General features: G+C 39.3%; 1 protein-coding gene across 4 annotated transcripts; it reads right to left on the bottom strand.

The window, feature by feature from the left end:
• Window positions 1-26989: 26989 nt before the first annotated feature.
• ARNTL2 (aryl hydrocarbon receptor nuclear translocator like 2) lies at window positions 26990-119544 on the bottom strand. Of its 4 annotated transcripts, none has more exons than XM_032646283.1 (16): window positions 119316-119544; window positions 80053-80203; window positions 72411-72452; window positions 67700-67857; window positions 62634-62713; window positions 61468-61560; window positions 58330-58447; window positions 57354-57497; window positions 42562-42802; window positions 41744-41850; window positions 41437-41587; window positions 39956-40014; window positions 38306-38414; window positions 35182-35260; window positions 33620-33728; window positions 26990-31646 (listed from the first exon to the last, which is right to left on the bottom strand). In XM_032646283.1, exons 1-16 carry the CDS (start codon window positions 119344-119346, stop codon window positions 31510-31512), a joined length of 1809 nt encoding a protein of 602 aa, XP_032502174.1. In that variant the 5' UTR covers window positions 119347-119544; the 3' UTR covers window positions 26990-31509. The 4 variants fall into 4 exon arrangements, with proteins under 4 accessions (XP_032502174.1, XP_032502177.1, XP_032502175.1 ...); XM_032646286.1 differs by lacking the exon at window positions 119316-119544 and adding an exon at window positions 118636-118736; XM_032646284.1 differs by lacking the exon at window positions 72411-72452.
• Window positions 119545-122913: the final 3369 nt, after the last annotated feature.

The raw sequence follows: 122913 nt of genomic DNA on the forward strand, positions 1-122913 counted from the left end.
TAGAATACATTAAAACTGAAGATTGTTTTGGGTAGTATGGCCATTTAAACAACATTACTTCTTCCAGTCCATGAGCACAGGATATCTTTCCATTTGTTTGTGTCTTCTTCAGTTTCTTTCATTGATGTCTTATAGTTTTCAGTGTACAGATTTTTGTAACGTTGGTTAAATTTATTCCTCATTATTTTATTGGTTTTTTTCTATTACCAATGAGACTACTTTCTTTTTTTTGATGGTTTATTAGTGTATAGAAATGCCACTGAGTTTTTAAATGTTTATTTTTGTATCCTGAAAATTACTGAATTCATTTGTTTTAATAGTTTTTTAGTGGATTCTTTAGCACTTTCTATATATAAGATCATGTCATCTGCAAACAGACAATTTTACTTCTGCCTTTCACATTTGAATGTTTTTATTTCCTTTTCTTGTCTACTTCCTCTGGCTAGGACTTCCAGTACTATGTTGAATAAAAGTGGCACAAATGGGCATCCTTATCTTCTTCCTGATCTTAGAGGATATGCTTTCTGCTCATCACTGAATATGATGTTAGCGGTGTGCTGGTCATATGTACCCTTTATTATGTTGAGGTACAATCCTTCTATACCACCTTTGTTGACAGCTTTTTATTATGAAAGGATATTGAATTTTGTCAAAGGTTTTTTCTGCATTTATTGAGATGATCATGTGATTTTTATCTCCCATTTTGTTCACATTAGTGTGGCGTAACACGTTGATTTTGTTTGTGTGTGTGTGTGTGTGTGTGTGTGTGTCGAATCATCCTTGAATTTCTGGATTAAATTCCACTTAATTGTGGTGTATGATCCTTCTAATGTGCTGTTGAATACAGTCTTATAATATTTCATTGAGGATTTTTGTATCTATGTTCATCAGAGATATTAGCCTGTAACTTTCTTTTCTTGTGTCCTCATCTAGCTTGGTATCAGGGTAATATTGGCCTCTTAAATGACTTTGGAAGCGTTCCCTCTTCAATTTTTTTTTGAAGAGTTTGAGAAGGATTAGTATGTATTCTTTAAATGTTTGGTAGAATTCAACAGTTAAGCCATCTACTTCTGGACTTTGAATGAGTAATCAAAACCTCCCAATCTCCTTACTAGTAATTGGTCTGTTCAGATTTTCTATGTTTTCATGATTCAGTCTTGGTAGGTTATATGTTCTTAGGAATTTATCCATTTCTTCTAGGTTGTCCACTTTGTTGGCATACAACTGTTCATAGTAGCCTTATGATCCTTTGTATTTCTATGGTACCAGTTGTAATGTTTCCTTTTTTGTTTACAATTTTGTGTCATCTTTCTTGTTAAGTCTAGCTAAAGGTTTGTCTATTGTTTATTTTTTTTTAAAAAGTTTAGTTTTGGGGATTGACATGTACATACTGCTATGTTTAAAATAGATAACCAACAAGGACCTACTGAATAGCACAGGGAAACCTGCTCAATGCTCTGTAATACCTAAATGGGAAAATAATTTGAAAAAGAATAGATACATGTATATGTATAACTGAATCACTTTGCTGTATAACGGAAACTAACATAACACTGTTAATCAACTATATTCCAATACAAAATAACAAACTTTTAAAAGCTTAGTTTCATTGATCTTTTCTATTAGCTTTTTAGTCTTTATTTCATTTATTTTTGCTCTGATCTTTATTTCCTCTCTTCTACTAACTTTGGGCTTAGTTTGTTGTTCTTGAGGTATTAAGTTAGGTCGTTTTGAGATTTCTTTTTTTAATGTGGACATTTATCACTATAAAGTTCCCTCTGAGAAATTCTTTTGCTGCACCCCATACATTTTAGTACATTGTTTCTATTTTCATTTGTCTCACGGTGTTATTTGATTTGTCTTTCAATTACTTCTTTGACCCATTGGTTGTTCAGGAGCATGTTATTTAATCTCTATGTTTGTGAATTTTCCAATTTTCTTCTTGTGATTGATTTCTAGTTTTATACATTTATAGTGAGAGAAAATGCTTAATATAGTCAGAAAAGATGCTTAATATGATTTCACTATTTTTAAAGTTAAGACTTCTTTTGTGGACTAATATATGATCTATCCTGGAGAACATTTCATGTGCACTTGAGAGGAATGTGTATTCTGCTGCTGTTGGGTAGAATATTCTGTAAATATCTCTTAGGTTCATCTGATCTAGTGTGTAGTATATATTCAATATTTCCTTATTTTCTGTCTAGATGATCTGTCTGGATTCTTGAAAGTGGTGTATTAAAGTCCTCTACTATTGTTGTATAGCTGCCTATTTCTCCCTTCAGATCTGTTAATATTTACTTTATATATTTAGGTTCTCCTATATTGGGTATAGAAATATTTACTAATATATCCTCTTGATGAATTGATTTATTCAATTATCAATTTTATCATTATATGACCATCTTTGTCTCTTAGACTTTGGCTTAAAGTCTACTTAGTCTGGTATAAGTTTAGCCACCCCTACTTTCTTTTAGTTTCTATTTGCATGGAATATATTTTTCTGTCCCTTCACTTTTAGTGTATGTGTATTCTTAAAGGCAAAGTGAGCCTCTTGTAGCAACATATAGTTGAGTCTTTTTTAATCCATTCAGCCACTCTGTCTTTTAGAATTTAGACCATTTACATTTAAACAAATTATTGCTGTTTTGTTCATTGATTTCTGATTGTTTTTAGTCCGTTGTTCCTTTCTTCCTCTCTTGCTCTCTTCCTTTGTGATTTGATGATTTTCTGGAGTGGTGTGCTTTGATTCCTTTCTCTTCATCTCTTGTGCATCTATTATACACTTATGCTCTGTGGTTACCATGAGACTTACAAAAAACATTTATAAGTTTGTTTTAAGCTGAAAGCAATTTAGCTTTGAACACATACAAAAGCTCTACATTTTTACACTGCCCCCCACATATTTTGTTTTTGATATCATAATTTATATCATTTTACCTTGTGTATCCATTAACAAACTGTAGTTATTTTTAATACTTTTATCTTTTAGTCTTAGAGTACGAGTGACCCACATTACAACACTAGTGTATTTTGAATTTAACTATATGTTTACTCTTATCAGTGAGTTTTATACTTTCATACGTTTTCCTGTTACTAATTAGTGTCTTTTTGTTTCATCATGAACTCCCATAAACAACTATCTTGTAAGGCCAGTGAAGATGAACTTCCTCAGCTTTTCTTTGTCTGGAACACTCCATATTTCCTTCAATTCTGAAAGACAACTTTGCTTGGAAGCGTATTCTTGGTTGGCACTTTCTTCTATCAGCACTTTGAGTATTTCATCCCACTCCCTCCTGGCCTGCAACATTTCTGCTGAAATAACTGCTGATACTCTTATGGTTTGCTGGCACATGTGGAAGGACTACAGCTCCTGGGTCTGGGGTGGTGGTGGTGTCAGTGCCCAGGTCATAGGAACCCCTGCTGCAACACTGATAATGTTGTGTGAGGTGCAGGTGTTTGTGGAGCAGCTATGGAGTTGGGGTTTGGAGCATGGTCTGAGCAGAGTAGCCACAGCTCTGGGGTATAGGGTATGCACAGTATTAGGAGAGGGTGGCCCTGCTCCCAGGACTGGGTAACAGCAGATCCTTCTTTAAGGGTGACAGTAGCAATGTCCCCATTTATGGGGATCTGTGGTGGCAATGGCTGTTGGTTACCCTGAAGCTGCCAGTGTCTTCTCCATAGCAGGCTGCTGGGGTCCAATGCTGATGAATACTGTGGTGTCCTCTGCTGTGGAAGCTATGGAGAGTCCACAGCTGCTAGATGCTGCAGGAGTTGAGGTCCTTGGTGGCAAAGGCTGTCAGGGTCCTCTGCAGAGCAGGCTGCTTTGGACTGGTGGCAACTACCATGTGGCTGATACTGTTAAACCCCACCCTTTGTCTTTGTTCTTAGCCATCTCCAGGTGTCTCAGCTATGCCGATCTTCTGAGTGTCCTTTCTGTGTGGTTAGTTCTAGTTTTTGCTCCCCTGTGCTGCTGCAGTTCTTAATTGGATTCTTAAGCTCTCACTGGACTATTATCATTCATGGGTAGGTGTCCCATTGTTTTATTTTCCCCCCATGGGAGGATGAAACCTAGTGTCTCCTACTCTGCCATCCTGCTGATATCACTCTGCATAATTCTCTATTTTAATCAACCTTTTCAGTTAATCAAATAATGAGAGGTCCTGACCACATCAAATACATAGGTTTCTGCATTGTTTTTATGGTGAACATGGTGAAGTGATATGCAAAGTTATCTTTCATAAATACAGACAAAGCAGTAACATAAAAGGTTTGAAGAAAGTGGGGATGGTCTGAAATAGCTGTTAATGGAAATGGGCAAGACAACTGGCTTTAGAAATATATGTGTAGCCTTATTGTCATGCCCTTCAGTGCCTGGAAGGGCATGTGGATACAGTCCATTACCAGGAGAGCACAATATTACAAACTTACCCTTAGCTAGCTCACTAGGACCATATGTGGGGGTCAATAGATGGAGTAAAATTTTACTGTTGCCCATCTGGTCACAAATTTATACAGAATCAGACTGAGGTAGGCATCCAGTAGCACATTCTCTCCCTGGCTTTCTTTTTCTACTCCCACCTCATTTTTTTCCTACCCCTCTCCTCTCCTATTAGATCCCTCCTGAATGTGCCCTTCAGGGTCAGGGCTGGGAAAGGACTGTTCCTGGCTCATTGTGGTGGGTAAGTGTGGGTCCATTCAGTGGGTTACTCCTACAGTCCCAGTCTCCCACCTCCAACATTTTCCATTCTTCAATCTGCAGTATTAATAAGACAAAACCAAACCAAACCCAAATAACTTTTTGTTGTTGTTAATATTGAACACCGTTCCAATGTGTGTATGAGCTCCCCACTCCAGGTGAGGATGGAAGAGATGGAGGTGGGTGAAGAGAAATAAGAACTTCAGGCTGCCTCACTGAGGCTCATGAGTGGGAGACCACGAATTTATGCAGACCTACGATTTTCTCAAGTGATATTACTTGGTAGTCCTAGTGTAGGTGTGGGGTCGTCAGAGAGCTGAATTGATCCAGAACTGGGATTTTCTGGGGTTCACTGAGGCTAAAGGACAATGGGGCGAGGGTGTTGAACATTGATTAAGAGTAAGCCAAATGATAGCCTTTGAGGACCAGTCCAGTTGTGGAAGGAAGTAAAGACTGTATGCGTTTTGGGGAAGAAAGGAGGAAGCGTGAGGGGAGGGGATAAATAAGGAAAAATGAGAGTGATCAAAGGAGTGGTAGTTTTAATGAAGATAAAGAAAAGGAAGAGTGATTTTTTTTCCTACCCACTTTAACCAAAAGGGGAAATGATCTCTCTAGAGCAGTGGTTCTCAACTTGGGACAGAGGGGAGAAATTTTGCACCCCTTCCTCCAGAAGACAATGGCAATGTCTGGAGATGTTTTCGGTTGTCACCATGGCGGTTGCTACTGGCATCTAGTGGGTATTGGCCAGAGGTGCTGCTGAGCATCCTACAAGTGTACAAAATAGCCATCCACAACAAAGAATCACCCAGGCTAAAATGTCAATAGTGACAAGGTACAGAAACTCTGCCCTAGAGAGAGTGTCATTATAATCTGAAAATTATGAAGTGTCTCCCCAAATGGAAATATTACCCAGGATTTTTTTCAAATGCCTGGTTAGGGAACCCAGTTTTTCAGCAAAATTCACACTGCTATGAAGGTGAATGTGAAGGTCTACAGAGGGCGGGTAGATTTCAGGAACCCCTCAGAAGGTGGCGGCTGTGACTAGAGCCTTCAAGCCACCCACCATGGCCCAGTACCAGATGCCACCTCTATATAGCAGACAGCCTCCTACAGAGGCGCAGCCACTGGATCTGCCCTGTGGGGTGGGATGTCCCTTCAATCCTTAGAGCAAAGGTGCCCTCTTATTTGGCTTGCGGACAGCCTCCACTATTTAAAATGTACCCTTTCTATTTATATGAGTTTGGACTGTTTTCATAGGTGGGGAAGAGCTACACTATTTTCTTCTTAAGCTGCCACAGATATTAGTCAATTTCATAGCTATACTATACTCTTATCCTGTACTTTTTCCCCTTTTATTTGTTATTTGTAGAGCAATCATCTAAACTTAGTGACAACAGAATGGATCTTTTATAGCTGGCTTGTTTTCCTGAAAATGCTAGCAAATCTTTTTATGTTCTAAAAATACAGAGACAATTTTTGTACTCTATTTTGCTACAGAGGGAGGGTCATTTCTGATTGCTCATTAGATGTTATATTTGGAAAACAGCCTCTGTATTCTGCTCCTCAAATGTGGGGACTTTCCATTATTATCAAGATCACACAGAATGAGAAACTTCAAAGAGTCTAGGTAAGATAGATTATACTAATAGCATATGTGAACTAGAGTAATTCTCAAACCTTAGCATATATCAGAATCACCTGGAAAACTTGGTAGAACAGATTACTGGGCCTTAATCCCAGAGTCTCTCAATCAGTAGGCCTGGGGTGGGGCACAAGAATTTGCATTCTGACAAGCTTCCAGGTGATACTGATGTTACTTATCCCAGGACCAGATATTTAGAACCATTGTGGAGTTTTACTTTTTTTTTTTTGTGAATTCTATTTCCATGTTAATTTATGTTTAAGAAATCAGGTCTTTATAAGGTTTTGCACCATACAGTATGTTTTTCTGTTTTAGAAAGGCTAGATTTAGTTTTTTAACAGGTATTCCTGTGAACACACATATCTGAGAGTGAAAAACATTAAGCCTTAAGAAGTTTTGCAAACTTGCATATTCACAGCAACTGTTGCTATGATTTTTAAGGACTTGATTTATTTTCTATAATCTCTTGAAAAGGACCAATTTAATAAATGCTCACCAAAATTGTACCTATGTAAACACAAAAATCTAGAGTTAAGTGAGAGCCAGACTAGGTAGTGGGCCTGAGTGGCCATGTTTCTCATTTGTATAAAATACCAGGTAGATAGCATATTAATAATTACATCATCCCTTTTGTTTAGTTATTCAATCGTTTTAATCATTTTGGCTTATAACAGTCACTAAAAGTAGAACAGTGTTTCAGAACTTTCTTTCTCTTCCCAGTTTTGAAATTTTCATTCCTAGTTTGAAGATATGATATTCTTTAAAAAAAATCTTCCTTTTTAGTCAGTAAAAATTAAATAGAAGTAGATCAAGATTGCAGAGTAGAAGGACCCAGAGCTCACCTCCCCCAACATACACTTCAAAAATACATCTACATGTGGAGCAGTTGTCACTGAAAACAAATGAGAAATTGGCAGAAAGACTTTTCGACAATCAAGGCTATAAGAAAGATCCATGCAGAGCTGGATAGGAAGAGAAGAGAAGTGATCATGTTGGGGACCTGTGCCCCTAGGAGGGGACACAGAAGAGAAGGATTACAAAGATTCAGAGGTCCTCCCTGGAGAGTGAGCAGTTCAAGCCACTTACTGGGCACTCAGCCCTGGGATCCAACACTGAGAGGATGAATCCACTTAGCTGGTTTGAAAACCAGTAGAACTGACAATGGGGCTGTAGAAACCTAGACTCCATTCGTGAAGACCACACACATACTTGCTTACTTCCTAAACAAGGCAGAGGAAGCAGACTGGAAGTGACCACCCCAGCCCAAGCTGAGCACCCATTCTGGCCCCCTCTCGCTCTACAGCATAGCTAAACACTAGGGTGAAGGCAGTCAGGGCTTAGGAGAATGCACAGATGTGTAGGATGAAGCTGCCTCAGACCCAGCATCTGAAATGGGGTGAGGGCAACTATTCCTGGCACGTGTGGAGGCAACAGATTAGAAGCAATCTGGAACTCTGATTGGTGTGCCAGAACCACCCCAGTGTGGGCCCACACTGGGTGCCCTCTCCAGCCCCTCTTGCTCCAGCACTGCTCCCCTCTGGGGCAAAGGTGCCAAGGCTGGGAGGGGGAAGAACACATATGCTTAGAGGGAACAAAACCAGCCTGGACTCTACCTTCAGGACTTCTTCTCCAGCAACTTAGGACATACCCTACCCTTAATAAGGTGGCATTGGTCACTAACCAGAGGAGAAGCCGTGGCTCACACCTGGCTCTGGCTCTGGCTCTGGCTCTAGCCCCTTTGTGTCCAGCCCCACCTCCTACCAAGGTAACAGCTACCAGCAAACCCTGGGGGAAGATGTGACTCATGCTCACTTCAGATACAGCTCTTCACCATAGTCACTGGGCACACACAGGCTGCATAGAGACACTCCCACACAAAGACAACCCTTCCAGACCAGGATAGGTAACTGTTTCACCTAACTTCATAGAGTAAGAGAAAGTTAAGCAAAGTAAGGAGACAGAGGAATTGGTTTAAAATGAAAGAACAAGGGAAAAAACAATTAACTGAACAGAGATAAATGATTTATCAAAGAGTTCAAAGCATTAGTACTAAGAATGTTAACTGAAATAGGGAAAAGAGACGACCAAAGTGAGAATTTTAACAAGGAACTAGAAAATATAAAAAAGAACCATTCAGACATGAAGAATAAAATAACTGAAATGTAAAACCCATTAGAAGGAATTAAAAGCAGACTAGGTGATACAGAAGAACACATAAGTGATCTGGAAGATAGAATCATGGAAATTGCCCAATCAGAACAGCTAAAAGAAAAACAAATTTAAAAAAATAAGAACAGTTTAAGGGACCTCTGTGACAACATCATGCATACCAACATTCACATTATAGGGGTCCCAGGGGGAGAAGAGTGAGAGAAAGGGGTCAAAATATATTTGATAAAATTATGGCTGAAAACTTCCTGAATCTGAGGAGGGAAACAGATATACAGGGACAGGAAACACAGAGAGTCCCAAACAATATGAAACCAAGCAGACCCACACTAAGACATATAACTAAAGTGGCAAAAGTTAAAGGGATAACTCTAAAGTCAGCAAGAGAAAAACAAAGTCACATGCAAGGGAACCCCCATAAGATATCAGCTGACTTTTATAGAAACTTTGCAGGACAGAAGGGAGTGGCATGATATATTAAAGTTCTGAAAGGGAGAAGCCTACAACGTAGGATATGCTACCAATCAAGATTGTCATTCAGAAGTGAAGAAGAGGTAAAGAACTCAGACAAGAAAAACTGAAAGAGTTTTATCAATCTACCCTAAAAGAAATATTAAAGGGGCTTCTTTAAGTGGAAAAGAAGTAAGACTCTATAGGAAAGGGAAAATTGTAGTAGTAAAGGCATATATATAGTAAATTCTGTGGATCTACCACTTAAATAAGCTAGTAAAAATATTAAAAGACAAAAAAATTAAGACAAAATTGTAAAATCAACTATAACTACAATAAACAGTGAAGGAATAACTATGAAGATGTAAAATATGACATCAAAAACACAAAATGGGGGGGAGGGGAGTAAAAAAATTTAGATCTTTTAGAAAGTATCTGAAATTAAGTGACTACCAGTTTAAAACAAGGAGGTATAGTTATAGGTCAACATCTATGAACCCCATGGTAACCACAAATCAAAAACCACAAAAACTAGAAAGAAAGGAACACAAGCATACCACTAAAGAAAATCATTAAACCACAAAGGGTTTAAATTTGTTTAAACCACAAATCATTAAACCAAAAAGAAAAGGAACAGAAAACTACAAAACAACCAGGAAACAAGTAACAAATGGCAATAAGAACATACCTATCAATAATTACTTTAATTGTCAGTGGACTAGATGCTCCAATCAAAAGATATAAAGTGGCTGATTGGATTAAAAAAAAGCAAAACCCATCTATATGCTACTTACAAGAGAACCACTTCAGGACTGAAGACACACATGGACTGAAAGTGAGGGGATGGAAAAAATATTTCCTGCAAATGGAAACAAGAAAGCAGGGTTAGCAATACTCATACCAGACAAAATAGACAGTAAAACAAAGTCTATATAACAAAAGACAAAGAAGGGCATTATATAATGATAAAAGCATCAATATAAGAAAAGTATACTATGCTTGTTAACATATATGCACCTTATACAGGAGCACCTAAATACATAAAGCAAATATTAACAGACATAAAGAGTGAAATTGATAATAATACAATAATAGTAGAAGACTTTAACACCCCACTTACATCAACAAACAGATGATCCAGACAGAAAATCAATAAGGAAAGAGTGGTCTTAAATGGCACAATAGACCAGTTGGACTTAAGAGATATCTATCAGACATTTCATCCAAAAAGAGCAGATTACACATTATTGTCAAGTGTTCATGGAATGTTCTCCAGTATAGATCACATTCTAGGCCACAAAACAGGACTCAACAAATTTAAGAGGATAGAAATTATATCAAGCATTTTTTCTAACCACAATAGTATAAAACCAAAAATAAATTACAGGTAGAAAAATAGGAAAAACACAAACACGTGGAGACTAAACAACACACTAATAAAAACCCAATGGGTCAGTGAAGAAATCCAAGAAGTCAGAAAATACCTCAAGACAAATGACATAAACACGCAAGTTTCCAAAATCTATGGGACACAGCAAAAGCAGTTCTGAAAGGGAAGTTTATAGTAATAAAGGCCTACCTCAAGAAACAAGAAAAATCTCAAATAAACAACCTAACCTAACACCTTAAAGGAATTAGAAAGAGAAGAACAAACAAAGCTCCCCCAAAAGAAATAAAGATCAGAGGGGAAATAAAGACCAAAAAAAAAAAAAATCAATGAAACCAAAAACTGGTTTTTTGAAAAGATAACAAAATTGATAAGTCTTTAGCCAGACTCATCAAGAAAAAACAAGAGGACCCAAATAAAGAAAAAAAACAAAAGAGGAGAAATTACAACTGACATCACAGAGATACCAAAAAAATATAAGAGAGTACTACAAACAGTTCTGGCCAACAAATAGGATAATCAAGAAGAAAAGGATAAATTTCTAGATGCATACATTCCAAGACTGAATTAGGAGGAACAGACTAATCACTAGTAGTGAAACTGAATTAGTAATCAAAAAAACTCTCAGCAAACAAAAGACCAGGACCAGATAGCTTCACAGGGGAATTCTACCAAACAGATAAAGAAAAGCTAATACCTATACTTCTCAAACTCTTTCAAAATATTGAAGAGGAGGGAACACTTCCAAATTCATTCTAAAAGACCACCATGACCCTGATAACAAAACCAGACAAAGACATTATAAAAAAAGAAAAGTACAGGCCTATATCTCTGGTGAATATAGGTTTAAAATTCCTCAACAAAATATTAGCAAACTGAATTCAACAATATATAAAAAGGATCATACACCATGATCAAGTGGGTTTATTTGAGGGATGCAAGGATGGTTCAATATCCGCAAATCAATCAATATGATATACCACGTGAACAAAAGGAGGGATAAAAATCACATGATCATCTCTATAGACCCAGAAAAAGCATTTTACAAAATTCAACATTCATTCATGATAAAAACTCTCATCAAAGTTGGTATAGAAGAAACATATCTCAACATAGTAAAGGCCATTTAAGACAAACCCACAGGTAACATCATACTCAATGGTGAAAAGCTCAAAGCTTTTCCTCTAAAATCACTAACAAAACAAGGATTCCCACTCTCACCACTTCTATTCAACTTAGTATTGGAAGTCCTAGCCACAGCAATCAGACAAGAAAAAAAAAAAAGGCATCCAAATTGGAAGGGAAGAAGTAAAACTTTCAATATTTGCAGATGACATGATATTCCATAAAGAAAACCCTAAATTCTCCACCATTAATAAATGAATTCAGTAAACTTGTAGGATAAAGGATTAATTTACAGAAATCTGTTGCATTTCTATACACTAATAATGAACTATCAGAAAGAGAAAGCAAGAAAACAATCTCATTTAAAATTGCATCAAAAAGAATAAAATACTTAGGAATAAACTTAACCAAAGAGGTGAAAGACCTATACTCTAAAAACTATAAAACATTGATGAAGGAAATTGAAGAAGATTCAATGAAATGGAAAGACATCCTATTTTCATGGATTGGAAGAATTAATAATTGTTAAATGTCTGTATACCCAAAGCAACGTACAGATTTAATACAATCCCTATCAAAATACCCATGACATTTTTCACAGTACTAGAACAAATAATCCTAATAAAATCACAGAAGACCCTGAATAGCCAAAGCAATCTTGAGAAAAAAGAACAAAGTTAGAGGTATCATCCTCCCAGATTTCATATTATACTACAAAGCTACAGTAATCAAAACAGCATGGTACTGGCACAAAACAGACACATAGAGCAATGGAACAGAATAGAGAGCTCAGAAATAAACCCACGCACCGATGGTCAATTAATCTATGACAAAGAAGGCAAGAATATACAATGGAGAGAAGACAGAATCTTCAATAAATGATATTAGGAAAACAGGACAGCTACATGCAAAAGAATGAAATTAGAATATTTTCTCACACCATATAAAACATAAATTCAAAATGGATTAAAAACCTAAATCTAAAATCTGATACCATGAAACTTTTAGAAGAAAATATAGGCAGAACACTCTTTGACATAAATTGTAGCACTATGTTTTTGGATCTGTCTCCTAAGACAAATGAAACAAAAGCAAAAATAAACAAATGGGCCCTAATTAAACTTAAAAGTTTTAACCCAGCAATGGAAACCATCAAGAAAATGAAAAGACAACCTACTGAATGGGAGATAATATTTGCTAACAGTATGACCAATAAGGGGTTAATATCCAAAATATATAAGCAGCCCATACAACTCAATACCAAAAAAATACAAACAACCCAAATGAAAAATGGGCAAAAGACCTGAACAGACACTTTTCCAAAGAAAACATACAGATTGCTGATAGGAACGTGAAAAAAAAAGATGTTCAACTTCACTAGTCATCAGGGAAATGTAAATCAAAACCACAATGAGATGTCGTTTCACATCTGTTAGAATGCCTATTAGCAAAAAGACCACAAATAACAAATGTTGGTGAGGAGGTGGCGAAAAGGGAACCCTAGTACACTGTTGGTAGGAGTGTAAATTGGTGCAAACACTATAGAAAACAGTATGGTGGTTCCTCAAAAAACTAAAAATAGAACTACCATATGCCCCAGCAATTCCACTCCTGGGTATGTATCCAAAGGAATTGAAAACAGTATTTCAAAAAGATACATGCACTCCAATGTTCATTGCAGCATTATTTACAATAGCCAAGGTATGGAAGCAACCTAAGTGTCCATCAACAGATGAATGCATAAAGATGATGTGGTATATATATATATATATATATATATACACATACATACATACATACATACAATGGAATACTACTCAGCCATAAAAAAGAATGAAACTTTGCCATTTGCAACAACATGGATGGACCTGGAGGCTATTATACTTAGTGAAATAAGACAGAGAAAGACAAATATTGTATGTTATCTGTTAAATGTGGAATCTAAAAAATAAAGCAAATGAATAACAAAATAGAAACAGACTCATGGAGACAGAGAGCAAACTTGTGGTTACCAGTGGAGAGAAGGAAGTGGGGAGGGGCAATACAGGCGTAGGGGGTTAAGAGGTACAAAGTACCATGTATAAAATAAGTTATGAGGGTATATTGTACAACACAGGGAATATAGCCAATTTTTAATAACTTTAAGTGGAGTATAATCTACAAAATATTGTATCACTATGTTGTACACCTGAAACATATAATATTCTAAATCAACTATATTTCAATTAAAACAAATTAAACAATTTGTGCAGACCAGATTCCACAAGATGTAAAATAAAGTTGACTAACATTTTTCAGAGTATTGACAGCAATATAAAATGATCTTTCAATGGGAAATATCAGAGAACTATTTCAATATCTCAAATATTACCTATTTCTTTTTTTTTCAAATAGTACCTATTTCATAAAAATCTAATTTCATAGTATTTTAATAAGGAACAATGTGACAAAAAGGGTTCTATGGTAATACCAAATTAGGAAACAATGGATTAATCAGTTCAGTAATTTCTTTCTGGGGGAACTTCTTAGTGAGTTTAATATGCTTGTAATCATTATGAATCTGCAATCATGACTCTTTTTCAGTGTGGCATGTTTGAGGAATTCTCGTTCACCTAATGTTGTTTTGGAGGTGCTTGGACAGGATGATAAATAGATTTTATCTATATGTTGCCTCAGTTCATTATGAGTGGTTGCCTGGAGCAGTGTGTTGAGAAGGATTCTGAAGCCCAGTTGGATTCAACAAGAAAAATTATGTTATTTATTTAGTCATGTCTGCCATGCATGTGAAGAGGATGGTGGCATAAATACCATGTCCTGCCATACCTTCTCTAGATATCTTAGAAGAATAGTTCTTCTTTGTCCTATTTCTTCTTATATAACTGTGTAAATGAGCTTCCCATATTTACTATGCTGAACTAAGTAATGATTTGTAAATACAATTTCCTTCTACCTATTTGAAATTTCCTAAGGTTTTCAAAATTCATTTCACTATGGTCTTTAAAAGTTTGTAATGTATTTCTTTCCCAGATAGATAGGTTATATACTTCAGCAACTGAGATGGAAATATACACCAAAAGTATAGGCAACAAAAGCCAAAATAGACAAATGGAAATGCATCAAACTTAAAACCTTCTGTGCATCTAAGGAAACAAAAGTGAAATGGCAACATACAGAATGAGAGAAATATTTACAAATCATGTATCTGATAAGGGGTTAATATCCAAAGTATAAAGAATTTCTACAACTCTCAACAGCAAAAATATCCTGATTGAAAAATGGGCAATGGACTTGACATTTCTTCAAACAGATATGCAAATAGCCAACAAGCATATGAAAAGATGCACAACATCACGAATAATTAAAGAAATGCAAATGAAAACCACAATGATAAATCAACTAGACTCTAATAAGATTTAAAAAACACACAATGAGATATCACCTCACACCCATTAGGATGACCACTTTTAAAAAACAAAACAAAATAACGAGCGTTATTTGGATGTGGAGAAATCAGAACTCTTGTGTATTGTTGGTAGGGATGTAAAGTGGTGCAGCCACTATGGAAAACAGCATAGCAGTTCTTCAAAAAGTTAAACAGAACTACCGTATATGATCCAGCAATCCCACTTCTGGGTATGTATTCAAAAGAATTAAAAGCAGGATCTTGCAGAGATATTTGTACACCCGTGTTCATAAAAGTATTATTCACAATAGCCAAGAGGTAGAAGCAAATGTCTATTGATGGATGAACGAATAAAGATGTGGTATATACATACAATGGAATATTATTCAGCCTTAAAAGGAAGAAATCCTGGCATATGCTACAACGTAGATGAACCTTGGAGACATTATGCTGAGTGAAATAAGCCAGTCACAAAAAGACAGATACTGTATGACTCCACTTATACGAGATCTGGAACAGTTGAACTTATAGAAACCGAGAGTAGAATTGTGGTTATCAGGGGCTGGGAGGAGGGGGAAGTAGGGAGTTGTTCAATGGGTATAGTCTCAGTTTTGAAGGTGAAAAAGTTCTAGAGATCTATTGGACAACAATGTGAATATAGTTAATCCTACAGAACTGTACACTTAAAAATGGTTAAGACAATAAATTGTACTGTGTGTTTTACAATTTTAAAAATATTAAAAAAAAAGAAAAGAAAAATAGTGGTGCATTGCGTTTAGGACAGGGTTAGGGGAAGGTAGAAAGACCCTGAGAGTCCCACAGCAAATCAAGACGTTTACCAAAACGCAGGTTAAGAGCAACAGTCTGGGCCGCTCAGGTCTGGATCCAACTCCACAGCTTACGAGCTGGGAAACATTGTTGAGTTATTTAACTCTGAGCCTCAGTTTCCTCATGTGTAAAATGGGGCAATACCAGCATTTATCTTCAGGGTTCTTAGGTGGCTTAAATTAATACATGTAAAAGGTTTAGGAACTGTGCCTGCCATTTTAAGAATTTAATAAAAGTTAGATTTTATTCTTATTCCCTCAGAATGTCAGCAACTTAAGGGAATGCAGCCTGTAGCATTGGACAGATGGTTGTTCCAAGAATAAACGTCTTCTATATATAACAAAAGCATAGAAGAATGCTAAACACATCAACACCATTCCTCAAAGACGCAGTTGTAACGTAAGTGTGATTAACTGACTTAAGTGATCTATTTGTAGTCTGATAAATATAAAAGTTTATTAAAGAAGAAATGTTGAGATCAGAAAAGGGTACTATTCTCGCTACTTTATGAATTTATAAATTCATAGAAATACATATTTTTATTTTTAAAACTTTTCAGTGAAAAGGAATGAAAAAGTGTGGCGCAGGAAAAACTTCCTTCCACTCTCTTAGGTTTTGCTACTGGGCCTAAGAATTAAACTGACAAAGACAGGTTAACAGAAGAAAAGCATTCAAATTGCTTTAATTTTTTGTGTGTGCATGAGATCTCTTTAGAAGGAAAATGAAGACCTGAAGAAGCTATTAGGCCCAAAAGCTTACATCCATTTTTACACGAGGAAGGATAAATTGTGGGGATGTGATAAGACAAAGGAGCTTGGGCTAGGGGCAGTAAATTGTGGGACAGTGACTAGGAACTAAATGGGGGAAACTAATGGAAGATTGGTGTTATTTTACGAGGTGTGTTTGTACAGGTCCATTTCAACATCGATTTCCAGTTTCTGGTGATAAGAATGTTCTTCTCTTCCTGGTACAGGGAAGGCGCCTTTCTTTGGGGAAATTTCATGTCCTGCTTTTAGGTAGAAAGGGGGAGTCACAGAGCCCTTCCTGTACCTGCTGTTCTCAAGTGCCTTCAGTTTAAAATAATCTGCCAAAGCAGCATGTTTCGGAAAGTCATGTTCTGAACCCTTCAGAAGAAAAGGTGATATACTATCTATTACATTTAATTAATTTAAGCGGTTTGATACTGGTGAAAGAATAGACAGATTAACTCAATAGCACGGAAGTCTCTCCCCTCCCTACCTTCCACTACCTGCATCTCCACCACCACCTCTTTTCCAAATAGGTTCCAGAATAGTATATAACAACTTAATTGATGGTAAAGGTAACATTTCAAAATGGTGGGAAAAGGAAGGACTAGTCACTGAATGGTTGTGGGACAAGTGGCTAATATTTTGGAAAGAATAAGTAAACTTCTGTATGGTTAACAATTAAAATAAACTTCAGCTAGATCGAAGCCTTTAGGGTGACACTATAAAAGCACATGACACCTAGGAGGAAATACAGGTGTGTGTTTATTCGATCTTGGGGTGGAAACGTTTTTCTTTTTGAGCATAAAAGCAAACAAGATTAAAAAAAAGGAAATATCGACATATTTAACCAGGTAAAAATTAACTCTGGAAAGAACACTGTATACAAACTTTATGGGAATTGGGCAATGTTGATCTGTAATTACACTTCAATAAAGTCATTCTAAACAAAATAGTAAACATTTGTGTAGAAGGATGTTAACTGACATATTATCCATAATAGTAAAACTTTCCAAACATCCTAAATGTTCCATAGGAGGGGAATATTTTAAATAAATTGTTGGCTCCCTGTTCTATACCCATTCTGGATAAATCAGGAAGTGGCAATAGAACCATATTTAGAAATATAACTACAAATACCATAATCAGTGAAAAAAAAGTTTCAGTGGTTGATCTGGAGAATGAGAATTAACAATAAGTTGCCCCCTCTATTTTTTTTTTTTTGGTACTTTTATGCCTTTCAATACTGACTTTTAACTGATATACATCTGTTACTTTCCTACAAAAAATATAAGAATAATACAATTGTATAAATAGCAGGATTCTAACTTCAAAAAAAATCATCAGAATATAAAGGCCTAGAAAAAAGAAATATTCAAGTATCAATTGTGGTTTTTCACTAGGTAGTAAAATTATAGTTGATTTTTATTTTCTTAGCACTGTTCTATATTTCATTTTTTTCACTTTCACCATTGCACATTTTTTTTATTGAAGTAGAATTGATTTACAGTGTTGTGTTAGTTTCTGCTGTACAGCAAAATGATTCAGTTATACATATATATATATATATATATATATACATTCTTTTTTATATTCTTTTCCATTATGGTTTATCACAGGATATTGAATATAGTTCCCTGAGCTATATAGTAGGACCTTGTTGTTTATCCATTCTATATATAATAATTTGAATCTGCTAACCCCAAACTCCCAGTCCATCCCTCCTCCACCCACCCTCCCCCTTGGCAACCACAAGTCTGTTCTCTATGTTTGTGAGCCTGTTTCTGTTTTGTACACAGGTTCATTTGTGTCATATTTTAGATTCCACATATAAGTGATATCATATGGTATTTGTCTTTCTCTTTCTGACTTACTTCACTTAGTATGGTAATCTCTAGGTCCATCCATGTTGCTACAAATGGCATTATTTCATTCTTTTCATGGCTGAGTAATATTCCACTGTATATATGTACCACATCTTCTTTTTCCATTCATCTGTTGATGGACATTTTGGTTGTTTCCATGTCTTGGCCATTGTGAATAGTGCTGCTATGAACATAGGGGTGCATGTAACTTTTTGAATTATAGTTTTGTCTAGATATATGCCCAGGAGTGGGATTGCTGAATCATATTGCAACTCTATTTTTAGTTTTTTGAGATACCTCCATACTGTTTTCCACAATGCCTGCATCAACTTCCCAATTCCCACCAACAGTGTAGGAGGGTTCCCCTAAAAACCAGCAATTGTTATTTGTAGACTTTTTAATGATGGCCATTCTGACCGTGTGAGGTGGTACCTCATTGTAGTTTTGATTTGCATTTCTCTAATAATTAGTGATGTTGAGCATGTTTTCATGTGCCTGTGGTCCATCTGTATGTATTCTTTGGAGAAATGTCTATTTAGGTCTTCTGCCCATTTTTCCATTGGGTTGTTTGTTTGTTTGTTTTTTCAGTATGCGGGCCTCTCACTGTTGTGGCCTCTCCCGTTGCGGAGCACAGGCTCCGGACTCACAGGCTCAGCGGCCATGGCTCACAGGCCCAGCCACTCCGCGGCATGTGGGATCTTTCCAGACCAGGGCACGAACCCATGTCCCCTGCATCAGCAGGTGGACTCTCAACCACTGCGCCACCAGGGAAGCCCAGGTTGCTTTTTTGTTGCTGAGTTGTATGAGCTGTTTGTATATTTTGGAAGTTAAGCCCTTGTCGGTCATATCATTTGCAAATATTTTCTCCCAGTCCATAGGTTGTTTTTTCATTTTGTTTTTTGTTTCCTTTGCTGTGCAAAAGCTTGTAAGTTTGATTTAGGTCCCACTTGTTTATTTTTGCTTTTATTTCTATTGCCTTGAGAGACTGACCTAAGAAAACATTGCTATGATTTATGTCAGAGAATGTTTTGCCTATGTTCTCTTCTAGGAGTTTTATGTTGTCATGTCTTATATTTAAGTCTTTAAGTCATTTTGAGCTTATTTTTGTGTATGGTGTGATGGTGTATTCTAACTTCATTGATATACATGCAGCTGTCCAACTTTCCCCACACTACTTGCTGAAGAGACCTTTTCTCCATTGTATATTCTTGCCTCCTTAGTCAAAGATTGACCATAGGTGTGTGGGTTTATTTCTTTGCTCTCTATTCTGTTCCATTGATCCATATGTCTGTTTTTGTGCCAATACCACACTGTTTTGATTGTATTGTACTGTAGCTTTGTATTATTTGATTAATGATTTGTACTGTAGCTTTGTATTATTATCTGAAGTCTGGGAGGGTTATGCCTCCTGCTTTGTTCTTTTTCCTTAGGATTGCTTTGGTAATTCTGGGTCTTTTATGGTTCCATATGAATTTTAGGATTATTTCTTCTAGTTCTGTGAAAATTGTCCAGGTAATTTGATAGGGATTACATTAAATTTGTAGATTGCTTTGGGTAGTATGGCCATTTTAACAATGTTAATTCTTCCAATCCAAGAGCATGGGATATCTTTCCATTTCTTTGAATTATCTTTAATTTCCTTTATTAATGTTTTATAGGTCTCAACATATAAGTCTTTTACCTCCTTGGTCAGGTTTATTCCTAAGTATTTTATTTTTTTGGATGTGATTTTAAAAGGAATTATTTTTTTTACATTCCCTTTCTGATATTTCATTGTTAGTGTAAAGAAATGGAACCAATTTCTGTATGTTAATCTTGTACTCACTACTTTGCTGAATTTGTTTATCAGTTCTAGAATATTTTGTGGGGAGATTTTAGATTTTTCTATATATAGTAATGTTATCTGCGTATAATGACAATTTTACCTCTTCTCTTCCAATTTGGATAACTTTTATTTCTTTTTCTTGTCTGATTGCTGTGGCTAGGACTTCCAATACTATGTTGAAGAGAAGTGGTGAGAGTGGGCATCTTTGTCTTGTTCCAGATTTTAGCAGGAATCTGGAATTTAGCAGTTCCAGATTTTAGTACATCATTGAGTACTATATTGGCTGTTAGTTTGTCATAAATAGGTTTTATTCTGTTGATATATGTTCCTTCTATACCCACTTTGGGTAGGAGGTTTTTATCATGAATGGATGTTGAATTTTATCAAATGCTTTTTCTGCATCTCTTGAGATGATCATGTGGTTTTTGTCTTTACTTTTGTTGATGTGGTGTATCACATTGATTGATTTGCTTATGTTGAACCATCCTTGTGATCCTGGGATGAATCCAACTTGGTCGTGATGTATGAACTTTTTCATGTGTTGTTGGATTTGGTTTGCTAATATTTTGTTGAGAATTTTTGCATGAGTATTCATCAGACGTTGGCCTGTAATTTTCTTTTTTGAGAGTGTGTTTTTGTCTTGTTTTGGTATCAGGGTGATGGTGGCTTCATAGAATGTCTTTGGGAGTGTTCCCTCTTCTTCTGTCTTTTGGAAGAGTTTGAGACAGATAGGTATAAATTCTTCTTTGTTTGTTTGGTAGAATTCACCTGTGAGGCTATCTGGTCCTGGACTTTTGTTTGTAGGGAGTTTTTTTAAAATTATAGATTCTATTTCACTTCTAGTGATCAGTCTGTTCAAATTATCAGTTTCTTCTTGCTTCAGTTTTGGTGGGCTGTATGTTTCCAGGAACTTGTCCATTTCTTCTGGGTTGTCAAATTTGTTAGTATATAATTCTTTTTTTTGTATTTCTGTGGTATCAGTTGTTATTTCTCCTTTTTCATTTCTTATTTTGTTTATTTGGGTTTTCTCTCTTTTCTTCTTGGTGAGCCTGCCCAGAGGTTTGTCAATTTTGTTTACCCTTTCAAAGAACCAACTCTTGGTTTTATTGATTCTTTCTATTTTAAAAAATCTCTATTCTATTTATTTCCTCTCTGATCTTTATTATTTCCTTCCTTCTGCTGATTTTAGGTTTCATTTGTTGTTCTTTTTCTAATTCTTTTAGGTATTAGGTCAGGTTATTTATTTGTGATTTTGTTTTTTGAGGAAGGCCCGTATCGCTATGAACTTCCCTTTCAGAACTGCTTTTGCTCCGTCCCATAGATTTTGTATGGTTGTGTTTTCATTGTCATTTGTTTTAAGGTGTTTTTTAATTTCCTCTTTGATTTCATTGTTGACCCACTGTATTTTTAGTAGCATGTTGTTTAGTCTCCATGTAATCGTTTTTTTCTCATTTCTTTTTCTGTGGTTGATTTCTAGTTTTATGCAATTGTGGTCCGAAAAGATACTTGAAATAATGTCTATACTTTTAAATTTGTTGAGGCTTGTTTTGTGCCCTGGTATGTGGTCAGTCCTAGAGAATGTTCCATGTGCACTTGAACAGAATGTGTATTCTGTGGTTTTTTGTATGTAATGTCCTGAAAATATCAATTAAGTCTAACTGTTCTATTGTATCATTTAGGATCTCTGCTGCCTCATTGATTTTCTGTCTAAAACATCATTGGTGTGAGTGAGGTGTTAATGTTTCCTACTATCATCATCACATTCCTGTCAAGTTCTCCCTTTATGTCTGTTAGTATTTATGTATTTGGGTACTCCTCTATTGGGTGTTTATATGTTGATGAGTGTAATATCCTCTTCTTATATTTATCCTTTTATCGCTATATAGTGTCCTTATTTATCTTTCTTTATGGCCTTTGTTTTAATATCTATTTTGTCTGATATGAGTATCACAACCCCTGCTTTCTCGCAATTTCTGTTTATGTGAAATAGCTTTTTCCATCCCCTCACTTTCAATCTATGTGCGTCCTTTGCCCTAAAGTGGGTCTATCGTAGGCAGCATATTGTAGGCTCTTGTTTTTTTTATCCAATCTGCCACTTTGTCTTTTGATTGGAGCATTTATTCCATTGACATTTAAGGTAATTATTGATAGATATGTATTCATTGCCATTTTAAACCTTGTTTTCCAGTTGATTCTGTATTTCTTCTTTATTCCTTTCTTTTCCTTTTTGTTTTTCCTTTTGTGGTTTGATGAGTTCCTTTTATATTATGCTCGTGTTCTCTTCTTTTTGGCTATTGTGAATCTATTGTATGTTTTTGATTTGTGGTTATCCTGTTTTTCAAGTATGTTAACCCCTTCCGGTATCTACTTGCTTTAGACTGATATTCATACAGGCTCAAACACATTCTAGAAGAAAAAAACCCCTACATTTTCTTACTCTCCTCCTCCATATTTTATTATTTTGATGTCCTCTTTTACATCTTCATGTTTATCCTTTTGCTGTTCATTGTGGTTATTATTACCTCACAAAAATTTTTTTTTTGATTTTTAAAAATCTGTATACTGGCTTATTTAAGTGATTTACTTTCCAATTGTGATTTTCTCTTTCTTATAGCTTCCTGCTTCTTTTCTATTTAGAGAAGACCTTTCAATATTTCTTTTAGAATAGGTTTAGTATTGCTGTATCCTTTTAGTTTTTGTTTATCTGAGAAATTCTTTATCTCTACTTCTATTCTAAATGATAATCTTGCTGCGTAGAGTATACTAGGTTGCAAATTTTTCCCTTTCAGGACTTTGAATATATCTTGCCACTCCCTTCTGGCCTGCAACGTTTCTGTAGAGAAATCAACTGATAGCCTTATGGGGGTTCCCTTGTAATTCTTTGTTTTTCTCTTGCTGCCTCTAGAATCCTATCTTTAACTTTTGCTGTTTTTATTATGCCTTGGTATAGGTCTGTTTGGGTTCATCTTGTTTGGGATCTTCTGTGCTTCCTGTACCTGGATATCTGTTTTCTTTTTTAGGTTTGGGAAGTTTTCAGTCATAATTTCTTCAAATACATTTTTGGTCCCCTTTTCTCTTTCTTCTCCTGGAATTCCTATCATGCATAGATTGGCACACTTTATATTATCCCATAAGTCTCTTACATTGCTTTCATTTTTCTGTTCATTTGGCTTTCTGTCTGCCGTTCTGGTTGGGTGATTTCTATTATTCTATCTTCCAGATCACTTATTTGCTCTGCATTGTTCAATCTGCTATTCATTGCCTTTAGCTCAGCTTTTATCTTAGCAAATTAGTTTTCTAATTTTTCTTGGCTCCTCTTATAGTTTCTAGTTCCTTTTTATAGTAATCTGCATTTCTATCAGTAGCCTTTCTTAGTTCCTTCAGTATTTTCATTCTCTCATTTTTGAACTTGGTATCTGTCAGACGGAAGAGGTCTGTTTCATTGTTTGTTCTTCCAGGGGAGTTCTTTTGATCTTTTAACTGGGAGTGGTTCCTTTGCTTCCTCATTTCACTTATATTTCTCCTACTCTGTGAGTTTAGGAGAAACGATTATCTACTGTGGTCTTGGAGGGCTATTTCTATGTGGGTGTCCCTGTGTAGCCTGCATGGGTTGAATATTTTTAGTGCAAGGGCTGTTTTTAGTATGAATGCCTGCCACCTCTTTCCTCAGTGTGTCCTAGCCATTATCCCCTTGATAGCGGGTGTGACTGGTGTTGTGGTGACCAGAGCCTGCCCTGGCTGTTGAGCGGGTCCTCCTCTTTGCTCTGTGGTTGTCACAGTACTGTCAGGAGCAGGGTCTGCTCCCTAGTTGCTGGAGTAGAAGCTGCCAGATCCGTTTTTGAGCTGCATTTCTGAGCTGCGGTGTGAGGTAGGTGGGGTCATATTCCTCCGTCACAGCTGTCCACCAGTGAGTGCGCTCTGTTGTGTCACTTTTCACCTGTTGTGCGGGCTCACAAAGTACACTGTTGTTGGCATTGCCCTTGGCCCTGCCTCAACCGTGGGAATGCTGGCAATTGACCCTAGTGTCCCTCAGGCATTGTTTTCACAAGGCCACCAGCACAGATCCATTACGTCAGGTCCCAGACTGCAGTAATCAGGTGTCTGAACCCGCTGTGGGAGCTAATGAGGCAGCTCAGACCCTCACCTCACCCAGCCCCCACCTGTATGTGCCCACAAAGCTCATGGTTGATAAAGCCAGACCCATCCCAGCCAGAGGAGATCCTGTTGTCTGCTCAGATGTCCTGCAGGCACTGAGTTTACAAAGCTGGTGGCAGAGGTTTAAATTCATGGTTCATACAGCCACGGGGAGATATTTCAGCCCTGCTTTTTTTTTTTTTTTTTTTTTTTTGGTACGCGGGCCTCTCACTGTTGTGGCCTCTCCCGTTGCGGAGCACAGGCTCTGGATGCGCAGGCTCAGCGGCCATGGCTCACGGGCCCAGCTGCTCCGCGGCATGTGGGATCTTCCCGGACCTGGGCACGAACCTGTGGCCCCTGCATCGGAAGGAGGACTCTCAACCACTGTGCCACCAGGGAAGCCCTCAGCCCTGCTTCTTAACTCACACAGCCCCTGGGGCTCAGCTATGATTTCATCCCCACCTCTGCATGTGGGCAACCTGCTGGTACCTGCTCCCGGAGCCCACTGAGGCAGTGGCTGGGGGGCAGAGAAAGAGGCTGCTAAGGCGGGCCCACCCCTCCCTTTATGCGCCACTTATCAATGGCACTTTGCTTTAATGGCAGGCCTGGGCTTCTTCCGTGTACACCCCTGTTTGCAGCTGCACCACGCTCCAGCCCCACTCAGGCTGTCTCCATGCAGCCAACCCCAGTCTTCTCCCTGGATCTGTCCTCTGAAACCTGAGTTTCAGCACCCAGCCCCAGCCTGTACCAGCAGACATGCGTCTTGGGCTGGGGCACGCAGAGCTGTGGCACGAACCACCTGTGCAGGTCTCTGCTCTGCCTGCCACAAACCAGTTGTTGTGCTCTCCATGGAGCCTCTAAAGCTCCCTTTCTGTTCTGGCTGATGTCCCTGGGACTTCCCAGGGTGTGGGAGCCTTTCCTCCCTCCCAGGGGCACAGGTCCTCTTCTGCTTCATTTTTTTTTTTCCTTTTGTCCTACCCAGTTATGTGCAGATCTTTCTTGTCCTTTCAGGTGTCTGAGATCTTCTGCTAGCGTTCAGTAAGTATTCTGGAGAATTGTTCCATATATAGATGTATTTCTGATATATTTGTGGGAGGAGGTGAGTTCCACGTCGTTCTACTCCCCATCTTGATTGGATCCCACTTTTCTCTATTTCTGAATTTTCGATAATGAATATGAAGTTCCTTTATAATCAGAAAACCAATTAAAAACAAAATATGAAAACAAAAACCAAAAAACAAAATATGCTGCTACCGTTATTACAAAGAAATAGAATAGTATCCTTTCTATTGTAAATATTACGAATTTGATTATCTTACATATAATCTGATATGTATCCATCCCCCCTCAAAAAAACCATTTCAGGCCCTATGTCTTTCTTGATCTTTGCTAAATGAAATAGAATACTATGGATTCCCACAAATAACTGAACAATCAGGTAATTGTTTGCTATTGGTCTAGATGTTGGTTCTAATAGACAGGAAGCCTTTTGGGTTACTGCATATTCAACCAAGTATTAAATGAGATTTCCAAGAGCTCACTTAAGTTACAAGTTTACATAATCTAGGCTTCTAATTTTAGTATTTTTTAACAAATATTTTATCGCAAAACTTATTTTGATGTCTTTACCCCCAAGGTAACATGCAACAGATTTCTTCCTGGATAGGAGTAAATGTGGGAAATACTGCCTAACAGTCAGCCTAGTGCTAGGACTGCCTAAGAAAGTGTAAATTCAATGCTAGAAACACATAGGGAGACAAGGATTTAACAACCCTTTATTGTCTCTCTCAAAACACACCTTAGGCAATGGACAGAGCCCTCCAAAGTGACTAGTGGCTGGGTATCAAACAGAAGAGGTAGCCAAGGCTTAAAAACATGTGATGTAACTTGCTATTCCTTGCCATGACCCACGCTCCAAAAAAAAAAAAAAAACCACACACACACACCAAAAACAACAACCAAAACCGAACTATGAAAGACTTGAGGCTCACATAACCCAAACACACAATTCTAGGAAGTCATCAGCTCTCAAGAGTTACAAGCTTTCCATTGTCTCTTCTGCCTACATCCTCATTCCTTCCTCTGGCCCTAGGCTGTCAGGCAGTTGGCTATTTTTGACCCGATTTCCCTTTCAAGGATATCTTTAAACCCAGATTTAGTCATGGAACCAAAGCCTTGCCATCTGTATATTTCAGCCTGTTGACCACAGAGAAGTCCATGTGAACCAAGTTGAACCAGAGGCTTAATCAATGGACATTTTTGTGTGAATTACTAGGAAATAGAGAAGCTCTCTTTCCATTGTAATTGTCAGGTATAAGGATAATGTGCTTGGAGCTTCTGAGCATCAGTATGGAGAAGAAGGTCCACTAGAGGATAACACCCGCTTACAGGAAAGCAAAGCTGAGAGTTGGAAAGAGAGAGAGGCAGGGAAGGGGGAGGAGTCGAGTCAGGGAGACAGACAGTGCTAATGACATCGGATGTGATATGAGCAGAAGGAAACCTTTAATGGATTAAGCCACTGACACTTTAGAGTTGTGACAGCAGTTAGTACACCCTGATGAACACACCCCAAAATGTATAAAGTAACATATACCTCCCTTCCCAGTGGTCTTAGAACACTGGATCTTCTACACATTCTATGTTTCCACTTTATAAAATAGTTAAGGACACACTTTTTGGAGGAAGTTTAAAATGTTAAATGAAAACTTCAAACTAGTAATTATTATAAAATATAGTTTAATTTCACTCTTCATTATTTACCACAAAATTTAAAAAATACCAACATACAGACAAGAGCAAGTGAAATGGAAAAGAGCTTAAAAATTGTATAAAAGACAAACCTAAACTCAACACTAAGAGCAGTGACACACACACTCAACACTCCCAAATGAGCTCAGAAAGCATATTCTAGGTTGGATGGGTTTTCCTTCTAAAGTCAGCTTTTACTGGAGCCACATCTGGAGAGGTCTCTAAACCAAAATTCTTATTTTATGTGGAAGGGATCTTCCCAGACGTCTCTTGAAAAACATTTCTTATAAAACAGGGGCAGACTTATTCTAGACATAGAAGTCATAAATGCCTGTCCTAGGCCCCATGGAACTTGGAAAAATTAATCTAATGAAAACAAAGCCCTACAGGAATGGGAAAGTGACACCTAGTGGCCATGCAGCAGGTTTTCTTTATGGCTTCTGATCATTGTAGACGTCAGGGATGCTGTGCCCACAATACTATGCTTGGCAAATCTGAATCTCTAATTCCAGAGCCCAACAATGACCTACCTGAGTGGTGGATTCCTCTTTACAGCAGGATCTGAAACGGGACCCACTAAACATGGTCTGATACCTAGAGAGTTGCTATCTTATATACCTGTGTCCTAGACTCTATGGAGATTTGTCAAAGATTATGATGACCAATGAATATAGCCTTTTCCCATTATGACACTGTAATTAGTTTCCTTTAATTCCATTTATTTACCAAAAGTCTATTCTGTATCTTCTTGTTTGTCTTTGTGCTTATCAATGGATTTCCAAATTTAGTGACTACCATAGGGTGTCAACATATACCTCAAGTTTTGTTTGATTTCAGGCTAATAAAATGTCTAACATTTTCAAGTTTACTCATTTCAAAAAAGTTTTAAATTTGATACATCGATAGAGGTTCACAGTTATTTGCACTGAACCGAGGATCAATAGATGTCCTTTAAACCATAGCATTTAGAGGTAAATATCATACTTATAACCTTTGGTCTGCTTAAATAACATCCACTTAATAAAATGTTCTAGAGCAGGGCCATAGAATGGAAATATAATGTGTGCCACATGTGTAATTTAAAACCTTCTAGTAGCCACATTAGGACGGTAAGAAAATAAAATTAACTTTAATGTTTAATTTGGTATATCCAAAATATTTGAACTGTAATCAATATAAAACTGTTAATGTGATATTTTATATTCCCTTTTTTCATACTAAGCCTTTGAAATCTGGTATGCACTTTACATTCATAGCACATCTCAATATGTATTAGCCATGTTTCAAGTACTCAGTAGCCACATGTGGCCAGTGGCTATCATACCGGACAGCGTATGTCTAGCAACAGGCTAATGCTCGAGTCCTGCGGGTCAGAATCACAGAATTAGAACTGGAAGTAAATGGAGAGATCAAACCTCTTTTTACAAATAAGGAAACAGAGGTACAGAGAGTTTAAATGACTTGCTTGAGGTCACACAGATAAATTTAGGTTGAGTGGGCTCTCCTGATTCCAGGCATGCCTCTCACTTCACTACATCATTGTAGGTAATTCTCAGAATTAAAAAAAAAAAATAGGGCTCCCCTGGTGGCACAGTGGTTGAGAGTCCGCCTGCCGATGCAGGGGACACGGGTTCGTGCCCCAGTCTGGGAAGATCCCATGTGCCGCGGAGCGGCTGGGCCCGTGAGCCATGGTCGCTGAGCCTGCGCGTCCGGAGCCTGTGCTCCGCAACGGGAGAGGCCACAACAATGAGAGGCCCACGTACCGAAAAAAAAAAAAGAGTATTCTTTATAGGATGTTTTCATTAAACTTATATTTTTCAACAAAACATAAGAACTTAATTGGTAGGAGAAAAAAGTAATATAGTATAAAGCATAAAAATACGTCACTCCCAGTAGCAATCAAATATAAATAGAATGCATTTTGAAGAAAGCACTGAATTTAGAGCTACAGTATCATACAGTGCATGGATTGGATCCTGGGTCCAGGGCAAAAGATAAATATCAGAGTAGGCTACTAAAGGATCAAAGCCTTCAATTGGCTTTCCATCCATAAGTCTATGGGATAACCTCTCCTCTTGCAAAGACAGAATTGTTACTGTGTAAGCAGCAGTGGCCAGCCTCTGGAAAGTCTGCCTCTCAGATCCCTGCATCATGAAGTTTTGCCCCACCTGCTTTGGAGGTCATGCAGCCACAATGACCTATCCTGCTACCACTAGCTTAGGCTGACTCTGGAGGTCTAGCCCGACCTGCAATGGTCCAGATCCCTAAAATGTTACATTTGTAGGCAGGCCTCTCTGGCTTAGAGAACAGATGTGATCCTTCACGCTTCTTCAGACTTAACTGTCATGCTTAGGCCACTGCAAACCAATATATCCCCCATCTTGTGAGGGTTTTTTTTCGGCTTATTCTAAACCTAGATGTCTCCCAAGCCCTCAAATGCCAGAACCAGGAATGGTGCTGACCCTCTGACATTACTGGAACATTGCATCGGCTCAAGACAATAGGCCAATACATCTTTGCCCACACAGCCACTGCAAATGTCAAACGTGAAGGAACATTTGATTTTGGTTGTTGCCTGTTGCTATGTTTGCCATTAACGTGTCTGAAAGTTCTAATCTATTACTTACAGCCTACGGAAGTATGTGAGGTCAAAAGAATGCTTTGTTTTCGTGGGGCTCTGAGGGAAATCTGCTGGAGATGTACAGCACCACATAGAAAAGGAAAACTGGATTTGATCCCCATATCTGAGCCTCAGAGTTTCCCCATTAGTTTCCTAGACTATCATTACTTTCCCTGTGGGACACAAAAGAGAATATATGGGAACACACGTAGTAAACTAGAAAGAGCTATTAAAACCATAGGTATTATGGAAGTATGATCTTCAAAAAGGTAGCTATACATATAGTATTTTATTTTTGGTTTTTGGGGGGTTTTTTTTTGGCCGCGCTGCACTGCTTGCGGGATCTTAGTTCCCCGACCAGGGATCAAACCCATGTCCCCTGCAGTGGAAGCGTGGAGTCCTAACCACTGGACTGCCAGGGAAGTCCCTACATACAGTATTTTAAATATCCTTAATTCTTGCCCTCAATTTGAGCTACCTCTGAATTAATTACTGGTTTAAAAAATGCTCTCGATTTTTAATTATAGCTAGAAAGTTGGTTTTTAAATTCTTTCTCATTGCCTCATGGTTTCAAAAACACACTTATATAATAACTACCTTTGGTTACAGGCAATAGTAACTGTAAATGCCTAATAACTTAAAAAGCCAACAACTGTTCCTAGGTCAGTTAACTAATCATTTAACCAGTGAGACTACTGCTTTCTCAAATGTGTATAAAGAAACTGGTTTATATACATTAAACATTAAAAGACATATGAACTTAATTGTGACATTACACAAGGCGTTGACTCTGCCTGGGCCTGTTTCTTCCTCTAAGACTAATCCTAAAGGTTGCTAAAAGCCTTTTCAGCATCAAAACCCTGTTCTATCTGTAAAAAGAATCTTGAGTGGTTATACTAAGACTAAATCTTATAGGCACAGGTTAACCACCACCAAGCTGTAGGGCCCAAGATCTTTCCTTTTCTGTAAGCAAAGCTGAAACTCTCTCAGCTTTTTTTTTCTTTTCTGAGTTTCAAATAAGAAATCATCTCACTTAAAATCCATCTCAAAGTGCTCAAGTGAGCATAACTATCGTGGCTCTGTGCTTGCCCAAGTCTACAAAGACTGAATACAGTATTCACTGTGATTACCACTACAAATTGCACTGTCCCTTTATATTTTTTTTGCGATACGCGGGCCTCTCACTGTTGTGGCCTCTCCCATTGCGGAGCACAGGCTCCGGACGCGCAGGCTCAGTGGCCATGGCTCACGGGCCCAGCCGCTCCGCGGCATGTGGGATCCTCCCGGACCAGGGCACGAACCTGTGTCCCCTGCATCGGCAGGCGGACTCTCAACCACTGCGCCATTGGGGAAGCCCTGCACTGTCCCTTTAAATGTTCAAGTACTCATCGTTTTCTTAAAATGGATAAGCCCTATCCTCAATTAAGGAAATACACAAGGAATGGAAATGTTCCAAATTACACAAATCTTCTATTATAAATCAATTATAAATGAATCTCAGACACAAGGAAGATGTCAACACATTAAATTCTCCAAACTCAAAACAACTGCATCAAAAAATAAAAACAAAACCCAAACAAGATACATGTGGTATTCTTGGTTAGAAAGACTTTAGCAAAAATATAGCAACTAGTGGGTTTTAAGCTATGTCAGTGAGTAAAGTGGTCTATAGAAAATTTTGAGAATTTGAAGGGAAACATCACATTTCCCTGTACCCCTGTGAAAGTCAGGAGCAAATCTATAAAAACTGGTCAACCATTAATAGGAATAAAAGATAAAAACAGTATCAGTACAGTACAGAAGAATATATAGTTTTTTGTAAGCGAAATGCTTCAAAACGTTTCTCATGTTGAGTTAAAAATCAAATGCTAGAGTGCCCAGTGTATGTCACTGAAGTCCCCAGGGTCTCCCAGCCCCCCCTCTGCTTCTAAGTAATTCATGAAGGCAGCCATGGCCGTGTCGTCATTGTCACAGAGGGCATCAAAATCCAGCTGGGCACCTTCTCCTATTGAATTAAAATACAGGCTTATGTAAGTACATTTGGAGGTTAAAAAATGAGTTATCATCAAAAATGGCAAACCAAGGCTAGGATACCATACAATGTATTATTGAAGGCAAAGTATACGTCTTCAATTGCAGAAGCCTGATACATTTTTAAATGGGTCGCCTATTTTTATAACAATCTGCTGTCAGATAAATTGAGCTTCACTCATCTGATGCACGTAAGTGAGCTGGTCTACGAGCTTTCTAATAGAAAGTAAAGGCTAAGAGGTACAGACTCCCAGACAGTTGGAAGCTAGGGGTTGGGGTTTATTCATGTGGGTATATAGAGCCTTGAAGGAGAAATTTAACTTTAATCTGCCTGTGAAAATACTCTGCTTGTTCAACCCCAAAATGAGAAGGCTGAGACAAAAGCATCTTCCCCCAAATTTGAAAGACTCTTATAAAAGTGGGGGCGGTCCCCAGATTTTCGAGTGAAAAAGGAAATAAGGAGGAACCATGGAAATGAGATTTAAATCAGAGATAAGGAAGAGGTTCTAGAAATTCAGGGTTAAAACACAGCTACAGATTAATCGAAGTTTTCTAGGTATCGTTCAAAGCACAATAAAATTTGCGATGATTAATATGTGGCTCTCTGTGAAGCTGACGTCCAGGTTCCTTCAAGTCCTCTGATTCTCTTTAACATATATTTTCAGGAGATCAGAGTCAGTTATGGGGGGGTATAAAATTGTGTCATTTCAATTTTCTTCATTTGGACTTTGCATAAACATAGTTAAAATTAATAATTACACCTTAAACATTTTATGATTGGTATCTTTAAAAATTCTTTTTCTTAAGAATGGATATTTTCCCCTAAATACAAGAGCTTCAGTTTTATTGAAATTGTGTGTTTTAATAATACCCATAACTGATTCAGTGGATAATCAAATTTTCAATGACAGGTCCATTAAGCAGCATACACTTAAAAAGTAACAGCATGATTACTGTATTTATGATTTTGAATGAAAAACTCTTAGTTATTTTTATTGAAGTATAAAAAATATATGATAATGTGTTAGTTTCTGGTATACAGCAAAGTGATTCAGTTTTATACATATATGTTTTATATGTATAAAACTGAATCATTTTATATAAAATATATATGTATTCTTTTTCAGATTCTTTTCCATTATAGTTTATTACAATATATTGAATATAGTTCCCTGTGTTATACAGTAGAACCTTGTTGTTTATCTATTATATATATAGTAGTTTGTATCTGCTAATCCCAAACTCCTAATTTATCCCTCCTCGCCTTTTCCCCTTCGGTAACCATACGTTTGTTTTCCAAGTCTGTGAGTCCATCTCTGTTTTGTAAATAAGTTCATTTTTTTAGATTCCACATATAAGTGCTATCATATGATATTTGTCTTTCTCTGTCTGACTTTACTCAGTATGATAATCTCTAGGTCCATCCATGTTGCTGCAGACAACATTATTTTTTACGGGTGAGTAATATTCCACTGCGTATATAAACCACATCTTCTTTATCCATTCATCTGTCAGTGGACATTTAGGTAGCTTCCATGTCTTGGCTATTGTAAACAGTGCTGCTACGCACACTGGGGTGCAAGTATCTTTCTGAATTAGTTTTCTCCAAATATATGTCCAGGAGTGGGAATGCTGGATCATATGGTAGCTCTATTTTTAGTTTTTTAAGGAACCTCCGTACTGTTTGCCATAGTGGCTGCACCAACTTACATTCCCACCAACAGTTTAGGAGGGTTCCCTTTTCTCCCCACCCTCTCCTGCATTTATTATTTGTAGACTTTTTGACGATGACCATTCTGATCGGTGTGAGGTGATACCTCACTGTAGTTTTGGGAAAAATCTTAAAGTTGTTTGCATCTCTAGAAATTTCCTAAGCCTGAAAATATAGTGATTAAGAAAGAGTTTTTGGCAAACCAAAATGGCAGGCAGTTGCCAAAGAAAACTTACCAAGGAGTGGTTCGTGCCTATGGGGAGCAACAGCACTTTGGTTTTGCTTTGTAGCCTGTAGCTCCCCTATTTCAGAAGGACTTAGTGTAGTCAGCTCCTTATTTGACATCTGTAAAGAAAGAATAATAAATAGAAAGTTTCCTATTTGAGTGAAATAAAGACCTCTTAGCAGTTTTCAGATGCGGGTACTCTGACAATGCCACCACTGCCATCAACAACATGGCAGCTCACACTTCGTATTCTGTGCTAAGTACTCCACAAGCATCATCTCGTTTCATGTTACACATGTCGTGAGGTCAGGCATCTGAGGCCTAAGGAGTCTAATATCTTGCCCAAAGTGTTGGAGCCATGATTCTAACCCAAGTCTACCTGACTTCAAAGCCCCCGCATTATTCATAACCATAACTGAATTACATACAGAAGGAAAAGTTTTCGATTAAAAATGAAAAGCTATTTCAGTTTTTTAAAAATGATGATAAAACAGTATCTCATATGAAACTACAATGGGAAATACTGCTTTGGAGTAGGGAATGGAGTAAACCAGAGACTTTTACCAAAATGTTATCATACTGTTAAAATAGTCACAGGACAAACAATCTAATGTTCGTGTAGCTCATCATAAGAAGAAATCATTTACCTATGTTGTCTTATTCAGTTGATGAACTTTGCCATAGAATGCCTATATAACGTACACTACTTGGAGATGCTTGTGTGTTACAAGGACTTAAATCCCTGTTTCTGGCATATTGTCCGGCACAAAATGGGTACCCAATAAACATTTGCTAAATGTATGAGTAAAACTGGCAAATACTAGATCAAAAGCCTATATTAATATAAAAAGATATTTTCAAGTTCCCTTTTGTCCCTGGTCAGATTTAATTTCTCTTTTCTCCTACATTCTTATACCACTTAGTTTATATACCTACTTTAGAGCTTTCTGTGGTCTGGGGTACATCAGAATTGTATATGGGTCTTCCACATTTTCAGCAGTATGTTCAGTCATTTTTGTATGTGCAACAATGCATTTCAAATAGCATTGTTTCTGCCCAATTCAATTGAATTAAATAGTAGGTAGTACTTAATTTGTAGCTTATATTATTTAAACATCTTTCCAGACCCTAAGGAGTATATTTAATCCACGGAATCGAATCTATTAAAATTACAATAATAGCTACCATTTATTGAGCACACATTGTGTCCCAGGCACTGTGAAGTTTTTGTTTCTTTGTGTATTAAATCATTTAATTCACACACCACTCCAAGAGACTGGTGCTATTATTAATCCCTTTTTTACAAATGAGGAAGTTGAGGTGCAGAGTTTAAATAACATGCAGGAGGTTACCCAGAAGTAAGTGTCTGAATCACAACTTGGACCCAGATAGTATGGTCCCAAGCGACTTCACTCTTAACCACTATTCTACATTGCCTCTTAAAAACTCTGAGCTAAGTAGAAAGGGTTCATTCTTTACAGGATGGCCTCTTTTCTCAAAAGAAATAATCAACAAGGAGCAATGTTATTGTTCATTTATTTCACGAATATTATCACTTACAATGGTACTTACATTCCTGCAGTTTATAGTGTGAGTATCTTTCAATAAATCTGTTGGACTTGAATCATCAAGGGATGAAGAAGACTGTAACCTTCAAAAAGTGACACATAAAACATTTTTTGTGTCTATTTATATATATTTTAGAAAATTTTCTCCTTTGAATACATAATCTACTGATAAAAATACAGGGAGGAACATAAGACTGAATATCGCAACAGTTTTCATAATCAGACTGACTCGCTCAGTGCCAGACTTATTTTTGACTATGGAGTGCTGAAAACACTAAATAGAAACAAACTCTGAGGTGAAAGCTCTTAAGTAAATCACGTTACCTGTCTTAATACAGCACGTGGCAAAGTAATGGAATAACAACATGGTTCAAGACAGGCATTCAGCTCCTTATGAAAAGCAGAACTAAGAATAAAGAAAGATTTCCTAACATCCTGCAACCTTTTTTTTAAAGTAGAAAATGCGTCATATTTTTACTGTAATAGGTCATCCCCAGGTCCAAAATCAATGGAACACATAAAGACAAAAACATAGTCATACGCTTTGATCATAAATCTCTTCAAGACTCTTCAAGACTTAATATGTAAAACTTAATATGTAAAACTGACAGTGTCATATAATATTATGAGCATATTACTAAATGCTCAATTATGTGAAACATAATGGCATAAACATAACTTTATGTCCTTTTGTATTCCCAAGAAGGCAACTGACAAGAAAGTACAGAGGGAGAAATTAAAACAGAAGAATGAAATGAATTAGGTAGGAAACACAGACAAAAAGATCAGTGACACTTCCATGTCTTAGAGATTTTTCACAATGTAATGTATATAGCTTGGCTGGCTTCCCATCTGTGGTTCATGGTTTAAAATCACCATCTGCTCAACTAGCCTTTGTTTAAAGATGAAAACTATCTGCCCCCACATGCACATCACTACCAGATTAATCTTCTGAAATATGGCTTTCTTCATATTAGTCACTGGGCAGAAACTTGCTATTTAAGTCCCTCCACTATTTGACTTCACCTTAGTTAAAAGTCCCTTTAATCAAGTTAAAACTCAGTTGCTCAGCAACCTGACTCCTCTCTCAGTGAATCTCCTTGATGTTTGCTGAAACCACCATGCTTTCTCCCGCTCACCTCCATACATTGGCTGAGGTGCCTCCATATATAAATGCTCTCCCCACTGCATCCTGCAGCTGCATCCAGCTAGCAACTTTGGCTCAATTTCCACTTTCCCTACGAATCCCTTCCAGCATATACAGTCAAATGATTTTCAACAAGGGTGCCAATACCATTTAGTTGGGGAAGGGACAGTCTTTTCAGTAAATGCTGTGAGGAAACTGAGTATCCACATGCAAAGGAAGTCGGACTCTAACCCTACTCAGGGTAATGTTTTGGTCGAACTTTGTCCTACTTAGTACAAGTATTTACAATTCACTCCAGAAATACATTTTAAGCTTTTATTATGGAAAACTTAGATATAAAAATAGACAATATAATGAAATCTCATATACCCACCAAACAGCTTCAATAATTATTCTTTCCTAATCTTGTTAAATGTATTTAACCTGAACTCATACTTCCCCTCTCCTCCCAGACATTTCACCATTTAATCTGTGAATACTTCTCACTGCAGAAATACTGATTTAATTGATTTTGGGGTACTGTCCATGATATAACTGTTCTCTGCGGGTATTACACATATCTCTTAAAAATAACTGAATTCCAGGGGCTTCCCTGGTGGCGCAGTGGTTGAGAGTCTGCCTGCTGATGCAGGGGACACGGGTTCGTGCCCCGGTCCGGTAGGATCCCACATGCCGCGGAGCGGCTGGGCCCGTGAGCCATGGCCGCTGAGCCTGCACGTCTGGAGCCTGTGCTCCGCCAACAGGAGAGGTCACAACAGTGAGAGGCCCGCGTACCGCAAAAAAAAAAAAAAAAAAAAAATTGAATTCTAAAACATTGCCTTTCTCAAATCCAGAAAAATTCTGAGTTCAAAACCTATCTGGTCTAAAGGGTTTTAGATGAGCAATTATGGGCCTGTATATACACATATTCACATATATCCACACATATCTTTCTTTTTTCTTATACAAGTGAGTTATTACACATGCTATTCTTTTGTTCTATTCCTGTGCTTTTTTCTATTAACCAGATAAAGCTCTTGCCATATTAGCATAAACAGAGCTACCTAATATTTAACTGTTGCAGAGTATGCCATTGTATGGATATACCATAATAAGTTATGGTTATGGTAAAGACTTAAATATTTAAATCACTACTTAAACAGTGCAGCAAGAAACAGTCTTGTTCATGGGTCTCTGCGCAGTTGTGTAAGAATATTTGATCCTGGGGTAGAGTTGCTGAGTCTGAGATCATATACACTTATATTTTTGATGGGTGTAGTCAAATTGCGCTTCAAAGAGCTTGCACTAGTTTATATTCCCATGGACAGTTTAAGAGGGACTGTTTCCTCAGACTCTTACTAGTATCACCAAACTTTCAAATCTTTGACAATCTCCTAAATGAAAAAAGGTATGTCATTATTGTTTAATTTTGTATATATATAATTTTAACTGTGAGTGGGGTTGAGCAATTTTTAAAGTTTCTTGGCCATCTGTACTTCTATTTTCTATTTATGTCCACTCTCTAAATTTTTTGTTATTGAGTTATTTAAATGACTCCTTTAATAACTTTACTCTTTATTCTACACATAAAGTTTAATATATATAAAATTATACAAAGTTTTATATAAAGTTCAATAACTTTATTCTTTATACTATAAATCTCTTCATGTATTAAGATAATGAGTACATTTTATCATATGAAGTACATTTTCTGTGTATAATTTGTCTTTTAACCTTGCTAATTATAATGGTTATAGTTATGTTTAAGTTTTGAGTTTTTATACAATTAAATTTATCCATTTTTTTCTTAATAAATTCTGGATTTTGTGTGATATTTAGAAAGGACTTTCCAAACTATGCTGCTACTGTAAAGGTGATCTTCTCTTCCATTATATTATTGAACTGGTTATTGTTTGCTATAGGAAACCTATTGATTTTTTAATATTGGTTTTGTAAATATGATGATAATTTTGTGAAAGTATTTGCAGCAATAAAACATTACCTTTGTAAGTCCAGAAGTTCACTTGCAATATCTGTTCTGATACTACCAGCACCAAGTACCGTTCCCGTAGACATTCCAGGCACACTAATGCAAGACTGTCTTGAGGATCCTAAATAATAACAGAAGGAAAGACTCAATAGAGGGCTTTAAAAAAATATATAACTTTGGTCACTACCTTTCTTTCAATTCAAATATATTTCCTATTTCCCTCTTTAAAAGTAATAAACCAGCTGCATCCTAAAAGGTTAGAAATATTCATGCTTACATTACACACATAACTCATGATGGGTTAAGATGCTTATGAAGAGTGATGTGAATCAAATATGTGGAAAGTCACTGAGGGTTCAATCATGACCTGTAACCTTTGAGTACATACAGTTCCTTTCCACTTTAACCTCCACACTAAAGCCAGAGCAATACCACTGTTTTTCTTTTATTGAAGTACAGTTGATTTATAATATTGTTAGTTTCATGTGTATAACAAAATGATTCAGTTATATATATGTATGTATATACATTCTTTTTCAGATTCTCTTCCTTTATAGGTTATTACAAGATATTGAATATAGTTCTCTGTGCTATATGGGAAATCCCTGTTGTTTATTTTATATATAGTAGTGTATATCTGTTAATCCCATATTCCTAATTTATCCCTCTCTCCTCCGTTTCCCCTTTGGTAACCATAAGTTTGTTTTCTATGTCTGTGAGTCTGTTTCTGTTTTGTAAATAAGTTCATTTGTATTACTTTTTCAGATTCCACATGTAAGTGATATCACACAATATTTGCCTTTCTCTGAAGTGACTTACTTCACTTAGTATAATAATCTCTTTGTCTATCCATGTTTCTGCAAATTGCAATATTTCATTCTTTTTTTATGGCTGAATACTTTATTTTAAATATTTCCCAATATTTTAATTTTTCTTTACACAAATAATATGTTAAAATATTCCTGTGGTAAAGAACTAAGATAATCCCCCTTAGTGCTTTTCATTAATTTGACCAACAGATATGTGAGTGCCTTAATATATAAGGAACAATGCCAGCTGCTGGGGATGATAATGAGTAAAACACCACTCCCACCCTTGAAGAACTCACAGTCTAGCAGTGAGCCAGTTGAGTGAACGAATAATTGCAATACAATGTAAGATTATAACAGAAGTGTGATCAAAGTACTGTGGGAATTCTGAGGAGGATAACTCAACCCACTGAAATCTTTTTTTAAAATGAAACTCTCTAGGAGTTAAGCCAGCATTTTATTTATTTATTTATTTTTGGCTGCGTTGGGTCTTCATTTCTGTGCAAGGGCTTTCTCTAGTTGTGGCAAGCGGGGGCCACTCTTCATCGCGGTGCACGGACCTCTCACTGTCGCGGCCTCTCTTGCTGTGGAGCACAGGCTCCAGACGCACAGGCTCAGTAGCTGTGGCTCATGGGCCCAGTTGTTCCGCGGCATGTGGGATCTTCCCAGACCAGGGCGCGAACCCGCGTCCCCTTGCATTGGCAGGCAGACTCTTAACCACTGCGCCACCAGGGAAGCCCCTGAAATCTTTCTGATTTTACCTTGACATTTTTCCCTCTCCAAGACAGAAAAAGATGGTAACTTAATAATAACAGTCTTAGTAATAAGTCTCCATCACCTAAAACTAACTTACCTTCTGATGATTGAGAGCTACAAGGAAGTAATGATGTTTCTCCAGTATCACTATGTCCCCTAGAATTAAGAAACACCATAGGTGATTTTTTTTTTAAGGTGAAGGAAAATGTTAAAGCAACTACATTAAGCTCTGTGTATTTGAATTATCAGTTTTTGACCTATTTGTGTTTTATATACATATTGTTAATGTCACCACCAGAGACGGAGGTATTGATGTGCTAAGTACCAGGGCTTTTGCCAGATGTCATATTACCCTGTAATGTACATGCTTCCAAATATACAAACTCTCAGCTCATATTCTAATGATAAGGAGACAAGAATTATTGGGATGAATAATAGAATTATTGGGATGGGTAATTAGTACCTGCTGGAGGCACTAAGAATTGGGGGGCTCTTTTTTAAAATATTGTACATAAGGAAATAGAATTGGTTTGATAAAACCTTATAGCAATTTTAAAGAGAAACATAGAAAAATAATACTTAGAACAAGGCCATGCTAGCATATTGAGCAAATCAGGAAAAGCTGGCTCTCCCTTCAGGCTGACACAGCCATAGACCAGGGCTTGGAAGGCAGTGAACGGGCAGGATTTGTGCTTATCCCTCAGCCAAGTACTCCTGCACAAGCATATGTGCTCCCAAGGCTCAGAAGATGGACATGCAAAAATGATGTGGAGGACAAAACAGTTTCTTACCATTTTAAACAGTTTAAAGCCACATCCACATAGTTTTTTGGAAGGACAAAGTAAGGCCGTGAAGGGTTCAAAACAATTGCCTGAATAAATGCATTTACTGTCACATTTTATACTAAGCCAAAAGGAATTTTTTATGAAAGGGCAAACTTTTAGCTTAACTCTGAGAACTAATGCCAATGAACAGTGAATGAATTACTCAAAATATATACTCAAATTCCAAAGCCAGAGGATCACACAGGGTTTTTTTTTAAATTGAAGTATAGTTGATTTACAATGATTCAGGGGTACAGCAAAGTGATTAATATACATATACATACATGTATACACACATATTCTTTTTCAGTTTCTTTTCCACTATAGGTTATTATAAGATATTGAATATAGTTCTCTGTGCTATATAGTAGGTCCTTGTTGCTTATCTATTTTATATATAATACTGTGTATCTGTTAATCCCCAATTCTCGATTTATACCCCCCTTCCTCTTTGGCAGCCATAAGTTTGTTTTCTATGTGAGACTATTTCTGTTGTGTAAATAAGTTCACTTGTATCATTCTCCAGATTCTACATATAAGTGATATCATATGATATTTGTCTTTCTCTGTCTGACTTACTCCACTTAGTAGGATAATCTCTAGGTCCATCTATGTTGCTGCAAATGGCATTATACTCAAGTTATAAAGCCAGAGGATTAAACAGGTTTAATGATTTAGCAAGATGAAAAGAGGGAAGCAAAGATACTCATTTGAAATCAATATAAAGGTCTTAACAACATAAAAAATTACTTACAAAACTAAAGTGTTGACAGACACAATATATTCCAGTTCTTTGGTCCAAGGATTTGTGAAACTAAACCACTGGCTTTTTAAAGTTACGAAAGAGCCATCTTTTGCTCTGAATTTGTATGAATCTGTAAATATTTTCTCTTTACTCTGTAGAACTTAACAAGAAAAGAAAATAATCAGCATAACAGTCTACCACTATATAAATCAATCCCTTAAGGATTAATTCAAGGTTCAGATTTCACAGGAATGAAAAATTAAGAGTTGAAGTTGTAATTAAAAAGTACCAAAAGACGATCCCACTCAATGCATACCTGCTTTGTGCTTGTCAGTCAAATTACTATGGTCATCTTGATGAAAATATTCATAACAAGAAGTTCCCAAAAGTTCCTGAGGCAGATATCCTAAAATTGCTGTTGCCCTGGTTTTAAAATTAAAAATAAAGTTCAGAATTGGTGAATGTATCCCCTTCCAGAATACTGTTGGTCCATACATGGTCAGGATAGTAGAGAAGTAGACCGGGGGGATGAGTAACCCATTTGCTTTACTGGGCTCCTTTGGCTGCCCTAGACCCAGATTAGAGCTGCAAAGCAGAATGGACACCTAGGCACCAGGCTACTCCAGAGGCCACCTACCCAATCCAGGGTATACTATTCCTACCATTCACCAATAAAATTGTGGCCATAGACCATGCCCAGTTTCTGCACCATTGGCTAAGAAATATTTCAAGTTTACAATTTGGCTTGAACAAGTTTACTGGTATATCCATATCCTTATTTCACTTAAACTTTATTTCCTGTTCTAAAGCCTTAAAAAAAAAAATCTAGCCGTGCTACTAAGCCACATTTTTTTTTTTTTTTTTTTTTTTTTTGCGGTACGCAGGCCTCTCACTGTTGTGGCCTCTTCCGTTGCGGAGCACAGGCTCCGGACGCGCAGGCTCAGCGGCCATGGCTCACGGGCCCAGCCGCTCCGTGGCGTGTGGGATCTTCCTGGACCGGGGCACGAACCCGTGTCCCCTGCATCAGCAGGCAGACTCTCAACCACTGCGACACCAGGGAAGCCCCTAAGCCACATCTTTAATAGCCTTAAACATCCCATTGAACTCTAATCATTATGGCACATAAATGTTTACCTTTGATCAACATAGACAAATTGTCCATTCACTGCAAAACGGGTAATAAATTCAGTTGGTTTCACTTTAATCTCTCCACTGTTCTGTGGGACAATATATGGATGTAATCTTCCAATGGCAACAAGGCAGGTAAAATTACTACTGTCTTTCTTATTGTCCGCTTCTTCTTCCATTCCAACAATATTTGGAGGCCAGTTTCTCAAGTAACCAGTGCAGTGGATAGTACAGAATTTTCTATGATCTAATTCAAAGGTTTAAAAAAAAAAAAAGCATTTGTCAACTATATCACAATAAAACTAAAAAAAAAGATAAAAATTTAAAAAGCATTTGAACCATTATGAATTCTTAAATTTGTTACACTGACATTTATAATAGTTATAATTGTGCTATGAAATAGTCTTTAAATATGCTAAACATGAAAAGGGAATAGGATTGCATTAAAAAGAAATCATCAATCATGTTTACTTAACAACTTCATCCCTAATGGGTTATTTTTCTCAAGAATTAACCTATACATACTACATCAAAATGATTGTTTTAATTTCGGTTTAAATAGGTCTATAGTTATTTTGTTATTTCCAAGTTAATTTTTTAAATTACAGTACTTTATGTATTAGAAAAAGTTAAACTTCATGCTCCCTTGCTCTCAGCTACAGAAGTATTGTTTTCAGCTTATTTAAATTTTGGTATAATTTATATTTATAAATTTAAAGGATACATGGATATATTTGTAAATTTCTTATGTAAGCACTTATAATGGCTAATAGATACATATGATTATAATAGATTATAGAGACATTTCAGAGAACATTTAGAGGAATTTATAATAAAATGTAAAAAACTTGACTCAAATTTCACTTTTCAAAAAAATCTTAAGCAATTAACTCAAGAAAAAGCTCATCAAACAGATCCAACCAGAAAAATAAAAAATTGGAAATAATCCATATATTCAAATAACAGGAAATGCTTAAGAAAACAATGACAGTATAAAAGATAGGCAGTATATGGCAATCTACAAAAAAGTAACTTAAAGGTTAAAAACAGAGGGGAAAGCTGATAAAAATTACTCAAAACAGTTGCTCGTGATAAGATTTAGAAAAGACCAGAACAGTCATTGTTTTAAGTTGGCACCTGTTGCTAAGACTGTTACTACAAATCTTTAAAAAAGAAAAAATTTTTTTAAATGGAAGATATGGGCTGTCTTATAAGATAGCAACTAATAGTATTAGCAAAGGTATAAAGAACACTTTATGTGCCATGCTCTGTTTTAAGTTCTCTAAATGAATAATTCATTTATTCTTCTTAGTAGTCCTATGATAGGTTCTAATATCATCCCCATTATCTCAGGAAACTGGGAGTTACTGCCAGGGTCACAGCAGGGAAGGGTGGAGCTGAGGGTTTACATCCAGACAGGCTGGCTCCAGAACTCCCTCTGTGAACCACTACTGTGGTGCTACTTGATGGTAGTGAGTGGCTGTCACAGAAGGTGTTCAAACAGGAGTTGCCTGAATGATGGAGGGGGAGTACTACAAAAAGGTGTTCCAGTCAGAGGGAACAGCCAGTGCAAAGAGAGTCAAGAGCGAGCAGTCAGAAGCAGCTGAAGCATAGTCTGTGATGGGGAAGTGGCAGAATAAAGCAGGGAACAGATAGTTTAGCTCTTGTAAGCCCTGCGTAGAACCTTGTATTCAACACCTAACAGACATCATCCCCTCCACAGCCCACAGATACCTTAAATTACATGTCGTTATCTCTTCCAACCCCAACCCAAGCCTTTATCACTTATTCCCTATCCTGCTTAATGACACCACAGTCAACCCAGGTAGTTAAATGAGAAACCTGGGCTCCTCCCTTCACCTCACCCAACATCCAAGATATCTTAAAGGAATTAAAAATTGGGGTAAGTGTAATACAAGGTTTTCATTCATATTAACAAAATTAGATGGCAGTCAAAAATAAAAAGGTTTACATCTGTGACAACATGGGTGGACCCTGAGTATATTATGCTGAGTGACATAAGTCAGACAAAGAAAGACAAATACCATGTGATTTCACTTATATTTAGAATATAAAAAACAAACAAACAAAAACCAAAATAAATGAACAAACCAAACCAAACAAAAGCAAACACACAGATACAGAGAACAGAGTGGTGGTCACCAGAGGGGTAGGGGAGAAGGAGAGTGGGGGCAGAGGGGAGGGCAAGATGAGTAAAGGGGAATCAACCATATGGTGATGGACGGAAACTAAACTTTTGGTGGTGAGCATACTACAGTGTATACAGAAGTAGAAATATAATGTTGTACACATGAAACTTATATAATGTTATAAACAAAAGTTACTTCAATAAAAAAATAAGTTAACTTTAAAAAAGGCTTATAAACTGAGTTTGGCATTTCTGATGATGCTTGCAAATTTACAAATGATACTGACAAAAAATATTCTACTCAATGGAAAATATAGACTGAAAAATGTTTTAAATTTACATATGGAAGCTCATCACACAGAACCTAGCCTCTTTAACTCTTCTCTAAAAACAGGATTACTAACAATTTCCAACTCAATCTGTCCCTCAATTCTCACCTTGAACATTTATTCAGTTGGCAAAATTCTAGCTGGGATTGTATAATTCCATTCACTGATGGAATCTGACCCATTTGATCAATTATTTAAAGTTTTAAAAAATCCTATTAAAAAATCCTCTTGGGGATTGCTTCAAGATGGCGAAGTAGAAGGACATGCTCTCACTACCTCTTGTGAGAACACCAGAATCACAACTAACTGCTGAACAATCATTGACAGGAAGACACTGGAACTCACCAAAAAAGATACCCCACATCCAAAGACAAAGGAGAAGCTGCAATGAGATGGGAGGAGGGGCGCAATCACAGTAAAATCAAATCCCATAACTGCTGGGTGGGTGACTCACAGACTGTAGAACACTTATACCACAGAAGTCCACCCACTGCAGTGAAGGCTCTGAGCCCCACATCAGGCTCCCCAACCTGGGGGTCTGGCAACAGGAGGAGGAATTCCTAGAGAATCAGACTTTGAAGGCTAGCAGGATTTGATGGCAGGACTTCAACAGGACTGGGGGAAAGAGACTCCACTCTTGGAGGGCGCACACAAAGTAGTGTGCACATCAGGACCCAGGGGAAGGAGCAGTGAACCCAGGGGAGACTGAACCAGACCTACCTGCTAGTGTTGGAGGGTCTCCTGCAGAGGCGGGGGGTGGCTCTGTCTCACTGTGAGGACGAGGAGACTGGCAGCAGAAGTTCTGGGAAGTACTCCTTGGCCTGAGCCCTCCCAAAGCCCGCCATTAGCCCCACCAAAGAGCCTGGGTAGGCTCCAGTGTTGGGTTGCCTCAGGCCAAACAACCAGCAGGAAGGGAACCCAGCCCCACCCATCAGCAGTCAAGCAGATTAAAGTTTTACTGAGCTCTACCCACCAGAGCAACAGTCAGCTCTACCCACCACCAGTTCCTCCCATCAGGAAACTAAGCACAAGCCTCTTAGACAGCCTCCTCCACCAGAGGGCAGACAGCAGAAGCAAGAAGTACTACAATCCTGCCGCCTGTGGAACAAAAACCACATTCACAGAAAGAGAGACAAGATGAAAAGGCAGAGGGCTATGTACCAGATGAAGGAACAAGATAAAACCCCAGAAAAACAACTAAATGAAGTGGACATAGGCAACCTTCCAGAAAAAGAATTCAGAATAATGATAGTGAACATGATCCAGGACCTCAGAAAAAGAATGAAGATAAAGATCAAGAAGATGTAAGAAATGTTTAACAAAGACCAAGAAGAATTAAAGAACAAACAAACAGAGATGAATAATAACTGAAATGAAGAATACACTAGAAGGAATGAATAGCAGAATAACTGAGGCAGAAGAACGGATAAGTGACCTGGAAGACAGAATGGTGGAATTCACTGCTATGGAACAGAATAAAGAAAAAAGAATGAAAAGAAATGAAGACAGCCTAAGAGACCTCTGGGACAACATTAAACACAACAACATTAGCATTGTAGGGGTCCAAGAAGGAGAAGAGAGAGAGAAAGGACCTGAGGAAATATTTGAAGAGATTATAGTTGAAAACTTCCCTAACATGGGAAAGGAAATAGCCACCCAAGTCCATGACGCGCAGCGAGTCCCATACAGGATAAACCCAATGAGAAACACGCCGAGACACACAGTAATCAAATTGGCAAAAATTAAAGACAAAGAAAAATTACTGAAAGCAGCAAGGGTTTTCCAACAAATAACATACAAGGGAACTCCCATAAGGTTAACAGCTGATTTCTCCGCAGAAACTCTACAAGCCATAAGGGAGTGGCAGTATATACTTAAAGTGATGAAAGGTAAGAAACTACAACCAAGATTACTCTACCAGGCAATGATCTCATTCAGATTTAATGGAGAAATCAAAAGCTTTACAGACAAGCAAAAACTAAGAGAATTCACCTCCACCAAACCAGCTCTAAAACAAATGCTAAAGGAACTTCTCTAAGTGGGAAACACAAGAGAAGAAAAGGACCTACAAAATAAAGCCAAAACAATTAAGAAAATGGTCATAGGAACATACATATTGATAATCACCTTAAACGTGAATGGATTAAATGCTCCAACCAAAAGACACACACTTGCTGAATGGATACAGAAACAAGACCCATATATATGCTGTCTACAAAAGACCCACTTCAGACATAGGGACACATTCAGACTGAAAGTGAGGGCATGGAAAAAGATATTCCATGCAAATGGAAATCAAAAGAAAGCTGGAGTAGCAGTACTCATATCAGATAAAATAGACTTTAAAATAATGTTACAAGAGACAAGGAAGGACACTACATAATGATCAAGGGATCAATCCAAGAAGAAGATATAACAATTATAAATATATATGCACCCAACATAGGAGAACCTCAATACATAAGGCAACTGCTAACAGCTATAAAAGAGGAAACTGACAGTAACACAATAATAGTGGGGGACTTTTAACACCTCACTTAAACCAATGGACAGATCATACAAACAGAAAATTAATAAGGAAACAAGCTTTAAATGACACAATAGACCAGATAGATTTAATTGATATTTACAGGACATTCCATCCAAAAACAGCAGATTACACTTTCTTCTCAAGTGCTCATGGAACATTCTCCAGGATAGATCATATCTTGGGTCACAAATCAAGCCTCAGGAAATTTAAGATAACTGAAATCATATCAAGCATCTTTTCTGACCACAATGCTATGAGATTAGAAATCAATTACAGGGAAAAAAACCTAAAAAACACAAACACATGGAGGCTAAACAATACAATACTAAATAACCAAGAGATCACTGAAGAAATCAAAGAGGAAATCAAAAAATACCTAGAGACAAATAACAATGAAAACACGACAATCCAAAACCTATGGGATGCAGCAAAAGCAGTTCTAAGAGGGAAGTTTATAGCTATACAAGCCTACGTCTACAAACAAGAAAAATCTCAAATAAACAATCTAACCTTACATCTAAAGGAGCAAGAGAAAGAAGAACAAACAAAACCCAAAGTTAGCAGAAGAAATCATAAAGACCAGAGCAGAAATAAATGAAATAGAAACAAAGAAAACAATAGCAAAGATCAATAAAACTAAAAGCTGGTTTTTTGAAAAGATAAAAAAAATTGATAAACCATTAGCCAAACTCATCAAGAAAAAGAGGGAGAGGACTCAAATCAATAAAATTAGAAATGAAAAAGAAGAAGTTACAACAGACACCGCAGAAATACAAAGCATCCTAAGAGACTACTACAAGCAACTCTATGGCAATAAAATGGACAAACTGGAAGAAATGGACAAATTCTTAGAAAGGTATAACCTTCCAAGACTGAACCAGGAAGAAATAGAAAATATGAACAGACCAATCACAAATAATGAAATTGAAACTGTGATAAAAAATCTTCCAAGAAACAAAAGTCCAGGACCAGATGGCTTCACAGGTGAATTCTATCAAACATTTAGAGAAGAGCTAACACACAACCTTCTCAAACTCTTCCAAATAATTGCAGAGGAAGGAACACTCCTAAACTCATTCTATGAGGCCACCATCACCCTGATACCAAAACCAGACAAAGATACTACAAAAAAAGAAAATTACAGACCAATACCACTGATGAATATAGATGCAAAAATCCTCAACAAAATACTAGCAAACAGAATCCAACAACACATTAAAAGGATCATACACCATGATCAAGTGGGATTTATCCCAGAGATGCAAAGATTCTTCAATATATGCAAATCAATCAACGTGATACACCATATTAACAAATTGAAGAATAAAAACCATATGATCATCTCAATAGATGCAGAAAAAGCTTTTGACAAAATTCAACAGCCACTTATGATAAAAACCCTCCAGAAAGTGGGCACAGAGGGAACGTACCTCAACATAATAAAGGCCATACACGACAAACCCAGAGCAAACGTCATTCTCAGTGGTGAAAAACTGAAAGCATTTCCTCTAAGATCAGGAACAAGTCAAGAATGTCCACTCTCACCACTATTATTCAACATAGTTTTGGAAGTCCTAGCCACGGCAATCAGAGAAGAAAAAGAAATAAAAGGAATACAAATTGGAAAAGAAGAAGTAAAACTGTCACTGTTTGCAGATGACATGATACTATACATAGAGAATCCTAAAAATGCCACCAGAAAACTACTAGAGCTAATCAATGAATTTGGTAAAGCTGCAGGATACAAAATTAATGCACAGAAATCTCTTGCATTCCTAAACACTAATGATGAAAAATCTGAAAGAGAAATTATGGAAACACTCCCATTTACCACTGCAACAAAAAGAACAGAATACCTAGGAATAAACCTACCTAGGGAGACAAAAGACCTGTATGCAGAAAACCATAAGACACTGATGAAAGAAATTAAAGATGATACCAACAGATGGAGAGATATACCATGTTCTTGGATTGGAAGAATCAATATTGTGAAAATGACTATACTAGCCAAAGCAATCTACAGATTCAATGCAATCCCTATCAAATTACCAATGGCATTTTTTATGGAACTAGAACAAAAAATCTTAAAATTTGTATGGAGACACAAAAGACCCAGAATAGCCAAAGCAGTCTTGGGAAAAAAACGGAGCTGGAGTAATCAGACTCTCTGACTTCAGACTATACTACAAGGCTCCAGTAATCGAGACAATATGGTACTGGCACAAAAACAGAAACACAGATCAATGGAACAAGATAGAAAGCCCAGAGATAAACCCACGCACCTATGGTCAACTAATCTATGACAAAGGAGGCAAAGATATACAATGGAGAAAAGACATCTCTTCAATAAGTGGTGCTGGGGAAACTGGACAGCTACATGTAAAAGAATGAAATTAGAACACTCCCTAACACCATACAGAAAAGTTAACTTAAAATGGATTAAAGACCTAAATGTAAGACTGGACAGTATATAACTCTTAGAGGAAAACGTAGGAAGAACACTCTTTGACATAAACCACAGCAAGATCTTTTTTGATCCACCTCCTAGAGTAATGGAAATAAAAACAAAAATAAACAAATGGGACCTAATGAAACTTCAAAGCTTTTGCACAACAAAGGAAACCATAAACAAGATGAAAAGACAACCCTCAGAATGGGAGAAAATATTTGCAAATGAATCAACGGACAAAGGATTCATCTCCAAAATATATAAGTAGCTCGTGCAGCTCAATATTAGAAAAACAAACAACCTAATCCAAAAATGGGCAGAAGAGTTAAACAGACATTTCTCCAAAGAAGACATACAGATGGCCAAGAAGCACATGAAAAGCTGCTCAACATCACTAATTATTAGAGAAATGCAAATCAAAGCTGCAATGAGGTATCACCTCACACCAGTTAGAATGGGCATCATCAGAAAATCTACAAACAACAAATGCTGGAGAGGGTGTGGAGAAAAGGGAACCCTCTTGCACTGTTGGTGGGAATGTAAACTGATACAGCCACTATGGAGAACAGTATGGAGGTTCTTTAGAAAACTAAAAATAGAATTACCATATGACCTAGCAATCCCACTAATGGGCATATACCCAGAGAAAACCATAATTCAAAAAGAGTCATGTACCACAATGTTCACTGCAGCTCTATTTACAATAGCCAGGACATGGAAGCAACCTAGATGCCCATTGACAGATGAATGGTTAAAGAAGTTGTGGTACATATATACAATGGAATATTACTCAGCCATAAAAAGGAATGAGATTGGGTCATTTGTTGAGGCATGGATGGATCTAGAGACTGTTATACAGAGTGAAGTAAGTCAGAAAGAGAAAAACAAATATCATATATTAATGCATATATGTGGAACCTAGAAAAATGGTACAGATGAACTGGTTTGCAGGGCAGAAATAGAGACACAGATGTAGAGAACAAACGTATGGACACCAAGCAGGGAAAGTGGCAGGGTGGTGGTGGTGGTGGTGTGAAGAATTGGGAGATTGGGATTGACATATATACAGTGATGTGGATAAAACTGATGACTAATAAGAACCTGCTGTATAAAAATAAAATAAAATAAAATTGAAAAATTCAAAAAAAGAAAATCCTCTCATCCCAAGAATTCTTTAGACTTTTACCTAAATACTGGGGTCATGGGCCTCAACCTTCTCAAACTAATTATTTACAATCAGCTCCACAGGGTAGACTCATGTGCAATCGACTGCATGATTTTAAAAAGAGAAAAACAAACAAAAACAACCCAAACACTGCCTTAATCCACAGGGTATCTTTTCAAAATCCTTTAAGAAACTGTTCTTCCACAAGTTGCCGGCTGGGTCTCTCAACTTGGTATCTTGATGGCTTACTTTGAATTCTCACAGCCACTGATCCTGAGACAAGGATTTGAGTATAAGAAGTGTATTTGAGAGGTGCTCCCAGGGAACTCTGGCAGGGAAGTGAGACAGGGAAGACAAAGAAGCTAATAATAGATACATTTTTCAACAAGTCCCCACTTTGGGAGACTAAAGCTTAACCTATTGGGGCATTCTGGGAAAAAAATGTAGAACAAGAACCGCAGTTATCCAGCTTGAACGGCCTCAAGGAAAAGAGAGCAAGAATATTTATCCATCAGCTCCCCTCAGTCAGTGGATGAGGGACCCTCCGGGGAGCACTGACTCCCCAGCACTGGAGGTCCACCCCTTGCTGGTACAGGCAGAACTGTCTCTAAGGACCAGAGAAAGAGGTCAAGCAGAGAGTCACGAGTATTGGACACTGGAAGCCAAGGGGCATGAGAGGATGCCACATCTTGTTGCACAAGAGGCCCATGGATTACTGATTATCTTACCAAGATAAATTTAAGAAATACCTAAGATATTTGGTAACAATCACCCATCCTTATCAGCGTTTGATTTCACAAGTGGAGATATATGAGCAATCTTAACCCCGTTTTAAAAGCTGTTTCAAAATTTGAATCCATGGCATTTATGTTAGAATCATGGTAGAAATAATGGTTTTAATGCCAATCATGTTTTTAAAAAACTTTTTATTATGGAAAATCTCAAATATTCACAAAATCAGAGAGAATAATATAATGAAGCCCTACTTGAGCGACTCATAGCCAATCTTGAGAAATGGCCTTTCCATAAACCTTAATTTTTATTTTTTTTGGTTGTGCTGGTTCTTAGCTGTGGATGGCAGGCTCCTTAGTTGTGGCCTGTGGCCTCCTTAGTTGTGGAAGGAGGGCTCCTTAGTTGCGGCTTGCCAGCTCTTTAGTTGTAGCATGCGAACTCTTAGTTGCAGCATGTGTGTGGGATCTAGTTCCCTGACCACAGATTGAACCTAGGCCCCCTGCATTGGGAGTGCAGAGCCTTAGCCAGTGCATCACCAGGGAAGCCCCTTAAATTTATTTTCAATTAGCATTAAAAGGGCTGCTTTCTAGTCTCTCTTCTTTTAAATTTAAGTATAACGAAGGCAAAAGTAGGAAAGAAAAAATAAGTGATTGCCAGGGCTAGTTTGGGGGAGAGATGAATAGACAGAGCACAGAGGATTTTTAGGGCAGTGAAAATACTCTGTATGATATTACAACGATGGACGTATGTAATTATACATTTGTCCAAACCCACAGAATGTACAACACCAAGAGTGAACCCTAAGGTAAACTAATGGACTTTGTGTAATTGTGATGTGTCAATGTAGGTTTCACCCTTGTTTTAAAAAGTATATATGGCATTCTGGGTGGGAGATGTTGATAATGGGGGAAGCTATACATGTGTGAGGGCAAGGGGTACATGGGAAATCTCTGTACCTCTCTCTCGATTTTGTTGTAAACCTAAAACTGCTCTAAAAAATAGTCTTAAGCAATAATTTAAAATTTTAAATGGAACTGGCACGTCCTGGTAAAAGGCTTTCTTCATTAATAGGGAGTGGTCTTAAAACATAGTGAATTCCATTAGCTAATTATTATTGGAAAAAACAATGTAGTAGCAACTCTATGCAAAAGATAATCATTTCACTTGACAGACACTGCCTTTGGTTAAAGTAAAATACAAAACAGTCTCATGAGTGGGAAGCCATCCACGTGGCCAATCAGGGTTACATTCTGCGGTTACCTCATCGGGGCCCAGGCATCTGTCTACATGTCTGTCTACATACACTGCTCCCCAACTTCCAACTCTTCCACTGCGGGGACTGGCCCCGCTGATGGTTAACACAAGCCCTCATCACCTCTTAAGCCAAATCGACCTCATGCCTTTGGCACAGAGCTTTGGAGTATTAAGTGAATACCTGGTCAAGTACTTGAGCAGATTTAAAAGTCCTCTTTGAAAACATACTTGGCTTTAACTGCAGGCATCTGTGTGGCCTAGCTTCGCGTGGGGATGAGCATCTGTGTGTGGGCGGGGGTACATTCCCACAACAGGAGCCGACCCCCTTGCTGTGTGTCTGCTGCAGAAATCATCTAGAATGGACCTCTCCCATTAATAACCCTTGGCATCTAGGAAGCTACTCTAATAGGCGGCATGGCATAGTGGAAAGAAGACAGATTTTAAAGCCAGATTCCTGATTCTGCCACTTTCTACGTCACTTCAGACAAGTTACAGAACCTTTTTCATCTTCTGGTTTTTCTCATTTGCAAGACTGGGATGGTTTGCACAGGACTGTTATGCAAATTAAATTAGGTACTTATGCAAAGTGCTTGGCATACAGACTTTAAATACATACTGATTCTCTTTCTTGCTCTTTTATTTTCCCTCTCTTCTTTCTGAGCCACAAATAACAGCTTACACATAGTGAGTGCTTACTAGGAGCCAAACACTGCCTCAGCTACATGTAATCCTAACCACAGTCCCGTGAGGTGCCTGTTAGTCTACCCATTGTATCAGCCTGCTCAGGCTGCTATACAAAATACCACAGACTGGTGGCTTAAACAATAGAAATTTATTTTCTCAAAGTTCTGGGGGCTAGAGGTCCATGATCAAGGTGTTGGAAGGCTTGGTTTCTCCTGAGGCCTCTCTCACAGCATCCTCAGGTGGCCTCCTCTGCGTGTATGCACCCCTGGTGTCTTCTCCTCCTCTTGTGAGGATACCAGTCACACCGGATTAGGGCCCCACTCTTATGACCTCCCTTAACCTTTATTACCTCTTTAAAGGCCCTGTCTCCAAATACAGTCACATTGGGAATAAGGCCTTCTACATGTGGATTTAGGGGAAACACAATTCAGTCCACCCACCCATTTTCCATGTATTGAGAGGAACTTGCCTAACGCTGCACAGTTGTTAAGCAGCAGACCTGACATGAAAACTCTATTGAATTCAGAGCCCAGGTCCTGTCCACTCTGTCCTAAAGCCTGTCCACCAGCATGGCTGTTGTGAAGCAGGGCCTAGTAGAAGAACCTGGGACAATGGAGGGACTTAACGATATTTCAGTTTCTTTAATGCATCACAGAATTCAACTAAAAATTAGCTCCAATTGACCGTTTACCAGATATTCTTGAAATATCTGTCTTTTCCCAGTAGGATTATCAATATTTATTTCAAACGAAAGAAAGAAACTTTCCCTGCCTCTCTTATACATCTCTAAAACTTATAATTAAAAAAACAATCTTTTTAGAAACCACATGGAAGGACTAAAGTTTGATTATTACATTCTTCAAGAATGCTGCTTGGATTTTTTTTTTTTAACCTATGACTATACACATGTGTTTTCGCTTAAGATTCAGTATTTACAAGACTGCTTTGGAATGCTACCACAGTACCACGTAGTTTCACAAAAGATACCTCACTTTCCTTTCAGTATCTTTACAAAGGGTTAAAAGGTCAGACACAGAAAGCATTACACCTCTGAGATTATTATTAGTGACTGACTGTATATATTCAGTCATGTGCTGTCCTAGAATTTGACAAAAAATGAAATGAAGACTCTAAGGTAAGAGAAAGGATGAGCCTAGACAAGGTACAGTCCTACCACCTATTTGTGACTTGCAGTCCCGTATTTCAAGACAAACTGTAAAATGTGAACTTAATAAACATACATTTATTTTCAGCAAGGCCAAGATTCCTTTGGTTTCCACTGCAGAGCCTTTTCAGATTTACTTATTGGAATTCTGGTAGAGAAAAATGATCCAAGCTGTTTCCCATCCTAGTCAGCTGGGGCCCGCATAACAAAGCGCTACAGGCTGAGTGGCTTAACTAACAGAAGTTTATTTCCTCACAGTTCTGGAGGCTGGAGCTCTGAGGTCAGGATGGCAACATAGTTGAGTTCTGGTGGGGACTCTCATCCTAGCTCACAGACAGCTACCATCTCGCTGTGTGCTCACAGACTGCAAACTCTCTGGGGTCTCCACTTAGAAGGAGGGCCTCACCCTCATGACCTCACCTAAACGTAATTATCTCCCAAAGGTCCCATCTCCAAATATGACCACACTGGACTTCAACATATGGATTTTAGGGGACATAATTCAGTCCATAGTATTTGCTCAAAATGTCTTGGGGGAAAAAAATCTCAAAATGTGTTTAAATTGCTTCTTTGGTGAAAGAAAGACCCTATAATGTAGACTAATTCACTGGATTCGTAATTGTTCTTGTAGACTGAAGAGCAATGATGCAGTCAGTGAATCAGGAACAAAGGGCAAGAGGACGGTCACTTATGCCTTCAGTAAATGTTTCAGTGCCTACTGTGTGCCAGGCATCATGGAAAGGGAAATGAAGCTCTCAGTTTAGTGTGGGAGGTAAACAAAAAAATAATAATAATTTTGATACAGTGTGGAAAGGGCTGTGATGTAAGAGATGCTCAGGATTATTAATGGATTAGCAAAAGCGGGTACTGGGGACTCAAGCCAACCAACAAGGGGAGGGTGTCAGGGAAGATTTCCTGGAAAGAGGTGTTGCCTGTGCTTTAATGGTCCAGGATCTGCCAATGGGCTTGCACTCTCCATTCCTTCCAGCAGGATGCCCTGGTGCTGCTGTTGGCATCCTGTTTTGGAGATCTGAGTCTGGGAAGCCTCCAGGGCCATAGGCTTGACAGGCACCAATCTTTTCTTCCACACTGGGCACTTGTCAATTCAGGATTAAACCTTCATTATGGTGGAGAAGCACATCACCAAGCTGTCCTCTTAAATCTTTCATATCTCCACTGATCATCCTGTAGTCTTCCTTATTCGGGGACAGATCTTTTGAAATGTTTGTGAGGTTCTCCTAGCTGGTCTACACGTCTTGACCTTCCTGTGGTCTTAATATGAAGTCCTAAGGGGGGCAGACCCAGGGTGTCTGATTTAGTACTTCATATGTTACTGCGGTGATGGCAATGGTCACTTAGCTCCCACTGGACCTCATATAACATGAAAAACGTCTTTCTCACTATCAGGTGAGGGGTCTACTAAAAGCACAGAGGTGTTCCTAGGGGTATCCTGTGACTCATCTATTACTTCTCTAATCTCTAAAGCAATGGCCTTCCAACATTATTTTGCACGCTATAAAAAAACTGTAAGCGGGCTTTCCTGGTGGCGCAGTGGTTGAGAGTCCACCTGCCGATGCAGGGGACACGGGTTCGTGCCCCGGTCTGGGAAGATCCCACATGCCGCGGAGCGGCTGGGCCCATGAGCCATGGCCACTGAGCCTGCACCAGTCTCGGCACTGCTGCCCAGGGCATCCCCTCTTCCTCTACCCTTTCCTCTTCTTGTGTTCCCAAAGAATCTCATACTTGACACAAGAGTTTAAAGCAGTGGTTCTCAAAAAGAATAGAGAGGTTGCAACCTACGCAGTTGCAAGGTTTAGAAATAAAGAGTAAGATGCTAGGCCAGGGGGCAGAGGGTGAGATCAGGTTTTACAGAAGTAAAATGGTTACCCTGGACACTAGCCATGCACCACAACAAAGAGATGACTGAAATATTAGTACTAAATAAGTCCATGTGGAAACTCTTTTCTTCACAGAAGGAGAGAGAAATTAATCTGGTAGTCTTTAAAACACAAACAAAACTTGATAATGTTAGCCTCTACTCAATTTATAACTTGCATCGAACATCACAGAGATTTCAGCCGTGTTAAGGTAGTTGGGTTGGCCGCCAAGGTTTTCTCTCATATGGACTGCTGTGTGGGTTAGCTGATTCACTTATGGTTGGATCTACTTAACACGGTCTTGGTTCACCAGAACCAGAATTATTTAGATAAATAAATGCTTTTGGCCTCAATTATTTGCCTTGACCATTCAGCTTATTTTTTTTTTCTTGTACAGAAAATATTTAGGACATTTAATTTTATATCCATGGCTCAAATCACTTGACATTTCAAAAGGACAATACCTTTCTTCTTTGAGTTGAGTAAGCATTCGTGCTCTTCTTTAACAGAGATTTTACAACTCTTGATTCGACAGAAAAAGGATCGTCTTGAGCCAGAATACACACAACTCCTTCCGGTGTGGAAATTACTGTGAGCTTGCAAACCAGCTTTCATAGTGCAAAAAGGTAAGAGAATAGGTAGAAAATAATATTTTCAAATAATTTTGAAATCTATCTCCTAACATTTTCTGGTCATCTATTACTTGAGAAATGGTTATTGACATTATTATACAGTAAACCCCAAAGTGAAACATACCAAAAAAATGTATTTGTCAAGCAATCACATTTTGATAACTTATAATCACTTGAAATTTACCTTTATATTTTTCCCCAGGGGGGCAGATAGTAAAGATAATTTAAATGAAATAAAAATTAAATGAAAAAAGCCTTAACTAAAACAGTAATCAGTAGCATAAAGCATTATTATTTTTATATTATAAATAATTATTAGGCAATAAGCATTTTCAGAGAAGAGAATTATTTCTGGAGAAGATAAAGAATATGTATACTTCTCAAGCACAATTATACAAGGCCTTTAACACTGAGTAGACCTAACTAACACATTTAAGAAAGAGAATAATTGTCCCTCAGCATACAACTAAATAATAAAAAAACTCCAGCAATTTTTTTTACTCCAAATGATACTTTCCTATAAATATTTTATTAGTATATGAAAAATAGAGAATATGAAGTGATAACATTTTCCCCAAAGCATCTTCAGATGAATGTATTTGTTTTTATATACGTGCACAAATACATGAATTCTCTATATAGTTATATTGCTTTATTAAACTGAGGTTGATGATTATAAAGTTTACTAAATAATTCTCCTCTTGATAAAACCATAATTAGCTAATGTTTTCAAAACACTGTACAGCTGTACTCTGAAGTAATAATTACATTTACAAAAAATGGTAAGAATGCTGAAATGAGTACTTACTTTCGGCATCTATTAGCTTCTCTCTTGGTGAAATATCAGAGGAAGAAAGTTGTTCCTTTACTTCGGCAACATCTTTTGGATGTAAGAAGTCAAATAAGCTTTGTCCAGTCAAACTAGCCTATTTATAAGGTAGATGTTTATTGAAAATCAGTATCATGTCATTTCTGCCTTTCCTCATACAGACATAGGATACTCTTTCTTTGGTTTAAAGTGGCTTTTTCTTAAGCTCAGGTGTTTTTAACACCTGGTCAGTGTTAAAAACAGTGATACGTGCAGATAGAAAAAAACACATGCACACACACCCATAACTGGATACACACAAACCACATACACACACCTAATAACTAACATTCTATTTATTCTTGTTAATTTTGGTAACATCCCCAATTCACATGTTACTTCAAGGCATATTATTATTTACTTTAAACTTTACCATTAGTAAAAGAGATTATATTACAGTATAATATAGAAGTCAGAGAATACCTGTGATTTTTATGGTGTAACTCAAATTTACCATACTGCTTACAAATAATTACCATACTGTTTGATAACTCAAATTACCATACTGTTTGATAACTCAAATCCAACCTGGAATACGTCTCATTTGGCATTCCACTTCTCCCCACATGCACAGCATTCCTCAGCCCATGACTTTGCTTGCATGGTCTCATCACCTGGAATTCATTACCTTTTCTCTAGAAACTCAGTTCCCTGGCTGATCCAGCCAATTGCCTTTTACTCCCTGAATTCCAAGATTCCTTCTCCCAACCTGAAATGTCTTCCTCCCCTTCTCTGCTCATCTTAAAGCCTAGGAGACATTCTACTTCACATGTGAAGCCCACAGTGATCACCCCTCTTCTGAACTCCTTTATTACCCAAGCAGACATTCCTACAGAAGGTAAAAAAAATGGACCAGCTGGCCCAAGTGGCCTGGAGTGCTTGGCGGTTAGATATCGCTATCAAAAACAAAACAAACAAAAAAACCCCACTAGCAATCTGATTTATACATCAGTCTATTGTGTGATTGGCTAAGATAAGTCTATACCCAGAACTGCTTCAGAGCAAACCAGTTTTTTTTTTTTAAATTGAAGTACAGGTGATTTACAATGTTGTGCCAATCTCTGCTGTTCTAGACAAATCAGATTTCTGAGGCTGAAAAGCTGAAGACCAGACCCTGTACCATGGGGATCCCAAAGTCCTCCTGAGCAGTCAGTGAGTCTCTTGAATGGTCTCTGAAATGCAAAGTCAGTGTCCAGTGGGGCTGGCCTCCATGTTACTAATTTGGAACTTAAGAGCTACCTTGAATTGTCAAGTATCTTGGTGTGTATGTATGTGTGTGATGTTCTCTATTTCCAATTAGAAGACAGAAAAATCAAGTCTTACCCTGCTTTTGTGTCCCCACCTATAACCAGCTGCATGAGTCATTTGGTTTTCACTCCCTCTGTATGTAAGTTCATAAAATCTTTTTCTGCTATTTAACTCATTATCTATGAATGCCTTCTATCTCTCCAAATTTTCAAGTTTGGGGGGACTACAGGCAGAGATTAATGGGAGTTATTTAAGATTAAAGCTGGGGGCTATCTTATTTCTATCTTATTTATTATATCTTTATATATATTATTATTTTTTTTTACAATGGTGTGTTAGTTTCTGCTTTATAACAAAGTGAATCAGCTATACATATACATATATCCCCATATCTCCTCCCTCTTGCGTCTCCCTTCTACCCTCCCTATCCCACCCCTCTAGGTGGTCACAAAGCACCGAGCTGATCTCCCTGTGCTATGCAGCTGCTTCCCACTAGCTATTGGATTTACATTTGGTAGTGTATATATATCCATGCCACTCTCCCACTTTGTCCCAGCTTATCCTTCCCCCTCCCAGTGTCCTCAAGTCCATTCTGTAGTAGGTCTGCAATCTTTATTCCCGTCCTGCCCCTAGGTTCTTCACGACCATTTTTTTTTTTTTAAGATTCCATATATATGTGTTAGCATACGGTATTTGTTTTTCTCTTTCTGACTTACTTCACTCTGTATGACAGACTCTAGGTCCATCCACCTCACTACAAATAACTCAATTTCATTTCTTTTTATGGCTGAGTAATATTCCATTGTATATATGTGCCACATCTTCTTTATCCATTCATCTGTCGATGGACACTTAGGTTACTTCCATGTCCTGGCTACTGTAAATAGAGCTATATATATTATTTTTATTATGTACTATATTATTCTATTTCTATTTTGAAGGAGACCACAGGTGCTAGTTTATTCACTCTGTTGGTTTCAGTGCTATAGTTTTTGAGTAACTTGTTTAAATTAAATGGTGTTCAGTAAAAAGGAGGCAAATCAATCACACCACTAGTTAAATGAAAGATGTATTTCAGAGTTTGTTGCCAGAGCCTAGATAAAAAGCTGTTTTGCAGTGTGTGTAACTTAATAAATAATAATGCTGTCTCTTGGAGGAAACAGAGAAGGGTGACCGATATTTTTCAGACACTCAAATATGATATCGTATTTAGTGCTTACATCCTGAGAGACAGGTATAATCATAATTTCCACTTTTTACATAGGAGGAAGCTGAGGTTCAGGAAAATGAAATAACTTGCTGAAGGAAGTGAACACTCCTGTCAATAACAAAAAATTCATACTTTTTCCACACATCTTCCCATCTCTCTTAGTTCTAACTTAGCAGAAGCCAATCCCACAGCCCAATGGGAAGAAAGAGTTCCGAAAAAGAGCTTCAAGATGTGTTTTGTTTTTACAAAATAAACATAGTGGGACTTCCCTGATGGTCCAGTGGTAAAGAATCGCCTTCCAATGCAGGGGACACGGGTTCGATCCCTGGCTGGGGAACTACGATTCCACATGCCATGGGGCAACTAAGCCCACATGCCACAACTACTGAGCTCGTGCGCCTCAACTAGAGAGCCCGCGTGCCTCAAACTAGAGCCCATGCACCGCAACTAGAGAGAAGCCCGCATGCCACAACGAAGAGCCCATGCGCCAAACGAAGAGCCCACACCACAACGAAAGATCCTGCATGCCTCAACTAAGACCCGACGCAGCCACACACACCCCCTAAAAATTTTTTTTAAATTAATAAACATAGTAAGAAAATATCCTCAGTTTTGGATACCTGATCATAATTAAGTATTTTGGAGACTGATTTAGAAATGAAGAGAATTTTTCCTCTTTCACATCCAACCACAAACAGGAAGCCTTCTGCAGTCTAGGATTTAAAAATACAAAGTGAATATTTTAAAAATACAAAGTGAATTCTGTCTCTCTCATACACATACATTCAGATTTTGAGGAAATTATTGTAGCAATAAAACTAGTAGAGTGGTCATAAGAGCTAGTGAAATTAATTTTAAGAAATTTTCTCACTACATAAAAAGACTGATAAAATCAAATTGAACCCCAGTCTAAAGTAATGTTTTTGACTTGGAAAGTCCAGGCATGGAATATCTAGTTGAGATATTTCAAAATATAAAAATTACCTATGTTGAATTCTATACTCATACAGAAACTCTGTAAAGATATCAAAACACATCAATAACAGTTGCCTGTGGATGCACTGAGACGGAAGGACTGTGCAGACTGGGATGAAGGAAGCATCAGGAATACTATATTTGAATTCAGCTGTTCAAATAAAGAAGGGGCTCTTTAAAAAAATTAAAAGAAAAACGGACAAATGTATATCAAAAATCTTTCTATTTAATCATACTAAGGCATAAAGCCTAGTAGTAATAGCACAAGATCAAGACATGTATTACCTCCTGGGAGCAGGATAAGCCAATGACATGGTCATATTTTCCACGTCAAATAAACCTGTAGACCAGTGGATCTGAAACCCAAGCATGCACGTGAAATGATGAGGACAGAAATGGCAAAGCATCAACTAATAACTCATTCAGTAAGCAGTGGCTGGCTCATCTGCAGAGAACAGGATCCTGAAGGAATTGAGTACCAGGTAGATGGCCTTGAAGGAGGTGCCAACAGTGGGGAGTAGAGCCTACGGTGTGGGAAGTGAGTGCAGCAGGCAGTGTAAGGAGCTTAGCATTAAAGACAAGCTATGCTCTCTCCTTTGGAAAGTGCCTATCCTCTGCCTCTACATTCATCAGCCCAAACTAATAAGACATATTTACTTGCATAACTTAAATTTTTATCTTAAAGGAAATTCGGTATAATACAGAGTCCTGTATGCTTAGAACAGGAATTTTTAGAACTAAAAATCTTCCTCCCTTTCAAACAAAAATGAAAGGACAAATACAACTTAGACAAACATAGCTCTTAACTTACCTTAAGAATTAGGTGTCTGAGCTCATTATCCTGAATGAATGAAGGTCTGTAATTATTTCCTGCATAAGAACTTGTCATACCTGAAAATAAAGAAGTCAACTAGTTATTAAAAATAGAGATGGAGGGACTTCCCTGGTGGTGCAGTGGTTAAGAATCCACCTGCCAATGCAGGGGACATGGGTTCGAGCCCTGGTCTAGGAAGATCCCACATGCCACGGAGCAACTAAGCCCGTGCACCACAACTACTGAGCCTGCGCTCTAGAGCCCACGAGCCACAACTACTGAGCCCCTGAGCCACAACTACTGAGCCCACGTGCCACAACTACAGAAGCCCGTGTGCCTAGAGCCCATGCTCCGCAACAAGAGAAGCCACCACAATGAGAAGCCTGCGCACCACAACTAAGAGTAGCTCCCGCTCACTGCAGCTAGAGAAAGCCCACGTACAGCAACGAAGACCCAGTGAGCCAAAAATAGAAATAAATAAATAAATAAATAAATAAAATAGAGTACTTCTTTAAAAAAAATTAGAGATGGAAATGTAGTAAATGCTCAGTGAACGTTAGCAATGCTGCTGTTGCTATTGGTGACAACGACGATGATGGTATTTTCTCTTTTAGCACACTCTAAGACCTCTTCTGTAATCATTCTCTTTCTTCGTTATTACTAGACTGAAATGTCTAGTAATACAGCCTCTCAGACTGTAAACTCTTAGAACTACTTATTCCATTACACTCAAATGTGCAGACAGTAAGAGCTGTATATTGAAAAGTAATAAAGTGCAATGTATTATCTATAACATTATAATAACATGCAACAATATTCATGACTCTGGTTATTTTTATAATTTCTTAGCTTAGTAAAACTGATCATATGAATTACCCTGAATAGAGAGATTCTGGAATTCTAAGCAAATTTTATGGATTCATAAGATTTCCCATAGGACCCTTTAAAGATCATATGGAGACTTATACAAAAAAATGTATAAAATATAAATGAAATAATTCACTTTAAGCCCTTAGCATAGAGGTTACAGTATTAAAAGGAAAGTCTCTAAAGAAACCAGAAGAGCTGGGAAAATGATAAGTAATGATCATGTCAAAGCTAGGTAAAATTTGACCTGAGAGAAGTAAGGGAAGAACTAAAAGTACGTTTGTCTTGAGGGCATCCACCAACCTTGACAGGGAAAGCCCTTCATGGCCACAAGGGGGCGCAGGGGACAGTTCATCGAGCCAAGGTGTGCTGTCCCCAGATAACCTCCAAGCAAGGGTGATTTAAAAGTAAATCACATTTCCCTCCCTTGCACTTCCCAACCTCCCTAACCCTAAACCCCTCCTTCTAGGCACCGCAAGGAAAGATGCTTTTGCAAAAGAAAGGTAGGGTAACACCCTGAGACATGTTAACCATTAATTGGTCCTTGGATGAATGTATAGCCGAAACTCACCAACTACCTAAGTGGTGGGGAAAAAACAAAACCAGAAAAATCACACACACTCATGGAGTGATTGGGTAAAGTCTTCTCAGACCGGCAGCACCCCTTAAAGGCCTGGCATAAGCAAACGAAATCTCTTTTGGAATCTACCTTCTAGGTAGCCCTCAAAGAATTTCCCCAAATGACTACTTGTTATTATTATTATTACTACCCAGTAGCCTGGTAGGAGGGAGTTGAGAAAGGGATGAAAGACGCAGACTCTGTGTGCCAGGCCAGGCACAGGAATACATCAATGTGAGTGAGGCGCTGACACTTCCAGGCTGGCCTAAAGCCAGGTTGGCGGAATCGCGCTGAGGAAAGCCGGTCAGTGTCTGTCAGCCAGAATGGGCGAGCCCTGACGCAACAGGAGAGTGAGGACATGAGGAAGTGAGGACGTGAGGACGTGCCAGGGAGAAAAAGAGGGCAGTCAGCAAAGAGCTGAAGCCAGGGTGAGGTGAGCTAACAAAATGCAAGCCGTGCGATTCTGTACGCCTGCCAAAGGGCAGTGACAAAGTTGATCCTCAGATTCTGGTGGCAAAAATAAATGAGGAAACATGATCACTGACTTTTGTTATAAAGTTCATCACCGTCATTAGAAAATGACAGTATGACAATGATCATTATAATAAGGATAATAATGATCAATATGACAATAACAATTCTTCCTCCTGTCCTCTGACCACCACCTCCAGCATCAAGAAACCCTGCGCTCTTTCTCTGACATCTGTCTTAGGACAAACTTCATATGATATCACTTACATGTGGAATCTAAAAAAATGATACAAATAACAGAAACAGTATTTACAAAACAGAAGCAGACTCACAGACATAGACTCACACTTGTGGTTACCAAAGCGGAAAGGTGTTGGGGGAGGGATAAGTTAGGAGTTTGGGATTAATGGATACAAAATAAACAACAAGGACCTACTGTATATGTATACCTCAATATATACTTTGCTGTACACCTGAAACTAACACGACATTGTAAATCAACTATACCGCAGTAAAAAAAAAGAACAATAATGAAAAAAAGAGAAACACTGTGCTCACCCTTTACACTTGTCCTTTACTCTTAACAACAACCCTATGAGGCAATGCATTATCCCTGTTTCACAGCTGTGGGAGTTGAGGGTTAGAATGTGAAGTAACTTAAGTCCCATGGCAATTAAGGCAGGGAGCCAGGATTCGAACCCAGGTTTGCCTCCAGGACCCACACGCATGCATTATTGGCTCCCAGGTATTCAGACCCACGCAGGTTCTCGGAAAGCGCCTCCTGCTGCAGAAGGCGGCTTACTCCAAATGTGGTCTGCAAACCACTGTCGTCACCACACCGTGGTGAGGTGAGCACAGAAATTAAGAATACACATTTAGACACTTTTACGGAAACGTAACACTGTTGTGGCATCCCAGCCCATGAGCGTTTTTCCACTGATTAATTGTACCGTATTTTACAATGGATGGGGGTGGGGAGCACTTGCTCTCCCCCGCAGATAGTCTGCAAAGCACTGCTGCAGAGTGTAGAGAAAAAAATCATTTCACCATCCTCTGTCTTCAAAGTAATTACGTGTGGACCATCCACGTGCAGCCTTCTCATGACCTGGCATCTGGGCATTTGTGGATCGAGTTGGGGTACACTCTGGCTAGGGCACTGGAACGCAGCCCCAGCTGCTTTAAGTCATCTCATCCGTGGGTAGCACTGACTAAGGATCTGGTCAGGATGTGTGATGCGTACATGACCACCTCGCTTCAGCTTAGAAGGGCCAATGGTTAAATCTACGCTCTGCTCCAAAGAATCCCTTCTGGATTTAGACAGCGTCTCCTCCCTGAGCTGCCCCTCGTCCCACGCGTACTTCCACATAACATTTATCACACCGGGTGTTAATGATCTCCTCCGGGGTCTGTCTCCCTTTCCACCACGAACCCCTCCAAGCACAGAGATCTTGCCTCCTTCATTTTCCTAACCCCAGCACAGGACAGGAACCGAGCTGATGCTCATTTCATGTTTGTTGAATTAGTTGACTGATTCATGGCTTTTCCCTCAGGTCCTCTTCTGCCAGGACGTTGTGAATGTGAAAACTGTTGGGTAATTTTAGGGCTGCAAGCAAATGACCTCGGTTGAGCCTGCTAATGTTCACTGCTAAAAGATTTAAGGGAAGTGTTGCATACAACTTATGCAAGACCCAGTTGTGGGTAAAAGAGAATCTTCTTTCACAACAGACTCTTATGAACCAAAGACCTCCTATCACACTCCCAAAAGGAAGCCAGCCAGGCAGTCTCCCAACACCTGGGCTGCTCTCTGCATGGCACTGAAGGGATCAAGGGCTGAACTTGCTTTTCCCCACTGCCTGCACTCCAGATCTGCATGCAGTGCATAAGTCATTTTTCTACCATCTGTGGAGATCTGAGGAAGGTGATTTAAAGTACAACTTGCACAAATTACTACTGAATAGCCCTTTAATAGCTGTCTCTAGTTTTACTTCCTAATTTGCCAATGGCCCCTCCTCCTCCAATCCGAACAGATTTGCCAGGATTTTTTGTCTCATTGTGAAGTAAGATCCTCTTTGTCTGGGCTCCAGTTTGCACCTGGAGTCCAGAGAACACTGCTCTCCTCTAAGCCACTTTAACTTGACTTGGCAAAGTCTCGATGTGCAGACCACAGAACTTCCTTTTCCCTGAAACAGATTCCTTTTCCTGGTATGCAGTATAGGACAGACATCTAAAGAAGACCCTTGGTCTTCCTTTGCTTATTCCTTTCTTATACTTTCTGAGCCAGATTTCACTATAATCTTTTAGATCTTTACAAATCTGAACTTTCAGAGTCTTCTCAGTGGTCTGCAGCGAACTCCTCTGCCGGTCCTCTGATAATCTCAATATGAATTTATGTCATTAACATTCCTGTACCTAAAACTCAATTCTATTTCCATCATTCTGCCCCCCAAGTCAGACCAGGGTTATTCCCAAACCAGATGTGATTTCGACTACACATATACACAGAATACTTATTACACTTTGATTTAAAATTCAAGCTCAAATAGGGGAACTTCTAAAGTCAGAAACGATCCCGCACGCCCCAAGAAGCATCAGCTAAGGACCTCCTTCACCCAATGTCTCGTAAATGTGAGAATATCTTAGAATAGTAAGGTGTGAGGCATTTTCAGGTACTACTTACAAGTCTGAATAAAGTTTTAAGAGAAATTGCTGAATTTAAGGAGGTTTTCTTTTCTAATAGTGGAAATCTGTCAATAACTTAAAATTATAATAATTAACATTTAAAAACTTCTAAAATATTGAGAGGTATGTACAGCAGGTTTTATCATCTTCATATTATGTGTGAGGAAACTAGTAGAAATATAAAGGCTTTTCAAGTTCACACAGTAAACTCAAGATGAAGCTTTTAGTGCAACCAAGTTTTCTGACATCCAAATTAGTATTTTCTCCACGTACAGAATACGGACAAGCATCAAAATGAATACCTATGAAGTTGAAAGACACATCTGTATAAAATCTCATAGCCAATAACAACAAAACAAACCCATCAGGGACTTCAATTACAGGGAAGACTTCACAAATCCAAGTATGGAGGCCATTTCAAACTCACCTTTTAAAGATCTCAAGTGTTCAACAGCCATTCTTAAAACTGTCAGTTTGTCCAGTTTCCGTGCCATGGGATTGCACTGAGGGATCATCGCGGACAGTTTTTCAATCAGGTTGTTCATTTTATCTCTCCTGCGCTTTTCGGTTTGGCTATGAGCTTCTCTAAGAAGGAGAAAGAGCTTCCATTATATTTAGCATTTAACAGACCCCCAGTGACCCCAGAGGCAGCAGTGGGAGCACGGGTGAGGCCAGCAAGCCCCCACTGTTCTTCCTCCCGACTTTGGCCCTGCAGGTGGCATTCAGGGAAGAGGCGGGAGTGGCACTCATTCACACTGCTTTTACCTCCACCCCCCATACCCTTGCTCCTTCCTTCCTGACCTTATTCCCTGAAACCTTCAAGAACTAAGACCTCTGTGTGAGAGCTGCAGCAGGTGCTTTTTGAGCTTCCCTCCAGTCGTAGAGGAAGAATGGGCCGCCTTCTATTCAAAGCTAACTCCCTTCTGGTCTTTGCCTGCACAGTTATCAGCATTTTAAGCTCATTCTCTTTCACAGCTCCTTCTATGCGTCGATAAATGGGCTCAAGTCTCTTCCCTTTGAGGAAGAAACCCCTTTCCAGAATTCTAGGGATTTTTTTTCCTTGCTAATGTCTTCCCTCCTTGGCCAGCTTCCTGAGAGTACGGTCTCCACTTAACGTTTCATCTCCCAGGTGCCTCTCCTATTTAAATCAACCTCCCAGGACTTCCCTGGTGGTGCAGTGGTTAAGAATCTGCCTGTCAATGCAGGGGACACGGGTTTGATCCTTGGTCCAGGAAGATCCCACATGCCATGGAGCAACTAAGCCCGTGAGCCACAACTACTGAGCCTGTGTGCTGCAACTACTGAAGCCCATGCACCTACAGCCTGTGCTCCGCAACAAGAGAAGCCACTGCAACGGGAAGCCCACTCACTGCAACGAAGAGTAGCCCCCGCTCACCGCAACTAGAGAAAGCCCACGGGCAGCAACGAAGACCCAGTGCAGCCAAAAAAAAAATTGAAATCAAATCATCCTCCCAGCCCCCATTCCACTAAAACTACTCTAGCAGAGGTCATCGTCATCTTATGCAACCCCAGGTGATCCCTGCCTTGAATTTGACACTATTGCCATTTCTCATTCTTCGCTGGCTTCTGTGAGCTCTCCGCTCCTCCAGCCTCTCCGCTCTGCTCCGCTAAGGGAGGCTCCGCTCCGCTAAGGGAGGCTCCGCTCCCCTTAGCCTCCCTACTCAGCTCTTCCTCTGTCCTTCAATACTGGCCCCCCAGAGACCCCTCACTTGACACCACTCTCTCCTCACCTATAGCTTCACCCTAAGAGATTGCACACCTTCATAAGGCTTTACAACTACTCATAAGCTACTTACCATTCAATCCCTATCTCATTCATTCTTTATCCAATTCCCAACCTTCAGGACTAAAATTATGCACGTCAGGGATTCATAAGCCCCCGAAAACTCAAGAAATCCCAAACTGAATGCATTCTCTGCAGCTGACCCCATTTTAATCCTTCCTCTGCCAGCCCTGATTACTCTTCCTTCTGTAGGGTTTATCTTGATTGGTGACACCACTAGACTAGCTCTAGACCCTCCCTCCCTTCTTCCCCCTGAAGAGCCAAGTAACCACAAACTCCTATAAATTCTAGTTCTTAAAATAGTTCTTAAATATTTGAGATGGCTTGAGCCACGTGGTCAAACCGAAGTTGCAGAGTCCCTTTCCCTGGAGTACACATCCTGAGAAGCCTGAACATGGGAGGGCACTTGGGGCACCAGGACGCGCAGTTAACTTTGCATTTCAGATAAACGGTGAATACTTTTTTAGTATAAGTATATCCTTGTGCAATATTTGGGACATACTTGTACTAAAACGTCTTCATTACATATCTGAAATTCACAGTTGGCCAGGTGTCCTGTATTTTATCTGGCAGCCTAGTCTGGGGGGGGCCTCATTCACACTCCCCAGCAGCCAGTTCAGCAGATGGGGGGCAGTCTTGGCCTCCGGATGACACCACAACGATGTGATGTCACTTAATCCCCTCTCATCTCTGTGCCCCTTTTCTAACTCAGAGGTTACGTGACTTGTCAATGAGCGTGAGCCTGAAACTTGAACCACACACGGCCCCGGGCTCTCGAGCCTCCTGCCATTATCACAGTGCTCAGCAAAGCGGTCGCCACAGCCCAAGAGAGAACTGGTTCTTCCCAGGGTAAAATGGTCATTCAGCTGCACTGACATAAGAGAAATATTGGCAACATGTGAAATGTTGAACAAGCAATGCAACCTAAGCACTCTCTCTTAAGATTTGTTAAGAATCTTGTGGTTATAGATGATCTTATTTGCAAAGCAGAAATAAAGACACAGACATAGAGAACAAATGTATGGATACCAGGGGGAAGGAGGGGATGAATTGTGAGATTGGGATTGACATATATACACTACCATGTATAAAACAGATAACTGATGAGAACCTACTGTATAGCACAGGGAACTCTACTTGGTGCTCTGTGGTGACCTAAATGGGAAGGAAATCCAAAAATGAGGGCATATATGTATACATATGGCTGATTCACTTTGCTGTACAGCAGAAACTGACACAGAAGTGTAAAGCAACTACACTCCAATAAAAAAATAAAAAACTAAATTAAATAAAATAAACATAGCTAGGTTCTGAGTGGGGAAAAGAAAGAATCTTGTGGTTACAAGTGACAGAAACCTTCACTTAAACTGACTTAAAAAGTATAAAAAGGGCTTCCCTGGTGGCGCAGTGGTTGAGAGTCCGCCTGCCGATGCGGGGGACACGGGTTCGTGCCCCGGACCGGAGGGATCCCACGTGCCGCGTAGCGGTTGGGCCCGTGAGCCATGGCCACTGAGCCTGCGCGTCCAGAGCCTGTGCTCCACAGCGGGGGAGGCTGCAGCGGTGAGGGGCCCGCGTACCTCAAAAAAAAAAAAAAAGAAAGAAAGAAAAAGGTAATATTAAAACAAAAGAAAAAGAGAAGAAGAAGAGTTTGGGGAAGGCAATCTAATGGGAAAGAGGAAAAATAGGAGACTCGTCCCCATCTGTTCTTAGAGACTTTAAACTAGATGGAAGAGCGGGACCAAGGCGGGAAGCGCTGATGGAGCACCATCCGCCCAACCATTCACGCTTGGCCAATGACACTCCTGGAACAAAGTAAGTACTTTGGGGTGAACTGGATGGAATTCAAGTTACCTGTGTATTTACATAAAATGCAGTTATCTGCTCGTACTTTGGTCTATTCATGAGCAATTTTTATTTATGTTGATTTTTGGCCACACCACATGGCTTGCAGGATCTTAGTTCCCCGACCAGACTGAACCCAGGCCACAGTAGTGAAAGCGCCGGGTCCTAACCACTGGACCAGGGAATTCCCCCATGAGAAGCTTTTAAAGATTTATGATTTTTAAAATGTTATGATTATCTACTTGCTATAATGTTCACCTCTTCTTTCTAACAATATTACCCATTAGCATGGACAGCAGCAGTGGACAGAGGTGCCTGATTCCAGGAATGTACAGCAGAAGGGAAAGTGACTCCTCTTAGAGCCAGGGCTTTGAGGGAGATGAGAACAGGTAGGAACAAGGTCACTTGGGAATAATGAATGATGATGCTGGGAGCTAGGAAAGACAGAGGAAGGTGAAATAGCCAGTTTTTGAATAAGGTACTTTACTTGAAGGAGGTGCACCTGAAAAGACTTCTTAAAGAATTTTATTAAAGAAGGGCATATTTACCCAGAGGCAAGTTCTCTGCTTAATAATTTATCAGAGCTCTGGCTCTTAATTCTGTGAACTGTTACTGTCACTTTGAACCATGTCAGTGTTCTGCAGAGTCACATTTAAAAAAAAAAAAACAGAATAAATGGAGAAAAAGCAAAACTGAGATCTGGCCATGTTGCCAGATGTAGGGGAAAAAACTTGTTGACGTTGAAAGAATATGATGAAACAAGTGACAGACTTTATGGTGATGGTTCCTAATTATCAGACACTCCTTGTAAGTAATTCTGATTTACTTATTGGATGAATTAGGTTTTCTCTAGTGCTTCAAGAAAATAATAGTTGTTTTCAATAAATAGCTATTCTGAGAAAAATTTAAAGACACGTAAGCCGAAGTGTTATTCAAGTAGATAGAAGAAAAAGGTATAATGTATCTGATGATGGTATCAGATGGTTTTGTTTTGTTTTGTTTTTAGAACTGTATTTACTTCCAGTCACTCCTACTCCTTCACCCTGAGTGGCTGCATTACTTCAAGGCAGGGGTCTCTGGCTCCGTGGAGAAGGAAATGAGTTCCCATTTCAGACTTCCTATGCTGAAAGGTGGTCCAGCAGGGCTGAGGGAGCTCGGGAACGCTCTGGACTCAGGGCAGGCAGGCACGCGGCAGGGACCCTGCCCTGTGGGATCTGCCTGGCTTCTCTGACAGAGAAGCAGAACTGCTGGCATCACCCACCTGACTCCCTGCATGCATTCCAGAGCTGGAAATGAGCTCATCAGAGCAAAAGGAACTTATGAGCACCCCAGTTTGGGCCTGAGGTATCTGCATCTTCTCAGAGCAGAACATATGAGAAAAAGCTAATATTCTTGAATCCATTCTATCTTGACATCACCATTTGCTTTGGCTAACGGACTACATGTGCGACCTTTCCCACCCACCGTGTATCCTCTCAACAGTTCAGTATACCTGAAGGACTTCATTTTTACTTGTTGTTCACCATCTTCCATTCTACAAAAAAGCAGGATAAAATATCAAACTACATGAAACAGATTTTCGGTAATTCTTGAGAAATAAATGTGGGATTAAGTCCAATCATCCTAATTCCTATTAAGTCTTTAGTTATACATGCTACCCTGAGCTCCTAATTGAAACAATTATTACTGTCTGCATGGGCTGCTCTCCTACTAAAGCTGACAGGTGCCTCATCCCCATCAGGTAACAAAACTATGCGAACTGACAATGAATGATAATTACCGTTCTATTTAGAAATTGTCCCATGCCAATCTTGAAAAGGAATATAATGTTCATAGAAATAACATTAAATAAAATAGCTATTTTTAAAACAACTAATGGATTAGCCAAAAATTTTATAATAGCTCTATTAAAATAGCCTGAAAATACATTAAGAATCTCAGATCTTTAATCAAAAGGAATTCATTTTACCTGAAAATTCATCTAGATGGTAAGAAATATTTTTAAAAACTGGAAACCGATCACTTGCCAATATTAATTTTCACATTAGTATATGCCTTAGCAGAATATACTAAATGTATATATGTGTGTGTATAAATACTTATATATACATATACATACACACATGTGCTATATGGGTGTGTGTTTATTCATTCAGAAATGTAGTCGCCAGACCACTACCAAAGTGAAATATACTGATGGTGATAGAATACTTTCCACATTAAAAAACTATGCAGAAGGAATAGGTCTTTTTAAATATGTGTTTTTAAAAATACAGTCCCAAATGTATCGTTTTTTGAAAGGGCATTTTAAAAATTCAGGGCAAAGCACCCATAATCTCATCTGGAAATAACCACAGTCAATATTTCAATGGGTCTCCCTCCAATCTCTTTCCTAGACATGTATCTAGATACATACAAAAAACAGCTTTGACTATTTTACTTAGCTATGGGGGTGGTGGTGGGGCATGGGAGGATATTTATGTAGATGTGTGTTATATATATATGTGTATATATATATAAAATAAACAAAATTCAGATCATAGTGTAAAATTTTTCATGTCTTGCCTTATTCACTTAACGCTGTAACATAAATATTTTCCCATAGCTTCAAATATTCTTGGAGAATATGATTTGTAATGATTACATAGTGGCCCATTGGTTAGCTACACTATAATTTATTTAATAATTTTCTATTATTAGATATCTCAATATTCTAATTTTTCAATATTATAAATAGTATGACTAATACTATCGTGGTACATGCATCTTTGATGACTCTCCTGGGATAAACCCTTAGACAAACAATTTACGGATAACTATTTTAAGGCTTCTGACTCATCTTGCCAAATTTCCCTTAGAAGACTCAACAATGATCATTTTCCAGGCTTTGAAAAAAGTCTGACCTACCTTTGAACTATTTTATTCATGTGATGTATTTTATTTGAGGTTTCAAGAATATTTTTTGCTTACAAAAGATAAATATATGCTGCTTATAGAAAAGTTAATAAAATTTATGAACAGATGCATATAAATATTCCAAATAAAAAAGGACCACTAAGACAAAACCTTAATCAAAGGATGCTTTTCCTTATCACTGTCTAAATAAATAGCTTTGATGATAGTTTATCAAAAATATTTTCACATGTGTTATTTCATTCTCACAGCATTTAAGAATCATGTAGTTATTACTATCCCCGATTTTACAGATGAAGGAATTGAGGCCCAGTAAGGTTAATGACCACTCAAGGTCACAGACCTAACAGGAGGCCAGTGAAACTTATTCTGTGCTGGTTGGTGTACCTTCCTCTATGCCTTGATCATTGTCAGCCTGCTCTATGGTATAAAATTAAACAGCTTCTTTTTTTTTTTTTTTTTTTTTTTTTAAACAGCTTCTTTGAAGCAAAAGAAAGGGTTAGATTAAGTCAGCTTCTTTTTTCTTTTCTCTTTTCTGCCTGACTTCATATTTATGGACTAAAACAGAAAATAATTATATAGATGAATGATTTTCTTCCTAATGGTCTGGAATTATATATACCTATACATTACTTCAATCTCAAAAGGTAAAGTTTGGCTGTTTTAAATCATGCTTTTGCTTTGATTATACGTGTTTTAGCAAATTAACTCACTGACTGAACTTGCCTCCTTGGTGAAATCCAAACCTATTGTACTTAGGAAATCCAAATACACTTTTATTTAATGGTCCCTTGCAGAACAGAATAAAGGCACGACGTTGTTAGGCATATAATTCATTTCTTTGTTTGCAGCGTGCACCTAGATAGTTAGTAAATTTGCTCTTTGTATTTTTCTCCATGCTGGCATTTGGTCTACAGTCATAATATTTTATTTATGAATTTTAATAAGCTCTCTGATATTAATAACATTCACATTACTTAGATGCATTTTCTTAGTGTAGCATCTTATATTACAGTAACATAATTTTTTCAAAACACAGTGCAAGCTTTCCTTGAAAACTACTTTCACTGCATTTTGAATCCCTAAATCAACGAAACACAAACAAAATTGGAAGCAAATACGGTCAAAACAGCCTCCAGATTTTGTTTTCTTTTTTTTTCTTTCTTTCTTTCTTTTTTTGTGGTATGCGGGCCTCTCACTGTTGTGCCCTCTCTCGTTGCGGAGCACAGGCTCCGGACGTGCAGGCTCAGCGGCCATGGCTCACGGGCCCAGCCGCTCCACGGCATGTGGGATCTTCCCGGACCAGGGCACGAACCCGTGTCCCCTGCATCAGCAGGCGGACTCTCAAGGAGAGTCACTGCGCCACCAGGGAAGCCCCAGATTTGCTGCTTTCTATGCCTTTCTCTCTTTAAAATTTTCTTCCTTCGGTTTCTGAGACGTTGCTCCCACTTCAGAGCCTTGTCTCCTCACCTTCAGGGTAGGCGTCCCCTCCTCCCTGAGCCCCCCAGTCTTCCCACTCCATACATGCATCCATGCCAGTCCACTTGCTCTCTGTACATTAATGGTGTCTGAATCTCCATCTCCGGGCCAGGCCTCAACCCTGAGTTCCAGACCTTCATATCCATCCACCTACTTGAAGATCCCATAAACATCACACTCTCATTGTGGCCAAAACTGAACTCATCATCTTTCCCTCAGCCTCTGTGAACGAAAATACCATCCTCCATCTAGGTGTCCAAGTCAGAAAACCTGGATGCTTCTTACATTTCCGCTCTCCCCCATGAACAAGCACGAAATCTTAGAGATTCTATCTTCTAAATGTGCCATGTGTCCCTCCCTTTCCATGCCCTTCCTGCCTAGGGCCACTCTCTTGGACCAATGCGCAGAAAATCCTATTCCCTAGCGAACATCTCTCAGCTGTTTTCTCTGCCTGCTGGATTTTTCTCCTTCAGCCCATTCTCCATGCTGTTTCCAGAGTGGTCCTTTCAAAATATAAATCTGTACCACTTCACACTTACTATGATAACTTTTTTTTTAATGGAAAATAACAAGTGCCAGCAAGAAAATGGAGAAATTGAATCCCTCACACATTTCTGGTGGGAACGTAAAATGGTGCAGGCACTGTGGAAACCAGTTTGGTGGTTCCTCAAAAACTAAACATAGAATTACCATCTGAGGGACTTCCCTGGCGGCGCAGTGGTTAAGAACTCGCCTGCCAATGCAGGGGACATGGGTTCGAGCCCTGGTCTGGGAAGATTCCACATGCTGCGGAGCACCTAAGCCCATGCTCTACAACTACTGAGCCTGTGCTCTACAGTCTGCGAGCCACAACTACTGAGCCCCTGAGCCACAACTACTGAGCCCGCATGCCACAACTACTGAAACCCGTGCGCCTAGAGCCCATGCTCCGCAACAAGAGAAGCCACCGCAATGAGAAGCCCGCGCACCGCAACAAAGAGTAGCCCCCGCTTGCTGCAACTAGAGAAAGCCCTCACACAAGCAACAAAGACCCAATGCAACCAAAAGTAAATAATTAATTAATTTAAAAAACTGATGAATCTCCAAAAAAAAGAAAAAACAATTACCATCTGACCCAGCAATTTTACTCATAGGTGTATACCCAAAAGAATCGAAAGCAGGGACTCAGATACTTGTACACCAATGTTCATAGCAGCATTATTCACAATAGCCAAAGAGTGGGCACAACCCAAATATCCACCAAAAAGTGAATGGTTAAGCAAAATGTGGTATATACATACAATGGGATATTATTTAGCTGTAAAAAAGAATGAAATCCTAATACATGCTACAACGTAGGTGGAATTTGAAAACATTACACTAAGTGAAATAAGCCAGAGACAAAAGGACAAATATTGTATGATTCCAATTATGTGAAATGTCTAGAACAGGCAAATTCTTAGAGCTAGAAAGTAGGCTAGAGGTTTCCAGGGGCTGGGGGGAAAGGGGGTATGGAGAACTACTATTTAGTGGGTACCGTGTTTCTGACTGGGGTGATGAAAAAGTTTCAGAAACAGTGGCGATGGTTGTACACACCATGACTGTAATTAATGCCACTTAATTGTACACTTAGAAGTGGTTAAAACAGCAAATTTTATGTTACATATATTTTACTACAATAAAACGTTTTTTTAAAAAGTGCAAAGGCAAGCAAAGTTTTTAAAATGTAATCTGATCAAGCTCTTCTCATGCTTAAAATCCTTCCATTTTCCTTACTGCATTCAAGACACTTTTCAGATTCTTTAGCAAAGACACTTTTCAGACGCTTTAGTTCCGCAGAGGTTCGTGACCTAGTCCATGTTTACCCCTCAAGTCTCATAGCCCACCCACCTCACCTCCTGGTGTGCCCTCTGCTCTACTGTGACAACCACTTGTTTCCTGATCAAGCGGTGCGCTGCTTCATACTCTGTGCTTCTGCACAGCTGTTCCTTCTGCCTAAAGTACCTTCTCTACTCCTGTTCTGAATGGCTCATTTCCATCCTTCATTCAAAACTTAGCTTAAGTCAACATCTCCAGGAAGCTGTCCTTCACTCTGATCCCAATATTATGTAAATACCCAACTTTCCTTGTTGCCATAATACCTAGGGTCCCCCTTATGGAAGCTATCATGATGTGCAATAACTATTTGTATCTTTCCCATTTGTACAAGTTTCTTGTATCTTATCTGTGTGTCTCCCACCTGGTCTACTGGGTATCATATAGCAGGTACTCAGTAAATGTTAATGACTACATTCCAGGGTATCTTCATCAACGACTGTTTTAAAGAACCAGCTCTCCACTCAAACCCAACAGTGCTGCAGAAAGGGTGAACCTTCTCATATATTCTTCTTTGTTTAAATATATCCAACACTTGGAGGCTCCACCAATGAAATCAACTTCATGCCCCGAGTCTCTGGGAAGGATGCTATACAGTCAGTACTTCGTAAAATCCATAAAGTACTTTGACATCCCTCATTTCATTAGAGAGAATGGAAAACGGTGGGATGAAAGAAGGACTGGGGCAGAATGGAGAAGCTCTGGGATAGATAATGGGCAAATCAGTAGGGTGTACGCTCTCTTTCTGCTGCTACTATATGCCGTCTTCAAGTAGGAATTATGTCAAATGATAGTCCAGGACTTACCTGCTGTCACTGGATGCTGGTATTTCTACCCTTGTTGAAAGGAGATAGGAAGGGATTCTGAGAAAGTTTTTCCACCACTTTTTCTTTCATGATTCCTGACCTGGAAGGAGGGAGGCCTTGGGTCACCCCTACCAGACATGCTGGAAAATGGACAGCATGGCTGTTCTCATGTGCTAGAAGCACCCTCCCTTCCAGTTGCAGAGAAACAGGAACCAGGGTGTAATGAGGAAACTACCGCACTGACAATCAGGCATTCCAGCTAGCTGGATAATGTTGGCCAAGGCACTTGATATTTCTGAGTTCCAGCTGCTTCATTTTCTAAAATGCGGGTAATTGACTAAATAATCTCTAGTGTTGCCTTCTGCCAAAAAAATCATTATCTGTCATTACTTTGCATGTTTCTAGTATTTCCTGTGTCACTGCCCTCATTTTCCCATTCACTCTCAAAACCACTATAAGGTCTCAACCATGCCCCTACGTCGCGTAAAATCATGTGACTCTAGTTCTCACTTGAAAGCCACATTCTTATTTAGATATTAAGAAAGAACAACGGTGCTTATGATCCTAAAGAAAATAAAGAAGGACTGACAATCACTTCTAGCTCGAGGTGAATGGGGACTAACTAACTGATAGCCTAGGATGTAGCACAGCAAACGGTTCTAGATAGACTGTCACTTGATCAACTGTAGTTATTTACAATCATCCACATTATTGGAAGAGACTAAGAGAATACAGACAACCAAAAGCAGCAGATAATCTTCAAGTCATTTATATGTGTCTTGGGAAGTACGTTGGTACTTATATTTGAATAACACTGAATCTGCTGTCTTGGAAACTGAAGCTAAAGTATATAAAGTGTCTTAGGAAGAACTGAGTTATAAAGAGCTGTTTCATTACGTCCTCATCCTGTTCCCCACTCAGGATTTTTCCCTTCGTTCATGATTTACATAAAGTACCAGCCTAAAATGAATTGCTCCAGATTGCTATATTTACTGTGTCCTATTACTTCCACCAGATCAACCCCAGCCTTGGGGAGGCCATTAAAGAATATTTGGGACTGCAAGCTGCCTTAGGCAATAAAAATGAACCAGGAGATAGTAAGTATTCTCAACATTGATTGTATAATCTACTTGGCTTACTAAACAGGGAAAACAAGAGTTTTATTTGATTAAAGTCACCACAGATAACCAAGGGTTGGTTGTTACACGAATGGTAAGTAAGGAAAGAAGCAAGTAGTGATTATTATTGTAAGCCAAACATGCAAGAAGATGTTCTCCTCAAAGTCAAGTATTTCAATTAGGAAGGCAAATATCTTCCTGTGACCATAAACGTTAAGCAAATTAACCTCCAGTTGACCTTCCTGGATACCTAATAACCTTCAGAGTTGGATCAGTCAATGACAGAGGTGGCAGCTGGGTGGATAAATAATTGACCCTATCCAAATTTTTAATTACCATGTAATTAAAAATAATGATTTAAAAAGTAGTCTTTTTCTAAAGATGTGGTATATACAACAGAATATTACTCAGCTGTAAAAAACAATGAAATGATGCCTTGTGCAGCTACATGGATGGACCTACAGATTATCATACTAAGCGAAGTAAGTCAGGAAGAGAAAGATACCATATGATATCACTTACATGTGGAATCTAAAATATGACACAAATGAACTTATCTACGAAACAGAAATAGACTCACAGCCATTGAGAACAGACTTGTGGTTGCCAAGGAGGGGGAGGGGGAGGGTTGGATTGGGAGTTCGGGACTAGCAGATGCAAACTATTACATATAGAATGGATAAACAACAAGGTCCTACTGTATAGCACAGGGAACTATATTCAATATCCTGTGATAAACCATAATAGAAAAGAATATGAAAAAGAATATGTATGTATAACTGAATCACTTTGCTGTACACCAGAAACTAACAACATTGCAAATCAACTAAACTTCAATAAATAAATAAATAAATAAAAAGAAACTAAAGGTTTTAATTTGTTTTTAAAAGAAAAAAAAAGTAATATTTTTCTTTCTTCCCTGGAGTCGAAGACTTCTTGGGGTTAGAGGAACAAATTCACTTACTGGGATGGGTCTGAATCACTCCCTTTTCGTTTTCTTGGAAACTCTGTCACATGTGGGCTGAAGGATCCAATAGTTGCTGGTTTTGTCCATGGGCTCAGATGACTGGAAACCATGGCAGCAATGCACTGGTTCCCTTCGATGAACACTTTACCTATGAGACATAAAGCACAATAAGGCATCTATTTGAAACACTGACTTTTACTTTATACATATCCATATCCCACATTTTAAATGGCTTTTTACTTTGATATTTTAAAATGTCAACTAAACAGCAACATAACATAGAATGAAAGACTAATCATGTACACCCAAATATTAGTTAGAAATGTATTGTCAGTCTATATTTTTAAGTTTATTTTCCCTATCTAATTGGAAAAAAATATATGGATATTGTAGGAAATATGAAAAACACAAAAGAGTAGAAAGGAAGGGGGAAAACCAAATCTCACCAACTAATATTACTATTTAGAATTACTTCCTTGCAGAATTTTTTCTACAGTTGTTATTATAGTAATTGAAGTCATAGTGTATACTCTGCATTATTTGCATATCATTGTGATAATAACTTTACAGTGTTATCACAAATTCTTTATAAATGATTCTAATGGCTGCATAATATACCATCGTGTAGCTGTGTGCTACTTAACCACTCTTCTATTGTTGGAATGTATATTTGGTTTTTTTTCACTATCATAAATATGTATGGTGCTTTTATCTATGTGTATAAAACTTTTTATCTACTGGTTATTTCTTTTCATCTTCTAGTTATTATTATTATTTTGGGGGGACAGCATCCCAGAAATGAGTTAACAAGGTTAAGGGACATGAATACTTTTAACCCTGAATTGCTAAATATGACAGTAAAATCCTTTTGGTCTAAACTGTAGTTTACTAAATGTTTTATAAAATGTAAAAATCAGAATCGCTGAACTAAAAATAACTTATAGTCTAAATGTAGGCCTCTCTGAATATATTTCTCATATTAAAATTGACCTAACAAGTTTAAACTCATTTGCACCTTATAACATAGACTGAAATATATAAGCAATATTTACAAGGAGAATGCAATACATCTTACAGTAAGAGTGGGAGCTTTTTAACACATCTCTAGCAGTAACTGATAAGAGTGAGCATTCAAAAATAATGATATAAGAAATCTGATCCACACAACAGACAAGCTTGATATGACAGACATATATAGACCACTATACCTAGCAGCTTCAAAATCCAGTGGTTTGTTTTGAGGTACCCATGGGGCATTTATACTGGACAAAAAAGATTGATATTACACATGAAACATTTTCTGACTACAATGTAATTATGCTAGACACCATAAAAAGGTTGAAATTTAATGAGCTAATAATTTATTTTATGAAATTAGGAAAAGAAGACTAAAATAAATCTAAAGAATTAGGAGAAAGTCATTAAAATAATACCAGAAATAATGAAATAGAATACAAATTAGTACAGATCAAAAAAGCTAAACATAGGTTCTTCCAAAACATTGGAAACTCTAATAACCTTATGGCAAGATTTTTCCAAAAAAAGGAAAGAGGGAATAAATGAATAAAGATAGGAATAAAGATGGGGTCATAATTTTAGATGCTCTAGAGATATAAAAGATAAATTCTCATGAATTTAGAAAAACATTATTCTAAAAATTTGAAAATTTAGATGAAATGGAAAAATTTGTAGGGAAGTTTTTTTTATTGAGGTATAGTCAATTCACAATATGTAATTGTGACACACTAATTGTGTTAGTTTCAGGTGTACAGCAAAGCGATTCGATTGTACATATATATAATATATGTACTTTTTCAGGTTCTTCTCCATTAGAGGTTATTACAAGATATTGAATATAGTTCCCTCTGCTATACAGTAAATCCTTGTTATTTATCTATTTTATATATAGAAGTGAGTATCTGTTAATCCCATACTTCTACTTTATCCCTCCTCCCACTTTGTCTTTGGTAACTATAAGTTTGTTTTCTATGTCTGTGAGTCTGTTTTGTAAATAAATTTATTTGTATTACTTTTAAGATTCTACATATAAATATATCATATATTTGTCCCTAGAGAACTTTAACTGACAGAAAATGAAGCAAAGAGAAATAAAAACCTGCATATTCCTATATTCTTTCTTACACATACTATCCCAATATATAGTAAACTCAACTCTTTTTATAAGGCTTATAGAAATTTGATATTAAAATTCAACAATGGCAATACAATAAAGGATAACTATAGGCCCATCTCATTCATGAACAAAGATACAAAAATCTTAACAAAATATTAGCAAACAAAATTCAGAAATGTATAAAGAGAATAACCCATCACTACCAAGACAGCTTTATCCCTGGAACACAAGACTGGTTTAATATTAGTAAATTAATGAATATAATTTACCACAATAGCAGCTTAGTGGAAAAATATGATTATCCTAATAGATTCAGAAATATTAACGAAGAAACACTGTAAGAATTCTTTTTACAATCAGAAACAAGATCTTTTATCAGTACCCCTTTCAACACTGTATTAGAAGAACTGCTAGTAGAATAAGGCAAGAAAACAATATATGAAGTATAAGAATTGGAAAGGAAGAAAAAAATTTGTCATTATTGGGAAATGACATGATTGAGAATACAAAAAACACAAAATAATCAACGTATAAATTATTAAAACTAGGGAGTGTATCAAGGTTGGCTGTTTGTAAAGTCAATATATAAAAATCAACTGCTTTTCTAATCACCAGCAACAAAGTATAAGAAAATGATATTTTAAAAAACATAATTTATAATAACTTCAAAAAATATATAGTACCTAAAGAATAAATGTATTTAGAATAAATGTATAACCTAATAAAAGTATACAAGGTCTTTCTGGAGAAAATTATAAAACTTTATTTAAAATACTGAAAAAGATTCAAATAAATGGAAACATACACCATGCTTATGGACTGGAGGTCTCAATATCAAAGATGTCAATTCTCCTAAAATAGATGTATAATTCCTCTCAAAATATTCTTTTTTTTGGTGGGACTTCACAAGCTGAATATAAAATGCACATGGAAGTGCCATGAGTTATGAACAGCTAAGGGAAATGTGGGAGAACTGGACCTCTCATATATTAAGACATTATAAAGCTATGGCAATTAAGACAGTGTGGTATTGGTGCGGAGATAGACCAAAGGAAAAGAACGGAGAGCCCAGACAGGTAAATATGGATATCTGCTAAATGTCAGAGATGGAATTTTCAGATCAATGTGAGGAGACCAGCTTTTTAATAAACAGTCCCGGGCCAACTGATTTTCTCTATGGAAAAGAATAAAACCAGATCCCCTACTGCCATATGCCAAATATAAAAACCAAACCAAATATAAACATTCAACTCAACTGGATTGAAGACCTAAATGTAAAAGGCCAAAATAAACAGAGAATACTCTGAAGGAGAAAGAATATCTCTGTTATTGGCGTAGAAAGAATTTCCCAAAACAAAAACTAAAAACAATAAAGGAAAAGACTGATCAATTCAATCTTCTTAAAATTAAGTTAACGTTGATCAAAAGACACTATAAAGAGAATAAAACCGCAAGTCACAAAACCGCAAGGAGAAGATGTTTGTTACACACATAAACAATAAAGTGTTACCATGCAGACTGTATAAAGAATGCCTTTGCATCATTAAGAAAAAGACCAACACAAAAACCCAGCAGAAAACTGGATAAAAGACTTTAATGGGCACTTCATAAAAGAAATTCTAATTGTCAGTACAAAAATGAAAAGATACTCAACCTCATTAGTAATCAGGAAAATCCAAAGTAAACTATAGTGATAGACTATATACCCATCTAATGGCTACAAATGAAAAGTTTGATGATACCAAGTGTAAGTGAGAAAACAGAGCAATGGAAAGAGAAACGGAACACTCATGCTCTGTTGGTGGGAAAGTACATTGCTACAACACTTTGGAAACCTTTTTTGCATTACTTAATAAAGTAGAACACATGCAAATAATATGGTTTAGCATTTCACTTCTAAGTATATGGATATTTCTTAATATATCTTAAGAGATATGTACAAGAAATACATTCACAGCATTGCTTGCAGTTGAACAACAAAAAATAATGAGAACTGGAAACTATAATTTCCATCAACAGATGGATAAATTGCTTATTCGTTGAATGGAATACCAAGAATAGCAAAAATGAATAAAGTACTGATATACTCAGCATGGATGAATCTCAAAATAATGATGCTAGGTAAAAAAAAAAAAAGTCACAGACAAAACAGTAGCATGTTTTTTAAAAAACTGTATAAAGTTCAAAAGCAGGTAAAACTAACTAATATGTTTTTACTGATATCTACAGATGTTACCTCACTATATAGAAAAGAAAGGGAACAGCTAACACAGAAGTTAGAATTCTCTTTGGGAAAAGAAAGTGGGGTGCAATCAGTGAGGGATATACAGGTACTTTTTTTTTTTTTGCCTTTATTCTGTTGAGGTAGGTTCCCTCTATGACCACTTTCTGGAGAGTTTTTATCATAAATGGGTGTTGAATTTTGTCAAAAGCTTTTTCTGCATCTATTGAGTTGATCGTATGGTTTTTATTCTTCAATTTGTTAATATGGTGTATCACATTGATTGATTTGCATATATTGAAGAATCCTTGCATCTCTGGGATAAATCCCACCTGATCATGGTGCATGATCCTTTTAATGTGTTGTCAGATTCTGTTTGCTAGTATTTTGTTGAGGATTTTTGCATCTATATTCATCAGTGATATTGGTCTGTAATTTTCTTTTTTTGTAGTATCTTTGGTTTTGGTATCAGGGTGATGGTGGCCTCATACAATGAGTTTGGGAGTGTTCCTTCCTCTGCAATTTTTGGGAAGAGTTTGAGAAGGATGGGTGTTAGCTGTTCTCTAAATGTTTGATAGAATTCACCTGTGAAGCCATCGGGTCCTGGACTTTCGTTTCTTGGAAGATTTTTAATCACAGCTTCAATTTCATTACTTGTGATTGGTCTGTTCATATCTTCTATTTCTTCCTGGTTCAGTCTTGGAAGGTTATACCTTTCTAAGAATTTGTCCATTTCTTCCAGGTTGTCCATTTTATTGGCATAGAGTTGCTTGTAGTAGTCTCTTAGGATGCTTTGCATTTCTGCGGTCTGTTGTAACTTCTCCTTTTACATTTCTATTTTTATTGATTTGAGTCCTCTCCCTCTTTTTCTTGACAAGTCTGGCTAATGGTTTATCAATTTTGTTTATCTTCTCAAAGAACCAGCTTTTAGTTTTATTGATCTTTGCTTCTATTTCATTTATTTCTGCTCTGATCTTTATGATTTCTTTCCTTCTGCTAACTTTGGGTTTCGTTTGTTCTTCTTTCCCTAGTTCCTTTAGGTGTAAGGTTAGATTGTTTATTTGAGATTTTTCTTGTTTGTAGACGTAGGCTTGTATAGCTATAAATTTCCCTCTTAGAACTGCTTTTGATGCATCCCATAGGTTTTGGATCATCGTGTTTTCATTGTCATTTGTCTCTAGGTATTTTTTTATTTCCTCTTTGATTTTTTCAGTGATTTCTTGGTTATTTAGTAACGTATTGTTTAGCCTCCATGTGTTTGTGTTTTTTACATTTTTTTCCCTGTAATTCATTTCTAATCTCATAAGTGTTGTGGTCAGAGAAGATGCTTGATATGATATGATTTCAATTTTCTTAAATTTACTGAGGCTTGATTTGTGACCCAAGATGTGATCTATGCTGGAGAATGTTCTGCACGCACTTGAGAAGGAAGTATAATCTGCTGTTTTTGGGTGGAATGTCCTATAAATATCAATTAAATCTATCTGGTCTATTATGTCATTTAAAGCTTCTGTTTCCTTATTTATTTTCATTTTGGATATCTGTCCATTGGTGTAAGTGAGGTGTTAAAAGTCCCCCACTATTATTGTGTTACTGTCAATTTCCTGTTTTATAGGTGTCAGCAGTTACCTTATGTATTGAGGTGCTCCTATGTTGGGTGCATATATATTTATAATTGTTATATCTTTTTCTTGGATTGATCTCTTGATCATTATGTAGTGTCCTTCTTGTCTCTTGTAACATTCTTTAAAGTCTATTTTATCTGATATGAGTATTGCTACTCCAGCTTTCTTTTGATTTCCATTTGCATGGAATACCTTTTTCCATCCCCTCACTTTCAGTCTGTATGTGTCCCTAGGTCTGAAGTGGGTCTCTTGTAGACAGCATATATATGGTTCTTGTTTTTGTACCCATTCAGCAAGCCTGTGTCATTTGATTGGAGCATTTAATACATTCACGTTTAAGGTAATTATTGATATGTATGTTCCTATTACCATTTTCTTAATTGTTTTGGGTTTTTGTAGGTCCTTTTCTTCTCTTGTGTTTCCCACTTAGAGAAGTTCCTCTAGCATTTGTTGTAGAGATGGTTTGGTGGTGCTGAATTCTCTTAGTTTTTGCTTGTCTGTAAAGCTTTTGATTTCTCCAGTGAATCTGAATGTGATTCTTGCAGGGTAGAGTAATCTTGGTTGTACGTTCTTCCCTTTCATCACTTTAAGTATATCATGCCACTCCCTTCTGGCTTGTAGAGTTTCTGCTGAGAAATCAGCTGTTATCCTTATGGGAGTTCCCTTGTATGTTATTTGTTGGAAAACCCTTGCTGCTTTCAATAATTTTTCTTTGTCTTTAATTTTTGCCAATTTGATTACTGTGTGTCTCAGCGTGTTTCTCCTTGGGTTTATCCTGTATGGCACTCGCTGCACTTTCTGGACTTGGGTGGCTATTTCCTTTCCCGTGTTAGGGAAGTTTTCGACTATAATGTCTTCAAATAATTCTTCGGGTCCTTTCTCTCTCTCATCGCCTTCTGGGACCCCTATAATGCGAATGTTGTTGCGTTTAATGTTGTCCCAGAGGTCTCTTAGGCTGTCTTCATTTCTTTTCATTCTTTTTTCTTTATTCTGTTCCGCAGCAGTGAATTCCACCATTCTGTCTTCCAGGTCACTTATCCGTTCTTCTGCCTCAGTTATTCTGCTATTCATTCCTTCTAGTGTAGTTTTCATTTCATTTATTGTATTGATCATCTCTGTTTGTTTGTTCTTTAATTCTTCTAGGTCTTTGTTAAATATTTCTTGCATCTTCTCGATCTTTGCCTCCATTCTTTTTCCGAGGTCCTGGATCATGTTCACTATCATTATTCTGAATTCTTTTTCTGGAAGGTTGCCTATCTCCACTTCATTTAGTTGTTTTTCTGGGGTTTTATCTTGTTCCTTCATCTGGTACATAGCACTCTGCCTTTTCATCTTGTCTATCTTTCTGTGAATGTGGTTTTTGTTCCACAGGCGGCAGGATTGTAGTTCCTCTTGCATCTGCTGTCTGCCCTCCATACAGGTACTTCTACGGAATTCATGTTCTACTTCTTAACCTAGGTGTGGGTTCACAGAGAATTGTTTTGTTTTCATCCTTTAAACTACATATGTAATTTTTACAGTCCTCTGTAGGTATAATGGATCTCACCATAAAGAAGGGAGGAGAATAATTTTACCAATGATCATTGGGAATGAAGTTTCTAATTTACTATATCCCAAGACTTTTAGGCCTGGACTCTCTTCATGGGACCAATTCGGGACCATCAGATACCACATGAGATTAATTATGGTTTCAGCCCCTAGGCTTCGTTCTAATGTATTTTGAATGGCAGAACACCATCTGTCTCCAGAGAAAAATGTGGGGAAATTTATTAGATTAAATAGCAGATCAATAGGAAAAATTCACTATGTAATATTAGACCCCTCCCATTTCCCTCCCACCCCCCAACACAGACTCAAGCAGGCACACTCTTTCCCTCACATAAGTTCAAAACAGAAATAAAATGACCCCTTTTTGACTCTCATTCTAGAAGTCACGATCTCCACGTTTTAATCCTTCTTTTTTATTAACCTTGAAAATAAGAAATGGACTATCTTTAGGCAGGCAGAATAATACACTTCTTTTCATGAAATCAAATCTGAATCACCTAAGGGGCTTATTTTTATATTCCTTAATGGGTGGGGGAGGATTGCCCCATAATTAGCTATGTTCCATCATGAAGCTATGTCAGTAGAAGTGTATTCAAAACAGGGCTTTCTGTAAACAAAAGGAAAAGATGGGTTAATGGGACTACGTAGTTCTGGAAGAAAGGATCTGTTCTTTGGAAACAATTCATGTAGGGGATTTTTATTTGTTAGGTGACTCACAATTTAAAGAGTAAAGCTTTCTTTTTAACCTTCCAGTTTACTTTACTTTCAGCCTCCACATATACTTATGTAAATAAGATCATGTGTTGAGAACTGAAATTTAACTCTGCTTTTATATAACTCATTTCGGAGGTATGATTTAACACTTTGGTATTGTCTTTCCTCGCCAAATTGGGTCACTTCTCAATGGTGAAAGTAATTTGTGTTATTTAACACTCAGTAAAATAACGCAGAATTTAGATTGAAAAAATATATTGTGATTATCTTTTACAAAGGAAGTTTGTGGTTTTATTTAAAATGAGATCCACAGTAAATCTCGCTCCACTCTACGTGCATCTCCCTGGTGACGGTAATCAATCTATCTAACAATATTTTAAAGTATTTAGTATCAAACTCCTCAAGCATGGAAATAAATTGTGGGATATGAGCTGCTGCTTAGGAGCCATAAGCAGGGAGACCAAGTAGCCACGTGGCTTAGGCCCATAGTTACAAAGCGGTTCAACTTTAAAATTTGACATTATGCTTGAGAGAATATATTTACACACATACATATACATGTGCATACACATTTGATTCACAGAGGTGCAGTGGCAGGATGGAAAAAGTATACTTCTCTAAAAACAAAAAATTTTGTCCCATTACTTAGTTTCCTTGCCAGTGTGCTGCATGTTAAAATTTAAATTATTCCATGAATAATTTTTGTTGTTAAAAACCATTTTTTCAATGTAAACATTTAAATGACTTCCTTAAAAAATGGAAGTGGCCTTGGCTTCTTACCTTCTGAGAGTCTGTGCTCACAAAATCTTTTTAATCTGGTCTACACATGTAAGCTGAGGCACCTGGTGGTCTGCTGTCTAGGATTCGACGCTTTCACACTATAAACTGGTGTTTTTTTTTCCTTTGGACAAGTCATTTAACATATCTGAGCCTGTTTCTTTAATACAGAAGTAATTTCCTGCAAACCTCATGGTTTCTTTTGGGAATCAAATAATGTATTTGAAATCTGTTTGAAAGCCAAAAGTTTAATGATGCTAAGTAACTAGTCCAGCGAAATTTGAGTCCAGTGTTTTTGTTTTGTTTTACTTTTTGTTTTCCAAAGAAAAAATTTTTTTAAATTGAAGTATAGCTGATAGAGGGACTTCCCTGGTGGTGCAGTGGTTAAGAATCCACCTGCCAATGCAGAGGACACAGGTTCAATACCTGGTCTGGGAAGATCACACATGCCACGGAACAACTGAGCCCAGGTGCCACAACTACTGAGCCTGCACTCTAGAGCCCATGCACCACAACTACTGAAGCCCACGGGACCTAGAGCCCGAGCACCGCAACTACTGAGCCTGCGGGCTGCAACTACTGAAGCCCACACACCTAAAGCCTGTGCTCCGCAACAAGAGAAGCCACCGCAGTGAGAAGCCTGTGCACCACAACGAAGAGTAGCCCCTGCTCGCTGCAACTACAGAAAAGCCCGCATGCAGCAACGAAGGCCCAATGCAGCCAAAAATAAATTTTAAAAAAAAGTACAGTTGATGTACAGTATTACATAAGTTACAGGTGTACAATATAGTGATTCACAATTTTGAAAGGTTATATTCCATCTCTAGTTATTATAAAATATTGGCAATACTCCCTGTGTTGTACAATATACCATTGTAGCTTATTTTATACATAATACTTTGTATCTCTAAATCCTCTACTCCTATAGTGCCCCTCCCCCCACTCCCCTCTCCCTACTGGTAACCACTAGTTTGTTCTCTATATCTGTGAGTCTGCATTTTTTTAGGTTACATTCACTAGTTTGTTCTATTTTTTTGGTTCCACATAAGTGATATCATATGATATTTGTCTTTCTCTGTCTGACTTATTTCACTTAGCATAATACCCTCCAAGTCTATCCATGTTGCTGCAAATGGCAAAACTTCATTCTTTTTTATGGCTGAGTAGTAGTCCATTGTAGTAGTAGTCCATTGTGTGTGTGTGTGTGTGTGTGTGTGTGTGTGTGTGTGTGTATCATATCTTCTTTATCTATTCATCTCTTGATGTACATTTAGGTTGCTTCCGTATCTTGATAATTGTAAAGAATGCTTCTATGAACATTGGAGTGCATGTATCTTTTTGAATTAGTGTTTTCTGTTTTCTTCCAGATAAATACCCAGGAGTGGGGAATTCCCTGGCAGTCCAGTGGTTAAGACTCCATGCTCTTCACTGCCAAGGGCCCAGGTTCAATCCCTGGTTGGGGAACTAAAATCCCATAAACTGTGTGGCACGGCCAAAAAAAAAAAAAACAAACCCAAGAGTGGAATTGCTGGTTCATGTGATAGTTCGATTTTTAGCTTTTTGCAAAACCTCCATACTATATTCCACAGTGGCTGTACCAATTTACATTCCCACCAATAGTGTACAAGGGTTCCCTTTTCTCCCCATCCTTGGCAACACTTGTTACTTGTGGTAGTTTTAATGATAGCCATTCTGACAGGTGTGAGGTGATATCTCATTGTGGTTTTGATTTGCATTTCCCAGATGATTAGCAATGTTGAGCATCTTTCCATGTGCCTGTTGGCCATCTGCATGTCCTCTTTGGAAAAAATGTCTATTCAGTTCTTCTGCCAATTTTTTAACCTGGTTGTTTGTTTTTTTTATGTTGAGTTGTATGAGCTATTTAGATATGTTGAATATTAACCCCTTATCAGTCATATCATTTGCAAATATCTTCTCCCATTCAGTAGGTTGTCTTTTTGCTTTGTTGATGGTTTCCTTTGCTGGGCTAAAGCTTTTAAGTTTAACTAGGTCCCACTTGTTTATTTTTGCTTTTATTTTCTTTGCTTTCGGAGCCAGATCCAAAAAAACTGCTACAATTTATGTCAAAGAGTATTCTGCCTATGTTCTCTTATAGGAATTTTATGATTTCCAGTCTTACACTTAGGTCTTTAATCCGTTTTGAGTTTATTTTTGTATATGATGTTAGAGAATGTTCTAATTTCTTTTTTTTTTTTTTTTTTTTTTTTTTGCGCAGTACACGGGCCTCTCGCTGTCATGGCCTCTGCCGTTGCGGAGCACAGACTCCGGACACGCAGGTTCAGTGGACATGGCTCATGGGCCCAGCTGCTCCGCAGCATGTGAGATCCTCCCGGACCGGGGCATGAACCCGTGTCCCCTGCATCAGCAGGCGGACTCTCAACCACTGCGCCACCAGGGGAGCCTTAATTTCATTCTTTTACAAGTAGCTGTCCAGTCTTCCCAGCACCACTTATTGAAGAGACTGTCTTTTCTCCACTGTATATTCTTGCCTCCTTTGTCATAGATTTACAATAAGTGTGTGGGTTTATTTCTGGGCTCTCTTTTCTGTTCCAATGATCTATGTGTCTGTTTTTGTACCAGTGCCATACTATTTTGAATACTGTAGCTTTGTAGTATAGTCTGAAGACAGGGAGTGTGATTTCTCCACCTCTGTTCTCTTTTCCAAAGACTGTTTTGGCTCTTCGAAGTCTTTTGTGTCTCCACACAAACTTTAAAATTATTTGTTCTAGTTCTGTGAAAAAAGCCACTGATATTTTGATAGGGATTACACTGAATCTGCAGCCTGCCTTGGGTAGTATGGTCATTTTAATAATATTAATTATTCCAATCCAAGAACATGGTATAGCTTTCTGTTTGTGTCATCTTCAATTTCTTTCATCAGTGTCTTATAGTTTTCTGAGTACAGATCTTTTACCTCTTAGGTAGGTTTATTCCTAGGTATTTTATTCTTTTTGATGCAATGATAAATGGGATTGTTTCCTTACTTTCTCCAGTACTTTATTGTTAGTGTATAGAAATGCAACATTTCTGTACATTAATTTTGTATCCTGAAACTTTACCAAATTCATTGATGAGCTCTAGTAGTTTTCTGATGGCATCTTTAGGATTTTCTATGTGTAGTAGGATGTCATCTGCAAAGAGTAACAGTTTTACTTCTTCTTTTCCAATCTGGATGACTTTTATTTCTTTTTCTTGTCTGATTTTGTAGCTAGGACTTCCAGTACTATATTGAATAAAAGTGGTGAGAGTGGGCATCCTTGTCTTGTTCTTGATCTTAGAGGAACTGCTTTCAGCTTTTCACCACTGAGGATGATGTTAGCTATGGGTTTGTCATATACGGCCTTTATTATGTTGAGGTATGTTTCCTCTATGCCCACTTTCCTGAGAGGTTTTTTTTTTTTATCATAAATGGATGTTGAATTTTGTCAAAAGCTTTTTCTATGTCTATTGAGATGTTCATACAGTTTTTAATTCTTCAATTTGTTAATGTGGTATATCACACTGATTGATTTGTGAATATTAAAAAATTCTTGCATCCCTGGGATAAATCCCACTTGATCATTGTGTATGATTCTTTTAGTCTATTGTTGGATTCGGTCTGCTAGTATTTTGTTGAGGATTTTTGTATCTATGTTCATCAGTTGATATGGACCTGCAATTTTCTTTTTTTGTGATAACTTTTTCTGCTTTTGGTATCAGGGTGATGCTGGCCTCACAGAATAAGTTCAAGAGTGTTCCTTCCTCTACAACTTTTTGGAATAGTTTGAGAAGGATAGATGTTAACTCTTCTCTGAATGTTTGGTAGAATCCACCTGTGAAGCCACCAGGTCCTGGACTTTTGTTTTTTGGGAGTTTTAAAATTACTGATTCAATTTCAGTACTGGTAATTGGTCTGTTCATATTTTCCATTTCCTTTTGGTTCAGACTTGGGAGATTTGCACCTTTCTAAGAATTTGTCCATTTCTTCTAGGTTGTCCACTTTATTGACATAGAGCTATTCTTAGCAGTCTCTTATGATCCTTGGTATTTCTGTGGTGTCAGTTGTAACTGTTCCTTTTTCATTTCTGATTTTGTTGATTTGGGCCCTCTCCCTTTTTTTCTAGATGAATCTGGTTAAAGGTTTATCAATTTTGTTATCTTTTCAAAGAAACAGCTTTTAGTTCCATTGATCTTTTCTGTATTTGTCCCTATTTCATTTATTTCTGCTCTGATCTTTATGATTTCTTTCCTTCTATTAATTTTGGGTTTTGTTTCTTCTTCTTTCTCTAGTTGCTTTAGGTGTCAGGTTAGGTTGTTTATTTAAGATTTTTCTTCTTTCCTGAGGTAGGCTTGTATCACTATAAACTTCCCTCTTAGAACTACTTTTGCTGCATCCCCTAGGTTTTAGATTGTCATGTGTTTGTTTTCATTTGTCTCCTCTTTGATTGCTTCAGTGATCCCTTGGTTGTTTAGTAGCATATTGTTTAGCCTCCAAATGTTTGTGTTTTTGTAATTTTTTTCTTGTAGTTGACTTCTAGTCTCATAGCATTGTGGCCAGAAAAGATGCTTGATGTGATTTCAATTTTCTTAAATTTACTGAGGCTTGTTTTGTGGCCTAGCATGTGATCTATCCTGGAGAATGTTCCATGTGCACTTGAAAAGAATGTGTATTCTGCTGCTTTCAGATGCAACGCTCTCCCTATATATAACAATTAAGTCCATCTGGTCTGATGTGTCATTTAAGGCCAGAGTTTCCTTATTAATTTTCCATCTGGATGATCTGTCCATTGATGTAAGTGGGGTGTTAAAGCCCCCTACTATTATTGTGTTACTGCCAATTTCTCCTTTTAGGTCCATTAATATTTGCCTTATATATTTAGGTGCTCCTATGTTAGGCACATATATATTTACAATTGTTATATCTTCTTCTTGATTGATCACTTGATAATTATGTAGTGCCCTTCTCTGTCTCTTTTAACAATCTTTGTTTTAAAGTCTATTTTGCCTGATATAAATATTGCTACTCCACCTTTCTTTTGATTTCCATTTGTACAGAATACCTTTCTCCATTCCCTCACCTTCAGTCTGTGTGTGTCTTTAGAATCAAATTGAGTCTCTTGTAGGCAGCATATATACAGGTCTTTTTTGGTATTCATTTAGCCATTCTATGTCTTTTGACTGGAGCATATATAATCCATTTACATTTAAGGTAATTATTGATATGTATGTTCTTACTGCTATTTGGTTAATTGTTTTGGGGTTGTTTTGTAGGTCTTTCTTTCCCTTCTTTTGTTCTCTTCTCTTGTGATGATGACTATCTTTAGTGTTATGTTTGGATTCATTTTTCTTTTTTTGTGTGTATATCTATTATAGATTTTTGATTTGTGGTTACCATGAGGTTTTTATATAGCTATTGATCTATCTATCTATCTATCTATCTAGGGTTGTTTTAAGTTGCTGGTCTCTTAATTAAAATGCATTTTAACAACCCTGCATTTGTACTCTCCTCCCCTCATAATTAGTGTTTTTGATATCACATTTTACATCTAATTGTTTTGTGTATCCCTTAACTGCTTATTGTGGATATAGATGATTTTACTACTTTTGTCTTTTAACCTTACTACAAGCTTTGTGTGTGGATGATTTCTTACCTTTACTGTGTGTTTGCTGTTACTGGTGAGCTTTTCATTTCATAATTTTCATGTTTCTAGTTGTGGCCTTTTCTCTTTCACTTAGAGAAATTCCTTCAACATTTTTTGTAAAGCTAGCTTGGTGGTGCTGAACTCTCTTAGCTTTTGTCTGTAAAGCTTTCAATCTCTCCATCCAATCTGAATGAGAGACTTGCTGGGTAGAATATTCTTGGTTTTAGGTTTTTCCCTTTCATCACTGTAGATATATCATGCCACTCCTTTATGGTCTGCAGAGTTTCTATTGAAAAGTCAGCTGAAAGCCTTATGGGCGTTCCCTTGTATGCTATTGCTCTTCCCTTGCTGTTTGTAATATTCTCTTTATCTTTAATTTTTCTCATTTTAATTACAATATGTCTTGGTTTGTTCCTCTTTGGGTTAATCCTGTATGGGACTCTCTGTACTTCCTGGACTTGGGTGACTGTCCCCTTTCCCAGGTTAGGGACGTTTTCAGCTATTATTTCTTCAAATATGTTCTCAGCCACTTTCTCTCTCTTCTCCTTCTGGGACCCCTATAATGTGAATATTAGTGCGCTTGATGTTGTCCCAGAAGCCTCTTATACTGTCATTTCTTTTCATTCAAAAAGAGTCCATTGTTGATGAACCACTGCAGATGCTTAAGGTGTCAGTCAAGAAAAGGAACTGAGTTAAATGTCTTTGAATCTTTTTTTAATTAAAAAACGTTAAGCTTTTAATTTTGAAATAATTTCAAACTTGTAAAAATAATACAAAGAATTCCCATATACCCTTCAATCAGATTCCCCAAATGGTAATGTCTTACTTAACTCCAGTCTAATTATCAAGACCAGGATATTAACACTGATGTAGTATTATTAGTTAATTTATACACCTTATTCAAATTTTGCCAATCTTCCCCCTAATGTCCAGAATCCAATCCAGGATCACATGATACATTTAAGTGTCTATTATTTGTCCTCAGTTTTCTTTAAACATCTGGTTTTCTTTCATCTTTCTTGAGATTTTTGGAGGGTACTGGGCAGGTATTGTATAGACTGTCTTTCAGTTTAACTCTTTCTGTTATTCCCTCATGACTAAATTCAGGTTATGCACTTTTTTCAAGAATACCACAGAACTGGTTTCTGTGTCCTTCTCAGTACTAAATGCTTTCACTTTAAATTTAATTGCTTCTGGTGCTTTTTGTTGCCTCATTAAGATCCTCTTCTTCAGGATGCCAAATGGTGTTCAGCTCATGGAATCCACAGAAGAAGAGGCAGGGGAAAGATTTATGAGATCCTCTAATTAGGCTGTAAGCTCCATCATTGGAAAGCTTTCAGAATCATGTCATTTTTTAGCTCCAAATCTTAGCACAGGGGCTGACATATGGTGTTTAGGGTTTGCTGAAGGAATGAATCACATTTCATTTCATTACCCCCAGACATTCAAAAGAGAATCTGAAAGAGGTGTAAAATCAGGATTTCCAGATTCATGTATTTGGGCTGCTGGGATGATGAAATTCCCAGAATAAGGAATATGCAAATCCCCACTATACCTACTTCACAAACAAGGAGGCCTACTCCCTACCATTACTTCATTTTTACTATTTTTCTTTCACAAAAGGAAAAAATATACCTGATTGTCCGCTGGAAAAAAAAAAAGGCACTGTGTGGCATGAGATTTGGCAATTGGAAGTAGCTCTCTGGAATAACAAGCAGTAGTTGTTTCACAGGTTTGTGCTAATGCATTACAATGGAAACCAAATACTGTTTCTTACCACTGACAAATTACTGTAAGATGCTTAGTCAATAATAAAAATGCAGTACTAGTTGGCACTATTCAAGAAAAATACCAACTCGCTATATATATAGAAATTATGAAAAAGCTTTTGCTCAGCAGAGAGTAAAAACACAGTATTATTCCACAGTCTTCTTTAAGAATTTAAACCAGGTGGACAATATGTCTAAAAGGGTTAAGATTTAGTACCTGCCCTTAAGAAGCTTATGATCCTGTATATGTTTGTGCATATGCAGGTGAACAGACATAGAAATCAAATGCTGACTGCAATTAGACCTAGATGGAGACACAGGTTTATGAGTTTATGCTGCCAGAACACAGAGGGAAGGGCACTTAATTCTGTTTTGGGAAAGGAGCAACATTTGAAAGCATTTTTTGGATGGGTATTTCAGACTAAGAGAACACCATGAACAGGTGGTGAAACAAATGCATTTAGTATAATCCTATGCTAAATGCATTTAGTATAATCCTATGCTATCATTAAAAATGACATTTGGGTAATGAATCCAGAAAACATATCAAAGTCAGGCGTTAGAAAATGCATCTGCTGATATGACTCTGGTCAGTAAAATTGGACTTTTTCAAAACAAATTTTACCTTCTCACACATGAAACTAAATGCACACTAAACTGACAGAACACCTATCAGACCAGAAACCAGATACCTAACCATCATGCACCATCCAGAAATGCAGCTTCCCAAGAAAATTCAAAATAGGGATGAGGTTTAGATTCACTGATATTTTGGACTTCCCTGGCGGTGCAGTGGTTAAGAATCCTCCTGCCAATGCAGGAGACACGGGTTTGATCCCTGGTCCAAGAAGATCCCACATTCCGCGGAGCAACGAAGCCCGTGCACCACAACTACTGAGCCTGTGCTCTAGAGCCCATGAGCCACAACTACTGATCCTGCGTGCCACAACTACTGAAGCCCACGCGCCTAGAACCCGAGCTCCGCAACAAGAGAAGCCACTGCAATGAGAAGCTGCGCACCACAATGAAGAGTAGCCCCTGCTCGCCGCAACTAGAGAAAGCCCATGCACAGCAAAGAAGACCCACTGCAGCCAAAAATAAATGTTTATTTCAAAAATGTATATAAAAAAAGGATTCATTGATATTTCATGCAAGTCCATCAAGATTTATTTATCCATGAATCCTTACTACACTTGGAAAAGGCAGGCAAGTGTGTCCCCCATGACCACCTTTCCTGAATTCCAATCCAAACAGCCATACAAACCCTGAAGAAAAGCAGATATTTAGCCAGACTGGTCTTAACTGAAGCCAGCAGAGTATCTTGCTCAAAATGGGGGTTCATAGTGGGTGTTGAGATACAAGAGCCTAATTAGGTAATTTTCCAAATTTCCATCCATTCTCTTCAACAGGACTTGTCAACAGAATCTTCACACTTCAAACACCCCTACTCTTTTTGAAGGGTACTCAATTTCAGACTCCAGTGCATGCCTTCCTATTCTGGAAGAATTGCACCTGTGATAACCTGGTTCTTCCACCATCTCAGCCTCAGTCACCGTGGAAGAGGAGAAGAATCTGAACTTTGATTCAAAGGCAGGATTTCTACGTGGGTCTACCTACAGGGAGAAAATGAAGGAAACCACGTGGACACCCAGACAAAGTCTTATGAGGGAGACACTTTGCATTCACTAATAAATTAGCATCCTGTTTTTACATGTCAAAAAAATGACATTTAACGTCTCTCCCTATGATACCAGCCTGTGTCACGGGTCTCCCTCTTCTGTTCGTTGAAAAGTGCAACACCTTTGGCGAGTGGGTGTGGCTTGGAGGAAGACGTTTCAGGGGCTGATAGAAGTTATATTCTAGGAAGCACTTATTTTCTTGTAACATCATCCAGTTGTTGCATTTGAAGAACGCTCTACTTGGTATTTGCCCTGTTATTTAATCTAAAGTCAGAGGGCCTGGAATTTTATTTTAATTTTGGTCTTATTTATACATGTTTAATTCACATGCACTCTTTTCCTTTTTTTTTTGAAATATAAAAACTTTTAATGACGTATAGTTGATTTACAATGCTGTGGCAATCCCTGCTGTAGAGCAAAGCGACTCAGTTGTACACAGAAACATTCCTTTTTAATATTCTTGTCCATTATGGTTTATCACAGGTATTGTATACAGTTCCCTGTGCTGTACATTAGGACCTTGTTTTTTATTCATTCTAAATGTCATAGTTTGCATCCACCAACCCCAAACTCCCAGTCCACCCCTCTCCATCCCCTCCTCTTCCCTGGCAACCACAAGTCTGTTCTCTATGTCCATGAGTCTGTTTCTGTTTTGTAGATGTGTTCATTTGTGCCATATTTTAGGTTCCACATACAAGTGATATCATATATTTGCCTTTCTCTTTCTGACTTACTTAACTCTGTATGATAATCTCTAGTTGCATCCACGTTGCTGCAAATGGCATTATTTTGTTCTTTTTTATGGCCGAGTAGTATTCCATTGCATATATGTACCACATCTTCTTTATCCATTCACCTGTCAATGGACATTTAGGTTGTTTTCATGTTTTGGCTATTGTGAACAGTGCTGCTATGAACAGAGGGGTGCATGTATCTTTTTGAATTATAGTTTTGTCTGGGTATATTCCCAGGAGTGGGATTGCTGTATCATATGGTAATTCTGTTTTTAGTTTTCTGAGGAACCTCCATACTGTTCTCCATAATGGTTGTACCAACTTACATTCCCACCGACAGTGTAGGAGGGTTCCCTTGTCTCCACACAGAGGGTCTGGAATTTTAACCTGACCTGTAGACCAGAGAGGTTGAAAGTGCTTTACTCTTGGTTGATACCCACGTTGCCCTTCTGCCTGGGAGTCTGTCTGGCCCCTTTCCATAAACATTTTTTTTCCAACGCTTACAGCTCTTCAGTAGAAACTTGTTACATGCATCATCATTTGTGAAGTTGGAGAGTCACAGCTTCAGCTATTTGACAGGCTTCCCACGGTGAAGGCTTTGATCTCTAACACTCAGAAAATCTCAGCAGCAAGCTGCTCTCCCCTCTCTCCTTTCCTGTGGTACCACCTCGCACAGGGCTCTGAGGAGCACGTTCCTTCTCAGGGGATGAGCACTCCCTACTTGGTTTGTTAATAGGCAATGTGAGGCAGAAATAAGAGGACGTAATTTTAATTTTGTCTTAGCACCCATCTGGATGCTGTTTTGGAGTGAATGTGTCCCACAAAATTCATATAAAATCTAATCCCCAATGTGATTGGAGGTGGGGCCTTTGGGAGGTAATTAGATCCTGAGAGTGGAGTCCTCAAGAATGGGATTAGTGCCTTATCAGAAGAGGCCAGAGAGCTGGCAGTCTTTCTGTCACATGAGGCTACACCAAGAAGCTGGCCAGCTGCACCATCAGAGCACCCTCTCCAGAACCCAACCACACTGAAACTCTGACCTCAGACTTCCAGCCTGCAGAACCATGAGAAATAAATTTCTGTTGTTGACAAAAAATAAAATAATGTTTATGGGTTTTATAAATATGGAAAATGTTTATGTAACATTTAGTTTAAAAGGCAGGATGAAAGACACAGAGACTACATAATATCAAGAAACTAAGATAATGTATTTTCGGGGGGAAAAAAATCTAGAAAGAAACACAGTGAAATGTTTCCAAGTGTTTTGTCTGAGTGGCCAATTAAAGCTTTTTTTCCTTTTTACTTTTCTGTATTGTTCTAAAATTTTACAAGTGTCGTGTCTTACTTCTGTAAGACATACCTACAGTTCAGAAAGAAAAAAGAATATATATGAGCGATTAGGGAATAGCAAGTAGATCTGTATGGCTGCATACAGTGTGGAACATCAGGAAATCAAGCTGGAAACACAGACTGAGCTAGTTGGTGGAGGGCCCTGGATGTCCTACTGCGGAGTCTGAGCTTGATTTCCAGGTGGCAGGGAGCTAGTGAAGTTACCTAGCACTGCATTCCAGCCCCCTTTGTTTCTTGGCCAATCAGCACTAAGGCAGAGGGCACATTTGTTCTCTCTTCCAGGAACTAGTCTTCCCATCATAAGCTATAACTTTTATCCTAATGCATTCCACCTTTGTCCAACCTGAATGGCTCACTTCTTACCTGGGTCCCTATTTATTTCTGTAATGAAGATTGTACTCAGAGCTGTTCACTGAACCCTCTCCGGCTTGGCTGGGAAAATAAGGCTTTGCCGCCAAGCATGAGCAGGGAAAGCCAAAGACCCTTCCGCATGGGGATCCGGGTCCCACCTAAGGATCAACCACCACTTATCTCAGATACAGTATCAAAGCATCACAGAAGGATCCACCTCTCCTGCGCAGGCTGGAGGAGGAAATTTTATACTCTTGGCCTTGACTTCAAACGTAGCAAGATGTCTAAAAGCTGGAGAACCAAAGCAGAGAAAATAGGTGGCTTTACTTGCCCAAGGCCAGTCACTAGCCGGGGAAGTATGCAGAAAGTCAAAAGAACATTGAAGAAGTGACGCCTACAACATCCTACAATTGACCGCTGAACAACACAGGTTTGAACTGCACAGGTCCACTTATACAAGGATTTCTTTCACTAAATACGTACTAGGGTACTACACAGTTGGCAGTTGGTTGAATGTGTGGATGTGGAACCATGGATACAGAGAGCTGACTGTAAAGCTATACAAGGAGTTTTGACTGCATGGAGGGTAGGGCACCACAATCCCCGCCGTTGTTCAAGGGACAACTGTAGTAAAATAGTGCGTCACAGAGTACAGGCTGGTAGGAAAGCAAGAGACACCAAAAAGGAGCTGAAAGAACAGGCAGGTGGCTGGAATGTTGTGTAAGTGGCAGAGTCATAAAAATACAAGACCATGGTCAGCAGGGAGAAGTTCAGACTTGGGGATTCAGAGGTAAAGCATCTGCAGCTGATTCAAGGGCCTAGTAAGAGGTGCCCAGGGGGCACTGCAGTGCAGTGACGATGGGGTATGCTGGGGAAGAGAAGAAAGACCAAAGTCATCCAGGATGACATCAGGGGATGGGCAGGAGAGGAAGATGTCTAAGAACACAAGGGGCGGCATCCTGGAGGTGGGTAGATGATTAAAATAAGGATAGAAGAGGGGTGAATAAACAGAAAACCCAAACGAAGGTACAGGCACACCTCGTTTTACTGCACTCTGCAGATATTGTGTTTTTTACAAATTGAAGGTTTGTGACAACCCTGCATAGTGCAAGTCTATTGACACCATTTTCCCAACAGCTCACTTCATGTCCCTGTATCACATTGTGGTAATTCTCGCCATATTTCAAACTTTTTCATTATTATTATATTTGCTACAGTGCTCTGTGATCAGTGATCTTTGATGTTGCTACTGCAAAAAGATTATGACTCACTGAAGGCTCAGACGATGGTTAGCATCTTTTTAGTAATAAAGTATTTCAAAATTAAGGTATGTACATTTTTTAGGCATACCGCTATTGCACAGATTATAGTAGAGTATAGACATAACTTTTATATGCACTGGGAAACCAAAAAATTCCTGTGACGCACTTTAATGCAGTATTAGCTTTATGGCAGTGGTCTGGAACCAAACCAGCAGTATCTCCAAGGCATGCCTGTCATTAAGTGACAGAGGGGAATAACGTCTGGAAGAGGCAGTGAAGCTCAAATAAACGCCAACCTCACTTCCTAGTTCTGAAATACAGGAGAGAGTGATTAGCTTCCACAACCCCACTATGGTCATTCCTTCAAATTTAGGTTGACCACATTACAGATCACCTGAGAATTACTGAAGTGAGAAAAGAAACGTTTTTCCCCCTATCAAACTGACTTATCCTAATAACTTATTGTACCCACAAAGGAGTCTTGAAGAAGGGGAAGAGGTGAGAAGAGAGACACTCTCACAGTTTCATATACTTCTGGTGGGAATGAAAACTGGCATAACCTTTCTAAACTGCAATTTGGAAAACTGTATCAAGGGACACAAAGATACTTATATCCTTTGACCCAGAATTCTATTTCTTTGAGTTTATCCTAAAAATATTAAAGATGTACATAGAAATGAACTAAAATATTTCAACAGTGTAAACCTAAAAACAACCTAAAGGTACCAACAAACAAGGGAACAACTAAAAAACTAGGCTGCAACCATGGGATGGACCACTATGCAGCTTTTAAATACAATGTTTTCCAATTATTTATGAAAGAGTAAATGCTATATGAAACATTAAATTTTGTACGTTTCTTTATTGCTTAAAAATACAGTATATTAATAGAAGATTTAAGGTACAGTAAGGCCAACAGATCAGGAGACAAAAAGGCAGACTGCTACTCACGGTTCCCAGGAGGAGGGGGCATGCCAGGCCACATGGGGCCACAAGGGAAAGCACCAGGGCCAGTCAGGAGGCAGAGGGAGAGGGGCATCTGTGGGTAAGAGTCTCTACTGTGGTTTCTGTGGGAAGGAATGGGCAAGACAGGCTGAGCAGGTTTAGTTTGGGCTAGTTTGAATGATTTCAGCAGCCTGTGGGGCATCGGGGCTGCCCCTCATTGTCTGGTACCTGGCCCAGGGGCAATTAGGACAGGCAGACAGTAGCCCAGAGTGTGAGATCCCAATGAAGGAGGTGGCCGGGGCGTGGGCTCCGGATTGGCTGGTGTGGTATCTGACAAGCGCACTCACAGGGCAAGTTGTTTACTCTCAGTGGGCGGATCCTGGGAGGGGCAGTCCCTCCCGAATCAGCAGGGTCCCACATGTGAAAGCATCAGAATACAGAAAATGAAGAACATGGTGAATGCATTTATTTTCCTTAATTTAAAATTATTTGAAAATAAAAATTTTCAAATTTTCTACAACTAACACATACTATTTTTTTAATTTAGAAAAAATAAATATTCCCCCCAAAGTTTTGTGTTATGCAAAGCCTTGGGCATTTTTTTGAAAGGATAAATTTATACCAATATTTGAAGAGTCATGTATGCGGCCCTTCTTATATTGTTTTTGTTTTTTACATCTTTATTGGAGTATAATTGCTTTACAATCGTGTGTTAGTTTCTGCTTTATAACAAAGTGAATCAGTTATACATATACATATGTTCCCATATCTCTTCCCTCTTGCGTCTCCCTCCCACCCTCCCTATCCCACCCCTCTAGGTGGTCACAAAGCACCGAGCTGATCTCTCTGTGCTATGTGGCTGCTTCCCACTAGCTATCTATTTTACGTTTGGTAGTGTATATATGTCCATGCCACTCTCTCTTATATTGTTTTTTAAACCCAAAGAGCAAATACAGACTGCTGACACCATGAACTTGTTGTTGCTGAAGATATGAGAACATACTGAGCCACTTTCATGGCACATCTTAATGTTTTCCTAAAGAGAAGCGACAGGGAGTTTCTAATCAAATGCACACGAGTCCAGACTGACCCTTGTCCTAAACTGTGTGTGAAAGAGAGGTCTGTTGGCGAAGTATTTAAGGAAGAGTCAAGAAGAAATTTTCCACAAGCGTTACCTGCCTATAGAGGATTCCTTTTGTTGAGGAGGCAGGGAGAGCAGGTAACTGTTCTGATTTCTGAAAGTGGCAGCCACGCTGGATAACCGATTGAAAGCACCCATCAGGTAGCATGTTTAATGCTTTGGAAAGAACTGTGACACCACAGAGTCCATAAAAGGCTGTTGTCTGTGGCAGGGAATAGCCACAGTCTGCCGAAAGCACTGCTTCTTCATGGGGAGTGACGAAGTAACCTGACAACCTGTACTGATTTCTGACGATTCTCCTGAGGGAAGAACCTCCTGACCGTATGGCCTTCATGGAGCCCAGCTCAAGTTCAGCCCCCATTGCAGTAACACTGCTTCCCACACGTGAGCAGCGAACCAGGCACAGCCAAGAGCACTTCTGTCCAAGCTTCCCCACCTCACTGTGTGGCTCCAGGTGAGTGGTTTACCCTCTCTGTGGAGTCCTCATCTGTAAAATAGACGTTATGATACCGACTAGAGTTCCCTTGCAGAGCTTTGATAAGAAAAAAAATGAGATAAATGTTGAAGCCTCTTGGAATCTATGAAGTTTTGCTGGACAGATAGTAGGTAGGACATTAATTACTTACCTGAATTGGGTATAATGGGCTTATGGCCACGCAAAAGATCTAAATGGATACCGATGTGCACCTCTCTCTACCCTGACACAAACGGTCAGATTGAATGATGATGTAACTGTTAAAGATGACTGAGGTCTGAGTCAAATTAAGGGGCGGCTACAGAGCTATATTAAACCAGAAGTATTGTATCAGATAATTCAGATCTCCACATGAAAATCCTCATATAATTAGTAAACAAGAAATTTCTCCCACCGCTTCTGAAGAAGGTAATGTGAGACATTCATCAATAACCAAACACATAATTCAAAACTGTGATCGTTGCTGTGAAAAAAGCAGTACGCTACTCAATATGCAGACCACCAGCAGTACGATCATCGCACAAGAGCTTTGACTACTGCGTTTCGCTGCTCAAAATTCAACTGTGGCTCCCCACTGAATTTTTTTTTAATTGAAGTATAGTTGACTTCCCATGTTATGTTAGTTTCGGGTGTACAGCTCCCCGCTGAAGTTTTTTTTTTTTTTTTTGCAGTCCGCGGGCCTCTTACTGCTGTGGTCTCTCCCGTTGCGGACCACAGGCTCCGGACGCGCAGGCCCAGCGGCCATGGCTCACGGGCCCAGCCGCTCCGCGGCATGTGGAATCCTCCCGGACCGGGGCACGAACCCGCGTCCCCTGCATCGGCAGGCGGACTCCCAACCACCACGCCACCAGGGAAGCCCCCCGCTGAATTTAAGATGACATGAAATACAAAGTTTTTCAGCCTCCCTACGAGCCTCACCGCAATGCCGCTCTCTTACTCGTGACCCAGGCAACAGGCACAAAGCACTAAGTGACAGTCCCCAGTCATGTCAGGTTCCCCCCTGGCTCTGCTTCTCTAGGCATGCTTATGCCTGGAACGCCCTGTTCCCAAATCAGGTTAACATAAACTTACTTGTCAAGACATGTTATCTCCAAAAGAAGCCCTCTCTGACCACTGCCCCCCAAACCTGACACCTAACTGGGGCCCCTCCTATGTAATCCAGTAGCACCTTGTAATTGATACCATCATTGAGCTGATCCCACTTCCCTGTAGTTATCTGGTCACTAGTCATTCTCTCTCACCAGACACAGCTCCTTGAGGGCAGGGACCATGTTTGTATTCCCACCTTAAAACAATCCCTGACACACCACCCACACTCACTAACTGAGGAAATGACGGATTATTCAATTAACTAGTATTAGGTCAATCCCTTACCTATTTGGAAAATACTGATCTCTATTTCCCGCTATTTACCAAAATAAATTTGTGCTGGATGAATGAGTTAAATGTAGGAAAATAAAATCATAAAAAAAAGTGTAAAGAAAAAAATATGTGACTATTTACATAACCTTAAAGTGAGGGCTTTCAAAGTATGAGGCCAAAGGTAAAAACCGCAAAAGAAATGATTACATTAAAAAGTTAAATTTTCTACATATCAAAAACCACCATAAAATTAAGACATGAAAAAACCAGGAAAAGGTTTCCCCAAGCCCTTCCCTCCACCCCAATCCCAGGCAAACAGTGACTTGCTTTTAGTTTTTTAACCATTTGTTTGCATTTTCTAGATTTTATATAAATAGAATCATATGACATACCCTTTTGAGTCTGGCCTCTTTCCCTCAAAATGATTTTGAGATTCATCCACGTTGTTGTGCGGTTTTATTGCCAATTTGTTTCCCCTTGGGTGGGTATCATATTTTGTGTATCCACGGAATTCATTTGTTGATGACCATTTGGCTTATTTCCAATTTGTGGCTATTGTAAATAAGGCTGCTTCAAATATTCATGTACCAGTCTCTGCTTAGACAAATGTTTTCCTTTATCTTGGGTAAATACTTAGACACAGAACATGGGTTGCAAGGTAGGTACATGGTTACATTTTGGGGAAACTGCCACACTGTGTCCCTAAGCGGTTATGCCGTTCCACATTTCCACTAGCAGTATCTCAGAGTTCCACCTGCTCCATCCTCACCAACAACTGGCACTGTCAGCCCTTTTAACTTTATCCATTCTAATGAATGGGTTGTGCGATGGATTACATAGTAATCCATGTAATTTTAAGACGTTTTTATTATTCGAAAAGGTTACTTCTTGGAAAGCCAAAAAGTCTCTCTGTAATTTCTATCCAACATCCCTATGTCTGATAAGTCTAATAAGTTTTAATTCAGTTGCAAGTACTTGCATACTTACTATTGTGCAAGGCACTGAATTAGAAGCTAGAGAGGATGCAAGGATAAGTATGACATGGCATTCACCCTCAAAGAGTTCAGTCAGATAAGTATAGAAATAACCCAACTACAAGGTGGAATGGAAGGTATCTTTGGAGAACTCTGGGTCACAGCACTCCATGAAGGCTTCAGGAAGGAGGTGGCATCTCAGATAGTTTGTATATAGTATAGAACCCCTCAAACTTTGGTGGACAACCATAATATCCCACACTTTTGTCCTGAATTCTTCTCTCCCCTAAGCCAAACCATGTGATTCTTTCAAACATTACCCATAGGTTGCCTTGTTACTAGCCTGGTTGCTCTCTTCTGAACATACTTTGGCTAAAAATACTTTGATGTGTGGTGTGATCGGAACTCAACGTCCAAGAATTGTCACCTCCACAGAGAGGAGAGTAGAACTTTGAATGATAATGTTCTGATTATACTTTCATTATGTATAAGACTGCACTAGCTTTTATTTTATACATTGGGCCTTCACTTTAAACTGTTGATTCGGGCTTCCCTGGTGGCGCAGTGGTTGAGAACCTGCCTGCCAATGCAGGGGACACGGGTTCGAGCCCTGGTCTGGGAAGATCCCACATGCCGCAGAGCAACTGGGCCCGTGAGCCACAGCTACTGAGCCTGCGCGTCTGGAGCCTGTGCTCCGCAACAAGAGAGGCTGCGATAGTGAGAGGTCCGCGCACCGCGATGAAGAGTGGCCCCCGCTCGCCACAACTAGAGAAAGCCCTCGGACAGAAACGAAGACCCAACGCAGCCAAAAATAAATAAATAAAATTTAAACTGTTGATTCATTCATGTAATTTTAGAACTGTAACTGACATTAGAGATGGTCTAGTGTAGCTCCTTCTTCTTCCAAGAAAGAAACAGAGTTCCATAGTTGATTAAGTTCCTTGCCCTTTATCATACGGCCAGACATTGATGGAGGAGGGACTGCTATGTAAGTCTCCTGATTCCCAGGTAGGGATTTTCTGGGGTAAACCCAAATCTGTCTTTTCTACGGGCTGCTGTTAAGTCACATCTTTACCATTTCATACGTCTGCATTTTGTTTTACACTGAGGTGCTGGCCCTTTTTTTTGTTGTTAAGTTTAATCTTCTTTGGTATCACCCTATCAACATCTTTTTGGATTCAGAATCTGTCTACCAGATTGACTAAGCCTCCTTAAAATATGCCATCTGCAGAAGTGACCAGCATGGCATTTACATTTTCAAACCAAATGTCCGGCTGGCATGTTGAACAGCAACAACAAAAAACCAAAGAGGGAAGAGCAGGGAATTATTCACTGTGACCAAATACAGCATAGACAAAGCGAGAGCTCAAGTCAGAGTCACAGAGGTAAGCAGAAGGCTGACACTAGGGAAGAGATATGAATGGTCAGAGTGGACTCAGACAATCAGCAGATAGGAGAAAGGATCCACTTTGGGGTGGGGAAAGCAGTCCGGGAGTATGACAGTGAACAATGCGAGGGTGTCAGAGAGCCTCAGGGATTAAGTGGTGTTCGCTGCATGGACTACGTTGGGCCTCCTGGCTTAAAATGGGCCAGAGGGCAATCTGGTTTCCTATATGACACATCCCTGCTACTAGTAAGGAGGGGCCAGGGATCTCCCAGGCTTGCTCTGTGCAAAGGCATTTATATTCCAGAGCACGTGTGACGTAACATGTGGATTTGCTTACATCGTTCCCATCTGACTAGGTACTAAAAATGGCTTTAAAATAAGCAGGTGCCCTGGATCTCCTGCATGGCATATGCTAAGGCCCTCCATATCTGGTCATGAGGGCGCAGTGCTCAGGGTGGAACACAAACCAATTGCATGGGTGTGAATGGGAGGAGTAGGATACAGGAGGATAGGAAATTTATGGCTTCTAAGCCTTAGAATGAGCTAAAAAGACAGTTCCCCAGTTTGCAGCACAACAGTACAACACAGCAGGTAGAAAGGGCGTGGGAGCAAAAGAGCTAGCCAAGTCCCCTATTGGCCTAGTCACCTGGTGAGTGGAACCTGTCAGCTGTGGCCCTTGGACATCCTGCATATCGTGCCATCAGTACATACTCATCAAGCTCCTATGAAGCAGACACCGTGCTGTAGGGGCTGAGAATATGATGGTGACCAGAGACCGCTCCTTCATGGAACTGGAAATCGGATCGATCCTCCTGTAATAGCTGGGATTCTACCAGGTATTAACCAAAGGCTCGAGTGCTGCTGGTGGTGCGGTGAAATGGAAAAAAAGGACAAATTATTGGGAAAAGGCATCATTTACGCATTTCAATGAATAAAATCTGGAACGTGATCTTAAATGTTAAGGTTCACAGCCCGCTCGCTTGCTGTATGACATTCAATGCCAAAGATGTCATTCCTATAGACTTTTAACAGTTCCTAAGCTCGTTCATTTGTTAACGAGTTGTTTCTCATCTGATAGAGTGGGGAAGTGGAAGATTCTCTTGGCTAATTCTTTATTTACTATTTGATTCAACTACTGTTTGATTGACCTATATTCAAAAGTACTGCCTTTTAAGTATCTGTTTTGATCTGGAAAAAAACAAACAACTTTTGCTCAAAAAGATAAAAATTACTATAAAATATAAAACCCTAAAAATATACACCTGATTTTCTTAATTTGCAATAAAAGGTTAAGAGGAGGGAAAGGAAACAAAAGACATTATCCTGTCCAATTCACTCACCTTACAGTTGAGGAAACTGAGGCTCAGAGTGTGAAACAAGATGCCCAGCCGTGTGTTACACTACAGTTTTCAATAAAAGAAACAGAGCTTAAATACAGTAGCCTCCTTTGGAGAAACAGTTCTCATGCATGTCCCACTCTCAATCACTACAGAAATTCAGAAACAAAAACAAAAACAAAAGCACTCAATGCCACTGGGGAAGGCAGTCCTCCCTCCCTCGAGCTTTTAGCAAGCAAGCGGTGGGTAGCGCTTTCGGGGGAGGGAGTTACACTACTGCAGTAATATACTGAGGAAAGCTATAAACACAGTGGGTCTGGATTGCAGTAAGACATTTTTTTCAAAGATGGAGAGTAGTGAGCTACTTTAATTCTCCAATATAGTCTTGAGAAGAAAAACGGATGAGAAGAGATTTTCGGCAGGAACATCAGTTAGGCAGCACTCCCTGCAGTAAACCAGACTGGTCAGGAGAGTGATAGGAAAGGGGATTAAGTCACTATGCTGGGCGAGATCACAGCTGCTGCTGCTGTCAGCATCCCCACTTCCACCACCACCACCAATTAAATAATCTTGTGCTGAATCTTTACATGCCAGGCACCGTGACCTTTACATACCTTACTTCGTACAATCCTCACAACAGCCCTATGGCGATGGTTTAGTGTATGAGGAAACAGCCTCAGAGGAATGAAGTAACTTGCTGCCACGGTCTTTTTGCCGTGTCAGCTTGGCTGGCTACAGTCCTCAATTCACTCAGTCAGATACGAATCTAAGTGCCGCTGTTGAAGGTATTTCGTAGATGTGATTAAACTCTATAATCAGTCGACATGAATAGGGGTGACTGTCCTAGATTAGGGTCAGGGTTAGAGTTGGGCTAGGGTTATCTAGGGTTATCCTAGATGATATGGGTGGGCCTGATTTAATCAGTTGAAAGGCCTTAAAAACAGAGCTGAGGCTTCCCTGAAGAAGAAACTCTGCCTATGGACAGCGGCTTCGGGTCTGTGCCTGAGAGCTCCAGCCTGCCTTTTCTGATGGCCCAGCCTACGAATTCCAGGCTTGTCTGGCTTGCTCCCACATTTGCATAAGCCAATTCCTTGTAATAAATCTCTTAATATACATATCTCCTACTGGTTCAGCTCCTCTGGTTGAACCCTGACTGGTACACATGCCAAAGATCACACAATTATTAGGTGAAAGAGCTCACATTCTTCCAAAGCCAAAAGTAGGCCAGTATTCCACACCCCCTCCCAACAGAAGTTCAGTTTTAGACATCAGAACATCACAGAAATGGCACCTCATCCAGAGGTCTAGCAGGCTTCGAAGAAAAGGATAAAAGCTCTGGAGGCCAGTCTGCCTGGGTTCAAATCCTGGTTCTGCTACTCACTATGCAAACTTTACCTTGGGCAACGTACTTAAAATCTCTGTGTCTCAATTTCTTCCTCAGAAACATGGAACAATAACAGTACCAACTTTACAGATTTGCTGAAGATTCGTGAATCATACCATGTCAAGCATTTAGACAACTAGCACAGAGTAAATCCTCAATAAAGGTTAAGAATTATTCACTCTTTAGAAGAGCCAGAAAGTGAGAATGATCCATGCTAAGCTTTTGAAATGGGGCAAAGGGGGAAGAGAAACACCCAGAATGACTCTAAGGAAATCGGAGTCACGGGAAACCACGCACTTATGATGCAGAATATAATCAGAGTGATATAAGTACCTAAGAATGCTTCCCTGACGACGACTGTTGCAGAAAAGGCCAATCTTTCAGAGGCATTATAACCGAACCCAGGATGGCAAAAGCAAGAAAAAGCAGCTCATTCAGAATTTGTTCCACACTGAGACAGAAAATTCCCGTAACCTGGTCCAGGCCTGACTGATCCTCATGCATAAGAATGCAGGGTTCAGCATTTTCAGTTATCAGCAGCTTTCTCCTAAAGTCACAGAAACATCTTTAGATTCTGATGGGCTTCCCCACAGCACTGCGACACAGGAAAACACGACGCTTGCAGGTTATGAGGACATAGGAAACACGGTGTAGGCGATTATCATGATTAATATTAGTCAGGTATGATTTGATATGCAAAGAACCTACAAAAGATATCATGGCTCCTCACATCTGAAGTGTCAACAAAGTAAGACACCTTCAGTTAACTTCGGGAAAAAAAAATTTGTCAGTGTGCACAAAAATATTTGCGTATCTCTTCACCCAATGGTGATTAGTCTAGAAAGAAGGAGGCCCTTTAAAAGGGGGTGGGGCGGGAAGCACTGCCACTGCAACAGGAAAACGCTGAAGTCCTAAAACTGAAACACAGTATGAGTTTTAAAAGTAATAAAACCCGACATGACATTTATGACTTTAGTATTATCTACGGATAACATCCCATAGTTATAATGATGATCAGAATCTAAAGCTGCCTTCGGGCTCTTCCTAAACGAATAGCTAACAAAAAATTATTTTAAAACCTCTTGATAGGGGCTTCCCTGGTGGCGCAGTGGTTGAGAGTCCGCCTGCCAATGCAGGGGACACAGGTTCGTGCCCCGGTCCGGGAAGATCCCACGTGCCACGGAGCGGCTGAGCCCGTGAGCCATGGCCGCTGAGCCTGCGCATCCGGAGCCTGTGCTCCGCAACGGGAGAGGCCACAACAGTGAGAGGCCCGCGTACCGCAAAAAAAAAAAAAAAAAAAAAAAAAAAAAAACCTCTTGATAAAGAATTCGGCCTAGACGTCTTCTAAAATTTGAGGTGTGAATTCGAACGTCCTTCTAAGATCTGGCTGCTTGGTTTGTGACCACATGTCCCGGAGGTGGCAATGGTTACTGCTGCTGAAAGGAACTGACAAGCCAAAAGCTCTATGTGAACTCAAGTTGAAAAGTAAAGAAAAGAGAATTGTCCTAAAGAACACCAGCCCCAGGATGCCTGGAAAATTGAGTCTGGTCTCTCTTTTCTAGGTCAGTGCTGTTGCCTGGATGACTCATTCCAGAAGAGATGGCCTCCCTACAATGCAATACGGTTTGTCTCCCTGGTAGTGTAAGCACTGCCTCACTTTGGGTACCACGTAACTCAGAGAGGAAATCCAATACTCCAACCAGGGAGCTGGGAAGAAAGACAAATGTAGAGCCGGAGATTGCGTTCAACTTTTTCAGTAAAAACTATTCTCTAGATTTTGACAAAACAATTACTAATCTTCACTATCTTCTATGCCTTTAAACATATATTGATCTCTGCTGTGAAAAGTGTTCAATTTCAGCTCTGCTCATGGTATGCTGATCTCTCTTTTACAATCTGTATTTCTATAAAATACACATGGTTTTGGTACCGTCTAGGCTCAACAACAACCTCTTCTCCCTATATTCTCCTCTCCTAAGAAAAAAAGATGCAAAGGTATTTTGATATATATATAAGAGCTTCTGCTTTCAAGTAACTTCTAAGCCAGAGATCCTCTGCTCGGTGTCTGAATCAAAATAAGAACATCTTCTGATGTTATCACACACAACAGGTGTTTCCAGGAGTGCTCTTTTCACATTAGGAACATGTTCTGACTTGCCTGGCAATGGATTCCTTTTGGTTTATAAACCTTCACTGTTTGTTTTGGAAGTCAAGGTTGAGAGCCTGGTGCAGCCCTGTCCCGTGCAGCTGCATGGGAAGGGTCTGAGAGCAGGCCAGGAGCACATGTCCATAGGAGGGGCACATCAGTGATGGGGACAGTGGAACAACATAGGTCATTACATTGAACAGATGATGCAAGTCCAGAAACCTGCTTCTCAACTGGCTGCAATGGGAATAAATGAAATAGCACTAGCGAGGCTTTTCAGAAGAAAGAATGTGAAATGGATTTAAAGATATAAGCAGCTACTTTTTTTCAGGGAAAAGAGGATGAGAGAAAGTAGTGTCCCAGGTGCACTTGGAGTGAAGGCTAAGACCATACAACTAATCATCTGCCAAGAACCAGGACCTCTGATTTTTTTCTTTCTGATCAGAAATATGCCACAAGTAGCCTTTCAGGGTGATACAAAAGCTCTCTTGCTGGCCAGGGACCAAAAAGAAGATACATGGATCTTTCCTTTTGGAGAGAAGGCAAATCACCAGCCTGTAACTCAGGCTTTCTGTGTTAACTGTCCTGCCACATCATAGGCGTGGGAGTGGAAGCCCTCGATGACACTAACAAGACAACGACAGGTCAGTTCTTCCTTTTCCACTTTTCCTGGCCAGACCCAAAGGATCTTAGCAACAGTTTTTCCAAGCACATCACTGACAATTTTCCATATCCATGCCTAGTCTCTGTCCTGGAGGACACTCTTCTGGGCTGCCTCCACAAGAGTTGTCTAGTCACCAGTACTAAACTTGACCTCTTCTCTAAAAGCCTTCTCTGAGTCCCTCCCCCACAAACTAGATATAATTTTTCCCAACTTTGGGTGAGGAGGCTCACTCCTAGCAGTTGAACTATAGATTTTGCTAAGGTCTATCTTATACGACACATCAGCCTTTTCACCTCGCCTAATACATCTTATACGCTCTTTAACCCTTTTGCTTGCTTTATCCATTTCTTTATCTCTGTTTGCCTAGAACAGTAGTAAGTACGTACTGAATGGATACTTTATGAATGAACCAGCCCTGCCTGTACCTCAAACCAATATTCACTTAAAATCGATAAAACTTGATTAGGTACTTAATAGGTACGAGGAGTTGAAGATTGTAAAGATGATCGAGAACCAACCCTGTTCTCCTAGGAATGTGCCACCCAAGGATGGAGCTAAGATGCGTACATACGCCGTGGCAAGCAGGCACAAATGTTCTCATAGGCACACCAAAATCTACAGTGTGGAAATAGAAGGGGAGAATCATTTCCATCTAGGGATGGGGGAAGTTCTGGGAAGAGTTCATGAGGAGATGAAGAAAAATCATTTGTTGAACATCAGATTTCACTACACAGTTTGGAATCATCTCATTTAATTCACCATAACTCTCCAAGGTAGGTAAAATTTTAACCCCCATTCTATAGATGAGGAAATTGGGGCTCAGAGAAGTTAAATAATTTGGCTGAGGTCACATAGCTAGTATATAAACTCGCACTCACATTCCCAATGGCCTGGCTCCAAAGCTTGTGCTGATTTTCCTACACCAGATCTTCTGCTCCACAGGCAGATGAAACACAGTGATTCCTGAGCTCGGCCCTCAAGACTCCTACAGGCCCATCTGGAGAGAGGGCAGGACAGTCCAGGAGCAGCGAACAGCCTAAGCAGAGGCCTGGACGTGGGACCGTTTAAACCATATGGGGAAAGGCACATAACTGAGTCTAGTACGTGTAAGGGAGACACAGTGGAGATGTTTCGGAAGAGAAAGTTGATGGATGCTTCTCTACTTTCCCTGTAATAGGCTCAGCATATACAGTAAAGCATGCTTCTTACCTAAGTAAAAATATTAATAAAATATTGTAAGTAAAACATTTGGAATGTATTGGAAATTGCTGTTTTATAGCAATCATCTTGATCCTCAATTGTAAGCATCCTATCATGCAAACCATGCTGAGAGGAAGAATGAGTCTCTATGTCCTTTTCCTTCAGTCTCCTTTGTTTTTCTCTCTGTAAAGATACTATCTAGAGATTTAAATCATAAGATTAAAGACTAGAGAAACGAAATACTAATTTACTTAGATAAATGACAAATTTCTTATCATGCCAACCAACATTTAAGTATTTTCAAATGAGAATTTTAACATTATATAACTGGACTGATTTAAATATTTTAATTAGTTTTAAAATATTTTAAGGTTAAAAATTGCACGCTGGGTAAACGAGATATTATAGCCTAAAGTGATATAACACTACGTGTCAGAGACCAGTGAATGTGACTACACCCGAGTAAGAGAAGAAAACAGGGCGGGGAGCGTGTACAGCCAAGTGCTTCATAAATTAGCAGTAACTATCCAGAAACACTACACACTACTGCAGAGAACATCTTTCACCTGGGGTCGCAGCTCCACTAAGAGCTTAAATTGTAGGTTCTTCTAAGTTCTCAGAGCCTCCCGCTGCCCGGAAGGAGAGAGGCATTGGGTGAAGCAGGGGGTACAGAAGGGCTGAGATTTGGGGGGAGCCACTCCATACAACAGACTTGCAAAAACCAGAGCAAGAAATCACTGTCTCAAAGCAAAGGCAGATGGCTCAGGTACACCTGTCTCCTGCGGGGCACCTGGCTCACTGAGCCCCTGGTGATGCTGATGCTGACCCAGATCCCAGGCACCTGAACTCAGCTGTCGTGGTGGAAATCTGGAGGTCTTCAGCTCAATGGGGCAACTGAAATCAGGGCTATAGAATGAAATGTTATCACCTTGTTTATGATGTCCTGAACATTATGTAAAGGGAGGGGTTTCGAAAGGATGCTCTAATCAATGTTCACCGCACAGAAAAAGATCATGCTTTTTAGAACCAGGAAGTCTTTCCACAAGGAAAAAAGTACACTGAAATCACTGTATTTACGAATATTTTGGTTTTCCCATATATTTTATTTTAATTTTTTATTTTCTGCGGTACGCGGGCTTCTCACTGTTGTGGCCTCTCCCGTTGCGGAGCACAGGCTCAGGACGTGCAGGCTCAGCGGCCATGGCTCAAGGGCCCAGCCGCTCTGCGGCATGTGGGATCTTCCAGAACCAGGGCACGAACCCGCGTCCCCTGCATCGGCAGGCGGACTCTCAACCACTACGCCACCAGGGAAGCCCTCCCATATATTTTAAACATTAAATTTCTTTTTATTTTTCCTGGAGTCAAACTTTGATGGGTGGCAGTCCCTACCCTCCCTTCCTTCTCTCCCCCATCTCTCCTCACCTCCATCCCTCCTCAGCCCTCTCCCCTTTCCCCCAGTGCTCCTTTTCTTACTTCCCCACCCCCTCCTCCGCCTCGTTCTCCCTCATCTCCTCCCCCTCTGTCCCCCCTTTACACCCTTTCTACCCGGCTACTTCCCTCTCTCTCTCCTCCTCTCTCTTTACTCCACCCCTCCTCTCCTCACTCCTCCTCCCCCTTCTCTCTTTTCCTCTCTCTTTCCTTAACCTAAAACATGTGAAAAGTAATTTTAGTCCATCCTGGTTTATCCTGAGTAATGCACGTCAGGCTGAAACTTTGCCTAAGGATCTAGGCCAGGAAAAAGAGTTTATGCAAAGTTGATTAAGACATGACTTTTGATGTCACGAATGACAAAAATGAACTTAAGCCACTATAACTGCACCTCAAAAGAGCTGGGTCTGATAACATCACAGGTGAGAACATGGGACGGTAAAAGATAGGGGTGGAGGGAAGGGAAGGTGAGAAAGCTGCCCCTCAGATGCCTAGACCGAAGAGCAAGTCTGGCAGTCAGTCGTGGGAAATGTGCTGCTCCCCCAAGATTGGCTGCTTCCGAACTCCAAGGATTCTGGAATCCGTTACCAGGAGGACGCCCAGGCACTTGACAGCTTGCTTAATCTTGGTGTTTACCATAAGCCTGTCAAAAACAAGTGAGCGGGCAATTATGTACCAGCTGATTTTGGATGGCCATCTTCAAAACCAGGCGCCCAGTTTTTTCAGCAGTGGAACCAAACCATGGGGAGGTTTCTCCATACACCAGTCTTAGATTTTTTTTTTTTTTTGGCCTCGCTGCACAGCATGCAGCATCTTAGTTCCCTGACCAGGGATTGAACCCGTGGCCCCTGCAGGGGAAAGGCAGAGCCCTAACCACCAGACCTCCAGGGAATTCCCAGATTTTTATTTTACCGTGAGGGCCTGAATGTCAAATTGCCTAGGAAAAAGGAATCTGCAAGGATTTTGTGCCAGGGAAAAAAAACACGGCCCTGGATTCTGACATTGAGAATTCTGTTTTGTTTCAGTTTTCTTCTCCAGGAATGGGAGAACTTGTAACAATATATTTTTTCTCCCTCTTTAGATAAAGAGGGTGTCTGGAAGTGAGCACACTGCTCATCAACCATCCAGCCAGCCAGGAAAGAAAGGAGAGCAGCCCAGGCAGTAGTCACAGATTTTAACTTCAGGTTTGTCAATTTCTGGCTACAGCCTCAGTGTTCTCACCTCATCTATGAAAGGGAGATAATATCTCCTACATCACAGGGCTGCTGTGAGGCCACAGAAGGTCTCCCTCATGAAATGCCTGGTACATAATAGGACCTCAATAAATGCTGGCCCTTCCGGCCCCCATGGAAACTTTGCTCCTCTTACCTAAGAAAGATTAGTGTTGATCACTCCCAAGTTAACATCTGGTATTCAGCTGAATATCAGTAAACTTTGTCCAAATACTTGTCATAAGACTTACCTGGTGAAAGCCCTGTTTTGAATTGGTAGGTATATTTTCACAGCTCTTTTTTTCAGAAAAGCCCAAATAGTCTTTCAATTTGGCCAATTTCAGCTTGTGTGCAACAACACTTTCTTAATAGGGTAAACGAGATTCATTACTTTCACAAAGCAAATTGAAGCTGTAAATTAATAACTATATTAAGCTAATATTTACGGCATACTTACTATTTCCCAAGAACTGAGCTAAGCACTTTATAGGTATTTAAATATATTCATATCTCATTTAATTGTCACAATCCTATAAGACAGATACTATAATTATCCCCATTTTACAGATGAAGAAACCAAGGCTAAATAGCAATAACTTAACCCAGGTGACAGAGTAAAGGGCAGAGTTCAGTCACAGCCAGAGCAGAGAGGATGTCTGAGCTTAAAACGATGCATACTGCCTTCTCTTTTCAAACCAGTGCTTACTCACATCTTCATATCGTCCAGAAAGACTTCAAATATTCACATGACAGAATTTTAGAAATCTCCGCATGATCCAAATCCCCACAACTGTATTGGATTTTTCAAAAGCACCTCTTCTCGTGATGCTGTATTTCAGAGAAGAATCTAAACTCATCACAATATTCCAAAAGGAAAGTGGGAATTTAATAAACTGCTTCCCTGAACTTCTCTCTGCCAGTCTTTCCTTTAGCTATTTCTATGGGGTTTTTTTCCTGCCTCCTGTTCGTCTTAAGTAACAAATATTTTATGATCAGCCCATAATTATATGAGTAGTCACACGGAAGAGACCGCCAGTGAATACCAGAGAGAGGAAAAAGACGTAGCAACGCTTCCAGCTCAAGTCACAAAAACTCCAAAGAAATATAAAACGAAACAAACCAATTCCACTGATGGCTTTCCTAAAGCTGTAGTGGCACAAGAGCCGCCTCTCGCTGACAGAGAGCTGTTGCGGTGCAATCTGTGGTTTTTGAGAGTAAGAAGTGCGGAGAGCCCTGCCTCCCCGCGCTCGTCTGCCGCTGGGCAGTTTTTGAAGAAGGGAACAGAAGTGAGTATTTCCAGTTCAGAGGGGATGGGCTCGCAGAGCCCGAGCTCCTTTAATGGCTGCAGGCAACTGGTTTATACACGGGAAAAACGAAATCTAAGAAGTCCGCACAGCAGTCCCTGCAGACGGCGAAGTGAACGCCCAGTGGTGGGCGGGGGCAGGCTGCTCGCCATCACAGGGTGGATGGTCCCTCGCCAGCTCACCTTCGTCGACACGTCCGGCCCGGGGCCAAGAAACTGGGCTGCTGGCAGTCCGAAAGCCGGCGGCGATCGCGGGCGTCACTCCCCGCCTCCCGCTCTCGGGGAGGATGCGCGGGGCGACGCACCGCACCTGTACCGCAAGGAACGACCTTGGCCCCAGAGCCCACAGCAGGTGATGCCGGGCCGGAGGACAGCCCCCGCGCAAAGTGCGCCCACCTGGCGTCGCCGTGCCGGCCGCTTGCCCCCCAGCCTGGCCCGAGCGCCCCTAGCGCATCGGGCTCGCTCCCGCAGCTGGAGCCACGCGCCCGCAGCCTCACCTCTCGCCGCCTCCTCCTCTTCCGTCGCCATCGCAGGAGCCACCCGGCCGACTCCGCAGCCCCCGGGCCGGCAGCATGGAGAGCCCCGGGCTCGCCCTGCGCCGGCCCAGGCGGCGGTCCCGGGGTGAGGGCGCGGGCACACGCGGGGCTCTGCCCGGTGCCGCGGCGGCCGCCACTGCAGCCCCCGGGCGCGCGGCCAGCGGAGTCCGCGGAACGTACGGCGGGGATTCGCCCGCTCGCGGGGGTCTGGGCGCCGCCGGACCGGGGGCGGGAGAAAAGGATGGCGCGCAGGGCGGAGTCACGACGGCCCCGCCCCGCCCCGCCGACCCCTGCGGCAGGAGGTAAAGTGCGTAGAGGCCCGCGACAAAGCCCCTTGAGGCTTTCTGGAAACCGGCCTCTTTAAAACAGGTTTCCCCGATCACTTACAGGTCTGTCGTCTGCCTATTCCGGAGGTTGGAGTTGTTTCCCTTGGGGGGAAAATGTAAAGGACGGATGCAAATCATTGCATGGCGGGGGTTACGGGGCCGGGGGCGTAGGGGTGCGTGGGAGGGGCTTCCGGGGGGAGCTGGAAGGGGGACTTCTCCGGCCCCTTCTCTTTTCTGCCGTGGCAGGGCTTAGCTGCAAAGACGAGGGTACGATGACAGAGAGGGGTCACCGAGGAAGCCCTTTGGGATACTGCAACAGTTGTTGTGAATCCAGAAGCAAGATCCTTTGCGGATCACTTGACAGCCCCTCATCATATGCCGAATACGCTGGTTCGCTCTACGCCCACGGGACCCTCGGGTTTTACTTGGTCACAGTTTGTCTAGTAGAGGTAGTGGAGAAAAGGAACGGCCGAGAAAACACCAAAGCTTTGCATCAACCAGGCTAAATTTATTAGTCATCCTACCAGGACTCTTCATTACAGCGTAGAAACTAGCTGCTTTTTGTGTCCTGAGGGCTACTTAGGACCGAACCTGGCGGGGGCATTTGGACGCGTGTTCCCGACGGAAATAGGCAAGACCCGGAGAAACTGCTGCGCTTAAGGTGGGCACTTCATCCTGCTGGGTGAAAGGAGAAGCTGCTCTCAGTAACACACAGCGAGACACATCCCTAATCAAAACCATTCTTGAAACATCCCAGCCCTAGCCTTGACTTGGAACTCTACCCCAAATGCACCAACACCAACGTATGTTGTCAGCTCAGAAAGAAAAATTCCACACAGAGCCTAGCAGATACTCTTGCAATCTGGCCTAGGTTTCCCTGAACGCGTTCAAACCCTGGCTTTCCAGACAAGTGTACACTGTTCGGAGGTGGTTTTCCAAGATTGGGAGGCTAAGGGGACATTCTTAGACCCACACATGTTCAGTGCCACCTTAATGGTGAAGTGGAATTGCTAGGATCCTGGTTACAATGTACAATGCAGACTGTGTATACACTTTTGCTTACAAAGCATTTTTCCCTTTATCATCTCATGTGAGCCTCACAACAACCTTTGTGAGGTGGTTGAACACCTATAATTCTTGTCTTCTCGGTAGGCAAACAGAGGTTCAGAAATGAGTATTTTGGCCAGGATCACTCAGTAGATGGTAGAAGCCAGATGGTAAAAGTCAGATCTCCTTAGGAGTTCATAGTGGCATGATAAGCTTGCCGGTGAATCACTGCAGTCCTCATTTCTTAGAAATGTTGATTCACTTCCACCAAAAGCCTGAGAGCAAGAGAAAAGAATCTAGAACCTAAACATGATAGCAGGAAGTATAACACACAAGGGGAACAGACCCACCGGATTCCTTGGGGCAAATCATTCTTAGTTTAACGTGTGTTCCCCCAACTGTTCAAGTTTAAATTCTACTTTCTAGTTTTTCCTTATGCTCTGGAGCTTTACATTCTAAGGAATGATTTTTTTTTTTTCAAGAGTGGTCATACCTCCTAGGATAAGGCAGAAATAGACAGTCACACAATATCTTGACAGATGGATGGGAAATTCATCTTTCATTTCCAACTATTGGTCTTCTTACATTTTCTCCTCGGGCAAAATGTAAGAAAAGTGATTTGGAACATAACTTGTACAGTGCATGGTATAGTTTCTTCTGGTCAATGTGGTTTCCTTGACAAAAGCCCAGGAATAGGTTTGCTCTTTAGGAATTATTGCTAATCCTAGGAGGAACTTAAGTTTGTTCAGTAATTTGCTTCACTGCCAAGTACTCAGGCAAGAACAGGACTGGCATTAGGAACCACTGTCTCACACACTATAAATTCCTATTCTTGTCAGCCTCCTGCTGGGATTGTAACAATGTAACTTAGTTTGGGGTACCCTTTAAGTTCACTTAGATATTTCTGTTGGTCCAGGACAGAAAACAAATCCACCTGCTTCAGAGCATAGTTAAATTGAAGACACCATCTCCAGTGATGCATAAAAGAACTACCCATTAATGAGCTCCCAAGTGACTGAGGAAATAAATTATTAATATTTAAAACTACCCTTTCTTCCCCATCACTCTGCCACCCCTGGCATTTTATGGAGGGTGAATACTGGGGAAGATTCTTGGATTTGCCGAGCAGGTTGATGAGAGGGAGTGCAGTTAGGAGAAACAGGGGTGCCAAATGTGCTTAGAGGGATAGATGGGCCTCTGGTGGGCTTCTGGAATGGGAAAGATTGGCTTGGGCTTGGCCTGTGGAGGGGAGAAGCAGAGAAGGTAATGGCAGGAGGGTATGCTCATGAGAGAGAGGAAAAGAGGTGGTGGCAGCTGCCACAGGGAGGGAAATCTGAGAAAGATTTTTTAAAAGGGTATTTAGGGAGCTTCACTGTGTAATGCAAACTTTCTTACATTATTTCCCTCTAAAATAACAACTTTAGCAAGAGATACATTCCTTTTCAATGCTTTTGGAGTTGATTTATGTTTTTATTAAAAGTGAAAACATTTTGAGGTTGGCCTTAGAGGGAAAGAAGGGCCGCCCACAAAATGCAGTTATTTATTAATTCATTTGTCCACAGATGCTTATAGAGCACCTACACTGTGCCAGGCATGAATCTAAGGGCTGACTGCTGTACGTCACCTACTGGGCATCCGTTACTTCATATAGATGTTCTCACAACAATCGGTGAGGCAGGTATTATTTCATTTTAGAAAAGTCCAACCAGTGCCCTTTTTCCTTTAGCTCAGTAGTTCCCCAAGTTGGACTGAGACAGTGCAGAAGTTCAAAACCACCCCAGAAACTCAGATTCAATAGGTCTGGGGTGAGACACACTCAATCCTTATTTCGAATTCGCACCCTAGTTGATTTTGAAATAGTTGCTCTGAGCACTTTACTTCAGGAAATATTGCTTCAACTTGTCAAAAATGAATTTTCTTAAGGCTAGGCTGTCGCAAGGGATAAGTTGTGTATTTCTACAAAAGCCAGAGGACAGAAGTAGTAATAAACTAAACTTTCTAGAAAAATACAGGGAGAACAAAACTTAGGACAAGAGGGAATAGTAGTGCGGACATCTCTTTATAAATGGATTTCCCCCTTAGAGATTATGTATTTGTGTATGTACGTGTCAAAAGCTAAACTAATTTTTACTTCTGCAGGTTTTGGACACTCTTACAGTAAGTATGGTGCCCCAGGTCCCCCTCAA

The sequence above is a fragment of the Phocoena sinus genome, chromosome 10 (genome assembly GCF_008692025.1).
Source record: "Phocoena sinus isolate mPhoSin1 chromosome 10, mPhoSin1.pri, whole genome shotgun sequence".
NCBI lineage: Eukaryota > Metazoa > Chordata > Mammalia > Artiodactyla > Phocoenidae > Phocoena > Phocoena sinus.

Bases quoted from the DNA above. Each gene is read 5' to 3' on its own strand.
- ARNTL2 (XM_032646283.1), bottom strand. From the start codon at position 119,346: ATGGCGACGGAAGAGGAGGAGGCGGCGAGAG. The intron at 42,803-57,353 runs GTATTGTCCTTT...CCTTTGAATTAG, and splicing joins ACTCAACTCAAAGAAGAAAG to ATCATAGAAAATTCTGTACT. The intron at 35,261-38,305 runs GTAATGTTTTAT...CACTTTTTGAAG, and splicing joins GAACTTCTGGACTTACAAAG to GTTACAGTCTTCTTCATCCC.